Raw genomic sequence first — 144,179 nt, forward strand, 5'->3', positions numbered from 1 at the left:
AAAACTTAGGTGTTATGAAGGAGTGTTAAACAATGAAAATTTAGCTCAAGCTTGCTGATAGTTAATGTGAGGAAGTGAGCATGTGCAGATAATTACTCTTATCTTTGCTGTTTCTGTCGTGAACAACTACTGGCATCCTTGGTATGTTACGTGAATGTTTCAAATCTGAATCTAGAAAATCATGGAAAGGCCTACATCTTTTGCTTTTCAAAGGACACATGTCACACGAGTCATGGTATTCTAAAGGTCGAAGCACTAAATCTCTTCTTTCAACATAGACTTCTCTGTTCTTGTTTCTAGGCCTTCCATGCCTGCGATGGTGTGCAGTGCAATAATGGGAAGCAAGTGTTGGCTCAGGTTTCAGTTTAATCAGATACGGGCTATCTGATTTCTAGACAGATTTTCAGTGTACATACATTGATGGCTTGACTGCCTGGGATTTACTCAGTGATTCTTTTTTTTCCTCCTAATGTCTCCTTTGTGAAATGTAACCTTCGTGTTCCAACTAAAGGTGTTTGATACAATATATAGGTAAAATCGATAGTCATATTAATGCTATTACAAACCTTTTCTAGAATTTCTTCATCCATGCAATAGGATTTTTTTCCTAGCTCAGCTTACTGTTAAACTAGTTCAGTTGGACACATTTTGCTGACAGAGTTCTCAAAGCAGTGGGAGCTGGAGGTTTCAGCCTCAAAAGTGTGATGTGATCTCTGCTACACAAGTTCAGCTATCAGCTTTTGAAACTTTGCGTTACAGCCACAGGAATGTCACTGGTAATATAATCCATTCTACTTGAGCGTCCATATACCATTTTCTTTGCGTCCTTTTTGTTTTAGCAGCAATGACGTCAGCCAAAGAAGGCATTTTTTTGTGGAGCTCTCTAACCCTCTGTCCTGGAACTACCACTGAAGAAAGCTGCTTGGGAGAGTTTAAAAAAAAAAAAAAGCAGGGTCATTTCAGAGATTGCCAAGGAGCCTTGAGCTACCTGCTGTCACCACTGCATTCTCTCTCTGCCACTGCCACATTTCTAGCTCAGCCAAGCCACTCTGATGGCCTCTTGTCACAGGAGGTGAAGCTTTATTCTCTCAAGCTTTGGCTTGCATAATAGAAAGAACACATTTGCAAAGCACGGTGAGAGAATTGGCGCGTTATCCATTTATGTCTATAATCTATTGCCTTGCTCCTAGTATTCTCCTTTTATGGTTCCCTCTTTCTAGACTATTGTCATCCTTCAAGAGGACCATTTTGTAGCATAGGGAGAACTCTAATAATACCTTAAGAGGGAGACAACAAGGTGTTGTAGAGTATAGCTGTGCTGCTTCAAACACATGAAAGCTTTTGCTGCAGAGTGCAGCACACTAATTATGCATAGGAATTGTACTAGAAAAACTAATAAGTCTGCAGAGTTTGTTCCTTAGTGGTCAAAGAAGCTAAACTGAATTCAGCTTGACTGTATAGCCAGTTCTGAAAATGGGGCCAACCTGCTGAGCATGTCAGTTCAGGCTCAATTTACTTTGATGAACAAGACCTCTCCTTGGTAAAATTACCTTTAACATCCTCAAGAAATCAAAGTGCTTAATTCAGTACTTAAATGCTCTCAACAGCCTCAAAACCAACAGCTGCTAGACATTCCTGCAGGTATGTCCCCATATGTTCCCACCTAAGCCAATGTCACACCGATGCTACTGCACAGTGATGGAAGTACTCTGAATCCTAGGTAGGGTGCAGCGAGACAGACTTGACCAAGAAATACCTCCTGCCAACTCCGTGTCCTGAAAGCATACCTCTGATGTGTTGTAATGACATGTAACTTGTTGCTGGTTGCTGCAGAGCACTATTAGCTGATCCAGTACTAAAGAGGTTAAGGTCTTTGGTCATGCTGGGCTGAGCCTCTGTTTGAACACTGCTACTTTTTAGTTTGTTGTTGAGTCTCAGCTCCAACTTTTCATGGTGTGGGTGCTTGGCTGGGGAGACTTCTGCCCTGGTTTCCTGCACGTTTGAGAGTAGAGAGTAGGAAACCAAGCAGTGGGTGCAGGGGGCTGGGGACTGGGGAAGGCAGGAGAAGAGGAAAGAGACCACAGAAGTAGGTTAAATGGTTTTTAAATGAGTATTTTAGCTTAGAATAAGATGGGATTTGTGGGTGGGAAGGACACCCCCACCCTTTTAAAATTTCCCTTCCTAGCAGGCCCTTTTCCCTCCTGTGTGAGCAATCAGAAATGCTGAAGTCAGGCCCTGTGTGGAAATCGCTGAGTTTCTTGCCAGTATGCTGAATGCAGAGCTCCACCTGGAGGTGTGCAGAGTCCAAGCCTGCTGCTGCTGGAGCTAACCACTGTGGCTTGGAGAGGGCAGGAGCACTGCAAAGGGTAGTACGCTGGGCATTTAAATAACCTTATATACATATGGGATATATGTGATAGGGTATATAGCATAACTATATATGCCAACATATGGGCTGGGGGGAGGGGGCATCTATGTAAATAGTATTTGAATATATAAAGCAATTCCATATAGTACATCCTTGAAAGCTGATGTCAGTGTAAGGAAAGTTATCAAGTTCAGAATGATTAGTTTCCCCCATATTTTATAAAATTTAGCTAACAAACCTCAGATGCTCAATTTAGGCACATATTGCCATTAAAAACTAGCAGAATGAGATGACAAGCCTTTGAGAAAGCCAGTCATGTGGGTACCTACACACCTCAGTCGCGTTGGCAAAATGGCCTGGATAACATCACCTGGCAAGGCAGAAGCTTGATTGTGTGCACGGGGGGGGGGGGGGGGGACCTAAAACTGTCTGGGAGGGCATTTGCCCAAAACTGATCGTAGTAAAGAGGAAGAAGATGACCACCAGCTGGATTAAACAGTAACCAGAGAAATTACAGTGAGATTTTTGAAAAAAATTGGGTCAGCTAAAGCACAATGCAAAGGAAGCTGGAAGACGTGCAGGGGGGTAGCAAGGAGAGGGCGGCAGAGCAGAGGCAGGGCCAGCAGTGGTCCTGCGGCATCAGGGCTCTGCAGGGCCCAGCAGCGCAGCCCCCACGGGCACCGCATGCAGCTCGCCCACGGACAGCACAGGCCTACAAGGTGACCCAGGTCCTCGTGCACAGGGACACCCCAGGGACTCGCTCGCTGGCATCTGGGGCAGCACAGGGTGGCATAGAGCAGGGGCACCTGCATCCCCCCCCAGGAGAGATGTGTTTTTTCTGGATTAGTTAAAGAAAGAAGGCTATTTAGAAATTTGTAGGTACATAATAACATTTTATAAGCATCTAGTTTTGTGTCCTAAGTCTACTGACTGCCCGGTAATTACGTATCAATAGCAAACCAATAAACCACTTCAAATCAGTATCAAGCTACAGGAACAGAGCAGGTTTTCCCTGCAGTGTTGATTTGACTGAACTGTGCTACAATGGTAGTTTTTGCAACTGTCTCTGTTGCAATTGCAAAAATAGGAAAATATGGCAGCTACATTAAAAAATGAGACTTGTGATATTTGGCATTTCTCAAAACATTCAAGCTAGTCCTGCAGTTAAGGAGGACTCAAAAATGTCTCAAAAATGACTTATGTTTCTACAGTCCTGTATTATAACAACTCAGGCTTTGCATCATGTAAAAGCTGTAAGATACTCTCATTACAAATATTCCACATACATCCGCTTCTTTCCTCCCCTCAACAGCTGTAGATACACACCAGGCCTGTGTTTATACTGAAACAGGTCCTCTGATATTTGGCAGAGAGGCCTTGAGGCTTTAGAAAGAGGCAGAAGTTTGGCCATAAAGATTTGACCATTCCACCTTTCAACTAAGGCCTGAAAAGTGAAATATATACATTTCTGAAACACTGAGGAGATCTTCTAATAAAAAGAAAGAGTAGGTGTTTTGGACACATTGAAATAAAGAATCCCTTCAAATACAATTATTAAGGCTGAAGGAATGCAGCCCAGACACCCTAGGATATACTTTGTTGTTTTTTAACTTAATCACCTTTGTTCAGAGACTAATACATAAAGAAAAATACCCCAAAGCCTCAGACTCTAAGAGCAGCGCTGAATCCTAATGACAGCACAGACAGAGTACTTAATGTTTTGCTGATAGAAAAATAAATAGAACCACATAGCATGAGTATGACACCAAAATATTTATTTACAGCACATTATATATATATAATTTTTTTTTACTTTTTATTAAGATGTTTTCCCCTTTTTGATGATACCCAGATTAAAATGTCCAAGCCCATTAAGGGAAGAAAAAAGATTCCCAAAATAAATAAGAATCAGGAAAAGAAGTCAGCTATAGTAAACCATCTGCTTCCAGAGTCCTCTTGTAAAATATGTCTGAGTTAATAGAGAGTACATTTACAATAACACATTGACACTATTCAAGCTCGTCTGCTTACATGCTGAACAAATAGCATCTTGGCACAGAAAAGAGACATGTTCAAAAAAGAAAGAGGCAGTTGTCACAGTTTCATCTGACTTTACATAGAAAAGAGCTACTTCCTCAGCTGAAGTAAATCCCTACAACTCCATTACTTTTGAAGGAAAAACATCGATCTACCATTTCACAAACAAATATGACAACAAGCACTCCAGTTACGGGAGTCCATGATGTATTTGATTGGTATACATGACTATAGTACTTCTCACTATAGCCTCACAAACCAAGTGTGTCCTAGCCTCTGACTCTGCCCTCCTGAAACACCAGCCACTGTACTCAAGCCTTTAGAGGAGCTCAGCTGAATGACCATGGTTACTATTCGTCCTCCTTCACAAGTTTTGTTTTTAAAGTGCCTGCTCTGAAATCAATACAAGTGAAGATACCTGAAGCATCCCAGGATCAACATTTGGCCAAACCATTGATGGAGGTTGGCAGTCACACATTAGCTTGCAAAGGAGAAGCCTTCCCTATGATTTCTTCCTCCCTGTGGGGTGTGTTCACATGGAAGGTGCTTGCACAAAAGCTGCAGGTCCACATTTTCCAAAGCAGACTAAAAATTCATTTTACTTTCAAACTGGAAGCTGAGATATGTATTTTGGTTAATCTGTATAACATTTTAAATATGGTAAGTGTTAGGCATGTGTTAAGTATTGGAAAAACACTAATCTGACAAAGAACAAATACTAGAAGCCAGCCTGTCCAAGCTAAGCATGTGACTATGTTGGCATGACCTCACTCGCATTTACAAATAACAGATGCGACCACAAGTGCATGGCCAGTGAGTCTTGCACAGTTATGCAATTGGTGTACACTAATGCTTTCTGTACCTAATTCAGAGACTTCCATAAACTGCCTTAACCTCGAAAATGGGATCCCAGCCAAATGGCTTAGCAAATGGATTCTAAATAACTCAGAATATTTGCTATTTTACTAATTAGGCCTGTCAAGGAGGCTTTTGGCTGGCTTCTTTTCCTGAATTTCTGCAAGCACTAAAACTAAATGACATTTTGTTAGCATTTGGTTTCCTACAGATAGTTCATAATACATTTTTAAATTTAAGATAGCATTTTAAATTTTTTGTTTTAAAAGAAAAATGGAATAGTTCCAGTTTTTTCTCTTCTCTCAACAGAAAGGGATAATCTTCCTGGTGCCTCCAAACTTTAGGACAGAATTACACACAATCTTTTCCAATAGGAAATTCATCTGAAATAAACTGGCAAGGCTCAATTCTCCATCCATATGGATGCAAACCAAAAGCAATTCCACTGCAGAGAATGAAAGAGTCCTGAAAAAGGGAAAGTCATTTCCACAATGTAAATTTTTGGCTTCATCCACAGAACTCAACTTGAAAGGTTCTGAGCATGCCGTGTCCAGAATTACACATACTAACATTTTTGCTTAACCTAAAATACAATAGGCACTTGGCTGAAGCCATCTGCTAGACCCAGCAAATCACAAGCTAAAGTCCACCATAAGAAGTGATCAGTCTTCTGCTTCTACAGATCTACAGACACCAAGTCTCCCATTATTTCCTAGGTGGTTCAATCACCAGTGAATTTAGATTAATTTGAAAACAAGAAACCAAGACCCCTGTGACTCCACTTTCCAACTTCCCAGGAAGTCCACAGTGTTTTACTATTTCATTGTGATTGACAGCAAGCTAACAGCACAGATCTTAAGTCTTATTTAATAAAATTTGTTTGTACAAAGTAGTCTGTCTAATTTTTGTTTTCCATTTGAAGAGTGATTTCTCTATATATGCAGTAGTTTAGCACTCAGAGTGGCATTTACTCCTTAAGTCAAGAAGTAGTCAGCTGGGCTATAATGTACATCAGCTTTACAAGCACTCAGAATATTCTCTCAGCTTTTAATCAGAGTTAAAAGGACATTTCAAATATAACACTCTAATATCATTTCCATTCAGGAATCGAATAGAAACAGGAACTGAATACTCATAAATCCAGCTGTATGTGCGTAAGTGGGATATACAGGTCTCACAAGATAGCAGGTAGTAAGACATTACCTAAGAAAAGTTGATACTAATAAAAATACCCTCATAGTTCCATCATTCTAACAATAAAACAAACCTCTGGCCAAGGTTGGAAGGTTTGGGGCTTGGAAGGCTGGGGAGTTTTCGCAGCTATTGAGTTTTTCTTTTTGTTTTTAAACTAATTCAGCAATATGGAAGTCACACAATTGTTTTTAGCAAGACTGGTCTTAAAAAAAAAAAAAAAAAGGAAAAAGAAAATCCAGTCTGTATGAAATGCAACCACACTGAATTGGTAATGCTATAGAATAGTATTACAGCACTTTACATCTGCAATGTTCACTGTTATAAGAAAACCACACTCTTATGAAGCCCAGGCAGCTAGCCGCTTCATTTCATCTTCATCTTCCGCTTTCTTCCTGGTTGATGCTGCAGAGAGAGATTAACAATAATCACTGACTAATGCAACAAAGAAAACCATTTTATTTGTTAGCATTAAGACTTGCATAGTGCTTTTCAGTTTGAACATCTCATATCGAATTACTGAGTAGCAAGCTAAATATAGGTAACATAGTGATGAAGCTGATGAGAGATGTGACTATTCCACCCCACCATTAGCTTGCATGCAACTTCTGCTGAAAGACTCCCACAGAAAATATATTTAGCCCTAAAAGTGAGAGAGAATGTGCACCTGAACAACTCCTGTTCTCTGACCTCCACTTGGGCAGTCACGAGTGACCTACTCCACTACCCATGGCTGGCTGTGCACTCTGCTGCCTTGCTGAAGGGTTCTGCATGTGCAGGTCCAGTCTCCAAACAGATGCACCCAAGTTTAAGGAGAGGTATTGTTTATTAATGAGGAGAAAGAAATTCCTAAACATACTTTGCTCAGGTGACATCCGTGGCTACTCAGTTAACTGCAGTGGTCACAACAACAGCAATTCCCAGCTCTGTACCAAGTCCCACATACATTTTCTCTCTCTTTTTTTTTTTTTTCCTCCCCAAATCTACTGTCATACACCTTCACACTCCCTGAACTGAAACCTCCCCCAAATAACTGTCATTCGCTGATCTGCAGGCTTAACAGCCCAGAATCCAGCCTTAGGCTCTTTCCAACTTTGGGCTTTCTGTGTCAGGATTTGCATTCCTCCAAACATCAGTGTAATACTTTACTAGGTCCACCAGCCTTGTGTATGTGTTAACAGATGCCAGCAGCCATCTGGCTCCAGCCTGTGGCAGCTATACTGCTGGGAGCCACGGTAAACCATCTTGAGAAGGGCCGCACATCACCAGGGGTGTGAGTACCACCATCAGAGACTAAAGCTGGGAGGACACAGGAGACCTGAATTTCAGTCTCTGCTCTACCACTGGTTACTGAGTGGCTTGGGAAGGTCACTGTGCCTTCCTCTGCCTCAGTTTCCCCATCTATAAAGTCAGGAGGTAATATGCATCATCAGTTAAAAGCATTTTAGAACCACTAGCTGTTGTTATTATCTCACTATTTCTGTGTAATAGTAAGCATCCAGTTTCAGAAAACATGAGCCAGTTTAACCCTTGCTAAAGCTAATATTTAGATATTAAGCCTTTACTTAATACTTCAACTGCATAAAGGTACCCAGCTAATTTCACCTGGAGCAGTCATACAGACAGATGAAGTAGCAAATCTAAGACAGTAAGAAGTACATGGGGGTGGCCTGAATTTAATAATCCTGTCAGCTGGCACAGCTGGATCTGGAAGAGGATGTATAAGCAAGCCCTAAGTACCAAGACTGGGATTTGCACTTTTTCCTAAAACCATTTTTTACTAACTGTTGTGCAATTTACATGAGAAGATGAGGACACGATCCCAGTTTAAACATTTTAAACCTCTTCTCAGAGATTTAAGTGTTGTCTGCCAAAACACACGTAAGAGCGTTTGGGCTGAGCTGGTCCAGGTAACCTGTTCGGCAGCAGAATGTACCATAAACAATTCGCACTATGCATGTGCTGTCCTTGCCACCAAATATTTATATTCTTTTACTAGGATCAGTACACAGTGACTCTCTCCGCTGATAAAAGACAATAGGGACACAGCGAAAAGTATAGCTAACAGTTGCCTGTCTCTGACTTAATTCAAAACAAACAGAGCAGAAATACAGAAAAATCAGATGTATATCTAACTTCTGACTTCTGCTTAATGCCAGATATAAGCCTGTTTTGTAGAAAGAAGTGAAAGAATGACAATATTTCTTTAAATTTGTACTTCCTGTCACCTTCTTCATTTCTAATTAAAATACCAGTAGCAAATATCAAACCCTACTCTACAAAGGAGGTCTCTATGACAGAAACATTTTGAATCTGGGTCAGACTAATTAAAAAAGGCTCAGACTGTAATTGCCAAAAAGAGAAAAAAAAATAGTCGTCCCATTCCTCTGTGATCTCACTACACATTTCAGTAGAAGATGTACCAGTATACGCAAAAGACCAAGTTCCCTGAGTTCATCTCCCCAAATCTATAAAGAATTTAGTTCTAAATGCTTCCATACAGCAAACCAGACTTCTACATCCACTGATAAACAGATACAAAAATGCTATAATGAACCTATAATACTTTAAAAGTTATAACATAGTTAAATGTATATCTGGAATCCTCTCTTCCTACTCACAACATGGCTTAATCATGGGAAACTTAAAATGGCAAGCAAGCAGTTTACCAGGGCGAGAAGGCAGTGATGTGGATGGAACGCTTGGCAGTCTGACATTTGTCATTGTCTTATTCATTTCTTCTTGCTCCAGTTCTTCTAATTCTGCCATCAACTCACCCTAAATTCAAGGAAAACATTATTTACAAATTCACTGTCCTGCCAGTGATCTCAGTCAAGCGCTTTTTTAACCACCATGAAGCAAAGCACTACTGACTTAACAGTTTATACTTGCAAACAAATATCAGAAAACAGCATATTGTTAGCATAACTTTTAGTAAGTATGGGCTATAAAGATCAAACTTATTTGAAACTTGAAACAATATGACTCCTCCCATTTTAGAAAGGAGCCAGGCTCTGCTGGTTATAAAGATGGCTGGCATTAAATGCATTATGCTACAGCTTTAACAGATTAAGCCTAGAATTACATATGATTTCAAAGCAGCACTGGAATCAGAGCTGCCAACCTGGGTCTGGTTATTCACTCTTGATGCACATAACACTCTTGTGATTTTAGCTGGAGAAGCTCATTTGCACAGATGTTGTAACCTGCTTTCATAATACTAAAAAAAGCTTTACACTTAAAAACACCAAAGACTTGTTCCTTGGCAGGAGCATCCCAAAGAAAGCAAGCCAACAATTACACATTTGTAGAGAAATAGACCTTTGCCACTTAGGTAAAATGGTTTACAAAGAAACAGCGGGCAAGAGCGGCCGGGGCAAAGGAGGATCTGCCAGGTATTGAAATGGGCTTTGCCTACCCATTTATCACCAACATGGAAATTAAAATGATAATGACATACCCACCATACATCTTCCTAGAATTGCTTTCCTACTTTTATTTATTTTAAGGCCAAAAAAGGCTAGTTAGCCAGTCTGACCTTGTGCATAGTGCAAATCCTAGAACCTCATCTAAAAATTTTGTGATCAGGTCTACACCTGATGATGTTTGATTGACAGCAGATCTCTCAAAGAAATGCGCAGGGTGGAACCCCATGTCTAACTTAAGCATTTAGTTGAGGTGCAAATGCTTCTGTATTTTAAGTGCCTATATAAGTGGTGTGAATACAATCTTCTTAAAAAGTTAGTGTCCAAGTCCTTATAAAGTCAATGGAAACAGGTACTTCTGAAGACCTCTAGATGGTCACCTCACCCCCTCCCACATGGAATTAGGCCTTACCTCCCTCTGTTGAGCAAGTAAGCAATCAAGAAGTGATGTCAGCCAAGAAGGGCTGGCTCTTTTTTAAAGAGGTGGAGGAAGCAGTGACCATGATCCCTACCTTTACCCTAATAGTGTGGCTAGAAATAGAAATGGCTAGAATATATGCCCTGGAAGTAGGACACTCAGGTTTTAAGTTAAGCAGCTTGAACTTGTGTTTCCCACAACTCAGTAACCACTCTACAACTAGGCTGTGGTGTATTGTAATGGATGCAATGAATCCTCCTTCTTCTGTTGCAGGCAGGCCAAAAAGAGAGCAGAGGGAAGACTGGCATCGAGGGGAGCAGACTCTGGGTTCCAGACTTTGCCCACTAAAAACACACACTAGAATGTGTATGTACCTCATGTTTGATTATCAGAAACAGGCCTCCAGGCAAGGACTGCCTCTCTTAAATGAGTATCCTACTCAGATAGAGGTTTTTTGCATTCTTCATTACATACACTGTGTCATTCCAGAGACAAAGAATCCTTATGTTTTTATATCTATTTGAAGAAGTATAAATTACATGCTTTAACAATTTCCTTGCACTCATGGTACACAGCTGAAGAATACAAGTGTGTGGTCAAAATGGCCTTCAAAAAATAAAATTAACTATCATCCTCCAACACAAATCGCCTCATAACACAGTGATTAAGTCATTGATTCTAGTCCCCCTAAGCTGAAGTGGCCTTTGAACCAGGTTTCCCGATTACTGGACAAGTGGTCCACTTGGCCCTATGCGAAACAACGTGCTGGTACAATGATGCCTCATGTAAGAGACAGTGGCTTATTTTGCTAAAACAGGCCTTTCTGAACATGCCCATCAACTAAGATTAGTGTTTGTTAGGAACTTTCAGGTCAATGCACAACATGCTTACTGAGTCTACACTCCTACAAGCTAGCACTAATGCTAAGTTACGCTGCATAGCTGTTTGGGATGAAGGTGTTTTTCAGTTGTCCAAAGCCCAGTTTATACAACCTGAATCCCATTCCTTATGCCAGTATTCATTAGTGCTTCTAGAAAAGTTCATTTACACTGAAAGTGGAAAGACAGGAAAGCAAACAATGGAAAAAATAAAAAGAACCACTAGTACTTTTCAACAAACTATCAAAAGGATATCTATTGAATAAACAGACAAAAATCAAGCAAAGAAAAATGCATATGCTGTATCATATCTGCTCTTAATTTGGGTACATGGGAATGAATTAGTTGGGGGGGGGATTATTTGATTCTTTAGGCTATTCTTTAAATGATTCCTAGTGTTTGGTCATTTTAAAACATAGTTAAAAACAAAAATAAACTGGCTGTGATACTGAACCTGATCACCAGCTCTACGTTCCACAGATTGCAAAAAAACTGAATATACTGGACCCTTGAGTACTCAACCATTCTTGTTGGTTGGATCAGAAACAAGTAATGGCCTGATTAGACACACAAAATCAAGTCCAGGGACCCTGCAAGGTTCCTGCAGCAAATTTTAAGAAGGTACTAGATACCTTATGAAGTTTTCAAAAGAAAAAAGCTCAAGGATTGAATTCTCACTGCTTCCAACAGGAATAACTTCTACTCAATTAATCTACTTCTATAGAAATTCTGGAAAATACTGAGAGAGAACCTGCATCTCCAGGCACCAAAAAATCCCCTTTAAAATCTGGCCCGAATATTCAGAATTTTGAGCAATAATCTTTAATACAATGGTGCAGTAAGAGGAATAGCACCTAGCCAAATGGATGTCTGTTTGGAGCACAACAAATTACACGTTTCAGCATCCATTTGGAGCAGTAAAAAATTGCATGCTTTAGTAATCTCCTCATTCCACAGTACAAAAGAGAATAACAAGTATGAGTGTGCAGTCAAAACTTCCTTTAAAAAAAAAGACATAAAATGTCCTTGACAGAATAAACTAGAACTAAGCAATTTTACAATCACACCTTTTGAATAAAAACAATTTTGGAGCAAACCATTGCAAAACAAAATAACCATTGGGTCATTTTACAGACAAAACTCACAGGGTTTACTGAAGTACTAACCTCATCAAACTCATCACCAAACCCAGCTCGGTTTGAGATAGCATCTGAAATTTCCTGGGCAACATCTTGCTGTTCAATGATATCTTGCATCAAATCATCAATTTTGTTTAAGTCCCTGGCAAAACAACATGGAAACAGTTTTGAAAGATACATCATTCAAATCCTACAGAAGAGACTCAGAAACACCTTTTTCAAAACAGACCGTACATACATCCATGGGCATAAAAAGAAAGAGCAGAACTCAGGGGGGATAATTTCCTTTACCTACACCTTAATTTTTCCTGGCAAGCTTCTGTGTGTCACAGTTAGCAGTCCAATTCCTTCCACTTTGGAGTTATAGCAAAAGTCAGACTGCAGCAGTCTGTGCTTTCCTCCCTCTCTGTGCTTCTTATGTGTTTGTCAGCCTACAGTCACACTTCCTGGGCAGACCCCGTCTCCTTCCTGAGGTCAGTACCTTTACAGATGCACCTTTTTTGATCTTAAGCTTTCAGCCAGAACTGGTGGGAACTTAACAGGACTATTCCCCATTTAAAATCTTCCCCTTATTGTTAATGTCACCACTGTTTCGGTTCCTGTTTATTCTCCCAGAACAACCTCTTCTGATTTCACTCTGTTTATTAAGGAAGGAAAACACTCCACCGAAGAATACAGAATGTATATACAGAACAATACAAATACTACCCTCTTTTATTATTCGGGTCTAGCTAGCACTTTGAATTGCACAGTCCAGCTTATGCACCTTGAAGAAAAGAGTTCAGTTGGTTTCTTCAAGTCTCTTCTACTTCTGCCCTTCATTTTTCCAGATCTCTACTGCCAAGGTAGATTTAATACTGTGCCACATGGATCTCCTTAGTTAGCTGGACTTCCTACCGGATTTGCCATTAAGAAGAGATATTTTTCTGCCAAACATAACATTACAGCACCAACAGCATTCCTGACAACCAAACTGAAGTCAAAACTGGCTAACGAGGTACAACAGATCAAGTGATGAAATGGTTTATAGGTGTTTAGTAAGCTCATCTTGAAAGCTAGCAGAAAGAACTTACATATTTTCATGTGCTTTTTTCATAGCTTGTGCAGCATAGCCCATATTCTTGAGCACTTCTGTGTTGGTATAGGAATTTTCCAGTGCTTCTCTCTGGAACTCGATGGTTGAGAGTGTTCCATCAATCTGACTCAGCTGTTTCTCATACCTCTTTTTTCTCTTCAGTGCTTGTAAGGCAGCTGGAATGCAAACAGGCAAAGTACACTGTATTTTCATAGTGAAATGCAAGCACAAGAAGTTCAGAACAATCCAGCCTGGAGAAGTTGGAATTCTCACCCTCCTACCTTACTAGTAGAGAGGCAGACTTTGACCACACCAGATCAGCAGCCTGTTTATCACCAACATGCTGTTGCATGAGCATGCTGGGAAGCCTCTTTTAGATTAACTCCTTTTAGAATCACAGGGAAGGGCAGCTTCTTCCTCCACTACAGGAGATCTTGAATTCCATCCTGTGCACGCAGGCAAAGCAGGAGACGACAGGGAGGAAAAAGGGAAATGTCAAAGAGGGATCAGAAAGCAGGGAACAGGGTAAAGAAAAAGAAAAGAGGTTGCAAAACGTAAGTAAGAACTAAGGAAGACAGCGTAAGATCTGTCATGCTAACCACATCTCCACCAATGCTGCTTGCTAAACTGTGCCTGAGAAACGGAAATTGTAAAGTGCAATGGAAAGCCCAAATCACCTAACCAAATAGGTGGGTTAAATGAGAGGAAGCATAAACATTTCTCCAGCTTTCAGTTGTATCTGTGCCTCTAAGTGGTTGTAAGAAATAACCTTTAAACCTTAAAACCTGAAAATATATAGGACTTTGTGGACAAAGCCACAGTCAAATCTAGCTACTCCCTATCTTTTTAAGTTAGTGAGATAACTCAGCAAATATAAAACAGTAATAACCAGCATACTTTGCCCATAGTAAATCATTACCAGCATTAAATGCATGTGACAAACAGAAGGAGAAAAAGGCTTCACTTAGTCTCTGGGTGTGGAATACAATCTTGCCACAAGCATTTCTGGACCACTGTCCTTTCCAAACTACACAGTGTCAGACAAGAGTAAGGTGTTTGAGTTAACCCATTGCATTTTCAATGCCAATTAATATCCTCATGTCTTTTCCCCATCTTGCATTTCATTTCTAAGTCAGGTTCAGTGCCAGCAAGCATCTGCAGCACTGCAGCCATCCAAACTCAAACCTAACAGCAGAGACTACTGCCAGTGTCCTATTCAAACAATTTTCTTCCAAATAATACCTGCATTGTGGTACCCAACTTTTCAAATGAATCCAGGTGCCCTGCAAGAAACAGGCACAGATTTATTGTGACTAACAGCACACACTAAGATGTTCTGTGCATCACTGAGTAAGTGCTTGAATCAACATGGTCCAAATTACTAATCATTAGCTGCACAAGGGCAAGCCTTTGCTCAGCCTGTAAATACACAGTGTCATAATTCTAACACTTGCAGTAAAATGTTCCAGGACAACAATCCACAATCGCAACAGATTAACCACCACCTTCAAGTCGAGGGTTTTCCCAAGTTTTTTTGTGATGGTCCAAAGATCATACATATTCGGAAGAAGATTCATGAATCCCAGATTGCATTATGCAAATAACGAATGGGAGAATTCTGATTCATGTTGGCTATTCTAAAATATACCTACTTGACTAAATTCAAAACAGTCTTTTAGCTACTTATTATTACCCCACTTACGTGTATTTATTCCCGGTGGTGTTAGTACACCATCCACTTCCCTCTTCAGCTTTAATTGCATCAAAATTTCATGCTGGATTTCATCTTCATTTTGAAGGTCAGAAGGTCCAGCTATATTTAATGGCTGTGCGGAGAGGACTCTAAAGTCCTGTGGACTGAAAAAAAATCACTGGCTCATTCAGAAAGACTTGCGTTTGAATGAATAGCTACCACGCGGAAATATTTCTAGCCAACTTTTTTCAGAAATGGGAGCCTCTATTGGTGCTATTACTACCGACTGCTCAAAGAGAAAATGGATTTCCTCAATTACATGCAGAGCAGTTGTTTCCAAAATCCTGCAGGTTCCTGTATAAGATTTAATTAAACCACACCCAAACTAAGAAATCACAAAAGAACATAAACTCTCTGAGACTTTACCTATTCATAAACAGCTTTTCCTAATGATTCTACTGCAACATATCGCCTTTATTAATTCTCTTTAGTTTTACAGTGACTTATAGAACAAAGCACTTGAGAGCAAATCAATTCATGCTTCTTCCTTATCATCCAAGATATTATATATTCTAATACCACACTATATGATTTTCTCACATATATTAAATGAATCCTGAATTTGCAAGGACTGTCATTGCCCAGTGTTTTGTAATCACAGCTACTATAGCTAGGATATGAGAATTTCCTCACTGATTTGAAATCTTATTTTCCACATTTTACAGATTGTCACGAGCTTTACTTTGATTAAGTGATTTTCCTACTACACATGTAAGCATGTGTGCAACTCTTGCAAGAACAATATTGAAACTCTTCCCAAATGCTTTTGCATTATAATAAACAACTAAAAAAGAACGTAATTTTTATCGAAAAGTAAAGAAATTGAGTGACAATGATGAACTTACTTTATTGAAGGTCAAAGAATGAAACTGCAAAGGGTGTTGCCCATTCCAAAGATTTCAGAAAAGGAAGAGAGTCAGGTAGGAAGAATCTAAGCATCATCTGAGGAAATAAGTGTAATGCCAATTTAACTAGGAAAAGATGAAGGTCTTCTCCAGGAAAAAGGAATCTCATACACTGTCTTTATTGTGCTCCAAAGGAGCAGATTCAGCTCCTGCATTTCACAACAACATGGGTAGTGCTTGCCTGGGCCTTGGCATTCTCTCGTGTGCCCTACCTCTGGACTCAGCTGTGCAGCAAGCAGGACACAGCTCATGGCTTTAGGAACCACTGCTCTTGTACTCTGCGTTTTTATTTTATTTTCAAGATAAGTAGCTGGAATGACAGTAGACTACTATGCCAGTCAGTTGATGTATTTAGAATTACTTTCATTAGTATACGGAAGGACATTTTCCAGGTTCACTACGGTGATGTTTTATTAAGGAAGGAAAGATGGCCAGCTGGAAAATAGCAATCCTGGCCACACTGGAGATCCAGGTTTCCCACGGCAAGAACAAAGATACTAGTCCTGGCACCCTCACTACGTCTTCACGACAGATCAGACCGAAATAGACAGTACAGTGATGATAACACCTGTACCTGCCAAGCCCACCATCGGTAGGCACCAGTAAGGGAACAACTGATCTGATATTAGTGTACAGACTGGTGACTTCTTGTTAGGAGACCATCTTGACTACTAAAGACATATGTTTGCAGTGTTCTTATTGCTAAATTTGATCCACCTTCACTGTCCTTTCCTCCACACAGAGGACTGGCTATCAGCTTACCCAGCAAAAAAAAAGCCCTACTTTAAATATGATCATGAAGAGCAAAGAACAACGGCTGTAAATCACAGAGCAAAGCTGATAAACAGTACTGTAGTGATTACTTTCCTTTTTAAATCAGCACATATTTGTTATTAACACAGGTCTCTAGTTGCCATTGCAATATGAAGAGGCCCTCTTGGATGTGAAATTAAACACACAGTCTCTTTCTCAAGGCTAATGCCAACTCTCAGAGCGTTCTGGTTTGGGTACATCAGTAATTTAGTCACCTGGGGTTGAGATCAGTGAGACTCTCCTGGCAGTAGGTGCTTGGCACAGATCCACTCACACCTATGGTTCTCCAGCCGAGAAGTACTTTTGAGGATGCGCAACGCCTGCCTCCCTGGTGCATACTAACACTTCTGTTCTGTAAGGGACCCGGGCAGTCCAGATTCTGATCTCACTTAACATTAGTGGCAACCAGAAGTAATGCTGCTGAGGCCACAAAAATCATACAAGCTTAAGAAACTTTATCAGCATTTATAATCCTTAAAACTTGTGACTGTATGCAAATTCTCCCCCAACCAAGGCAATAATTCAAAAACAGTACTGCACTTGATTCATTATAACCATTCCAGTTCATGGCAAGACACTTTAAGTATGATCGCAAAGAGAAAAGAACAACAGCTGTAAATCACAGAACAAAGAGATACTAGAAGGCTTCTCCACACCGCTCTGCCAAAACACCCCTCAGTCCCAACCCGCCATACGCCCTCCTATAGGAATGAGAGCCCTGTCTGTGTTAACATGCAACTACTACATCACTGCTTAGTTTCAATAACCTTCTGGTCACAGCTAACTCATGGAAAAGGAATGCCACATGGCATTCCTACACAGCCCTTGCTCAGAGGTACCACATGACATATTTAGCAGCATCTATTAGTAAAGGGCTACACTTGTTATTCCAACTTTCTATCTAAGTTTTATTTTCAGTGATAGTCTGTGACTCTCTGTTTAAGCCTCCTTCCTGTTCTGAAAAAAGCTGTGCCGGTTTTTAATTTGTTTTATTTCTTTTCATTCAGTCATTTTTTTAGGACCTGTAGAAAATGCCTGCCTAAAACACAACACTCAAATTGCAGCATTTTCACATGCATAAGCACGCTTCAGAAAACCCATTTTCCTTCAAACAGAATTCTCATATAACACACAAGAAATCAGAGGCAGCAGGTGTGTGTATGGAGGGTGTAAAATGGAAGGTGAGGGAAGAAACTCAGAGGCAAATGGATTATTGTAGGAGAGAGAGAACAAACAATAATGATAAGGAGCAGAGGCTTTCGGAGGACAGAGGTCAAACTTTTACCCTGGAGTAACATTCTCTTGTACTCTCTGCATACTCATATAACCAGTACTGCTGATAAACTGACTTAAAAAAAAAAAAAAGAAAGAAAGAAAAACCTACAAATTACAATGAAAACATAGCAATTGAATCCAGAAAGCAATCCAGACAACTTTCCACACTGCCTCAGAATCGGATGCCAAGCCTTAAGCAAAAGCATCATTCCCAGCATTAATGGGTTAATATCATTCCACACGCTAACTGAATGACTACCACAGTGATGGTAAGCTTGGGATAAAAAAGCTTCTCTATATGGCAAACTGCACTGGGCGGACTAGGACACTTCTCTTGTCCTAACCCATCACCATCAAAAAACTGCATATTGTCATTACTGACGTGGATGTAGTGATGTAGCAGTAAAAGAAAACAGAACAGCTTGCCTCTTGCCAGTGCTAGCCCCTTCTCCCACTTCAAGCTTGTACAATTTCAATATTCAGTATCACTTTCTGTCTCTTAAATTTTCCTATATGACCTTCAAGACGAAAGGCCAATTTGCAGCTGGAGTTGAGAGCTGTGCACTGGCTGAAACAAGTCAACCTACATAGCAAGAGATATCCTAAAGGAACCAGGAGTTTGTATTTGGAATAGTGAGAGATTAAAAGGCAGTGCTAATTGTGAAAGGAAATATTGCTTAACACAAAATAATCTCTGCAAGAGGAAATCCAACACACACTGCTGTCCAGAAAACCCTGAAGTGGTCTAGTTACAATGAGATATTAACAGGGAACATTAGCAAAATATTACCCCATAAGCATAACTAATTTCAGATGAGTTACAGGAACTGCAGCAATACACACTTCACAAGGGAGAAGCCAAAAAAATATTTAAGTGATGCTTCACAGCCATTTGCATAGCTAAGATGTTACAGCTTTTACATCAGGTTAAGTCTTCTGATGTCATATGAACCCATTCAAGAATCATTTGAACTCATGAAAAATTGTTGGCGCTTCAATCTGATCTCACTTGTGTCACTGTAACTGACTCAGACTCACATGCCTGAAAAATCAAATGAGATCATGCTAACTTGTATTTTCTATATGTAGATACATCCTGCTCCAGTCTCAGACACTCCCATTTTAAATTCCAGAGACCTCTTAGTGATGCAATTATGAAAAGAACACATTAAAATTCCCTGCTAGGTTGCTTTGAAATATTCACTCTTACAAGACAATGTAGATTAAAACTTTTATCCTCTCATTTGTCTGTATGCCTACATAATACTACAGTAGTTGCTGGTTACCACAGATTTCCTCTGAAATATTACAGTATACTAGCTAACACGTTGTTATATGTAAATCAGCAGCAATTAAAACTAACATAATTGTTATATCATATGAAGGGGCATATTTGGAGAATTAAGTTTGCTCACTAGACTACCAAATTCTATCATTTTGGCACAGCAAGGTTGTATTATCTCATTCGTACTCTGACAGTAGTTTTACTACCCTGTTGGCTTTAATGCCATTTTTGCCATTAAAAAAAATCCTATTCTGTCCTTCTTGTCCTACTCTCTCTTGACTGTAGGTTACTGAGCCAATGACAGGAAAGATAAAAGAGGGTTATTTTTAATCATGATGAGCCCCACAATCCAGTTTGAAGCATGACTCCACAAACAAGTGTATAGATAAAACTTGAGGAACGCACGTGGCAGCATAGCAGTGGAAACAGATACCTGGGAGAAAAGCTTCCTGTGTCAAAAGCTGCATTCCTGAAAGTACAGCACAAAGCCATACTTTTCCAAACACTTGGAACAAGCAGAAATCAGCTGTGTTAAAAGAGAAGCAGATCCGCCTTTTCCCAACAACAACTACTCATTCCTGTCCAGGCACCACCCTCTGCCTCCCAGGGGCCCAAGCACTTGTGCAGCTGCAGAGCCAGCCTACCCAGGGTAAAAATAAACTAGCCAAAAAAAAAAAAAAAAAAAGCCCTGAAACCAAGCTACTGTACAGCTGCATCCAGATTTCTGAAACACATGCCACACAGAGCTCTCCCACCACAAGGAAGGGAGGAGCGCAGGGGCAGGAATGAGGCAGGGAACATTGCTTCTTCCTGCAACAACGCCAGTTTAAAGTACAGTCTTGGGATGAAGTTTCACAGTAGCGTGTCTGGAGCTAAATAGGAACTGCTACAGTCACACAAACAGGTCTGTTTCCATGCATACATGCAAGATTGTATGCTGCTTATACAATCACAAGGTGGAGCAGCTCAGGGAGCTGACCTGGTCACTTTGTTCTGTAACATTACTTTTCAGCTGGATCACCTCCCGGAACTGGTCCACAAGCGCCAGTACCTGCCCAAAGAGACGAGGGACAAGCTATTTGGGACAGCAAAGTAAAAAAAAGCCTGGGAGCACGCCGACCCGGATGGCTCAAGTGTTGCAGAGTGCCAGACTCAGTTCTGGCTTTACTCACTTGGACTTTTTGTGCCTTAAAATCTGTCCCATCTCTACCAATGTTTCAAAACCCCTTCCAACTAAATGCTTTTCACTTAAGTGCTGAAGTACCGCAAATATGTGAAAAGACTAAGCAAAACACCTTTAATGTGCATTGTCCCTTTAGTGTCTTCTCCACCATAGCTAGCAGAAGGATGGTGTAGGTAGTCACTAATGCTCTTAACCGTCAATCATTTTTTAGTTTTATCGCATACTGCTTATGCGGTTTGAGGAAAACCATTTAATCGCTTCGCTCCTCAGCTACCAGCGATATACATGTGAATGCGCAGGAGGCTTCGTGCACTCCAGCCGCCCGCCACCTGCACCATCACTGCTTTGCTTCTGCACACGCGACCCCTGGTCCTCCGAGATGAGGGGACCTGCCAGGGGACCTGGCACCGCCGGCTGCCCGACCGGCACCTGGCCTCCGCCGTGGTGCGGAGAACACAAGTACCACTGAGCAGACCCCAGGCATTGAGAATCGTAGGTTATTTCAAGTTATTAAGAGTTTTAAGTTACTTAAAGCACCCCATTATCCGCTCCCCGTATGGGAACCACGGCGGCAGCATTATAACAGATGCAGCGTCCCAGAGCCGCCACGGCTCCAGCAGCGGCCTCGGCGAGGCCCCCAGCTGCCGCTTGCCCCCGCGCCGGGCCGCGGCCGGGGCCGGGGCCGCCGCGGAGGCCAGGCCCGGGCTGCCGGGTCTCACCTCGGCGGTTCGCGGTGCCGTGCTGCCGGGCGGCCGCCAGCTCCCGCGCGATCCGGGTCTCCAGGTACTCCTGCTTCTTGCTGAGCATCTCCTCGGTCTCCCGCAGCCGCGCCAAGGCCTCCTGCGGCGAGGGGCCGCCGCGGCTCCTGGGGGCGGCCGAGCCGCCCCCCTTGAAGAACTTGGAAATCTTGCTCATGGCGGCGGCACCCGGCCCGTCCGGCGGCTGCTCGCTCGCTCTGCCCGCGCCGCGCCGCGCCGCGCCGCGAGCCCGGCCCGGCCCGCAGGAGCCTCCCCCGCCGGCACAGCCGTGACGGCACTTCCTGGGCCTGCGGGCGGCGGCTCCGCGGCGCGCCGTACCTGGCGGCGGGGCGGCCCCGGCGCGGCCGCCGCCTGCCTGGCTGCCTGACTACCTGCCCGCCTGCCTGGCTGCCTGCTGAGCCTACGCGCTCCGAGTCCGCCCGTGCACAAACACGCACCGTGCCCCGGCTGTCCTCTGCAGACGCAGCAGTGCCGTCGTGTTCGACCCAAACTTTACCTTGAAGGCAGTTAAAAGTCAAAGTGGAAAAAAATATATATCTGGCTGCAGGGCAGTGTAGAAAAAAATTAAGGTTCCCTGAAAGACTGATTAAATTCTGCATTTGATATACCAAGAGCTTCACACCAGTTACTGGGCAAGGGCACCTTTGCAGAAAACTGCTCCTGCTACATGGTAATTAAAGATCCAATTAAAGTTGAAGAATGTCTTCACAGACTATGCACTTTTTTCCTTTAGCCTCATACTGCAAGAAGATGCCTTTTCCGAGGGATGATCACATTATTATTATGATGCTAAGTAGCCTAGCACATACTAATGACCGATGCATCCCATAAATGACAGAGAGGTGACACTGAAGAAAGATTAAAGGGACTCCTCGTAAATACTCTACAGAGCAGTCAGTGATGATACAGACCCCAGGATGACAAATGACAGCTGTTAGTCATGCTCTTTAATATCCTACTAAGCGACAGTCACACATAAGAATGAATGTGGATTAGGACTGGGGAAATAAACACTAAGTACTTAAGGACAGAAATGTAGCTTTTTAAAAATAAAGATGCAGGCATAAAGAAACATAATTCACAGAAACATTAAAAATCTGAGTGACGGAAACAGCATAGAATGTTATGTTTCCCCTTCCTCTGTCTCGTGCAATAAGCCCTATCCTGAGATCCAACACAGCTAAAGAAATAAAACAGGCACACACTAACGATTTTTCCTTTCCTGAGAATGGCTGGCCAATACACAAGCGCTCCCGAGCCCGCACCCGCGGCTCTGGCCGCACCCAAGCCGGAGCCGTCTGCGATAACACACCTCCGCACCTGCTCCGCCGAGGCCCCGACCGCCCCTCCTCGACCCCGCCCCGGGGCGCGGCTCCACATCTACATAGCAGCCCCGCCCCTGCCCTCCCCGCCGGCGGGCAGCGAGGTCTTCTCCAGTAGTCCGGCAGCCTTTGCGCGCGCTGTTTCTACAGTTCCTCCCTCTGCTCTCCCTCCCCTCTCCCTTTCGCAGCGCAGGCGCGGCGTGCGGAAAATGGCAGAGCTGGAGCTCGGGCAGCACTGCGGGGTGCCGCATTGCCGCCAGCTGGGTAGGGAAGGCCGGGCGGGTGGGTGCCTCACGGGACCGCTGCGCCCGCTCGCCCCGAGGCCGGCGCCGGAGAGGCGGGACGTTGTGGCGAGGGGCGGGGCCGCGCTGCGGTGGGGGTGGGGCCTCGAGGCTGCGCGCACCAGTTGGGGGGGGGCTCCCGGTGAGCCTAAGATGGCGGCGCCTCGTCCTGCTAGCCGGTTATGTGCTGCTGCAGGGAGGTGTGATTCAAGGCTTGCTTCATGTATGTTTTTTTCTCCAAATGAGACTATGCTGTGTCCTATCTGCTGTTGTTAGTAGGCAGATATAACAATGCCGTTCAAAGCGATGGTTTTGCTACCAGGAGGTTTGAGAGGCATTTTGGTAACGGGAATAACCAGAAAGACAAGCTAAGCTGCATAGCTACAAATCCAGTTGTAACTGTTAGCGAAGGCTAAATCTCCCAGAGCCAGACCTTACTGGTGTAACATAGCATAACCCTACATGACCCATTGCCTGTACACGTTGTTTCAGTTTTGTCACCAGATGTTAAATCCCCTGCTTTGCTCGCTGTTGTTACTACCCTCCTTTTCTGTCCTTTGCCCTTGCTTGCCTTCGTTGATATGAGAAGGCGATGATGATGATGCAAATGTAACCCTTCTGAAGCTTCTCTTCCACTTGGTAATCCTTATACTAAAACTGAAAATTGTCCAGTGCTCCATTATACAGTAAAGAGTATTTTGAGCGATCTTACAATTGTGCTTTGAGCGTAACTGATAAATGTTGGACATCAGGCCAGCTAAATTTCAAAGTCTGATATTAGAAAGCTGCTTTTAGGAATGTAAAACATAATTCCAGCTTCTGGAACATATGAAAATATAATTTACCTCCTTGTATGGTTTTCAGAAATACTAACTAGAGTAATTAACAGCGTAACTGTTATAAAAGCCCCTCGTAGATACTGTGTAGATGCAGTTCCTAAGTGCCCTTGTAAAGATACCTACCCCATGGTATAGGTAAGCAAAAGTTAGTCATGTAAAAATTAAGCTAAAAATTATTAGCAAAACAATGACCATGTTGTCTAACTGAAAACAAATCTCTCTTGGTTTCAGATTTTCTCCCCTTTGTATGTGATGGCTGTTCAGGAGTCTTTTGGTAGGTTTTTCTGTTATATGCTCCTAGTTTTTGCTAAGTTTTTCTTAAAGTGGAAGTTGTATAGAGGTAGATGTCTAAAACACAACATGACTCACAAATTAGATGTATTTGATTAAAAAATAATTTGTTCACTGAACCTGCCACCTTTCTCCCAAGGGATCGTAGTAGAGGTTTGCAATCTGTGAGAGTATTTCTAGAATATAGATAACTTATTATGCAAGGTGGCTGAATTAGACCCTGTGTTGTATTCATTTTTTTTTTGGTATTTTGTCATGTAGAAATGAATGAAGTTTTTCCAAGTCTCAAATCAGAGCCTGCACTTTGATTCACAGTTCAAAGCAGCAGCCTTAAGCTGAGGGCAGGTTTGACTGTCATTTAACATTTTGCTTTAAAATGTTAAGAGCCTTCAAGAGAGTTCTGCTGCTGTGGAGGGTGATCCAAAATCCATTTAAAATTTATAGACCAACTCCAGTTGCTTTGAGTTGAATTCTTAAGCATGCCAATATCCTTATTCTCTTGCAATGCTTTGTTGATTTCAAGTCTAAGTCCAATGAGCTAAATGTTTTACATACTCAGGAAAAACATATCCAATCCATTAATGATGTGAAATCTGTAGGTTAGAACAAACTTTGTAGAAGAATGATAGTTTAACTGAAGTGTTGCTATGATAAAATCAGAACACTCTTCAATCACTTATGTTTCCACATGCAGTTTTCTTTTCTTGAAATTTTGATAATTATGTGATATTTTCCTCTTTTGCCACTAAGCCTGCAGCACAGGAGCCGGGATGCTCATGGGTGTTCTGAGGTAATTAATAATGAAGGACTACCATGTAATACATCAAAATACCATGTAACTTATTTAACTACATATTTTGAGATTAGATATTTACACATAGTATACAGGTGTGAAGTATTTAGCAGAGAGTGTGACAAGCTTAAAAAATAAATCTACTTTCTTCCTGTGTGTCAGAGGTAAATCAGATTGGATTAGGGTGATGGTTCTTTTCCTAATTCTGAGCTAAACCTAACCAGAACAGAAGTAGGAGAGAATCCCTGGTCAAGTTTTGCCTATAGAGTAGAGAGCTAGCACAGTTCTTTGTGGGAAGTTGGGGTGGTGATTTGTATCTGTAATATCTGTTTATTTACACAGAATATTTCATACTAATGCTTAGGTGAATATAAGGAATAACTGTGTGAAATCAGATCAGCATAGATCTTACCCATGCTCACTTAAGGACTGCAATGGAAAGGAGCTTTTACCAGTTTTATGCCCCTACTGTGAAAAACATTTTTGCCTACGGTGAGTGCAACAGAATGTTGAAACATAAATACTCTTTCATTAGTGAACTGAAAAGGTCATGAAAGTTTTCCACTCTGTTGGTTACAGGCACCGACATCAATCAGACCATGAATGTGAGAAACTGGACACACCAAAACCTCGAATGGCTGCCACCCAGCAGTTAGTTCAAAATATTATAGGCAAGTACAGTGGGATATCTATATTTTTTTCCAGTAGGCTATTTGAGCTTGTTAAGAAAGGATGGAGATTCCTTGATTAAATAGCCCTAAATCCATATGTCACCATGTAATTCTGTTCCTCTAGACTGAGACAAGACAACAAGAGTATCTTTGAAGACTGAATCAGATTCAGGTTTCTTTCAGGATGATTCTCTTGATTCTCATTCTACAAATGCTGTAATGTAATAAACTGTAGCTAGCAGTTTCTGTTAAGTCATATCCACACAGCCCAGTGGTACTATATTGGGTATATATGCCAATCTGCTGGGATTATGCCAAAGCAATGATGCTGTTTTGGTTTTTTTGTTTGTTTGGTTTTTTTAAAAGTGAATCCACAATGTGATGTTTTCTACCTTTAAACTAGACCTAGGGCAGGAAAGAGAATAAACAAGCACTGCCTAACTACACGGTGAATGTGAGGGGGGTAATAGTTATAGAAAAGAGAGCCTGAAACTGTTACGGTGTGGATTCTGTGATGGCCACACATACAGAAGCACTGGCGTTTGAATTCAGGTTTTGCAACCTGTGTTTATGTAGTGCTAGTGTGCATCTACTTTTCAGTGCAGAGGACTGAACTGTTTAGCACTTCTGTTAGGACTGTGCACAACTCCAAATACTCTGAAAGTAGCAGTACCTAGCATTGTGGCCTCTGGAGTGCATGGTGGAGATGGAAACATTAGAGATATAATGAGGCCCAGTGACTGAATCCAAGATACATTCAGACAAGTTTTAACAGAGTAGGAGAAAATTGGATTCACACTAACAGAAATAATATTGTCCTCAGATTCTAAAAAAAGTCAGGAAGCCAAAAGCAAAAAACGGAAAGGAGCAAAAAGCAGTGAGACAGCAGCAAAGGTGGCACTAATGAAACTGAAAATGCACGCGTGTGGGGATAAGTCCTTGCCTCAGGTCAGTCATACTTGTTTTCAATAACTGACTTATTAAAGGAAAGGAAAAGTTTTCTACATTTCTTGTTCTTCATTTAGTCCCCCTACCCCCCTGTACATGGATGGTTTTAGTTTTAATTTTCTAAGCCCACAATCATTTATGCGTAGATTTCAACTTGGCACACAAAAGCAATCTCATTAACCTTATATCTGTTACAAGGTGTCTACATGCAGTTTAGAGCAATCAGGTCAAATTCCCTTATATTATAGCAGAAATGTATTTGCCTGCCACACAGCTAACCTATCTCATAGGGATGCTTTTCCTGATGGGTACTGAAAGGCTTCTGGCACATATGGGACACACAATTTGTACAACTCTGTCCCATGCACAATGGAGCTTTGTGTTCTATAAAGCTTCATTCCTATTTCTACTACTTGGATTTAAGAGATATACATTCCATTTTTAGATGAGGTGAACCTGAGGTCAGTTGTTCCTGCTTTGGCTCGGAAGATGGTCTTGACAGTTGCTTATGTTTCTTTAAGCCTTTAACTTCTTTGATTCTTGAAATACTTCACAGATTTCCTTATTGTTTCTCACTACAGTGGCCACTCATACCAAGAGTTCATTTTTTTCCCCAGATCAGGATTATGTTCGATTGGAAAAGACTTATTTCTTTCATCTAGGGTTTCACTTCAGATCGGTACTTATGTGTGCTCTTAAAGGAATTGTGTTTAAATAGCTTTTCACAACACTGTTATGTTGGAGCACATGAAGTTTTGGCCTCTTATATTGAATTTATAATACTGACAATATCCGATGTGATAGTTTTATTACTAGCTGTTATCTTAGTAGAATACATTTAATTATTATCTGTAAAACAACGGCTGTTCACTTTCTGAATCCTGTTATGAATTTCTTTGTCTATTTTAAATTGGGCTTAAAAATTCTGCTTAGGCAGAAATCATAATACAAAGACCTACTTGTAGCACTCTTCACAGAGAGTGCCACTTTAATAAATATGTGCTGGAAAAAGAGTGATTAATTTGAAATACTGCATAACATAATAAAAAACCCCAGCCTCGTATTTATAAGGAAATTAAAAAGTTGCTTCCTGATTCCAAAGCCAGTAAGCTGTAGCACAAATGATTGTATGCTAATTTCTCTCATTATTCATTTTCTCAATTGGATATTGTTTAACCATCTAGAATAGTGATAATTGTAACACTGTTAAATTAGCCTGTTAACATCCAGCCTCCAATACCTTGCCATTTAAATTGCTTCTCAGACTCCTGGTCATGGTATTTTACTGCCTTGTACTGCCCAGCTCTTTTCAGTCAGGTGATAATTTTTTAATAAGAAGTTTCTGGGATTCCTGTTAGGCACATTAGTTCCCTCATTGCTATATAGAGGAGATGGAGCCAGATTTTCTTTAGCAGTACACAGCAAAAGGACAGGGGACAATGGGCACAAACTGCAACATGGGAAATTCCAATTAGATAATAGGAAAAAATATTCACAGTGAGGGTGGTGATAATTTTGAACAAGTTGCCCTAACACGTGCAGCACGTTTCCAGGGTTTGGAATCTTCATCTTTGTGATGTTCAAAACTTCACTGGATCTGACTCTGAGCTATCTTCACTGGATCTGACTCTGAGCTATCTGATCTACCTTGAGAGTTAGATCCAGCTTTAAAGTTGGCTCTGCTTTGAGCACAGTTTTGGACTAGATGACCCCATAGGTCCTTCCTGACCTGTGTTATTCTATGATCAGGAAAATAAGGCTACTGTAGATTTATCTTAACTTCTCTCTGACCTCTTGCTTGAGATTAGCTTCCTACAGATAATTTTTTCTTTTGGTTTCAGAGCTGATACGAGTTACCGCTCTTGAGACTGACCAGCTCCAAACAGGAATGCTGCAAAATAACATTAGTTATTATGTCCCTGTTTGACTGGTATTTTCTTGGGTATGGCACAGGAGGCATATCTCATAGTTAGGGATGCAATAATAGAATGAGCTGCTCTGAGAATTACACTCCAATGAACTGTGGAAGACTGTCTCCTCATCCTTAGAACATAAAAAGAAGTGCAGGAAGGTGGTAAGGCATGAATAGTAGTTGAGTGATGTAATGCAGAATGGCTCTGTTAGCTGTTTTACAGGTTGTGGTCACTCATATTTTAGCTCAGGTGCGGCTTTCCTCGCCCCTTTGTCATATTCCTCGATGTTAAAAATTTTTGCATGTGGAGAGAACTCAAGTTTTGGAGAAAACTCACAAGCTGAAATTCAGATTCAGTTCTATGAAGACAGTTGGAGGAAGGGTGGTTCTCTTATTTTCCTAGGGAAAACATAAGTAAGTCCATTAAAAATAGTAAGACTGTTTTGCTTGATTGTATTTGGCTTGGACTCGGCAAGGGACATCTTAACTGATGAATATACCAACGATGCTTGCTTCTGTGTTTTCTGTTGAATGCTTAGAAGAAATAAACCTGAAGAAGAGGTTGTCTCAATCCCCTGTTTAAAGTCTTTCTCTCATAGGTTACCCTTGAAATTTCTTAAAAAAATGTTTCATTCTGGTAGATTTTCAAAGAACATTTAGTATATTAAAGTAGGAAAAATGGGGTAAATGATGAGGTGGCCAAGACCAAAATGTTGCTTTGTGAAGCAGGAATTTCTAGTACAGTGGATTGTTCTGTTTCAACAGCTTTTGCATTGCAGTTTGAGTCCAATTATACTGCTGCCAAAAGCCAGCACTGCCTATTTAAAGTCACCTTTTCCTCTTCAGATCAGCCACTGTTGTCTAATAAATGCAGGGCAGAGACTTTTTTTCTTATATCAGTCTATATGTAATACTGTCTATTTGTGAAAGACTGAAGAAAGATGCTCTTTTGACCTTTCTGAACTAACTGTCTAACATATAAGTGCCTGCAGTTGGAGGGGTCTGGACTTGGTGATCTCAGCCATCTCTGCTACATTCATTCTGCAGTAAAATGGGGCCTCAGTCCTGATGGCATATAACAACAATGTTCAAGTTTTAATTTTGGGGTTGAAGTTTAATTTTTTTTTACTGAAAAACTATTAGATATGTATGTCTGGAATTATTTGTTTCTATGGATATTTTTTTGCTTGTTTTTTCTAGACAGAAAGAATTTACTTTCAAGTATTCTTGCCAAAGGGAAACAAAGAAAAAAGCAAGCCCATGTTCTTTTGCAGTAAGTGGAGTATTGGCAAAGTAGTAGATTGTGCAGCTTCCTTAGCAAGCCTTAAAAATGACAACAACAAATCAACAGCCCAGGTAAATCAGTAATAATAATAAACATGTTCCAATTTGGTATTTCCCCCTTCCCCCGCTGCCTTCTTGCTTTTGAGATGCAAATTAACCTCAGGATTTGCCTATGTTACTTATCTTGCAGAAACTGAGATTATGCCATACTGCCTCTGGAGAAGCCTTACCATTTGAGCACACATTGGAAACATGGCTATCTGATAAAGAATGTCCATTGTACAATGGTGGAAACATCATTTTGGAGTATCTTGACAATGAAGTTCTATTTATAGAAGATACAGAGTCATACCTCAGTTAATCAGTAAATTATCAGAAAAAAAATCAAAGATTTTAAAAACTGTGACACTCAAACCAAATCCAGTTTCTTTTTAAAGTCACTGGTATATCATAATCTGCCCTCTGTTACAAAGACACAGTTCCCATCAATTTCCCAGTTGCACTGACTGAATTGAATACTGTCCTGAAAGCAGAATTAGTTATTATAATAACTAATGTAACTGATACTCACTTTCTAGAATAAATCCTTGCTTTATTTAGCTGTATAATGTCAGTATCATTCTCTTAAATTTTATATTTATAGTATTTTTGTGTAAATGATGGCAAAAAGCATGTATTAAGACCAATAAATAATGAAAATGTACACTTGAAGTGTATGAGTTCTAGGAAGGTGTACTATTACATATACTATATATATGTGTATATATATATACACACTCACACACTATACAGCATATACTATTGCAATATCTTTTCTGTCATCTACAAGAACAGATTTCCTCGAGCTTGGAATCCAGCACTCTCCATGCTCTAGGTTCACATTTACATTTCTCCTCATAACAGTATAATGATTTTTAGAAGGAAAGGCTTCTGAATTTAAGGTAAATTCTCACAAATGTCTCTCATGTTTTTGTATCTTAACATCATTGTTTGATTAAGTGGAGGATAAAAAAAAAAGCATGAAATTATCCCTTTCTAATACACATGTAAGACAGGAAGAAATATGGTTAAACTAGAAGCGTAGCATTCAACATCCTGTACTGTCATCCTGGCTTGGGCGATTTCTGACCCTAGGTAGATGTATTATTCCTCTTCAGCAGTCCACGAGATGGACTGTGGTCTTCCTAAGTTTTAAAGTGATTGTTGACAGCGATTGTACATAAAGAAGTTGCACTCCTAGTTGCATTACTTTTTATACACCTTTAGTATTAATGGCTTTTTCAGTTGTTAAGGTGCTTTGAAATTCTTTTTGGAGGTTATTAAGAAGATTACTCAGAGTATCAGTAATTGATGTATTCCAGTTTTTGGATCTCTTTTATGTGGATTTCAAAATTGGATTGTAAATTCAAAATTAGTAAACATAGCAAGGAAGAACAGCAAGATTATTTTTATCACAGTTGTAGCCGTTTTGAATTACTGTAACATAAAAACATGTAGTGTTGCACACAGATATTAGGATAATATTTTCCTAAACATAAGCAAGTTTTAATGTATAATGAGGCATCCTTGCTTCATCTTTCTTGTTTCATCCTAAATCTTACTCTGCTGTAGCCTTGGGCTATCTCCATTTAAGCTTGATGGATAAAACCTTCTCAAAACTAATTCCTCCTGCTGCATACTTTGTTTGCTTTCATTTGTTTACAATTATTCATACGAAATCCTCCAAGTGGGAGGAATTATTAAGAAAATCCTATAATGACAGAAAAGACAAAGTATGAATGGGTACAGAGCAGTGGATAGCACAAATCTAAACTCAATTTGTAAAGCTGTACTGTATTCCTACTGCTATGTGGTGCTGTGCAGTGTGAATTAGCTGCGTAGGTAACCCGATCTGATACTAAAGCAGCATTACACAACAGGCAAGCAAGATTTTTCACTTGCAATCAGTAGCAGCATATAATGTGATTCATTGCTACTAACATGACCTATTGCCTGGTGATTAGAGCACATCCCTCAGACAGGGTGTGGGGGGACACAGATTTCTCCTTCTCTGACTGATTGCAGTAAGTACTGAGGTACTGGATTAAAGATAGTGTGACTCATCTTTCAGCAAGTTTGAAAAGAAAAGAGCTACCTTTCTTTCTCAGACCCCAGGCACTTTCTTTCATTTTCATGAGAAGGCTCCAGCTTGTACATGCCATGTGGCTGAATGTATTCAGTAATGTTCAGAGGTGTAACGGGACCACAGGGAACAGAATGTCAGAATTATTCAGAGATGTGATGCATTTCAGGGACGCTATCCTGCCACTACAGGACATACGTAGAAGTGGGGAGAAACTCTACTGGAGACCAAAGGAGATAAGATTAGGGAAGACTGCTAGCCCTGTGAGAGATGAAATTTTGGTCCAGAGGAGAGCTAAGCATGAAACAGAGAGGATATATGACAAAGATAGTGTGTTTCTGCTCAGACCTGCAAATGGAAGTGGACACTGCTCCATAACCGCAGCCACTTGGGCATTCACAAATCTGGATTTGCTGTTTTGGCTCATATTCGATAACTGTGTTGATTTTAGGTTCGCAGTCCAGGTTTTTCTCTAGTACCTGCTCTCCTAGAGGGAACAATTCTCCAGTGGCTACAGTGCTAGATTCCGGTTCCTTTGTAGTTTTGAAAACAGATAACCATGCGTGAAAAACCCATTTTAGGCACAGCTGCAATAAAAAGGAAAAAATTCACAATGTGAGAGGAGGAGTCTGCCTACCATCTTTTTCAAAAGATACTCTTCGTAAGCAGAGGAATAATGTGGTCTTGTTCAGGTGGCCCGAAAGTATTATACGTTCTTGTACTGCCAAACAGTAACTTGGCTCTTGTAACAATTTAGGAATCTCTGTAGCATGATTATATATTGATTGGACTAGAAAAAAAAAACACAGATCTCAGTAAATGTGTGGCTATTAATTGTTCTTATTTTGCTACTGTACCATTTTGCTACTGTAGTTTTAACACGACTTAGGTGTTGTTAAATGATTTTACTGTGTGCTGTGTAGATGTCATGAAAAGGAAGGTGCTTCTGGCTTCTATGAAGGAAAGGGTTGATGACCCAGAGTATAAGTAAGCACTTAGTAAGTACTTTCTAGTTATGGGTGGTTTGGCTCCAGTTTTCAACCCACAGACACACTGATGAGGAATTAAGTCAAGGCTCTGTGGGTAAAAAGCAGCCTGCAGAAAGAGCAGAACTGATGATCAAAGGGTAATCCATGGAATGGAGAGAAAATAATTGGGCTAGAGGTGAGCATAGGGAAGCGATGATGGCGCTAAGACAGATGGGAGGCTTTAAGAAATCAATGGTGTTCTAAGCGGAGGGAAAGGTAGTTAGGACTTCAGTGGCTGCACGTTTTAGAAATCTTTGGCTCCTCATAGTGGGATGTATGTGTGTATTTTTCCCATTTCCCCTACCTACGTCTAGAGCAGTTTGTGATCTCTCTTTACAATCTATGAGGAACATTCCTCTTCTCCCTTGCTCTTTTCCTCCCTTTCCTCAGCAATCCCCTATTCACCTTCTTTTGCACCTTAGGCTGGTAAGGAGATCGCAATAAGTGGCCAACCACCACTATGCGACAGGGAAGTCAAAGAGTGACAAAGAGGACTCGATCCTCCTACTGTTGTTACAGAAGTGAGCAGAAAATGCTCCTGCAGAACAGGGTCATCTTTTGCAGGAGAAAATCCTGTCATTAGCTCCTTATCCCCTTCCTCCTTCCCTCAATTTTTTTGCCCCTACAAGTTTCAAGGGGGTTGCTCAGGGTTGAATGGCTAATCTGTTCTCCTCTGTCACATCTGCTGCTGACTGCTGTCAGAGACAGCTAACTGGCACATGCCTTGGGCCAGTTATGTTCTAATTTCCATGCAAGAATGAAAAGGTCCTTTGGGCTAAATTATCATTCTTCAGGTATTACCTGCAGGAGGAGCTTCTGTTGTGCAAAACAGGAGGACTGTCACATACCTTCCTTTCAGCTGCCACCTGCAAGCAGAACATATGATTTAAGTGGTCATATAGCCTTCCCTCCAACGCACATCTCCTGTTTGAATCAGAGGTCTGAACAGTAGTGGGGCTGCATTTAGAACTGTCCCTGCACAGCCTCTTGAGAAGTTGTTTTTAACTCATAATGCAGATTTTACAGTATATGTAACTGCAGGCCAAATAATCACTCTGAATAAGCTTCATTGTGGATGGAGGGTGAATAGGCCTGGTAAGCATGAAATAAATCTTAGAGGAAATTTAGACGGTTTTATCAGAAAGGTTGCTTTCACGTAGCACCAGTTATTATGAAGAGCTAGCACTCTGTACAAGACAATAAAAATTCAACAAGTTACAGTTGATAAGATTCCAAAAAATTTTCAGTATTATCAGATTTCAGTAATGTGTCTGGGATTGTATGTAGAAACGCAGATCACTCAGTTTTCAGAAACACAGAAGCTCAGATTACTCAGTTTTCAGAAACTAAGCAAAACTAAATGAAGCTAGGCTAACACATAGATAAATAAGTAAAGAGAGGTGAAAACCCCATTCTAATCATGGAGATCCTAGAGAGAATCCAGAAGCAAAAGCAGAATTCCCAGAGCTACCACACTTGCTGCAGCTACAATTACTCCAGGTTTAGCTGTTAGACTCTAGCACATCTTTGCTGACCATATAAAATTTTTTGTTTTTCTAAAGGTTAATAACATAGCACATTTTCATAGGGAAAACTAAAAGTGTATCACAACTGGATTTGAAAAAAAGAAACAGTTTGGAGGAGACATTTAACATCGAAAAGCAAAATGTACTTTTATGGACTTGTGTTGCTAAACTGTTTTGTTTACAAGTTAATAATTAAAATGTAAAACTCACTTGTAGTAGATGCTCACTATGGAAAACATATGCAAAGTTACTCAGCTGAGAAGGTGAATTTGCCAAGAAAAATATTTAACAAATTTACAATCAATTGAGCTATTAAAATAGATAAATAGATGAAAATAAAGCTTTTTTCCTGATATCTATCTGTATAATTTCAGAAAATGCACAAGGTCAAAGCTTTGCAAGCATTTTATCACTGAGGATGCTGCTGGTAGCAGCTCCTGGCAGTGTGCGAGTTCAAGCACTATTACAAATTGGTTCACATAAACCAATAATATAAATATATGGTTGACTATGTAATTTTCCTTGGCAATGTTACCTGTCTGGTCTGGTGAGCAACACTGTAGCAAAGAAGAAATAATATATCATACTAAAAAAGAAGAAATCTGTCACACACTTTTATCAGTTTTATTTTGCCTATCTGTTTTAGAAAGACAGAAAAGTATGTAATCCTTAGTGTTATCACTCTGGTTCAAAGAAAAAGATCGTTTCATCAATGGATTGCCTCTGTTCATCTTGTTTTATCAGGTGTCACATAAAAATACACCTCCCTGCAGCTCCAACCTCCTATCTTAATAGCCTCTTACATGAAATACAAGATTTCCTCTCACCAGAATAGAAACATCTTTACATGGTATGGACCAGAAAAATTCTTATGATGATAAGAGAATTTCTAGCATTTCTGTTTGTTTTACTTCTGCTGAGTTTAGGATCAATGCAGAATTTGAATTCCCCTTATACAGCTCATAAAACACTTGCTTTAATGTTTAGCATACCATTAATGGTATCGAAGAAGCCACTTTCCAAAATGCTGTTGTAGTCCAATACAATTTTGTATTGAGGCATGTTTGGCAGCTTGTCTCAACCAAAACTGAATTAGAGTCAAAGTGCCTCTCTGAACTGGCTCTATGCTTTTAAACAACTGTATAAAGAATGAATTGCAAAATAATTACTAAAAGCATGCCTTACCATTTATTAAGTTCTTTCAATCTGGAGATCTTAAAACACTTCAAAAAGCAGGTCTATATGATTAGTCTTGTTTACAAAATGGGAAGGATGAAAAGGTGCAGTGACTTGTCCAATACCATGGCACAGCTGGGAATGGAAACTACATCTTCACTGACGTGAAAAAAAGGTCAAACGTACCTTTAGTCTTCTTGGGACATTTCAGAATGTATTTGATGTCAGTTCCAACAACTGAAATAAAGGAGCATGACATTTTTTAAAAGGCTTTTCCTATGCACAGGGCATTCAGTCATCCCAAACATTTAGATAGCTGCACAGTGAACAACTTCAGTGAATTCATCCTCATTAAAAGTAGCTATTTTAAAAGTCAGATTATTTTTAAACCAAATCAGTTTCCCAGCTCAGTTTATGAGTGCCAACACAAGGGAGGAAGCAGCTTACAGCATTAAACAAGGGGCTAGTTGTGGGTTGGAAAGAGATGGGAAAAATGGGGTAAGACTGCTTCTTTTCGTGGCAGTCATTTCATGATCATTTTAAGTCATACATCAAACTACAAACCTTGCTGTAAGTGATTACACTAGATCATCATTTTATATATGCCAGTATTAGTTGCAATTTGTAAACTGAATACAAAACTGCAGTGCTTTATCTTTACTGGATGAAAGACAATAGGGTCAAAACTTTACAGAAAAACAATGAAACTGATAACAGTCAATCTTACAAAGGAAAGGTGATGCCATGTTTTCCCTCTGTACCACTTTAATTATAGTAACCTTGAAAAGGCATTATTTGAATTGTGCCATGCTGTTGAAAATCTTTGGTAGAAAGCTAGGGGACTTTTTTGGAAAGTAAGTGAGCAGGATTTACTGTATATTAAAAATATCAGTCAACTCTCTGGTTACTGATTTAAGATCATCCCAATTACCAGAACTTAAAACAAAAGGGGCTAGTGCAGAGGCAAAGAAAGCCATTTCAAAGGTGTTGATAGTGTTTAAGGAAAAAAATCAAGATGTAATGGAGAAAAATCATCTCTTTTTAGGCACTGCAACTTTAAATGAATTAATTAAATACTAATTTCACAGGAATTGCAGGGTATACATTTATGCTTTTTCATGTCGCACTACCAAAGTTGTCAAAATAGAGCCACAGTCCATGGATCCAGGCTAAAAGAGGATGATGGGCTTGTACCTAGAGGAAGTGCCTAACTGTGTAGTTGTCACGAAGGAAATGGTCTCACAGAAATTCAATCACGCCACAAGTGCGACATCTTGTTTAAATGTCCTGGTTCATACTCCACAGCTGTTGTTCTACTTTTACTACAAAATTTCCCCGGTTAAACTTGAATTTTTCTTTCATTTCCCCCCCCTATATTCCCCCCTATATATCGCTACTCTAAATGCTGAACAATGCAGTTTTATTTCCACCACCGACGTCTTCAGCAATTTAAAAGCTCCGATAAATGCCTATCACGTGCACTTACAGCCTCTTCATCTTACCACACCCAATTACTTTAAAAAAAAAAAATGTGTACAGTAGGTCATAAGCTGACTGCAGCTCCCAGCGCTGCCCCAACAGGCGCCCGTCTCACAGCGCGGACACGGAACAGGCAGCACGCAACGACCGTTACCCTCACGGCGGGCGGCAGCGCGCGCCTACAGCACCCCGCGGCGCTGCGCAGGCGCGCCAGCAGTCACAGCGCCCGGCGCCCGCGGCGCGCGGGGGCGGTGAGGCGGCGGGGTTAACGCCTTCGCTGCCGGCGCCGCGAGCGGCGAGCGCGCGCCTGCGCAGTACGTGCGCGGCTGGCGCCGCTGCGGCTGCGCACCTCACTGCGAGCGGCGGCAGCGGCGGCAGCGGCGGCAGCGGCGGCAGCGGCGGCAGCGGCGGCAGCGGCGGCAGCGGCGGCGCGCGGCGCGGCAGTGGTGAGTTTCACGCTGCCCGGCGGCCATTTCGGGGTGCCGTGAGGGGGCTGCGCGCCGCTTTCTTCTCTGGGGCGCTTGTAGGGCAGGGCGGGCGCCTCGCGACACACTGGCTCCGCCTGAAGCCGGCTTCTCTGGCCGCGGATCGGCGGCGGGAGCGGTTGCGTTTCAGGTGCCCGAGGAGGTTGTCGCTTATCAGTGCAGTAAATCAGCTCTGCTTATTAGCGAAAAAGGGCAGTAGGTTAGAGGCAGGGTCCCTGCTGGCGAGAAGCAGCGCTGGGAAGGCGCGCTGTGGTGCCATAGCCCCGGGCGTTACTGCTTCGTGGTGCCATGGCCGATGTCTTCCAGTAAACGTAGACGCTAGTGTTTTACTAGAATAAATACTCTGGATTTGCTGTTCGTGATCATTCAAGAAGCTACCCCGTTGAACAGGATGTTGATCTTCCTAAGGCACCATTAGTGCTACCAGTGCTTTATGGAGAATAGGGTAATTTTATTTAGTGCCATTCGTACCCAGTTCTGTGTCCTGACAAATTGTTTGTGTCTTTCTATGGTACGACCTACTCTGAAAGCTGTGGCAGGTAAAGTAGGTTATCGGTATAATTGAGGTGTCATGCCATTTGCATTTTACACAGCTTTTTTAGCCATCTCTGGCTGTGTTAGGTCCAAAACTAAGAGCGGCAAGGTCTGTTAGGTGAGTACTGTTGAACTGGGGACTCCTGGACTGTGTTGACTGCAATGTCTTTTTGACACTTTTTAGTGCTGGTTTTGCATGCTCATGTATGTAACCTGTGTGAATTTGGAAATGGTACAAATTTGGTCCTCACTTCCCAAAGACTGAATTGTCTGAGCAGGAATTATCCAGAAAGCACCTGAAAGGGCTGGGTCTTGAAATGGAAAGAAATGCCTTAAATTCAGAATACCATTGTGTTAAGTGAATTTGTGGTCTATTATGGGTGTATTAGAAAGACTGTATGATACACTGGTTTTTATTTCACATTACTCATGGAAGTAGAGATACATACAAGATAAGGTAGCTTACATTGCTTCATAGTATTGAAGAATGTAAAGGACACTTTTAAAATAACTGTGGTTTCTTGTAGCTTTTTAATGTATTTCGTAATTTGTATTTTGTAATTTAACAAGTCCCTAGAACAAGGCACAGAGGAGTAAGCCATAGAAAGGATAGATTTTCGTTCTGCTCCCCTCTAATTTAAGATAACCAAAGTCATTTAAACAATGCTTAAAATAGACTAAACTGTGCCTGTAAACATCTGCAATAAGTTGTAGTGAAGATTCCAGTATTTTTTGAGCAAACAAGCGCTGAGTTGTACAGTGTATCTAAAAATGTCCTTGTGTGTAACCACACTATTGCTTTTCAAAGGCTTCATGTGCACTGAAGTCCATGCCTACATGTAGCATTTAGCAGGCATATTTCTTTAAACGTTGCGGGTCTACATCTGTTGATATTTTTATGTTATAAACATATTCACAAAATGTAGGAAAAAATCTATTAAACCAGACAAAGTTTAAAAATTTTTTTAAATCAACTCTTCCACAGTGAAGAATAGGACAAACATATATTCCAGCAAAGCGAAAACATTGCAGTCCAGGGGACTGGAGTCCAGAGGGGAGTAAAGCAATTAGAATTTGTAAAAATATCCATAATCATTTTTATGTTAATGTATCTTTTAGGCTAAGAAAAGATGGCTGATCCTTGGCAGGAATGCATGGATTATGCAGTTGCTTTAGCAAGGAAAGCTGGGGAAGTAAGTATAAACTATTTCTAAATAATAATGTTATTTATTGAGAATAATATATTTACAGCTTTTAAAGGAGTTTTGCTGTTAGATAGTCCTCTGTGGAATGTTCTGTCAAAAATATAAATTAGCACAATCACTCATATTCTCAATTTGGTTAATTTAAGGAAACACTTTTACATCTTTCTTTGGACCAGAATCTAATAAAGACTAAGGAATAGCTCTTATTCCTTAAGTGTGATTTAAAAAAAAATACTTGGGAATTATGTTAAACAAAGAGCATCCCATTTTTTTCCATAAAAAGGTATCTGTCTAATTTACTTTTTCATCATCTGAACAGCTATTGGCAATCTTTCTTCTGAACACCTTCTCTGCAGCATTATTTCACCTCTTTTGCTTAGCTTCTTTATTCATTGGCTTATTCTTGACACAACATACATTGTTGATTTCTGTTTTTGAAGGCTGTTTTATAAATAAGAAACATCTCTCTCAGTGGCAGTACTTTGCCTGTTTGTGGTCTCAGATGGCTTAGAATAAGAAAGAGAACTTGCACATCTCAGCAAAACCTAGATGTAGAATTGATTAGCAGATGTTCAGTTACTCTTGGTTGTTCTGCTGGGTACGTTTGAATGCTATTGCAACAGACAGGATGACACATGTACCAGTTCGCTTCCCAGGAGCTGCAGAATCTGTAGAATGTAACAGTGTAGAAGCCCCACCAACCATCTTACTAAGGTCAACCCTCACAAAACTTTGTCTTAGTTGTAGTAAAATTATTTTCTGGGCTGTGAGACATAGATTCTTAATCAAGCTGATTTTCATAGTTCTTCAATCATAGATGCATAGTTTGGCTAAAAATAGCTTACTTAAGCTCAGTCTTCTGTGTTTCATTCAGCTTACTGATATTTAGATATATCAGTTTAAAACATGTCCTAACAAAATGGAGCTCTCTTTCATCTACAGATGGATCTTCCCATAGTACTTAGTTTTCAGGTCATGTAAAAGTTTGTATTAGTAGAGGAGAGGGATAGATGCAGGGCTGAGCCACAGCTCCTGCAATTAAATCCATTTTGTGTCACTACTTGTGTTGTGTTTTGTGCATGCAGTATAGAAAATTATAGTAAACATGATGCTCAGTATCTTGGAAAAACCAATATTTTCCATACTGTTTATGAAGAAAGCTTTTTTCTTTTGTTAACAGATAATCCGTGGAGCACTCAAAGAAGAAATATCTGTTATGACTAAAAGTTCACCAGTAGATCTAGTGACAGAAACAGATCAAAAAGTAGAAAACTTCATTATTTCTTTGATAAAAGAAAAGTATCCTTCTCACAGGTACAGCTTCTTATTGATACATTTTTGATAAAAGAAGGGGTGAGGTGACTGGAAGAACAAAATGGAAAGTTTATGATTTTACTTGATGACATTTCAATATGATTGACATGCAAGACGATTACAGAATGCTCCCTTAACGTCATTGCATTAAATATTTCAGAGTAGTATTGGGTCAAAGTTTTGCCCAAATGCATCCAAATCAATTGCTAGCTAATTTTGCAATTAACTTAGAGGGCTGCAATAACAAGTTCAGGCATCCAGGGGTCCAGGGTTTGCTGATATGAGTTTAACTTTGCTCAAAGCTCATACTGAAAGTCACGTCCAGTTGAGCCAACTGTACGTAAATTCTTGTTCATTTGGGTTGGGGAATCAAAGGTGGCTCCAAAATACCTGGAACCCGAACTTCTCCTTTGTTTGCTGTAGAAACTAGCATGCCTTGAATGTCCAAACAGAATGGATCCCATGGTATTGAGTGGGCCTTTAGTTCTGGTTAGCAAATCTCATGCAATATAAGAACATAAAATTTTCTAGAAAGAAAATGGGATCTTCTGGATCTGCATTACTGAGTCATACAAAATATTATTTTTTATTGTTCAGCATTTCTTTTGTTTTTAGAAATAAATTTCTTCTTGGAGGATGAATTCTATGTTTTACTTAACCAACTTTGTTTCCTATTTTGATATAATGGCTCAAGTTTAGTACAGTTTCCTTAAGATGGGTTTGCTAATTTTTCTCATATTTTCTTGGAGATATTCTCATCATAGCAGTGTATGTGAAATATAATACTCATAAAATTAGAACAACGGAAGTGATGCAAAATACCAGTAACCTAACCAAATCTGTGTAAACATAAAAGCTGATGGAATGATTTTGAACTAGCAGTTTCTATGACATTGATGAACATTTACAATATTTTAATATAGTAAATATTTTAAAACTTTTTTTAATTGGATAATTGATAACACATTAGACATACTTCTGTTGAATTCCTCCTTCCATTGAACTTTTGTTTACCTGAATAACTTTTCTGTCTGTCTTAACCTTCAAGATCAGCTGCTTTTTGGGAACGTTGTTTCATTCTGAGTGATTATCTTATCTTTCCCTTCTACAGTCAAACATAAAATTCCTAATAAATATTAAAGGGACTTTGTTTCTTTAATTTGAACAGTTCTCCGCATCTTACCAGTTCTTGGAGGAAAGCAGTATTCTGATTTTGTTATAGACTTTTTATGGGCTGAGAAATATGTTGATAATGTACACTCATACTCGTCCCAGTAGTTTTTCAGTACAAATCAAATAGTTCCATGATCAACAAAAATCAGGAAATTTAATTTCCTGTGGGACTATGTTATGTGTATTCCTTGGATTTATCGTATGGTACAGCATGCACTCTGCCCTCCCCTTCAAGAGGAGCTCTGCTTTGGATTTCATCCCATTACAAAGTCATCAATTTTTGTTACACTTGTAAAATTGTGGGCCCGTTGCTAAATGGAGCAGGAGATAATGAAAACTTACTCTTGATGGAGGAGGGTCAGGTTATGGAATGCTTAAGCAAACTGGACATACACAAGTCCATGGGACCTGACGGGATGCACCCATGAATGCTGAGGGAGCTGGCCAGTGTCATTGTGTGGCCAGTCTTTATTATCTTTGAAAGGTCGTGGCGACTGGGAGAGGTTCCAGAGGGCTGGAATAAAGCAAATGTCACCCCTCTCTTCAAAAATGACAAGAAGGAGGATCCAGGAAACTACAGGCTGGTCAGCATCACCTTGATCTCTGGGCAGGTGATGAAGCAACTAATCCTGGATACCATTTCTAGACATGTGAAGCACAGAAGGATGATCAGGAGTAGTCGTCATGCATTTACAAAGGGGAAATTGTGTTTAACCAACCTCATAGCCTTCTATGGTGAAATGGTTTGCTTGGTGGATGACAGGAGAGCAGTTGATGTTGTTTATCTTGACTTTAGTAAGGCTTTTGATGCTGTCACCTGTAACATCATTATAGATAAGCTAATGAAGTACAGGCTAGATAAGGTGGTTAGTGGAATGAATTGAGTTCTTGAGTTCAACAGGATGAACTGCAGGGCTCAAAGGGTTGTGATCACTGGCACATAGTCTAGCAGGAGGCCAGTCATTAGTGATGTCCCCCAGGGGTCAATACTTGGTCTAATAATGTTTAACGTTTTCATTAATGACCTGGAAAACGGAACAGTGTACCGTCAGCAGGTTTGCTGATCATACAAACCTGGGAGGAGTGGCTGATGCAGCAATGGTTGTGCCACTGCTCCGAGGGACCTGAAAAGGCTGGAGAAACGGGCTGAGGGGAACCTCTTGAAGTTCAACAAAGGGAAGTGCAGGGTCCTGCACCTAGGCAGAAATGACCCCAGGTACCAATACAGGCTGGAGACCAGTCAGCTGAACAGCAGCTTTGTGGAGAAGGACCTGGTGGCCTTGGTGGACAACAAGCTGACCATGGGCCAGCAATGTGCCCTCATGGCAAAGAGGCCAACGGCATGCTGGGCTGCATTAGGAGGAGTCAGCAGGTTGATGAAGGTGATCCTTCCCCTCTACTCAGCACTGGTGAGACACATTGCATTTTGTCCAATTCTGAGCTATCTAGTACAAGAAAGACACGGACATACTGGAGTGGGTCCAGCAACAGACCACAGAGGTGATTAAAGGAGATTGAACTGTGTCTTCTGTGACAAAAGGCTTAGAGAGCTGGGGCTGTATAGCCTGCAGAAGAGAAGGCTCAGATGGGCTCTTACCAATGTGCATAAATACCTGATGGGGGAGAGCAAATCAGATGGAGGCTGACTCTTCTCAGTGGTGCCTGTGACAGGACAAGAGGTGACAGGCGCAAACTGCAAAACAGGAAATTCAGTTTAAACATAAGAAACAACTTTTTCACTGTGAGGATGGTTGAACACAGGAACAGGTTGCCCAGAGAGTTTGTGGAGTCTTCATCCTTGGATATATTCAAGACTCGACTGGACTTGTTCCTCAGCAGCCTGCTCTAGGTGACCTTGCCTGAGCAGGGGGATTGGACCAAATGATCTCCAGAAGTCCCTTCCAGCCTCAACTATTCTGTAATTGTGTATTCTGGCCAAAAAGTTGGTGATGCTATTACTGGAAAAAAATCCTAAAATCTTCAATATTTTAAATGCTAAGTTCCATTAATGGAATTAAAAAAAAAAAAAAAGATCTTTTTAACTTATTATGCATATTTCTGGCATCATGAATATTGGTAGAAGCCTGTTCAGTTACTAGATATAGTTGGTACTTTACAGCCAAACTTTATATTTCTCAACTTTTGCATATGCATACTTGATGATATAAAAACTACATGTGACTTGACTTTAAGAATTTTAATTTCAAGGACAGTATTGTAATTCAGACATTTTGAACAATTTTTTCATTTTTTATGTGTTTCGTACTCTAGTTTCATTGGAGAAGAATCTGTTGCAGCTGGAGAAGGCAGCATTTTGACAGCTAACCCCACATGGATTATAGACCCTATTGATGGAACTACCAACTTCGTACACAGGTTCAGCTGTCATCTTTTATATTAGCAGTTTAAACACTGATTATCTTTTTTGTTTCTCCAATTCTGTGAAAGTAAGGTTTTTTCACCTTTAAATTGTTTTAAAAGTGATACCATGACCTCATGAATAGTCTCAAATTGCTGTTTGCTTTTAGTTGAGAACCATTTGCAGTTTTTGTTATCATATTAGTATTTCTGTAAGTATTATAATACTCTGTAACCAGTAGCAGATATTTCATAAGAGACCTGTGCTATACAGCGGGAGTCAACAGCATTTGGCGTAGGTGCCAAAGATAGGTAGGCATATTTTTAATAGTGATGCAATAGGCCTGGGAATTAGGAACTGCAGCATCTTCAAAGAGGTTTTGCTGAGAAGCAATAACAGCTCCAGTTCCTGGCTTCTAACAAATTATAAATTCACTGTGATCTAGGAGCTGCTACTATGAAGGAAAACCAGGTATCATTGGCAAACTGTCTGGTGGTATTTTGCGTCAGGGTGGGGAAGGGATTCTTAGAGTAATGCTGACTGCCTGTTCCCTGACTCTTTGCGACATAGTAACTTCTGGCCTTGATGAGCTTCTCTGAGCATACCTGATTCCAGTATTGGAATGACTGCCGCTATATGGTGCACAGCTTTAAACAGTTGCCAAATCCTGCTAAATACCATGTCTGTTTGAAAAGCTACAAGAAAGTAATCCATTCTGCTGAATTTACAAACCTAAAAATCTGTAATTTTTACAGATTGTAATTACAAGAAGTTTTTCTGCAAATTTTAAAAAAGTAAGAAAATCAAATTAATTGGTTAATCACTAAAAACTTAGAAAAATTAGGATGCAGCACACAGTTTCCTATACACTCCCACTGCCTTCTCTCTTTCCCCTGCATTCTCCTTTCTCAGTATCTGTCTTTCTTGTCCCTTTGCTGGTGAAAGTGGAAAAAGATGGAGAGGGAGATGGCCTCATCAGAAGATGCAGGCTTTTTTGACCAGTCAGTATGTTCTTTCTGAGAAAGGTTAGTTGCGTAGAGGCTTGCCAGTTCTTACTGTATTTCTTGGCTAGAAAGTGATGACAGTTCGTAGTCCAAATGTAACAGGCTTAGCTTCAGTGAGTAGAAACTGTGCAGCTGTGATTGGTATCGTTTGGTCGGTTTTCACAGTGAATGGTTCAAGTTCCAGAAAACTAGTATTTCCTAAATATTTCATGTGTCTTTTTTTAATATACTTGACATTTAAATGAAGATTGTTTTTATTAAGCATAAGCATGGTAATGAAAGAAGCATAGTATCTCCCTGTAAAATAGTGAAATGTTTTGTTTTGTAGGTTTCCATTTGTGGCAGTTTCAATTGGCTTTGTTGTAAACAAAGAGGTATACTTTTTATTATTTAATATCTAATCAAGCAAAAACCAAATTAATTTCTTGTTGCTAGCTATCACTAAGATCTGTATTTTCAAAGTAGATAGAAGAAAGGAAGAACAACCTCAAGGTATCTTTACTGTTTTCTTGCAGATAGAATTTGGAATTGTGTACAGTTGTGTAGAAGACAAGATGTACACTGCCAGGAAAGGAAAAGGTGCATTTTGCAATGGACAGAAACTTAAAGTATCAGGCCAAGAAGGTAAGCTGAACTGAGTAGCTTATTTTTATAATTTCATATGTTTTGCACATGATATATCAGCAGTTTTAGATTTGGGTGTATTTCTCTTTCTTAATACGTCATTCTGTTTTGCAAATACAGCCTTTTTTTTAGCCATACAGTTTTGAGGAAATAGGTTTTATTTTCTCTTTGATGGATATAACATACTTGTGATCTTTGCAGAATGAAAGTCAAGACTCAGGAGTTGGAGATTATATTCCCTGTGTCTTTTTAAGTTTGTGTGCTGTTTTATTTTATTCCTTGTATGTCTGTATTCACTCTGTGATCATTTTTAGAGACCGTAATGAATCTACCAAACAATTTAACTTCTTCCAGCCCTGAACTACCATGGGTTTAAATCTTATCAGCATCATTGCTGTATACTTATTACCTTATGTAAAGGAAAACCAATGCTTAAACTGGGACCTTTACAGATTTGAGAACTGTTCTAATTGTTCTAAGAATAGAATTTTATATAGCAATGATGTCAGTTAATGTATATACACAATTAAACCAGATCGTGCTTTGTTAACTTTATTTTATCTTTTCCTATCATTTTTCCTATAAGAATTTTTTTTATAAATTTAGTCATGTAGTATTAAAATACTTCAATTTTGTTTGGTTCAACAAGAGAGCAATGAAGTAAACTTTGCTTGAATTTAACTCAGATACCTAATTAGTGTCACTGTGTAAACTGTACTGTTGGAAAAGTGAGGTTTTATTTCCTTTCCAGACATCACAAAATCCCTTTTGGTGACAGAATTGGGATCAAATCGTGATCCAGAGACTATAAAAATAGTTCTTTCTAACATGGAAAGACTTCTCAGTGTTCCTATCCATGGGTAAGATATTTCTTATTGTTGATATTTACTGGTAGTGTTAAATATGATCATTTCTAGGAAGAATCAGTTACATTTATTTACATACAGACATTGCATACATTTAACTTCTCAAAAATGAAGTATGATTTAAATGTGATTGTCTGGTAGCTTCTCCAGAGAGACTTTGTGTATTTAATTTTTTTTTAGGCTGGGACATAATCAGATGGTATTGAGAATTGAGGCATGTTTGGTTTTCTGGGACTAGAAAGTATTGTATTTTCTATTCTAGTTAAAAAAATTGAATACAATTTTGTGTATTTTTATGGAAAACACACACAGAGTAATAGGAGCTGCATAAAGAACAGCTATGTTAGAGTAGCTTTATTAGATTACTTAGTTTCCCTGTAGTAAAGAAAGAACTTTTTTTAATCCATCAGGAGACAAAAGTAAATCTTCCTTTCAGCTCCATAAAAATGTTTGAATTTATCCAAGTAGTTGAAATTGTCCACAAACTAATCTTATTTCAGTTACACTCCCTGCTTCCTCTCTCCTGGATAAACCAAAGCTTGCATTTCCACAAGCCATTTTGTGTCTAAAGATGGTTTCAAAAGACAATTGTTTGTTACTCAACCCTACTCATGTTTCTAGACTAAAAGTTTCTGGCTTCAATTTTATGCCAGGACTCTCAGGATTCTTGTTTTGACTCTTACCATTTAGACTTTTTGTACTTTCGGAAAAACTTGTGAGGTCATTAAAGAATATATGCTAAACCATAAATAGGGAATACATTTTAGATATGTTGTTACTTAAACTTTGACATTTTAGTTGTAAAAAGTAAATTGAAGATTAGAGTTAAGTTGCTTCTTGCCGTAGCTTAGCTGCCATCAGTTATAATTTAATGTAGATTTTACTGATAATTGACATAATGACAGTTCTTTGTAGAAGTCACACTTTTGCTTATTAATTACATTAATGTTTCCAAAAGTAACTGGAATTTGCAACACACAAAGTTTTGATTATATTATCCAGAGCTAATTCATACTGTTAATTTATTATTTGTGATTATTACTGTTAGGTTTTTTGCATGTCAGAGATGCTTACTGACCATCACCAGAGAAACTGAATTAATTTTTTTTGCAAGGTTGAGAACAGTGTAAACTCTACTTGAATTCTAATATTCAAAAAGCAAAGTAGAATATCTATTACTGTTTTTGGGTAGATATCTTCCATAATACTTGTCTTAGGGTGAAAAAGTTGTTTAAGATGTTTTTTCACATCTAAAACAAAATTGCTTGACTTTAATATAATTTGTAAACATTTCTGGAAATTTGCTATATTTGGAGGACTCTTTAACATACTTAAAAACAAATGGAGAATGGATTTGCATGCATTTGTTTCACTGCAACATCCCATCACATTTTCTCTAGCTCAGTTCATTTTGCATATGATGCTTTTGTATTCTGTTTAGTTTACACAAACAGTGTTTGTAACTGTCTTAGGAACTACTCTCAATTGAAAAACAACTATATCTCCTTTAGGATTAGAGCTGTTGGTACTGCAGCTGTGAACATGTGCCTTGTGGCAACAGGTGGAGCTGATGCCTATTATGAAATGGGAATTCATTGCTGGGATATGGCAGGGGCTGGAATCATTATTACTGAAGCAGGCGGAGTACTGCTAGATGTATCAGGTAAATGCATGGGCATGAATGATACTCCTGTGTCCTTTTAAGTAGCTAATTGGGAGCAAAACATAGCTGAAATGAGAAGGTAGATGCTTTTCAATCCTGCTTCTAAGTTACCATTATCAAGCAGTGTTTCCATCCAGTTAATGAACAAAGAGAGAGGCAATCATTTGCTCTTAAGCTTACAAGACACTTTTTGCCTTCTGGGTTGAGCTCGTGGAAGAGAAGTAAAAGTAGCATCACTTCATAAATAAAAAAAGAGTAAATGTACACTGAGGAGAATTTAAATGTAGCTTATATGAGATACCTGTGGAGTTAAAATGCATTTTTACCCGGGGGCAGAATTTGACCCTGAATGGTAATACCAGTCTGTTAATGTATCACTTACATTGGATATTTATGCTCGTTTTCTTACCAACTTTTACTTTTTTCAGGGTATAAGCTAGTTACTTTTCTTGCTTTGATTTTTAGGTGGACCATTTGATTTGATGTCTCGAAGAATAATTGCTGCAAGCAGTAGAGCTGTAGGAGAGAGAATAGCCAAAGCACTTCAGATAATTCCTCTGAAACGGGATGATGCAACAAATTGAATACCAAAGCAACGCTTTAAATGTATTGGTACAATGGTTGTCTCATACTCTTATATACTTATTATTCCATACCACGACCCTGATAAAAAGATAGATAAATAGAGGGTAGTCTTTCCCTACTGATAGTTTAAGGTGTGACTGCAAAGTAGTATTTTGAGATTGGACCAACATGGTGTTGTTATGGAATAATTCTAAGTAAATCTTTACTTTTAAGTATTTTGTTTCGTATCATAATTGCATAAAGATCTGTAAAAAGAAACATATATGCAACTAATATTTTAAGTTTTATATTATACTGGAAGGCATAGCAAGAGACTTTTTTTTTTAATCAAAAAAATGTGTAGTTCCTTAAGTGACAAAACAGAATAACGTTTACTGTCTTAACTACAGAACTTCACATGTGGTCCTGAATCCAAAAATACCAAGGCATTATTATTTATCTAATCTCTCTCCCTTTTTCTCTTGTCTGTTAGTTCTTTCAGCGTCATCAGTCTATCCATTTCTTCAGCTCGTTCCTGTTTTTGCAGGTAGATCACACATTTCCAAAGTTTGTTCAGTTGCTGTTAGTTTGGGTTCTAATTTAGAGCCTTCGTTACCCACTAGTATTACTTACTAGTCTTTGTCTTTCTATTCATTGTTGCACTTTACTTTTGGTAGACAAACACAGTTTATTCTTTGGTCTCTTATGTGCACTGCATTTGCAAATCTATTACAGTAGCAAAGTAATAGATCATTGTGCTAAAAAATAGGTGCTTGTCCCAGGAATAAGTTCTGAGCATACTGTCTATCAACAAATGGATTTACATGAAATGAAAATGAAGTATGATTGGAATTTGTTCATTGGAATCAGCTGATATTAAGTCTTCTATCTTATAGTTGTCAGGTGTAATTTCCATTAATCTTGTTTGGGTATCTCCATGGAGGAGAGTATCTCAAAGTTTAAGGAATCCTTAAAGTCTAAGAGAGTTTTCAGTAAATCAGAGCGATGGGGAAAAAAATAAGCCGAAAGTCCAGAATTTTTACATTATTTTTTGTGAGTTTTGTCAGTGACTGAACAAGATCAGGTTTCCATTGTGTTGCATTTTCTACAGGCACACAAGAAGATGCATACCTAAACCTAGACATATAAATCTAAATCTTAGTAATTTAATTCTTGGTGTTAATTGTTCCTAGTGCACAAAACTATACTGTGGGTGGTTCTTTACATTTTTGTGTTCAAGCTTTTTAAAAGTATCAGTGTACTGTTCAAATAAGTAGTGCACTTTAAAAAATAATTTAGCTTTATCAGTTTTTTCACTGTTTTGTGTCTAAAGTTTCCAAAAAAAAAGGTTAATTTTGATGGTCCACTCAAGACATGGCAATGCTTTGGAAAATCTGGCTTTATGTACTGCTGTTGCACTATTTGTTTTTATTATGGAAGAGGATTTCTCTGTCTTGCAATTCCAGCCAGATCTGTTATAAATTTGAGTCTTCTATATCAGTTAATTTTTTGCAGGTTTTGCCAGAATATTTCATTGAAATTGTATCTAATATCAGATGATTAACGTTAATGAGATCAGCAACTGCCTGCTCTTCAAAGGTCTTACCAAAAAGCCAGATTTACCTTAATTTTAATTTCGGTTTTACTTTTAGGGTTCCCTTTGGCAAGAATAGGAACTTTCTGAGCATTGCACTCTAATTTTATTGTTATAATTGATGGGGGAATCATCATTGTTTCATAATAATTAATTCGTTAATTTTTAATGTCTGCTGTACCATTTCCATTGCTGTTGTATAAAATACAAACTATGCAGAATTTTTTATGTTAAACTGATTTATTTTGTGAAATGGAGACATGTCTAAAAATACTTGAGGTGAGAGTACGTGTTTGTAATAAATATATGCCTTAGCAGTGGCAGCTCCAGATGCGCTTCCCTGCTTGACATTTGTCAGAGTACAATGTTGGATCCCAGCATGCTGGGTTTATGGGCTTTAAGCTTCTTTTCTCTGTGTACGAATTGAACGTTTTTTCTTCCTGACCTGTGGTGTACATAGATCATGAGCTATTATGCCTGTATAGAAATGGAGTTTTGTATACAGCTACCCTGTTTTTGAGAGTCAGTATTCATACATCTGCTGGTGAGATCAGAACAGGTTCATCATATCCATGCTCAGAGCCCTAACACTACAGATTCTCTTGTCTGTAGTTTACTTCTGAGGGGTATCAGCTGGCTGAAGCATGTAGCTTTCTCACTGTTAGGTTTCCTAATGCTCTTTAGGGGAAAAATTTGTATTAAGTGTTATTTCTCATCTTTGCTTTCTCACTCAGTGTTAGCACTGAAGACCAGCCTAATTTTTTTTGTCTCTACAAATGGCAGCTTTTGTAAACTTGGAGTTTGTGTCTGCTTGCTTCCCAACTTCAGTCTCCCTTTCAAGGGGATCAGAGATCCCTGTTGCTGACTTCTTTGCTAAAGCATTATTCTCTCAAATAACTCTTCATCTAATATGTGGTTAACTCTTTAGCCATGTGAAAGGACCTAGCCATATTTAAGTTTAAAGGCATTTTATTTTTACATCTGTGCTAGCCTGCAATTTTGGCAAAAGTTGGAGTAAAACAGAAATAAAGATCGCTGGGTAATCAAAATGCTTTTGATATAATATATGTGAGGGGGTATTCCCTTTAGGGTCAAAACAATAAAATACCTGTTTCTGGTGTTGTGAAAGACAAGATGACAGAGTTAATCATCTTAGAATTGGTATTAACTTTTAACATAATTAAGATAAAACTGTGTATTTACAAGATAGCTTTTGTTGGGCAATTCATGTCCGAGATAATCAGAAAGGAAAACCAGTTATTGTTGATAGAATACATAGACTGTGAGTTAAGACCTGTAAATAGTCCTCATGTGAAGACATAAGCAGTCCAGTATGCAGGATGCTGTTTTACACAGCTGATGTAAAGTGTAACTTCAACTCGGAAATTCTACCAGAATTTGAACCTTGACTCTGAGTTAAGAAAACTCAAAGATTTGCAGTGCAAGGAGGAGGAGATCAGGCAGACCGATTCAACATCTGAAACAAATGAAAAAATCTGAGAATAACTACCAGAAATCAAAAGACTATATGGGCAAATTTAACTGGTCACTTCACCTCTGCTTTAAGAATTTGACTGAATGGTCACTATCATCACGATAGTTGCTACAAAGCCTGTTGATATTCTTAACAGAGATCTTCAGAGCAGGGACACTGATTTTTAGCCTGAGGTTAAAACAGTGAATACTGCCTTTCTGAAGACCTTTTTGGAGAAAATGAGGGGTAGCCCCAGCCTACCAGGATGTCTTTCCGCTACCTTTGCTGTTCATTAGCCCTCTCTGTTAATTGATTTATTGACAGTTTGTGATAACTTTTTATGACAGACTGCAAAGCTTTGCTTCTTCTTCAAAGTAGGGTGCTCTAGTAGATTCAGAGTACTTGGAGAAGCATGGAATATTCCCAAAAACCAAACTGATAAAAATCTCTACAACCCCCCCCCCCAACACACGCACACACACGTACTAAGAAGTTAAATATGGACTATTTCTCATAGTATCTCTGTGACCTAAAACTGCAGTTTTAAGAAGCTTCTGAACAGTCTAATGCCTAGAAGTAAAACAGACATTCTGACTAGACACAAAAGGTCAACTTGTGACCTCAGTACGAAGCAAGTTAAATAAGGGAGATTTCTCTCGTTCCATAAGCTTCTTCCCATCCTCTCAAAGCCAGCTATTAATTAATCTCCATTCATTACTTGTGAATAATTACTTCACAAGCCTGATCCTATTGCTAGGGTGCTGACAGGCAACTTTCCAACACCATACTGTTTTTGGACCTACAGCAGTTGACATGACTTCCTTTGTTTGCACAAGCTCCACGTGTCAGAAGGGTATTGTCGGTGATTTGACACTTCAAGAACTTCTGCTCATGAGCCAGATCTCCAGGACAACATAATCCATTACATCTCTGGATTAGTGACTGTGCTGCACCAAAAGTGGCAATGAATGCAGAATGACCAGTCTGTCACGTTACCCTCCAGTTTGCACATTCTCCGCTCAAAGATCTGCTGCTTCCCAAGGATCAGCAGTAGCTGCTGAAATGTTCTCCACTGTGTCCACTTTCTGCTGCCTGTCTGCCACAACGATGGGGCGAGTGAAAGCTGCCACACTTAAAGCCATGTGCAACATCTGGAAGTAAAAAACTGGAGGAGTGTGCTGAGCTGAAAGCATATTATGCCACTGTATTAAAGAGCTACATACTCTTGCTCTTTTGAGGAGTATGGACTAGATCTTCCACAGTACAACAGAAATCATTTCATACCATAATTCAAGCTAGTGATATGCTAAGAATAGTGGTGTATGTTCATCCTGTCCCAGAAGCTTAGTTTGAGTTTACGCATTGTCTTTCATACTTACGCTTGGCTTGCACAATTGCAGTGAGGAGTTTTACATGGATTTTTTTCTCTACACCAGTGTTCTTGCAGTTAGGATGAGGCCTTCTCTTCACCCATTTAAGTGAAAGAAAAAGAAGCCCAAAATAGTCAGCAATGACCACAACAGCAGTAGGAAAGAAACAGAACTTTTTATGCAATGAAAGATCGAAGTATATGCTTTGTATGTCTGTACTTAGCTCAGTAGAGGCCACGCTTATAGTCATTACCATGTAGAGCAGTTAATTCAGATGAAGTGTTGCTACCTGGAGTTCTTGAGAGGTAACTTTAGTAACTTTTTAGTTCAGAATCTCAGAAGAAAATTCACACACAAAATAAGCTGCATTCTTCATCATGCCTGACTAAACACTAGATGGCAGCCGGAGCCAGGAAACACCGGAAAGCCCAGTGTACCTTTTCATACACACAATTCCTTTTCCACTCCTCCCTTCACTCCCCCTTCTGCTAGCCATAATTAAGGTAAAGTTGAATATAACTAGGAGCATATTACTACTAGTTAGTAAGCATAAGTATACTTCAAATATTGAGAACTTGGGCTCTATACGTCTGTGTCTTGTTAAGAAAATTGGAACAGGACTTCTGTTGTCAGCAGCATTAACATATCAATGTATATTGAAAGATTGTCGTATTTTTCACAAGAACTCAAATCTGAATCCTAAAATAAGATAAAAGCTTTGATTTACAGAAGCTGTATGAAAGATTAGATTATACCATATTTAAGGCTGTAGCCATTTATCCTGTGTTTTTGCTGTCATAAATTAGCACATGGCTTTTAGAAATCTTTTTCTAAACCTACCAGATAATCTACTGGGCATGCATGCAGCAATATGTATGCAAATACAACAGCCCTGGAAACACAAACCCGGACACAAATGAGCAGCTTTTTATGATCACAGAGATGTAACTTTTATTTTCTAAAGAGAACATGGGCTCAGTAAGAACAATATTTCTCCCAAATGTGTTGTATTGAGTAAAGGAGCCTAACCCGTTGTGTCTGTACTGTCACTATACTGTATTGAGACAATTTTTTTTTCTGAACTTGTTCTGGTATGTATAGGTACCTCATCCTGTTATATCATTCTTCTACAGCTCAAGATCCTGCATCTTGTAAATAATTTCTCTGTATTTGAGACTTTGCCCAAGGAAGATAGTGGCAGGGAGATAAAGTGCCAATGTATGATGGACTTAAGGCTCAATATGTATGTCAGCATGACTGTTTAAGGATTGCCTAAACAGCTCTCTCAGGACCAGACTTGCCTGCCCTCCCTCTAACACATCTGGAGATGTCCTGCTGGAGCATGCCATCCAGAACATGCCCAGTGTTAGCACACTGTCAAGCACATTTGCACAGGCTATGGGCAGGCCACAAGGTACTTTGCATGGTACTACAGGTAGCAAAAGGAGAGGTATGGCCAGGAGTGCCTGCAACACAGTTTCAGTACAGGCCATAGTGACTTAAAATCACTGAGTTACTTTAGTGTGGGATCAACATGACATAACTTTCTTCCATGGTGACCTCTCTACTGTGATGCAAGACAGCTACTCTCTCCTTCCTCCAGCTATCCATCCATTTCGAGTTCCCCTTTTGACAGGAGAAAAGCTAGCTCCAAATGCTATTTCTGGCAGTGGGGACCTTGGCTGAGGATAAATGGCTGCAGAAAGAGAGAGATCCCAGCTGAGAGGAATGTGTCAGTGTGGGAAGAAGGAACCAACTGGGGAATGCACTGGGTGTGTGATCTTGTTGAGGGATGGAGAGGGACTGGCCAGAGATGGCTGACAGCAGCAGGTAGCTGCAAAAGGGACAAGAGGTCCATTTGGGACCAACCTATCCAAGTACCTACAGGGAATTTCTCTAGTTTTAGAAAGGTCATTCTTTTCCAGATCTCACAATGAACAGATAGGGTGCAATCTATATCATTTTTCTGTATAGCTATATAGAAAGCTTCTGTACAGCTCTTCCATTTTCCTAAGTTTTTTTAGAACAAAATCAAAAATTAATTCAAGTCTGTGGGTTAATCAGGAAGACTTTATTTGCTATTAACAACAGAAATCTGCAGATTACTGGATGTTAGCATTGGCCTCTTTTAGGCAAACAGCTAAAAAAATGCTTATTATTTTCACCTCACTAGTGAAAGCTAAAAGTAATAAAAACTCCCTTTATTTCTGCTTCATTATACATGATTGCAGTCCTGAACACTTCTACAGCAAAACACATTTAAATGAGAGCGATGGTTAATGTTGTTAGAAATTACTATTTCAATATTTATTCAGGTATAATTAGCACTGTAGTAGCTGTGTGAAGGTAAATTGTATCCCACTTGATTTGTGCACCTGGTTCAGCTCACTATGTTGAAATGGAATTCATAATGATAAACTGTCATAGCAGGAAAAGGTTAAAAGGTTTAGTTCTGTAGACACTTAGATCTTAACAGCTGTTTTCACAGAAAGGCAGTGCAAACACTGACGTAATGATTTCCATCAAGAGTTATTTGTGTATCAGAAGGTGGAAAATGCTGCTGTTCAGTGAACAGAATCAGTTAAGAGAGAAAATATATTTTCCAGTAGGGGGTACTTATGTTCAGTTAATTTTGCACATGTCTTTTATCTAAATACTATACAAAATGAATAACTAGTAGAATGTATCCAAACTCTTTCTTTCAGCCCCTTGCATACCTGCCAACTACTAAGGCTGATACTTTAAATTTTTGGAAATGTCAGCCCAACTCTATACTCAAGCTAGCTCCTCCAGTTCAATGGGCTCTATCACTAATATTTCTTTCCCATTCTTCCTGAAGTTCTCATTGCAGTCTTCAATGGGAGTTTATCAATGTACCTCAATTGAAATCATTTTTATTATATCCCCCTGTGAAATCCGGAGTAGAGGGTTGATTGCCTAGTCTTCCCATGCAATGAATATGCAGAACTAGGGACTCATCAAAACAGAGTGCCCTCGAGCTGGCAATTGTTAAAACTAATCAGTACACAAAGCTGAAGAATGTCAATATGCCTTAAATCATTCTATTAGCAGAGATTTAGAGCCAGATCACAAAAAAGAATGTGAGGGAGCCTGAAGCTGTCAGTGAAGAGAACTTTTGAGTTGAGAAGAGAGTTATTAAATATAAATAAATCACATCTGGCTCAGGAAGTCTCTGAACCGAAAATTGCTGATAGCTAAGAGAGTACAAGGGGGGAGGGTTTTTCAAGGTTTTTCTGTTCTTGTGGCACTAGGGCAGAAACTGTTCTTTTCTTTTCTTTTCTTTTCTTTTTTTTTTTTTTTTTTTTTTTTTTTTTTTTTTTGGCATGGCCAGAAACAAAGATCCCTATCTCACGTAGGAGGCAGAGCACTCTCACACTCTCAGCTTGTAAGAGTCCTGCAGATTTCTTCAGGTTAGGATACCCTTCTCTCTCCCTCTTCAGTGTGCCACAGCTTCAACAGGTGTAAGAAAGAATATAGAAGCACAGTATATAGCCAGCTCTTCAACCGCGTTTTTCAAAAGAAAGCGGTGACCACAGCTGCATTTTGTGTAGAGTCTGATCCTAATGCCACCTAGTAAGCACGTTGTGAGAACTTGTGGACAGTGTCCCTCAAGAAACTGAGTCTGATTTTCATTCTCAGCCAGTTTTATAGGTAAATTATTTGCCAAATTGTGGTGCCCAAGCTGTTCAGCACTGACAGCACTGTGCAATTCTGGGCTTTGCAGATTTGGGCCCAGGGGCACCTGGGGAGTTCTCAGGACATATAAAGAAGTAGTAAGAAAGATTAGGTGCCTCCAGTGAGAGGTGGCAGCTCTGCGTTGATCTGTAGGATAATGAATTTGGAGACTTAAGTGCATCCATTTTACTGAGCTCATATTACAGACCATTTGGTACCTTTTCTGTTCCTGGCTGTCACTTCACAGTGTCCTGTAACAGTAGGGGGACTCAGATCACCAAGTTTAAACATGCCACAGCCAAACACATTCAGTCAATATCTCCTTGATCTTCACATCTAGAAAACAGATGCTAAGTGAAAGTTCAGCAATTACCTCACCCCTGAAACTGAGAAGCCATGACAAGTTTCTTTCCTTCTACTTTCGGGGGGGGGGGGGGGGAAACAATAAACAGAACAAATGCAGTACAAAAGCCCACATTTCCCAGTCACTGGCATATTAATAATCCACGAGATAGTCTTGATTTAGAAGGTTAGTATAACCTTGGCAGTTTTGTGGAGTTGTGTGGAGTTTAAGGGTTTTTTTCCTCTTATTTGTAGTTATCTGTTCCCTGAGAATGAGAATGAAATCATTTCTGTAATAATCCTGAATTAATGGGAGATTTTCCATTCACTTGAGCGTCACAAGATCAGATCTGCAGACGGATCCAGCAAAGACATTTGTACATATTCAACTGAAGAGTGGACCCCCATGATTTAATTAACTGTTTGAGCATGCGCGTGTGCATTTATAGGCCTGGGTCTCATTTAGTGGAATAACAGTCTATATAAAATCTCTCAGATGTTTATTATTTAGCATGAATTTTGTTGTAAGTGGTCTGAGTGACTACCTAGAAAAGAAATGAACACTAAAACCATTACTTCTAACTTTACGTGAGGCTCTGCTCCAGTGATCTCTGTATCCATGTGGAACTCGGAGGAGTAGCCTCATGATCCAACCGATAACAAAGTTTCTGGAGGGTGCTTTCTGAAAGACCATGGTCCCAATGAACAAAGATTATTTATGTGTCTTTACTTTCTACAGGATCAGCTGTTGTCTATTTGACTGTATTTGCTTTGATTGATTTTCCTAAGAATGAAGAACATTGCACTAGCAAGGAATATACTTTTTTAATAGACATTTGTATCTAGGATGCAAGGGTGGCATCAGCTCCAACAAGAAACTCCCAAACCAAGTTATAGCTGTTGAAACAATACAAAAGCTCGTTAAAAAAAAAAAAAAAACGAAATTTGAAAATACATTAAGAATATTTTGGAGATTATACGAAAAGATTAGATAATAAAATGGGCAGATTAATTATAGTCTTTCTTGTAGTCTAAGTTATCTTCAAGAAGAAATCATATGGTATGGTCATCACACATCACTTTTTCTGCTGTTTTCTTCTGCTGTTTTCTTCTTTACCTGAGTGCAACATTTTTAAAGATTTGTTTCATTTAAAAGCAGAGGCAGAGGCTCAGGTGTTTGACTGTTGCATTACAGTCAGTGGAAAATTTGCCGCAACATTTCCAAATGTGACTCAGTAGTTGACTTCCTGCAACTTCATTCTTGACCTTACCTGTTGTAACTTCTTTTTCTGTCAGTGAATTCAGAGACATTAATTTGATAAGCTTAGATTCAAAGACCATTAAAGATAACATGCATTTGTTTTAGAAAAGGGCATGTAGGTCAGAGCTGTCTTATGGTGGCAGAAATCTTGCAAGCTAATGGTAGAGGAGACATTTTGTAAATAGCTTTCTGCTAGAGCGGAGATATTTGGGTAAACTGAAGCTTCTTGCAACAGAGTATGCTTGGTTTGGTTTCATTTCAGCTCTTTGTTCACTGGCTTTTTAAAACAGACACATTTACAGCAGATCTGTAGGTGGGTCTGAAGAGACAGCAGTTTGTCATTTTAAATCACATTGTAGCTTGATACAACTTGGATTAATTAGTTCATTGAAAGTAGGGAAGAAAACCTCTAAGGGCAAAATAGTTCGTAGTATAACTCCATTGATTTCACTGTGGAGTCATAAATTATGGATTAATGAGCCACAGAAACGACTCCTGATGTCATCATCATCAGGTGTTATATGACACTGCAACACTGCAGATCTGAAGGAGGACGCAATCTAGCCCCAAAGACTATTGGTGGGTAACAAGACATCCAGTTAATGCAAATAATGTGTATTTTCCTTCTTTGAGCCTTCTACGTGATATTGTCTGTTGGTGGGATGTTATTAATTTTTTACAGCTTCATCCAGCAAAACATTTTACCATATGCTTACATTTAAGTTCATGTGTATTCCCTATGGCATCATGGAGTACTTCGTGAAGCTAAGCACGTGCTTGAGAATATACAAGGGCTTCAGGGTTTTGCTGGAGAACCGCCCTCTATCCCAGCAGGCAACAGTGCATGTGCTGAGCCTGAGGAGACAACACTGACATTATTTCTTTTTAGTAATTGGGTTTTCTGAAGCCTTCTTTTGTCTTTCTCACTAATTGGAGTTATTTTCACAGTGTTGCTACTGCTTCTTTTGATAAATCCCTGCATTTCCTTTTAGCACTTAGTCTCCCATAACAAACACATTTGTTAACGTTCTCTGCCCTGAATGTTCACCCCTTAATTAACAGTTCCTGAGACTGATCAACGTCTCAGCAACTACATTGCAAAGCAAGAAGCTTTAACATGAACCCCAACGGCAATGTTGAAATTTAATAATGATTACAGCTGTTAGAAACAAAGATAAAAGATAAATAGTGATGTTCACAAACTATCATTTGGTGTGACAGAGGCTTTGATTCCCAAAGCTATGTAAGTGCCTGATTACAGCAAGCAATGGGAGGCTTCTTCTCTTTTGGAAGCCAGCAAAATGATTTTTTATTGTATTTGTGGTCAAGATTTTTGTCTTTAAATGCCTTTAATGATAGATAAAAGGGAGGGAAAGAAGAGACCTAACCCATTCCTCTGCCTCAAGGCAAGGTCAGCTACAGTTTTGTCATCCCTGACAGATGATTGTTTAACCTGTTATTAAAAACCTCCAGTGAAGGAAACTCTGCAGTCTCCTCCTCCTCCTGCTACTTCTTATGGTTGGAAAGTTTTTTCATGGATGTCTGTAATAAACCTTCCTAAACTTAAGGTCATTACTTCTTATCCCATCCAGCATAGGCATGGAAAAAAGAATTCCAATGTCAAGCAGAAAATATTAACAGAGCTGAACCTAAGTAAGGGCCCTGCAGAAACCCCAGTCCTTCCATTTTGACAGTAAAACAATTTTCCCTATATTTTCTTGCACCTGCTTGCACTGGTTTCTTCTTACCTGTGTCTCCCTAGCACCCTTGTAAGCAATGGGACAATATCAATAGCCTTATTAAAGTCAGGACAGATGATATGCATTACTTGTCTCCTACCCACAAGACCAGTTACCCTATTGAAAAAGGAAATTCAATTGATTTGATGTAATTTGTTCCTGACAGCTATACTGGCAAGTACCATGGCACTTTTCATCATCCAGATACTTACAAATAGTTTTTCAAATGTTGTCAGTAAGGTCTGCTGTTCCCTATTTCCTCTTCAATTCTCTCCGTTCTCTCCTAAGGGCAGGCACTACACATGCCCTTTTCCAGTCTTCTGGAATCTCATTCACTTTCCGTAATTTCACCACTAAGTTCTGAGATTGCTTCAGCCTCTTCCTTTAATATCATACCAGGCAATTTATTACTGTGCAGAAACATCAAACGAAGAATTTTGCCCTCCAAGGTCTCCTTAGCCCATCCTTCTTTTCTAGACTGAGATCTTACCCTTTTTTGGCTAGTATTAGTTATTTCAGACCTTTGCTTATAAGTGAACTTTTTAGGGAAAGTTGAGCAAAATAGAAAACTGAATGTTTTGATCTTCCCTACCTCAAGCTGTCCAGAGATTGAAGCAGAGGCCTTCCTCCTGCCTGGCTCTTCCCTTTCTAAGCCTGCTTAAAGCAGAATTTCTTGTTATTTCTCATCTTTTTACAAGTTGTGTCTTGTTTTGTGCCTTGGCCTTTTGGATTCTGTCCCTAATTACTAATGCTATTCTTCTTTTCCTGTAACTATTAATATTCCTTTCCAGTTTTTTATTCTTCCTCTTGTATTTGAAGTCAGCAACAAACTCACAGTGAGACAAGCTGGCTTTTATGTCCTATCTCAGCTCTGCACTGGATTTGTTTGTATGTGTCCTTAGTATTGTTCCTATCTGAATGACACCCACTCTCTTTAACTTACTTTTCCCTTTCATTTGCTTCTCCTTAGATCTTACTCATGCATTACCTGAATTTACTCAAATCTATCTTCCTGCGGTCTATTGTTTTATTTTGTTTGTCTCCGTTTTCCTTTTAATTGTGAATTCTCTCTTTTCTGGCCACATTCATGCAAGCTGCTTTCAATCTCATATTCTCTCTACTGGTTAATTAATTTTCCAGAATTAATCCAACCACATCTGAGGTTACAAAAAAAAAGATAAGAAAATATATGTGAATTAGGCACTAAAATACTCTTGAATGGCTGAATTAGAAATATGCATTGTTAATGTATTCAACACACCTAGAAGCACCACGGTCTGAAACTCCCTGGGGAAAAGTTTATAGTAAACTACCATGATTACATAAAAATTCTTTGATGAATAACAGCAAGAAAGTTATGTTAATTAATTGGTACCCTGTGTTCTAAGATGCAGGATAAGAATTTTAAAAGCAGTCGACATCCCCTAACACCTTACTGATGTAATAGGAAAAAGGTTAATTTGGGAGTTAACTCACTACACTGGGACTTGGGAAATTTTTAGATCTCTTGTGTGTTGTTACGAAGGCTGTTTAAATCCAGCTGTTTCCAGTTGGGTCCTTGGGATCTCTGTTAGTTACTACTTAACCGTGAAAGAATCTGGGTTTCTAACATTACCTCCCCTTATGCAGCAGCAGCACCATTTCTGAGCCTGTTCAAACAGCTGCAAGCAGCTGAGCTCCTCTCCTCCCATATCTAAGTCCCACCAGCCAGTCCACTGCCTGTCTCATGGGCAGAAAATTCCCTCTGAGCTCCCAGATTTGGGTCCACACAAAGTCCAGTGGAAACTGCCACTTTTCTTCAAAATGCATCTGGATGGAGAAGTTCTGAATCATCCACAGCAGGCTCTGAGAAGGGGTTATAGGGTTCAGTTCTTCCCTTTGTTGGACATGATTCAAACCGCTGTTATTCACTTCGCAAAGGGTGTGTATTCTAGGGTAGGGTATGCTCTGCTTTGCCTGTTGAACTTGTTTCACTGTGTGGAAAAGTGAAATGTTCAGTGAGTCACAGAAAGTGAGCATGATTCTTGAGAAAAGTGGTTGGGCTCTCACCTTGGGAGTGGAGAGAGATACCTGTTTTGAGCCAAGGTTTGTTTATGCATTTTACAGGAAACAAATTTTGCCTAAAATATTTACACAATCGTTATAGCCAGGCCCAAACCCACTATTCCAAGATTCAATGTGAGCATCTAATTGCTAGGCTAAAAATGATCTTCTTGCTTTCTACTATAATGAACCTGTGATTATTTTATGCCAGGCAGGATACTGCAACAGGGAAAGAAGGCGAGCTCTTACAGACCCAGAACAGTCTGAGGACAAGGAACCTTACTGCAAGTTATGACCCTGGATTCTCCAGGCAAAAGAGGACAACAAACCCAATTTTCCTCATCTTGCATGAGTACTCCAGCGAATGAGTGATACATAAAGAGAATTTATTCCTCCTTCCAGTATATGTTGAAGAAAGGGAGTGAGCTCTGCCCTTGAGTTTGAAAGAGAGGCTCCAGGTGAAGGTTTAGAGTTGTGAAACCTGCATGGAGGGAAGTATGACTGTAGACCTGAGTAAGACACCTAAGGCCCAGTGAGAAATCAACTTAAGAAATACATATGACCTCAGCATTTCCAGTCACCTAATTTACATAGCTCCCTAACAAGTTCTCTCCCACCATGCTCAGATCCATGTTTGTATCTATACAAATCTCTCTGGTTTAGCTCTTCAATGACATTTAAGTGTGTTACTCTCTTATTGCAGTTCTATTAGAGATAGGTAGAAGTATTACCTTTCTCTGATCCTACTGCTTTCTTGTCTGAAGATAACTCATACATTAGTGTTGTCTAAATTATACATTAGGAAAAAGTGAGATTCCAAGCACTGGAATAAATTGCCTCCGGAGGTTTCTGAAAGGGTTCGTCATTGGAGACTTTTAAAAAGAGGCTAGATAAATATCTGCCAGGAATGTTGTAGGTAGAGGTTATCCTGCCTTTGCGTGGGAGAACAGATGATCTGTGGAAGCCCTTTCTAGCTGTAATTTTCTATGATTCAGACATCCTATGATTGCAATAATTGCTTCACAAAGTGTGTATAGCAGCCTCTAGATCTTGATTGCAACACTAGATCCAAAACTATTATGTCACTTGTAGCTTTGCACTTCATAAAAGTTTATTTAGTGAAAACAGCATATAAAACCTCCATGACACAGTGTCCAGGCAGCAGATAAGGCGTATTGGAAAAGATGAACATATCTGCTGAGTTCTCAGCAATAAGAGCTGTCAGCTTAGCCAGAGGAATGCAGGTGATAAACAGATAGTTACAGGGAACAGACACCATGATACAGATCCTGTGGAGGCTGTTAGCATTTCTCCAAAGTGATTGATTTAGTTAAAGGTCCATTATGCCTTGATCATTGCTCCAAGCACATAGCACACATCTGCAGCACAGACTTGGAGCCAACAAAAGCCTCTGGTGGTAAAAGGAAGTATTCTGGTCATGGAGGAAATGTTCCAGGCAGTTTTTGAGTAGTTCTTTCTGTGCAGACTTGTCTATTCCCAGAATAACTGGGTCCAGCTGAAGCTGTCCAATGCATCAGCAATCAGGTGAAAATTTGCTGGCATGAGGGGAACCAAGGGGATGTAGCTCTCTCCTCTTGTGCAGCATGTGCCTCTGCCACGCTGCAGCTGTGTGCGCAGTCAACCGGGCCTCTGACCCCTCTTGGACTGGGAGCCACATCCCCCCCTCCTGAGTGGTGCCTGTGAGGAATGAACAGAAGGCATGACTAGCTGATTTTAGACTGAGCATCCAGTATTCATATAGCTTCAAAAGACTGACCTGCATTCATGCAGCACTCCCAAAATCATTCTCCTTATGATAGTTAATGCCTGATCTGTAAATCCATCTCTCCAAATCCTGTTCAATTCCCTCAAAAAGAACTTGATTATTCTGCTTGCTTCTACAGAAAAATGGGCTATTATTTGCCTTTCCTCCTACTAGCACATCCACACTTGGAAAATTTTTGGAGCTACTTGTGCACAAGTATAGTACTTTTCCCAGAAGGACAACTAAGAAAACAAATCCAAAAACAGTGATCATTCTCATCAGTTGACTTCATACATGTTAGAATAAAGGTAAATTTTAAACTTGTTCCTGCAAAAGGACCAACTACAGGGACATATTGAAGCCCTTATTGCTGGTCATTACTGAATAGTGTGCCAAGCGTTGACAGCAGTGAAGAAGAAACAAGTTAGAGAAGCCTGTCTTGAGGTGTTTGTCAGCAGAAGTTCAGAAAAAGTCAACAGGAAGGATTAGATATCTAGATAACTTGGCCTGTGAAGAAGGATGATTGCTAAACACTGAAAAGAGAAAACTGAGGCAGTACTTACTATTACTTAGAATAGACAGCTGCTGCAGGAAGAAAGGGAATAAACTTTCACTGGAGACAGTACAAGAAATAATAGGCTTAAGCTATAGCAAGAAAGATTAATTCTCATTAGAAAAAATCTCATAATGGTAAGCTCAGAAGGGATTGCCTGGGGAGACTATCTGTAGGGAGAATATCTGTACTTTCAAGCTGTTAGGAACAGGTTATGCAGATACCCATCAAAAATGAGGTATTGCTGATTGTCCCTTCAGGGACAATGACCTCTCAAAGTTGCCTTCAGCCATATTGTCTGTAATTCTATGATAATCTTCAAAACAGATGCAGATATGACAGATGTTAGCAGCCAGAAGAAAATCCATCTATTTTAAAACTTAAAAAGGTTGTTCTCCTTTGCTTCTCTATCTCAGAAGACTGGAAGCTCTCTGAGGCAGTGTCTGAATATCAGATGCAGACATAATATGGAAGCAGAAACCAAAAGTTTAAGTGATAAGCATAAAGGAACTTAGAAGGTGGGAACAGAATTCAGGTCTTCTACATCCCTTTCCCCTTTATTCCCTAGGGTTGTTGCTGAGCTGGAAGATATATAAATATTTATGGTAACAGGTAAGAGTAGGCTTATCTGTAGTGGCACCAGGAGGGAACTGAAAGGTCCTCTAATCATTTGGATGCATAATTACTGCAGCATTCAAGGAGAGTTTTACACTCTAATGGCAACAGTGTCAGTACCTTAGATATTAATTATGAAGTTAATTAAACCTCTAACAAAATGGTAGAACTGTGGCCATATACAAAAAATCCTAATCTTTAAGAGATGCACTGCACCAGATGCAGCAACTAGTCTTGTGTCTGGCAGGAGGTGGGAAAAATTATTTCTAAACGTTCATGAAGAGAGCCAAAGGTGTCCCATTCATTTCTGCAGATTTCAGTCTAGCAGATTTTCTCACCCTAAGCTGTCAAACATGAGCCACTCAGGAAGAGATCAGAGCAGTTACACCACTTGAGTATTGCAGCTTTTCTTCTTTGTTGCTGCTCACAAAGTCAGCAAAAAGCCTGTAATAAATTCAACTGGCTTGTTAAAACATGACCTTCCATTTTCTGATCTCAGCCTTTTGGATATTTTCTCTCCATACTCAGCCACGTTTGCAGCAAAATACAAGCAGCCCAGCCCAGACATTTCATGATGCAACCAACTACTCTACCTGTTATGTAGTCTGGGGAGAAAGAAAAAAAAATATGTGAAAAGAGAACACATTGACCAGGGTCATGCTCTGCTGGAAAATTCCAGTAACAGAAATTTTACAAGGATTCTCGCACAGCTGGATTTCACAGCTGGTGGGCTGAGCAGATTCAGGACTTCTCAGTAAACAACTGGAGAAGCAAGAACCAACATAACTTCAAAGTAGGAACTGACATACACAGAAATACAGATACTACATCTCGGCTGGGTGACCAATGCATGTGCCAGCACGCTCCACAGATCTTCATCCAGAACGTGTTGTGTCTTCTCTCCAGCTGCCTGCCCAGGTTTCCTTCCTTTAAGAGGGAGCAGACAGAAAGAGGAGCGATGGGCACTTGGGACTCAGCCCAGAATGAAGCTCAAATATCCTGAGGGTCCACATCGGCACCAGACATGCCCACAGACCACTGCTCAGAGCTAGCCACACACAGTTTTCTAACATACAAAAAAGGGAGGAAAAAAAGAATAACAAATGTTAAATCATTCTACAAATTTGTACAGCTACGACGTTAGCATTAAAGGGTCTGATGTTAAAGTCTGAGAAAGGGATTTTGTCTGTTAAAGGTCAAGAGCTTGAACCACAAAGGCAACCCAGCCCCAGGCAGCAACTCTTCCCTCTTCACTGATCACCCTAATCTGGGAGGCTTCAGAGCCCTGAGATAATACCCACTTGCCTGCTGTCAGCAACCTGTAAGCCAGCTGGCAAAAACAATGTAAGGGGAGATTTTGAGGTGTGGAGGTGGGAGATGAGGCAACTTGTAAGAGGTTTCTGTAGAAGGCAGTTGTCCTGCTGAGTGCTGAATGTGCTCAGCAGTTGCTGGGTCTTTCGAGAGGCAGCAATTCACAGCACCCGATGAGTTTCTATTTGCTTGTGTAACCTCTAACCTGTAAAGGAATAATACACTCTCACACATCACTCTTGAAAGGTTGCTGGCTCCTACTGCTAAGCGCAGGGGGAAAGGTAAGCCCAGAGAACTGGCATCCACAAAAGCCAGTACATTGAGAGAGGAGTAACAAAGCAAGGTAGGAAAAAATTCAAAGTAGGAAAGGAGTGGCAGAAACCCCATGCATCTCACTTGATTGAATGATCACATTACTTGATTTTTACCTAGGTCAGGGAAAGGCACATCCACCTAGCCAAAGATCAGTTCCTCTCCAAGAGTCAGATCGCTTCATGCTCATTCAGGAAAAAAACTAAAGAGGAATCTGTTGCCTAGGATCTCCATAATTAGAGTATTGAAATGGGAAATCCAAGTTAAATTATTTTGTATTCCTAATTTGGAATACTCAGGTCTCCTACTTCTCAGCCTGATGACCTAGTTAGAAAGCTGTAGGGTGTTTTGGAAGCCTGTTCTTAGCCTTGCTTTTTGAAGATGTTCTGCTGTGTATGTATGTGCCACATTTTGGGCCAGAAAAAGAAAAAGATTACTGGATAAGATCTTTGGGCCTCTGTTAATCAGGAGATAAGTCTAAAAATCTTTAGAAAAAGATTTCCCTAAAAATGACATCAAAATCTGGTGCTCCTGGCTACAAACTGGCTTATCATATGTGGGTGATGTTGAATGTGATGAATGCTCACTAATACTAGTGCATAAGATGAAGGCAGAAAAGCAGGCTTATGGGAGTCCCCTGAGCTTAGACCCTTCAATTTCACGTCCTCATAAAACATACTTGCTTCAATGATTTCCAAAGGAAGTCACCCAAGTTCACTTTTAGACACATCTACTCTGCCTAGACTAGGCATTCTTTGTTATGTTTGGTGGGTTTTGTGCATGCTGTTCTTTGAGGCTTTTTCCTTTTTCAGCTATCTTATAATTTATCTACAGTGAGCTAGGCCATTTCTCCAGTGCCCTTCATTTGCTTTTGCTATTTTTTCAGCACATTAGTTTGACAATAACATGAATCTTCTTCATCTAAAAAACCCCACTTTTTTCCTGCCTAATCCTTTCATTTGGCAGTGTTATTTGGATTCATAAAGAGCTGCAGACTTTCTTTATGGCTGTAGTACAGCTAACTCTGTGTTTTTACCTCCAGTTGTATATTTCAATCTATTTGTGCATGATGCTTTTTGTTTTTTGAGAGGTTTTTTGGAGACTATAGAGTCAGTAGCCAAGAAATTGCACAAGACTTTCAGTTTCTGTTTGAAATGTGTGTTCCTCACTCTCCCAGATGCGGAGAAATTCAGAGTACTCTGAAGGCCCAGAGGTAAATGGAAAGAAACCAAACCATATTATTCAGATCAAGTTGATTTTCAATACAGACTCATTTTAGGGATGAGAGGACAAGGAACAGGCAAACCTTATTTTTTTATTTTATTCTTTTCTGTTTGTTGAATTCCCTCCCAGTTTGTCTCCAAAACTCAAGAATCCCTCTTCTTTTATTAGACAAAATTAGCAGTAGCTTGGACTCTGTAGTTATATTTTTCATTCAGGAACAGAAGGTCAAGTTTAATGAACCTGGGAAGCATTTTTCAAATAACTCACCAAACTATCTGTGTATCTATATATGTGCACAATATGCAAGGGCAAGCAAGACCCATTTGGATCTGTTATGACAATGATATCAGAAGAGTGTCACAATATCATCAATACCTTTAAACTTGCTTGAATAATGGGTCAATGAGATGACAAGTCCTTTGGACGGAGGCATCTCGTCTGCTCGGCTAGTTCCCATTACCATTCATTATCCAGCCGATCCGACCTGTCAGTGGAGCGGAGTCCTGTCCTTGGCAGACCTCACTCCATGGTGGAGGCCGCAACATGGCATAGTGATGGGAGATGAGAGCAGAACACCATGCACAGCGGGTGTGACCTGGACAGCCTAGGAGAGAACAGAAGATGGGTCATGAGCACCACAGTCACGCTTCAGACACCCAGTACTTCTGCTATTGCTGAACACCACAACTGTTCACAGTTACAGCACTGTCCGTCACTGGGAACCTGGCCCAGGCCATGAGTGGGTGCCGAACTCCCTAGCATGAGCCAGTTCTGCAGGTCTTTGGTCTACCCAGCCTTAGGGGAAGGAAACCAGCCCTAATGCCCTGATGGGGAAGTTGTCCAAGCACAAGTGAGCAACGCGGCTCACCAGGATCTCACTGCATCTTGCAGAACTCATAGACAGATGGGAGAAATCTATGCAAGCTTTGGGATGCTGTCAGTAGAGTCTGGGTGATTTTAGGCAGAGGATGACCACACATGGCTTTTGCCTAATGAGCAGCAGCCCACAGACAGTTCTGCATGCATAAAAAACACCTGTTTTATGAAAAATTTATTAAGCTAATGAGCTGCAGCATGAAACCCCAAGACAGGATATGGGTATTTCTGAGTGTTGAATAATCACTCCTTGATTAGGCAAGACCGAAATCTGTTCAGGGCAGGAGGCTTAATTTTAAGCTAGTCACCTCTGTTCTCTTTGTAGTCAATGGAAAGAGAAATTCACTTCCAGATGTATCCCATCATAAAATAAATTAAATTAACATGTGGTCTGGATATGCATCTCTCATTTTACCTTGTGTGTAGCAGGAGCCTAGCTGACTAACCTCAGTAAGTTGACTAATTAATTATTGAATGGCTGAAGTTAATGCACTAAAGCCAAACCTATATGTTTCTGTAGTTACAGTATAATAGAAACACCAGCCTGATGAGGGAACAGAGATATCACTGTAATCTAGAGTACAACTGTAGTATGACTAGCAGACTCATGACTATCTTCTTCATATTTCCTCAGAGCATTGTGACTTTAGACCACCGATCACTGAATGAGATCCAGAAATGGGACAGCAAACAGCATATAATCAAGAGACAAGCAATGGATGGGAATGTGGTGGTGGTGAGTATCCTGTATCTCGGTATCCAGTCAAGTGAGAGACTGGCTCAGTTTACCTTTTTACATGTCTCATCTTCTCTGCATAGCCAGGTCCCACACTAGGAACATGATCAGCTAAAGAAGGAGTTTGAGATAAGTTAACGTTATGGACTCTAGGAAGGTTACATGTATATTATGAACAATAGCTTCTGAGTAACAACATAAAATTTCTTCTTGTCAAGTTTTTAACACCATTTAGTTGCTATTTACACCCCCAAAGCTCTCTCCTGCAGATGGGGGAGCCCTCCTGCTTATGGCTGGTAAGGGCTCTGGCCTCAGGGTTCCTGCTGCCCTGCCATGAGGCACCCTCTAGATTGCCACCTAACTCAAGAAAGAGGTGTTCAGCTTAACATCCCTCTCATACTTGGGCACATGAGCTAGGATTAGTGTCCTAGGAGCTGCTCTTTTCTTCACTCCCATTCCTGGCTAGCTTAAGTAGGTCCTGCTCAGGATCTACAGATCCTTTCCTTAGGTGTTCCCCAGCACACAGAGTAGACACCTATCTCAGGGATGAGGGTTCAGTACCTCACTGCTTGGTACAATCCTGTGAGTGTCTAAGCCTCACTCTCTGTACCCTTATAAAATGGACATCACTGAGTATTCCCACTCTCTCCAAGGACAAATAGATTAAAGTTAATGAGAAATTTAGCTAGAATGGCTTTTGCATCCTTAGAAATTTAAATGGAGAAACCAACAGATGGCTAAATTTATGCCACTGTCAGTCACTAAGAAAAAGATTTGATTATATGCTGCAAGTCTGCAGTATTTTTTAATACATGTTTGTCTCACAAAACCTGTAATGGAAATTTTCTTTCTCTATGTTAAGTGCACTTATCTATTATCATTACAGTTTTTTCTGTGACTAGAGATGTCGTTTTCAGTGTATGCTTTTTTTTTGAGAAAAAGGAAAAGCACCATGAATGATTTCACTTGCATTAGGATGTATGAGAAAGCAGATGAACATCTGTCACTGCAGTATTGGATCAGAGCTCATCACAGAAGATTCGCTGTTCTGGGTGATTATTAAAAAGCATGTAAATGCAATAGGCATCATGATTTTCCTTTTAAAGCTTACCATCAGCAGTAGTTGTATTGTTCTAAAGAATATTGTATCAGTATATTTCCCTCAGTTAAGTATGGTGCATCTGACAGTGGTTCTGCACTTGTCACCATCTACTTTAAAAAAAAAAAAAACTTACAGAATCAGTTTGAAGAGTTTTGTTGAGGCTCAAAAATACTTTCTTGACATTTTGCAGCTGCTAACACAAATTCATTGCAGTCAGTACTGAAGATTCCAGACACATGCATTACAGATCGCTCAAACTGAAGGAGGACTTACATCTACAAGTGTCCTCTGTAGGTCTGGAAGGCTTTACGACTCGCTGGGTGATCTTAGAAGAGTTAAAATAATCTTTACTGGAAAAGTTGCATATCCTTCCTATTTGGATGAAAACAAATCCTAAGGAAGCCACAGACAGTGTATCAGTCATATCAAGATCAATAGGAGGAGGAGACTACCTGAGTTAGTAGGAACAAACACTGCCTGGAAATCTAGAAATATCAGGGGGTTGATCTGACTGCTTTCACCTGCTTTGGGTTGCCTATACTGGGTGACTGCATGGCTGGGGGCTGGGATGCTGCCCTTGAGTAACCGTTAGGCACTAGGTTTCTCAGGTACTTCAGCTCTCTCCTGAAATCATGGCCACGGCGTGTCGTGTTTAGACTACTGGTACATGACTTAGATGTCATGAGGCCTGCTCCCTGCTCTTAGCCTGTGGAGGGGACTAGGATCCAGTGGCACTGGTTTGTAGTTGTGATAGCTCAGGTGCTCACAGTTAATTGGCTGAATACAGCCCAGTAGTCTACCCCTGGCCTCTTTGGGTGGCTGAGGTTCCTTACCTTTCACAAAGGTCTCCGGAGAGCTGCTGATTGCACTTGCCTTTTGTTCTGTAATTCTTGTACATTATCTGTGACTGAAGAAATATTCTGAATTCAGTGACCTGGATGAGTTAGGGGGTTCAAGAATTGAAACAATTGTGTACAGCAACATGTTTCAAACTGGAAGATCACCAAAGGAAAGGCTGAGCAAGTACATGTGATAAATGACAAATTTTCAGAATGAAAGCTGATGGCAACACCATGGAAAGTAACCTTTTTTTTTTCCTTCTAAGTCCTTTCCCTCCCTCCTTTTCCTGCTTCACATCATGATGGCAAGGAGCTTTTAGGAAAAAAGAAAAGTCAACTTCAGGATAAAAGGATGGAAGACTCTTAAAACCCATTTTACAGGAAATGAATTTAAGAGAAGACACTCTTAACATCTCTTCTGATTCCAGTGTGAGATCAGGTGACTAGAAGACTAGGGATGTATGCTCAGAAATAATTTGGGACAGGAGAAAAAGAGAGTCCACTACCCTGAATTTATGTCCTTTCAGAAGCAAGCCTGGGTATAGAACAGAAGCTTTCTTCTCATCCCAGATGAGAACCATGTCAAACACTAAGTTGTTTCATGGGGCTAAGGAGCATGACATGAAATCACAGCTATTTTTGGAGAAGGCTGAAGATCAACAGTATTAAATTAGAAATACTAGGTGTGTTTTAGAAGAAGTAGTTCTATCAAACTTCAGTGACAAAATTAAGCCTTAAAGTCTTTCAGCTGAGCCAAGCATCTACAGTTTTTAGTTAGTTAACATAAACTAGTGCATATCTCATGAAATCAGTTGACACTAGTCAGTAAAAACAGTTCACAGAGAAACTCAAATTAATTCTGCAAAGATCTGCCTATCATCAGGCCAGGAAAATAAATTAGTAGCAAACAAATTCAAATTTTGCATAGCATTTTATTACTTGTTTAGTAAATTCAATCAAGGATTCATATATTACAACATTTATCTTTGCATCATCAAGTATGTAGTCATCCAGTCAAATTTACATGTGTTGGTCATATAGGACCTCTGTACATTTCATAGAAAGAGTTAGGCACATATGAAAAAATGTCACAAATATTAAACCTCCTACTCTCACCAAATGAAATGGCAGCATGAGGTCTGTCAATTTGAAAACTTTTTTTGCCTTCAACATTATCAGAACATTATGAGCTTTTGGCAAGACATAAAGACAGGCAAATTTTAAAAGCACCACTTCTGTATCTAGGATTGTCTCTTCTCTCCCAAAATTTTATAAATTTATTACAATCAGGACTTAGAGTCTTTGCAATACAGTTTTGAAAAAAGAGAGAAAGTCAGATCAGTAATTTAAAGATTACACCTCTGAGATTATTTCATCTATTGTGCTTTGTTAGCTCCTGATTATTACAGGGATGTAATGCAATAGTTGCTTAGGATCAAGGTGTCATTGGGTTATTAGAACTACAAAGGGAAAAATGACCTTGAATACCAGGGAAGTGATGCATGGCTTCGCGTCCTGAAAGGATGAAATTGAATGCTGACCAGTGTTCCAAGTTATGTCTGGAAAAATATACTTGGTGGCCCATAAATTATGTAAATTCTAATTCAAGAGAATATTGTGCTGAAAAGTGCTAATTACTAGAGAGAGGAACAACCAGAAGTTTATAATCTCTCATCTGCTAGAGTTCAGTTAATGCAAATGGATAAAAGCCTCGAGTACAAACACACATATCAGGAGTAGGATGTATCTCACCTGTGTTTTGCCATGAAGATACAGACACCCACATTGCAGACACATGTAGGAGCATTCTTTTCCCAAGATATTAGTGCAATTAATAAAACAATTCCTCCAGCATAGGCAGCTACCTTAAAATGAGAGGATTTGCACTCTGAGATCCACTATTAGATATCTCTCTGTTGAGTATAAAGGGGTATCGTTCCCACATTTTAGACATTTACATTTATTCAAGTTACTTCCATCCAGGATATTGGCTGAGTCACATTAGCCAGAAAATGATTCAGCTTGTCTTAGCCAACAACTGAAAAGAGTGAAACTATATCTAAGCACTCTATATTTGCCATAGGCTGGAATCATGGGGACATAATCCAGACACAGTTTGCTCTCCTAATGGCCACAGAACATCTGATGAATAGCCCTTACTGTGGCTTAGTAAATTGCAACTTCATGATTGAATGAAGTTATATGCCTTTAATTATCATAACTGAAATACAAGATCCAAGATAACAACTGATTTAGAGGTCCATGCTACCACTCAAAGACTGGAACATGCAGAAATAGCCCACATACAGTGACACTTATTTCAGTGTTTTGAAGAATGGATTACTGAAAGAGTCTAGGTGCTCTCTACTCAGAGATTGAGTTTGGAGCTTAATTTGTGGTAATGGCCATCTTTTATATATGCTGGCTTATTGCAGCAGTACCACAACACACAGTTTCCAGTAAGAATATGTGCAAATAGCTCCCCTCTCTCAGATTCCAGAAACTAAACCCTGCTTTGAAGTAAATCCATAGATAATCCCAGAAAACTCTTCTATTATAAAATTTAAGGAGTAATAAATTTCTCCCTTGTGCTTTAGGAACAGCTATTTCAGGGAAAGGGAAAAGGGCTGGCTAATTTGCATGGTCTGTATAGCTGGTAAACATTTATTTTCCATGGCATATCTTTTCGTTCCTCACTTAGCTGGGTGAGTCTGGGTCCTTCCTTTTTCTTTCCTGGTCCCAGAATTTCTTCAAAATTTGGGGGTCACGCAATTTTCAGGCTGTCCTGACAAGGGAAGTTGCTACTTCTTCACACATATCCTATTGAAAGAATACTGTATGAGTCAGGAAAAGGATTAAAGCAATTTGATATTAAAGTTTGTTTCATACCAAGCTGGTAAAAGGCTTAACCTTACCATCCTGATAAGGAAAATAGTATATTCATGAGTTTTTCCTCGTCTCTTCCCTCAAGTGTTCACCAAAGTAGGCTCTCTTCAAGCCTTTTCCTCAGGGGCTGAAATGTTGGCCTATCAAGGCACAGCTTGAGGCACAGCACTGGCAACTTGCCTACATCTTCTGCTCATAAGGATGCTGTGCAGAAGGAAGTATAATCAGTCAAGAGCCATCCACTACATGCCTTTGCCTATTCCTTTTAGCAGCAGACAATATACATACTTGGAAGCGTTTGTTAGTAAAAAGTGATCCCAAGAATTAAACATGCCTCCTGGAGACTGAGCTGTCCAAATAATCCCCAACTGGGATGGATGTAGAGGAAGAAAAAATATTGGCTCAATACTTGAGAGAAAGGTCTGAATAGCTGGGCCTCAAGAGAGGCAAGACAAAGACTTCCAAAGGAAAGGGCTTGAGTTTGGAGAGTAGGAAGTGGGTATAAGCAGCCTTGTAGCAAGAGAAGTTACTAACATGTACAGAGAGGAATAAATGGAGCAACGACCCTCTCCTGTTTTCCTTTTGCCTTTCCACAAGCCTGAATGATGTAGGATTTTGCTCAGTTTTCAATAGGCTCAATGAAGTGGCTATTTATACTCAGTTCTTGCCTTTCTATTCATCCTGACTGCATTAGCAAGCCCTACTTTAAGAGAAAGAGAGACACTTTCCTCTCTAAATAACTACTGTTTCGGGCCATGTGCCAGTGCTCTGGCTCTCAGCAGTGCTGGCTGCAGCCCGCTTGTTCTCACTTTAAAGCAGGTCAGAGATCTCAGACAGACACATCTCAAGCTCACTGACTACTCTTTTTGCAAAAGAGAAAGGTTTTGTCAGTTTGTTAGATGGGGGAAGTGGAGGAAAAGGAGAAGAGAGAAAGATTATTTAAACAAGCCTCTTTTCTTGTGTATGTTCCTGTTCCCAAAGAAGCTCACAACTATTGTGCCTTGGCAAGCAGCAGAAATTAAGACTCAAGGTGTGAGGGACACCCTTAGGCCCCCGTTCTTCAGAAGATGTGTTAGGAATTAACTTAGCCCAGGTTTTCCATGCACAGACTCTTGCTTAGAAGCAGACTGAGAATTTGGCCATCAAGCCAAAAACTTGAAAACGCACAGATTTAAGTCACTGTGATTTTGGATATTAGTAATCCAAATAACGAAACAAACGAACAAGTTAAATTTATTTTTCAATCATCAGAATTGATTTCTCTCAGTGTTCAACATAGCTTTCCTTTTTCAGAGATGTTACTTTTAACAATGACATCAAATTTAAAGATAAGGGCAAAAGTTAAGGCAGGAAGAAAAGTTTCAGGCATGCCACTGAGAGTTACAAGAGTTACGTCCGATATTCAAGTGCCCTAGTTGCACTTGTCACTCTCCCAGAATTAATGGGAAAGTCGCCGCTTCAGTAGAAAGACAAAATTACGCAGCTGGTATCAGCTCTTGGCATTGTTATGCCAGAGCACTCAAGAAGACATTTAGCCAGATTATTTGGGTCATTCAAGTAACAGTCAGTCTTCAGACCTCAGCTGGCAGACAACACTACAGCCTCAAGGGTCTGAAAATTATCCTCTCTGTTTATCTGTAAAGTAGACCTTTAATCTCAGATCCTGGAGTTATCCTGATGTGGGTGCTTGTGGACCAGGCTTCATTTATCTTCTAGCTATGAAGTTAAATGATCTCTTAAGAATTAAATGGTTCTTTTAGCGTGCGAAGTTAATAATCTTTTGTCTTCATGCTAGAAATATGAGTACAAATAGAAGAAACTAAACAACATGATGTTAATTATAGAACATTAAAATAATACTCTATTAGCCTAAAGTATTGATATATTTAGCACACTGATTTTCATCATGTTCACCAGAAGGTGAGAGATCTTCCAAAACTCCACATAAGCAGACATGTATCCTATGGTCACCGCTTCTGACTTACTGAGGTTGATTGTGTATGTAGAAGTTTTAATCAAGATTTCAAACTAGCCCAAGTGTTTGTGAAAGACACAGGACCCTTCTGAATAAGATTTTCTAGAATGTGTTCCTTAGGATTCTGCCCAAGATAATCTTCCAACTGTTACTGTATTTTAAATACAGAGATTTACTAAGAACTTCAGGTGCCTGGCAAGAAATTTGATCTAGAACTAGAAGACTTATTTTGCAGACTTGCTTGTCTATGTAACTTTGAGACATGATAGACATAACTTCTAAGGAACACTGAACAGCAGTTTTATCAAGTCCAGTGAGAATAAACTTATTCCATTTTGATCCTAGAACATGCTACATTATTGGCCATCAGACAGAAAGATATATATTTCTTTTAAACAGCACACAGCTACCATACTCAAGTCCTTAACATATTGTACCAAGAGATGTTCAGGAAAAAAAGGATAATTTGCACTACGGTTGAGAAAGCTGTATCCAATATTTTCTGCTCATTCACAGAGCAGAAGATGATGTGAAGCTGGATTAGATCATATTAGGCACATAGTTTTTCTGTGGTGCCAACAGACTCCATTTGCTGTTTGGTTGTAAAGAGTCATGCTCTTCCAAGTAGGAGCCAATATTTTGTGCTGGGCAGATTAGTTACAGGGATGTTTTCCAGGTACTTGTAAGACCATCAATATGATAGTATAGCTGAGGTATAATCAGATCAGTCCACTACAAGAAGTTCTGATACCACATGGAGATATTCCTCATAGATTCTTGTGAAGGTAGCTTTATACTGTATTCCCAAGAAGCAATAGGAAGATCTACTGAAATTTGTAATGAAATATTGTCATTTAGAAGTATCAGTGAACAAAGTTACTCTCCCTTCATACCTGCAAATCTGTGCAGAGCTTTACCTCTACGAACTGAATTACCAAGTATTTACCCCGATAACTTACCAGCTCCAGAAGAATCTTTGTCTTCTTGACCATCACACTTGGCCCCTTGGGTTGCAGCTCTGTGATAGTCTAGTGCTTCTATAGTTTTTAATGAAAAAGAGGTGGTGGAGCATTAAAAAGCTTTCCTGTAGTTCATCATACTAATAGCAGATGTTTAATTCATTAACATTTGATCACATTCCATTACCATTTCAGGGATCAGGTATGGGTTTAAAACACTGCACTCACCACAGTGACACACCTTTCCACCAGTTTCTTATTATTGTAGCATCTGCTATCACATGTGCACACAGACCACTACTCATTACTACTATGTGTAGGGTACCACCAAGAGATGGAAGCAATTTGTTTAAGTCACAGTGGTCCATCAAGCTGAACTGTATTGAGCTGACCTGTACTGAGTACTTCCTATCGGCAAAAACCACTCAAAGAAAAGGGTAAACATTATCAAATTATATTTTTTCCTGTCGACATCTTCAATCAGTAGCTCGCTGTAGATAGAACAACTTCTAGCTTTTCAAAGCTTTCTTTCACTCTTAGCTTCACTTGCCTTTCCTCTTTAACAGGATATCACTGACATTATGAGATAACAGAGAGGATGAGAGTACACAACAGAGATGCTGTTTAAGAGTTATTTGGGAAGCTGAATTACTAGTTTGCACATGCTATGTATTTAGCTATGTCCTAGAATAAATCCTAATCCAAACTTTCTTGAGCATCAGTGCTTTAGTCCAGCACCAGCTACGTAGTTACCTCAGAGCTCTTATTTTTGCTTAAAAAGAAGTTACAATTAGCCTGCAGGCACACAAATAATTGATAGGGAACATCTGGATCTTCATCAAGACAACAGCTCTACAAATATGAGCTATGTCCTATTTTTCACCCTCCCAAAGGGCAAAGATATGTACTGTTTTCAGTATACTAAAAATAGTCAACAACTGTATAAAGTCAAAACTCAAATATACATCCCAGTGAAATAACATAGAGGAAATACTGTCTTATTAACTGTTTCAAAATAAAAATGCTTTGAATACGAAGTCCTTACATAGCTCTTTCCCTATAGCTATCTATATTTTCAAGATTTCCAGATTCCTTCACATTCTTCACACTTCATAGAGGCTAGAAATACAAATACAAAATGAAAATCAATACAACAATGAAAACAGAAACTCTTATGAGAGATAAGAGTGCAAAAGCTTCATTTTATGGATGCTGCTATTTTTTAATATTCAGGAACAACCAATTGGGAGGAACAATGTAAGGACTTACATTTCTTGTTTAGTTTGTTTTAGTTTGTTTAGTTGTTTCTTTGTCTAGTACTGCAAAGATTAAAGTGCCATCAGCAAAAATGAGAGACCAGCCAGAAACAGAGATCACTCCTTTACACAGGGCCCAGATTTTAAAGAAACCACAAAGATGGCAGCAAACTAGAAACAACATGCGTTTAACTTTTTAGCAGTTTATTTTAGGGGGAGAGGGACACATGATATCACATTAACATCTGACAGCAATTCATGCATAGAAGGAAAGAGAATCCACATGTGAATCATTGGTAGAAGTTTGGCAAACAGAAAATATTGAGTTTCTTTCAAGCACTTGTCTTGCCTCTAATTAGTCACTTCTAGAAATATACTAAAACCTCCCACATAGCACATTTGTACTAAGTACTGTGATGGTGCTATGAAGGCTATGGTATTTGCTGTACTGCAATTTCCTGAAAGCCAGCAAATGACAGGAGCATATTAGTCACAGATTTTGGCATAGATCAGACTAAGCCAATTTAGTCTTAGTAGGCACCTGAGGATGCAGTATACCAGCCTTTTAGTTGCTCTGATGTGTTCTCATCCTTTCCTGCTGCAATTCTGAGTCTTCGCTCATTCCAGAAGTGAAAGTATTTTCCTGGAGCCTGAACAACCTTGAAGAACCCTCTATAAATTGTATCTACTGGAACCAGTTTAGCTTCATAAGCAATGCTACCATTCTTGAGTGGCAGTAGTGTTTCACGTTTTGTCCAAGCTGCTGCCATCTTACACAGTGGCTATTGGTGAAATACTTCCTCTCTGACAATCCGGAGTATTTGGGAAACGGGAGGAGTTCCTGACTTTTCCTCAAGACCTTCACAGCCAGCACAAGCCTGCAGCTCATCCATTTCTCAGGAGTCAAATAACGAACCTAGGTTTAGCCAGTTATTAATATTTCCTACCCTGACAAAGTACTGAGGTGTGCAAGTAGGAACCAAGAGCACTGCTGCATGAAGATCTCCAGGGGACCTACACAGAGCACACCACCCTGGATTGCTCTCTGGCCACAGAGGGAGCAAGGCCGGCGACCTGCTCATCGCTGCTGCATACAGAAACCTTAGCTTCTTTCCTGAAGGAACAGATATCATTTGCCTTACTACCTCTCTTTTTGTTCTAGCTTCTCTCTCACTGGCAGGGCCCTACACCCAGCTTGAGCACCTTCACAGAGCTCTCATCTTGTGCACTACAGCAATCTTTTCTTCCACTCTCCTAAAGAACATCAGTGCTCCTGTCAACAGTTTATTGAGTGCCTAGTGCCCAAAAGGCATAAGCTGTACTAACTAAACATCTGCTGTAGTATAGTAGTAGCTCAAATGATTCCCTGTATTCTTTCACAAAGGCTTGAGTGCTCTTTCTTCAGCAATGACATTCACTCATCTTGCTCTGTGGGAAACTTAATCTCTCTCTTGAGCCTCATTACATCTCCTAATAGGATCTTGAGTGTGGCTTGATCAAAAGATCTTTTTAGAGGGCCAATGCTTTTCTCTCTTCACTCCTTAACTTATATACTTATATTTTTCTCATTAAAAGGGAACAATAGATGTTCTGACTTGTTTTCAGCTTTAGCAGAACTGCTGCTTCAATTACCTTGATAGTTAATGAAGGGGGATTCAGTGGTTTCTGTCTGTGTTAATGTCCTCCCATTGTGCAAGTCCATCTTCCCATAGGAAAGAATGTGAATGGACTGGTATTTTTTCCTTGAGGAGCATCTTGAGCATCACCTTGAAAGTGGATTTATTTAGAGCTAATTTTAAAGACTGTATTTATCACATCTTAATTCATCAGATTTATTCCAGGATTCACTCTTTATACCTATCAGCCAATGACAGAGAGTTCCGTAAAGGAGATGCAGGTATGGTGCCAGAAGAATGCCAATTTATGATATTGTGCTACATAATAGGCTAGTAGCTGGAATAGTAAATGCTAGATCAAAAAATGGATGCTTAATACTTAAGCTGAAGTCCAGGAGATAGAAGTCTTAACACCAAGGTAAGTGGCAAACTCTCCTCTTTCAACATATAAAGAAGTTTAAGTTTCAAAGAGAAGGACCCACACTACACACCATGCCACGGGAAGAAATGCCCATGCAAAGGAGGGAAGGAACTTCACTCTGAAGTTCTGTCCTGTGTGAAGGGAGTTTCCCTCAGTCAGGGAAACTTTACCAGCCAGAAACATATTCCTGCTCCACACAGATCTGGAAAACTTTCTCACTAATAAAAAAAGGAATCAGAAAAACTGAAAGAAGCTTCCTTCTCTCCCATTGCCTAAATATCAGAAGACTTAGCTTCAGTACCTACTTCAGCCTGAGGGAATTCAAACCTGCATATCCCACTTCCCAATGACACCCTCAAAGTATAACTTAATTTGGGCAAAGGGCGCTCTGCCCCGAAACTGAGCCACTGTGTAGCCCAGGACATAAGGCTGGAAGGAGAGCAGGGTCAGATTGTCTCCTATGCTCTCTATTTCTGAACTCTTCCTGGCTTAAACTTTTCTTCTCCCTTGTTGGTCCATTCCAATCTGCACTCAGCTTTCACTATTCAGTGACATCTCTCTTGCTTCTTTCTCCTTTCACTTGTAAAAACAGAGGTAGCCTTTCAGTGAAAACTACTGCTGACTTCACAGAGAAGGAGTCAGGTGTTCCCCATTGCTCCTCATATGTTTTAGACTCAAACTACATCTCTTGACAGGCTTAGAAGGCAAAAAAAAAAAAAAAAAAAAAAAAAAAAAAGCTACCTCCCCATACCATTTAACTTCCTTATCTAGGTGATGTTAAAAGATTATTCTCTACAAGCTACTTAGAATGGAATTAGAGTGGAATACCATACTGTCATCCATTATAATACTTAGCAGTGTCAGGCTACCACCATAGCAGAAGTAGCATAGTTGAATATATAAATACTGGACTAATTCCAGGAAAAAGGGATTGTCTTTTTTTTTCTCCCTCCTAGCTTAACCAGTGCCTGCTAGATAACTAAGCCTTAGTTTTTCAACAGTAAAATGAGGTATGAAATGCCAATCATCTTTGTCAAGGTTTTCATATGAATTTATTTACAATTACTTTGAAGCCATATTTTCTGAGAACCACTACCCTTGGTATTAACAGTTTAAAGCATTTTAGGCCCCCTGCTTTAGACCATCAAAGGCCAAACAGTATAAATTATTCCTTCACCTGTTTGATCAAAACCTGGAAAAGCTTTAGCTGACTGATCACCATTTCTCCACACAAAGGAATATAGCTAGAAAACTGGAAAATCAAATACTGCTAGCCCTGTTTAATACTGCTGTAAGAGGCTTGCAGGAGACTGAGGCAAGGAGACCTCAGTCTTCAGGCTCATGTGCTTAAGAACAGAACTGAAGAGGGCTGGAAGGAAACATAGCTTTTTCTGGGTATACACAGATACACAGTTCAATCATCTCAGAGAACCTGGCAACAGCTTAGTGTGTGTTTAGTTACATGAAAATAGGCTAAAGAGATTTTGGTCACTACCTGGAAACTAGACAAACAACAGTACAACATTAAGTGTATGAAGTATTCTCTTTGACCGAGCCCATTTCTGTACATTGTACTGAATTGTGAATTGTTTCTGAAACAACCAACATCACTGACACACACTCTATTGACCCAGGAGTCTTTCTCAAAAGTCAGAACTGGAATTTCTGCTTTTCACATATTCCACTCTTGATGCTGATGATCTTATTCATGTCACACTTGTAAGTGGGGAAACACTCGGAGGTGTAAGAACTGTGGGGGGCTTTTTAATAGCAGCAATTCTATAAACACCAAGGATGGAACAACCATACCTTAACTGTGGTCAGCAGCTGAAAGAGCAATAGGCCAGGCAGCAAGTTATAAATGAGAGAAAGGATTTCCAAATACTTGAATATAATTCCAGCAAGTTAGTACTGGCTTACTGGAAGTTCATATGAACAGGACTAACACTGTTCAAACAGTACCTATGCATATCCTAAAGCCATACTAGAGCATAAAAGCAGTTATGTTCAGATTAGATAATCTGGCAACAAGACTAAAATGATATGAGAGAATGAGGAAATCATACCTGGAGGGGCTGAGGAAGAACAGAGTCTATTGTTAAGGAACATTCATTTAGCTGAATGTCATGTTTGCTCTCTAGTTCCTTCAGTTCTTATGTGGGAAGATCTGCTTTGGTCCTCTCTTATATCCTCCATTGGTGGTTCCACAAGATATTTGGTGATATCAAAAGTGCTTACAGAGGAGCCTCTGATAAGGTGGCATAAACTGCTGTACCTTCATCATGGAGAAAACATCTGACCAAGTATTTGCAACAGTCCCCACCATGAGGAATGCCAGAACTCAGTGTAGTTTAAATGAATAATGAACATTAGAAGCTCTGAAAAGAATGTAGGTGGCCAAGTTAGTGAGACCTTGTCATAGGGAAAACCAGACAGCAATGCTTCTGCAGCCTTGCATGCTTCAGGCCTTTGGTGAGTGGCTCAGATGGACACTGCAGCTTTAACTTGAAAAAACTCTGAAAGTTAGCAGATAACAGTAATAGCTACTCATGCACAGTACTTCCACAAAGAAATGCCATGCCACCATTACAATTGCTAATATGCAAATACAAATAGCTGATATTGGTGTAAGACAAGAGTTCCAGGTCTGTTTATTTTTTGACAGCTTTCTGATGGTTCAAAAGCAGTAGTTTTAGTAGTTACAGGCTGAAGCTGCACTTTGGTCTCTAATAGATGAGTTTGGGTAGATGTTTAGAAAAATAGAAATCCCCTTTAAAGCACATGAAAGGTAAATGAATAAAACAGTTATTAGTGCTGAGAAGAACATCTGAGAATGTTCACTCTTCCTAGAAGAGTCTAGTCTCTGCTAGAGAGCCCCAACTTCCAAAGCATCCCAGCTGTGTTGAGGTTCTCCAGGGGCAAAAGGTAGAAGGCAGAAATGATTTTAAAGTCATTTTCAGGCTCCAGCCATTTCAGGGTTCACTAGGTGTCATTAAGCTCTCCAGCAGCTTTAGAGGCACTGTGTAGACCCAAATTAAGGCTGCACCACAAGGCTGTGATTAGGGATCCACCATCTTGTGCAAGATCTTCCCGAAGGTACCTGCTGTGAGGTATGAGGTACAGCAGCTCCTGCCTGCACAATGGCACCCAGCTGCCAGCTGCCCAGGTGACCTGCCCAGCTTGTGCCAACTTTCCATCTCCTCTACAGCATTAACACTGAGGGGCTGGTTTATTACTTGAGATTAAGCAATGCACTTCACAAGTACTCTCTGATTCAGGATGTGATTTTTTTACATGCCAAACATAAGCATTGCTGACATGTTTCTGGCAAGACTGCTCTCTGAAGTGGGAAGGGCAGGGGTAATAGATTGCTTTACAAAACTCTTTACATTTCTTGCCTCAGCGATTCTTTTGACTTTTAACTTGCTTTATGCTAGGTGCTAGATGAAGCGAGGTTGCTGAGACACAGTGACATTCAGGGGAGATGCTGCAAAGGAGGCAGAGGTATGGAGCCACCCTAGTTTGAGGCTGCTGAGCCAGGCCGGGTGCACTGTTGGGCAGTGGCCTGCAGTCTCCACAAACCAGTGGCCTACTCCTTTCCTCCAGCTTCCAGCACCCGGGGGCAGCAGTCAGCTTCACAACAAAGAGCGGGGAGAGCAGCCAGCTTTCACATGCATACGGCTGTTTTGCAGCACTAGAGCGAGAGTGCTGTTTCCTTTAATGCTTGGTCTCAGTGCATTTCATACCCCGATTCTTTCCTTTCCTTTACATGGAGTGATAGGCTTTGGATGCATTCCAAATTCATCTGTAAAAAAATATAGCTTTCTGGTAGATACAATGGGAGATCTCGGAAAGGTTTTAGAGCAAGTCGTCAGATTAGAGGATTGGTAGCAATAAAATATGGCATGCAGAATGAAGAGATGCAAAGACTAGGAAGGAAAAAATATGCGTGATATTTACTCCAAATGCTTTGTAGAGAGTCTTTTTAGTCTTGTTGAAATAGTGTTTCTTATACTTTGTGTTTTGGCTTTCCTAGAAAGAGCAGCGAAATTCTGGGAAGATTCTTGCCTCACAGGCCAACTGTTGCAAGAAAAGGTCAACTTTTCATAGGAGTAGCTTAAACTTACAAGATATTACACGTTACCAAAATGCGCAAGTCTGTCATCTTTATCCGAAGATTTTTCCTTAGCTTACAAAAAATATCTAGCAATAGATGAAAAAAACAGTGGAAAGATTCTCAATGCAGGTCTTCCATTTATTTTATCATAATATTGAAAGAAATGTCTACAACAATTATATTAAGTTCCAAGACTAGCCACTCATTAAGAAAAAAAGTAGTGTTTACTTGGGTTCATGTAAGCAGCAAAGGGAGATCTATACACGTTACCTACAATAAGCAAAAGGATTCAGTCTAACCTATAAAGTTTAATATTTTAAATGCATACTAATAAAAATGAACTTCTCAGCTAGACAGTGAAGCATTTGATTCATTACTGTCGTCTTCAACTCAAAATGCAGCTTCTCTCACATGTGCTAACAAGTGATGAGACATCATCTCATATATTTTGTAGATTCAGGGTTGCTATCGACTTAAAGCACAAAAAAAAGGCTCTGAGAAAACTGACCTGAAGATCTTTCTGAGACATCTCCAGGCTTTACAATAGCAGATACACTCTATTCTCTTCAAATATATCTTTTATTGGAACAAAGCACTCAGTTGACCAGTCTGCATTTGTAAAAAGCATAACAAAGACCTCACGGCATTCATTTCCCTGAGCTGAGAAGCCTGTGTCCTGCACTCTTCTCTCAAACAGACTCTGAAGGGGAAGAACAGTGGCCTGTGTGATTTACAGGAGATGTGAACCATTTAATAGGGGAACAAGTGAAGTCAGATTAATTTCTTGTATTTAATTTGAGCCAGTATCTCTGAAGACCTGCAATTTGACTTGACTGACCACAGTGAATCTCTGGAAATAAGACACAAGCTTGGCTCTGTCTAGGAAGTATCATATAAGTCTCTGTAACAAGGCAGAAGAGGATATGAGTCCTGTCGGGCAGTCCCAAAGCAGATGTAAGCAAGGGTCTTATCACTTTGATCAGATGGATGTTTCAAGAGATGATTTCAGTTGGATGGTCTAGGATTATTCGGAGGAGGGTCTGGGGAAATATAACAGCAGGGTTTTTCAGAACAGTACCAGAAAATCTGCAAATTGCTAGAAGAAACCCAAAAGCGCTTTGGGAAATAGATGACTTCTCCATTTGCAAAGCTGGTGAAATATGTAAATCTAGAAAGAAGCTGAAGGATAAAGAAGTGAGAAAAGAAAAGCTTTTTTTTTTTTTTTTTTTTTTTTTTTTTTTTTTTTGAAGAACAAGTAGGATTTATTGCTGGGAGGCAATTAAATGAAGCCCACAGAGGGCAGAAAGTGGGAGTCAGACCAAGACTGACTTTCATTGTGCACTCACAAGAGGAAATTTACTGATGTTAGATGCAAGACTGCTAGAATAATTGAAAAAGCTGGACAGATTTAAGCATCCGGAACAGCTGTTCTTTAGATAAGGAAATTTAGTAGATATTTAGAAATATGCAACATAACCTGTGGTGCCCATATTATAGCCAGCAAAATAAGATCTTCTCTCATGCAGGTCTTCCAAAATCACTGAGCTAGATTTCTCATTAATCTCACTGTTGTATTTGCTGAACTTGACATTCTGGAAGTCTTGCAATTTGAGTGTTCATATCCAGAAATGCCCACATGTTCTGGAAGTCTATCACCTGTATACCTGTAGGAGCTAGCATACCCGCATCTGTTTTCATTGAAATGAAAAGAAAACTGATTAGCAAATATTCCACTTTCCTTCTTCTCTGGTATTCCTTATGACTCATTCACTGCAATTCGCAATATTACTTGATGGGATTCACACCACCAGTTGACTTGCTTCAGGAATCAGAAAACACATACATGCTAGAGCAGGGTATGAGAAGTCAGTGTTTTGCTCAGGAACAGCACTCACCTGGCACAAGCCACAACTTTTTGAGTGTGTGCATTATTGCCCAACAATCTACTGAGAAAAGCCAGGTTCTTGGCTGTCAACGTTAGTCTCGTGAAACCCAGCATAGGGGGTTCCAGAGGCTTGCCATTTCCTCCAGCCGTGGGTGCGTTTTTCCCTTCTTCTTTAAAGTAAGTTCAGAAAATGTAACCGTGCATGTTTTGGTTGAAAGTTAATGCTGTCAACCACCAGGTTTTGTTTCAGGCTTGATCTTGTTATGTCTTGGAGTTATAAGATTTCACTTCTGCTCTTTGCATTACCACAAACTTAGCTCAGTGTTTCAGAAGCACCTTTTGCATTTTCCAACTGTTGAAGTACTACTTTCAGATACTGGAAGCCTATATAGGCATGTTGAGTACTCACAGGTTGGTCCGAAGTCCAGGAGGAAATACAAGTACCCAGCATCACCAAAAATAAAAATCTAGTGCTGGGGCCCACCAATCTGTGTCCCAGTAGCCACTCAAGGAAATGATAGAATTGTTGCTGCTGCCAGCCAAGTTTGATTCCTTCAGCAAAGTGACTATTTGCAACAGCACTGTGAGTTCTGAGTCAAGCCTGAACTCAGCCACGAGTGCTTGGGGAGCACTAGTTTGCTACTGGGAACTGTCCTGCTGAGCAGAGAAAAAGGGACCCACTCATGTCCTGATCACCTCCTTTCCAGAAAAGGAAAGTTGAAAACCACTGAATACCCATCAGCCTCTTGAATTTTCAAACCACTTAAAGACAGTATTTTGATCAGTCAGTGAGTTACATCATGAGTACTGAAGTTTTAGTTGTACCTTTTCCTGAATAAGTAGAAGCCTAAGGAAAGTCACCTGTCTTGAACCTTAGTCAGAAAGGAAAGCAGCGAGCTGGCAAGCAGAGTTGGGCATTTCTTTACCTGTTCCTGTCTGCTCTCCAGCATTAGCGCACCCCTTCTTGAAACTAGTGTTAAGCCTTAGATCACATTCACACTCTGATATGTAGCCTGACAGGTGATGGAAAAACCTTTTACTAGTCCTAAGTTACAGCAGTACCAAAATACTGTTGTGTGGTTCCTCCTTACTGGCATGAGGGAGCCATTATAGCCCATCTTCTCAGCAGATTTGACTGTTTGAAAAGGAAGCTTGCCATGAAGCTACATTTGCTTCTCTGCTTAGGGGAAAATCCCTATTTTTGATAAAATTTCCATAAAATACATATTTTTTCTTACTATGAACATTGCCATGTATGCCAATAGTAACCCTGCATAGGGAGCAAATTCCTTTTAAGAAAGTTTTCAACAGAAGTCATTACCAACAGGCTAACAGTCTACTACAGCATCAGGTGTGGAACTGAGCACTGACATCTTTTTACTTTTTGATTCAAGAGGGAGGATAAGCCAGATCTTTCTCCAAAGAGCAGCAGAACTATATAGACAACTGTGTAGGCCCAAAACACTGCTACTCCTTGGTACTCATTGGTTCGATAGCTATAGTAGTCTAAGAAGTTGTACACAATGGCCCTTCCGGGGCAAAGAGGAACCAGAGAAAGAAGCTTTTATTTAACCAGAATATTGCTATTAGTCATAACTATGATTTTTTAATTAATATTTTCACATTTGAGAGGGCCTCTCTATCATGAGTTTACTTTGCCGGACCTTCTTCACTATACTAGACCCTCATCAGCTTCCCTTCCCCTATCCTCACCTTGTTTTTCCTCTTACCTGCTGTGGTTTCTTCAAACTCCTCTCCCATTTTGAAGGAGGTCTCTACACTTCTGAAGATGCTCTTGCTTTTGATGATTATTAGATCCCCATCAGTGCTGATGATCACAGCACTGTTTAGCCAAGCTGCCCAGCTTCCCACTGGCCTAAGACACTCCTGCAAGTGATACAGATCCCAGCTTGCCTTGGTTTCCAGACTTAGAGGCGTCACTGTTTTCTTCATGGCTTTTAAGTACTCCGGTCCTTACCATAACATTATATTACTGAAGGTCCTTACCATAACATTATATTACTGAGGCCTGTGCCTCAGAGAGCAGGCAGGGTTTGTATTAGATGCCATCAATGCCACAAGCTTATCTCTTGTCACAGAAAATTTCTCTCAAGGGAGAAGAGACCATCAGTAGAATAATTCCTAAATATGAGAGAGTGCATGAGCTGGCTCGCAGATAAGTGCTTGCTTTGAAACAAACAAGCAAGTCAGCCCACAAGCTGGTTTTCCTGAGCTTGTGTTTTTGAGTCAGCATGTTTGCAAGTCATCTGCAAATAGCTCAGATTCACTTTAAGTAGGTGCAAGTAATTGATTGCCCAGGGAAGAGTAAGTTTCTCTGTTCTAAATTGATTTGCATGGAACAGGTACTTCACCTCTCTCCTGAGAAACCCTTTCCAGCAGCACAAGAGTTGCAGGCAGCTGTTTACACCAAAGTAAAGCCATTTCATGCTTTCAGGCCATAGTTTTGAATATAAAAGCCTTATTTCCCTTCCAAAGAAATGAATGCTCATTGTAGTAAGCTGCACACAGAACAGTTCCTCAAAGGCAAGAGAAGTAAGTGCAGGAATTGAGTTCAGCAAGATCTCATCCTTTCTATCAGAGGCACTGCCACATTCCTCACCTAATTCTTTCAAGTAGTCCTTGTATTTTTCTGGATTTGAGTTTTCAAATTCCTACAAACTGCTCACACATGGTTCAGTGTTTCTCAAGCCAATAATCCTACATCATAAACAAGATAATGGCACAAACTTCAGGGCTCCCCAGAGTTTCCTTTTAAAGGGGACCTCAGCATATCTCTCTCCTCTTCTCCTCTTACCTCTGAGAATACCAATAAAGAAAGGTATCAGGGTTGCTAATAATTAGAAAATTATTTTATTTCTTTTAGGATTAACCCAAAGTCAGTAGACGTATAAAAATTCAAAAAGAATGGACCAAACTTAAGATTTAGCTATTCCAGAAAAAAAGAAGAGTTGAAAAAATCATTTTACTCACAGAGTCCATACTCTTAAAGGGACAAGAAGGTAACTAATCATACATATACACATATCTTCAGCCCCTGTAGCAATACAGACTGGAAACCGAGGGGATGGGGGACTGCTTTGCAGAAAAGGCCCTGACGGTCCTGGTGGACCGCAAGCCGAGCCCTGCCAACATAGGAGGCCAACAGCATCCTGGGCTGTATGAACAAGAGCACAGCCGGTAGGTCCAGGGAAGTGATTACTCCCTTTACTTGACACTCATTTGGCCCTATCTAAAATACTGCATCCAGTTTTGGGTCCCCAGTACAGGAAAGGCACTGATAAACCAGAGCGAGTTCAGTAGAGATCACCAAGTTGGTGGGGCTGGAGCACTTGCCCTGTGAGGAGAGGTTGCGGAAACTGGGCCTGTTCACCCTAGAGAAGACATGGCTTCGGGGTGACCCAGTGGCAACCCGCTAATGCCTACAGGGAGGTGATTGAGGAGTTGGAGCCAGGCTCTTCACAGCTATGCAGAGTGGGAGGATGAGAGACAAGGGGTACAAATAGAAACAAGAAAGGTCCAGACTGGATATAAGGAGACCCCTTCCACCACAGTGGAAGTGGGACAGGTAGCTCCAAGCGGTTGTGCCATCTCCATCCTTGGAGGTTTTCAGGACCCGACTGAACAAAGCCCTGAACAATTTGGTCTGAGCTCAGAGATGACCTTGCTTGAGTAGGAGGTTGGACTAGAGACTTCCTGAGGTCCTTTCTCACCTAGATTATTGTATGATTCTATATTAATAATTTCTTCAGCATTGTTCCTTCCAAGGTCAACAATCCCCCACATATGTGGACCAACATGATCCATTGAGGAAATCTACCTAAAGAGGAATGCAAGGCCTGGAGCTTATTAGCTACTTTTTGCCATTGGAATAGCATGTGACAGCCAGAAACAAAGTCTAAGAAATTGCTTGGCTGCTTTCTGATATAGTTTTTGTGAACCAAGCTATGATACGGCTTAGAGGACCAGTCAAAGTGGGACCCTATTATGCTTGACTTGTCTCAAATAGATTGCTACCTGAAGAGTGCAAATGGAAAGCAAATGACATGTGCAGGGTTGATACCAGAGCCTAGCCTGATGCCAGAACTAGTCATAATGCTAGTTATTGGGACACAGGTCTTCAGAAGGCACACGAGCAAAAGGGAAAGAAATCATCTATTTGGTTACTTTATCTGCTTTTCACAGAACCATATAACCCTTCTCCAGCACAGAAAAGCAGAATGACACCTACTGGTCAATTGGTTTAGGTGGGGTAACACTGAAGGAGATCCCAGTCAAGTAAGCTGCTTTATTCCCTGAATTCTTTCCCACTCCACAGCCTCTTTCTCCTGAAAGTCCAGTTCTTCATGTAGTACTGTTACTCTCTAGATAAAGTCTCTGACTGCAGTAGTGCAGAAAGCAATTTAAATGATCCTCTTGATCCCTTCTGGTCTTACAGTCTAGGAATTTGGCTGCATTCACTTGATATAAAGGAGTGAAATGCAAAGAAGGGTATGGGAGAGAACATAACCCTCTATTGGCTGAGCCTACCTTTTTCTTCCCAAAGAAAATATGACTTAAATATTTGTCTTTAATGCAGAGTGTTCTTGAACGATAAAAATTATTAAATAAAAACAAGACAGTGATCTTTGTGCTAGTAAGGGCATATGAGTAATAACACTATGACCTACTGGCAAAGGAGGGGGAGGGAGAGGAAGGAAAACACTGGGCACTGGGACTCCCTCTTCATTGGTCATCCTAGAGCATCATGTGGCCAAGGCTCCTTTTTAAAGATAACTCCTAGTCTCCTGGAGCTCATACTACTCTGCTGTCCTGTATTTCTGCTTGATCCTGTGGAAGATCCAGCCTGACAGAATGTGCGACCAGTTTGTGGGCACCTGGAAGCTCCTTTCTAGTGAAAACTTTGAGGACTATATGAAAGAGTTGGGTGAGAAATGTTATTTGGAGCTGTTCTATCTGGGCCAGGGAAGGCATGTTGAATGTGAACTTTATTCTTTACTTGCTTTTCCTGGCTATTCTTTTTACCAAGGGCTTTTTAGTCCAACTAGTTTAATTAGACAGTCTTAAACTGGGGAATTTGGCTATTTGGACTAGTGGTGCCAAATTCCTGTAGCAGAAAGACCTTGATTGGTAGGAATAGTTTCAGGTAAGCAAAGTCTATGCATGCCTACTTAGTAGTGCTATAAATGGAGGTAAAACACATCACTGCAATATTTTGTGTAGATTTACTTTTATCTTTTGGAGATGCAAAGTAGTATAATGCTAAAATACAGCAAGCTTCACCATGTTTAAACATCTTTATATTACTATTGGACTAGCAGACAGATTCATTGTAATGGCTACTATAGTGAGTGAAACTTTCCATAGTTGCCTCCACTGTTTACTAATATAGGAAATTGTATGGATTGCAGAATAGACACCTGGAAAAGACTTCAGGAGTAACACTGTTCTCTACAGGTGTAGGTTTCTTGTTTTGAACTAAAATTGGGCCTCAGAAGGTTTCTACATTCTTGTAGGGTGAAGGAAGTATGGAGAAACTTGAACTCACTGGATCAGTACATGCTAAAAAATTGGATTTTTATTTAGAGATTAAACTCTACTCACGGAGACTTCTGCCGCATTCAGAGAGCTTTCAGTGATACTCTTGCACTCTTAATCTTTACCCTAGATTTTACTCAGGGCATAAACACTGCCAGTTATTTCTTAATCATTTCCTTTTATTCAGCCTCGCCACAGATAAACATATCTGTGATTTAAATGATTTTTTTTTTGGTTTGCTTGGTTGGTTGGTTTTGTGGCTTAGAAACTCTCATATATTTCTGCTTATTTACTTTACTTTATATATAATATATTTATTATATATAAATATAGTGCAAGATAGTGTAAATTTGATTGTAGTTATTTTGAACAAGAGTATATGCAAATACCTGGCATTAAAATCTTGTCTCAGATTTCATATTACTTTTGCTGATTTGATAATGACAGAAGAGAGAATATCCTTACTTCATCCCACCTGGCTTGGTCTATAGATGGACCAGCTAGTGGGATGTTAAAAATGAACCAATGCAACATAGGTTTACTAAAAATTTAAGAAAGTAAATGGGAGTTCAGTGCTGGTCTTTTTTTCCACAAATGAGAGAGAAAAACACTGAATAAAGATGAGAGTTTCATAATATCCTGTCTTATTCACAGGTGTGGGGTTTGCCACCAGAAAAATGGCTGGTGTGGCCAAGCCCAATGTAACTATCAGCATCAATGGGGATGTGATAACCATCAAAACAGAAAGTACCTTCAAAAATACAGAGATCTCTTTCAAGTTGGGTGAAGAGTTTGATGAAACCACAGCAGATGACAGAAAAACAAAGGTGAGTCCAGAAGTGCCGTTTTTTCCTCTCAAAAAGGATGTGGGAGTAGGAGGAAGGAGTCGTGATTTTGACATCTGCTGTAGAAATGCTCCTTTAAAAGGTGTGAGCACCAGGAATGTTTTGTAGATTGTTTGGTCCCCTGCGCTTCAGCACTGTTTGGACACAGAAATGATCTTCTCTTCAGGCTGGAGGACCCTGACAAAATAGCCACACACTGCTTTTTTTCTTTGGCAGAACGTCATAACCCTAGATAATGGCTCACTGAACCAGGTGCAGAAGTGGGATGGAAAAGAGACTATAATAAAGAGAAAAGTGGTGGATGGGAACCTTGTGGTGGTAAGTTCATTTTTGTTGTCCAATCACTGAATTAATTTTGCAGAATACTTTTTTTGGCAAATGTTTTATACTGTATTCAAATGGGGAGAATGAAAGCATCTGAAAAGATTCTGTGCACTTCTTCAAGAAGTCTGTCTCAACAAGTCAAGAGCAAGTATCTGAACTGAAACGGTGTTAACATTCACAGCCAGAAGGGTATGAAGGTGCCTGTTCCTAATCAGGATTAGGAAAGAGTTGCATGGAAAACCAACATCATCATGAGGGAAATTCTTACATAGCAGAATCTTAAAGTCCGTCACAATATATAGGAAACATTAACAAAGTTTATGTTAAGTGTGCCCACTCTGTGCTAGTGCAAAATAATCCTTCTGTTTGTCTCTAGTAGAGAATCAACAGCAATCTGTGAGAATTGCGTTATGGATCACAAATAAATGTAACGTCGCTGCATGTCAATAAAATGTCAATAATATGATGTCACTGCAAAAAAAGGAAGGCTATATCTGAGTGCTGTTAGTTGCTGTTATCTGGTCAGAAACAGAAGATAACTGTCACACTTGACTTGGTGCCAGTGAGGCCCAGCCACTTGTTTGAGGTTTCCCAGACTACCCTCCAGTTTTAGGAAAAACACGTACACTTTGAAGAATCTGGGAGGGGACTAAGAATGTGTTCAGAAAGGTAACTAAGAGTCCTATATGCTACAAAAGGATACATGCATACAGAATTCCTAGAGTTCTGCCCTCCCCTAAAGAAAAAAAATATATCAACAAATTTAATATTTAAATGTCTTTGGATAAAGTCCACAGGAGAACAGATAGAAATAGTTTTTAATAACAATTAGGAAAGGTTCAGGAAAACAAAGTTTGACCTAACAGAAAAACAGATGAAGGGCAGAACGTAACATGTAGAAGCTGATATCAACAGCTGCAAGCCTGTGTAGGACTGCATGTGTATGTCTGTGTGTGCACACGCACGTGTGAGACAAGCCACAGCTGCAAAAGGTGAAAGGAAGAAAAGACAAATGCCCAGCTCCAGAGTCCAATCACCCCCTCCCTGCCCCCGGAAGTCCTAGGAGCCTTCTTTGGAAGCTTTTAAGAGATTAGGCATTTCCTTGAGGTGGCTGAAACAGTGCTTTAATGTTCTTTCAGTCTTAAGTTTCTATGAAACATTTTTGACTTTTGTTTTTAAAGCTCTCAAACTTGAGTTTCACTGCTCTGGCAATTGACTTTAAGGGGGGAAAAATGCAAACTCTTTCCAGTATTCGCTCCCATGGAAAAGTAATTCTCTACCTTCTGACTAACAAATATTCCATGACAGTTAGAAACTGATTAAATTTACCTTTCTTTCTAGGAATGCACCATGAACAATGTTACCTGCAAAAGAGTTTATGAAAAAGCATGAGGAAGCAATCATCACACAGGACTAATGCTTAAAGCTGTAGGAAAAACAATTTCACTGAAGGAGTAAAGCTCCACAAATATATTTTAAAGAGAACTGTACTTTTTACAGATAAATTGCAGAACAATTGTATGCAATCTAAATTGTGGCTATTCAATAAAATGTTTTGCTTTCTACAACATGTGCCTGTGCTGGAATTTGTCAGAATGGAGGGGTGCAAAGTGGAAACAGCGCTGCACAAGAAAGTTAGTATCGTACCTGATAGCTATGGCTCATCTTATTGTAGAATAAAGGGTCAGAGCAAATCCAGCGTGTGCTTCAGGCACGTTCCCTGACTTAACATGAGATTTGTTCTGTAACAGAGACAGAGGTAGACCTGCATACAAAACATCATTTAGTGGCCTCTACATAGTCCTGACTGCAAGAAGTCTATGGCTGAGGAGTATACAACACGAAGTGATAAAGGGCTGATGCTTTTCCGGCTTCAAAAGATGGGGGGTTATCACTGGGCAGGGAGGAGAGAGATTGTCACGGATGAGGTCTGCAGCGTTGGCTTCTGGCATGAGCAGGGAACTAGGCATTTCATCTGTGACCCTGATTTGAGAGCAGGCAAAAATACCTAAATTTTAAATCCGCCTCATGGTGTCATCTGAAGTGGCCTGATTTTGTCCAGTTCTACTTGAAGTGAGAAATTATAGGTGCTGTAGCTCTCGCTTATGATTGTTTTTAATGCTCCTTTTCTTCTCATCCTAGATTTGACTAAAAGCCTTGACTTAAAAATCATAACTTAAAAAGTACTCTCAGGCCTACAAAAACCCTATAAAAGTTTATTAGTGTTACTATCATCTCCTTTACTTCCTATATACATTTTACACTAGCTCATTAGGTTAGATGAGTCTTTGTATTCTGCATTTTACACGTGGTAGAGACAGCTTGAATGGAAACACTATCCTCTCTAGCTGCAGAGCCTTTTGAACACCAGTTTTTCCAACTCTTCTTATTTTTGAGCTACCACCTTCTACTCCCTCTAGGCCTGGCCTGCTATTTCAAAACTTAGCTTCCATACATGCTGCAATTTCTATACCAGGGAAGAGCACAAAATCTCAAACTTTAAGAAGTCTGGGGAAAATCTGGACAAGAAGAATCTGAAAAGGTGTGTGCTAGCCACAAAATGTGGAAAATGGTGCATCTGAAGCTTAATGATTAAGTTAACCACTTGTGAACCAAATTCCAAATATTCCTGACATTCCTGAATTCAGCTGCCAGAGGCCACAGTGCTGAGTGCCCAATGCCAACAGCAAAGATCTCATATACTTGAACTTTCTCCTATATGACTCAGGCTGTTCCCAAGTTCCTGAACTATTAATACAGCTAGAGAGAGGAAGAAAAAAGGAAGAATTTCTACCCTCCAAATTAACTAAGGGATAATCTGAGATCAGTTCTAAAAAACTATTATCAAATTCTGCAAAAAGCATGAAAAAAGCCATGAGCTAATTTAGCTTCCTTGGTTATGAAATGTCATCGGCTTAAAGAACAGCAGTCGAATAGTGGAAGGAAGTATGCTTCAGAGTACCCTATAAGCACAATATTAAATGCACTTAACACAATGAAAAAAGCCATGAATTATGAAAAATTGAAGATAAAACTACAGTTTAGTGGCAGAAACATATGGACTTTAGAAATGGCAAATAGTTTCCTCAGGAAGTCATAGTGGAGATTTGTTCCACCCCTACAAACATAATTACAAAATCTTCCAACAGAATCTTTATTCTTACAAACTTTAAGGAGAAAATGGCAAAGAGGAAGGATCTTGAGAACTTTTTCAAAAGATACTGACTAAAAGTCAGATACCTACTCTGTATTTTTAATTTCAAATCTTTTTCACACTCTTTAAAATGGAGAACTGTTAGAGTGGTAGAAACACATGACATGTAAAGAGCGACTGTTGCTTACTGCGACAGAATAAAACCTACATGGTGGAGATGGTCTTAAGAAGCTGTGACATTTGACTTAAGTGAGCTGTTTATAAATACTGAAGATCAGGCCATAGTTAAATATATCCCACTGTCCACTCACATGGAGATATTTTATTCCAGAGGTCCAATTTCCATATACGGTCCCGTTGTTCAGTAGGGGCCCATATTTTCCAAAAAAATGACATTGCCTTAAGCTTCAAATAAAGGTTGCAGTTACAATTGTAACCATGGCAGCCTGTTTTTTGAGAGTCCAGCATCTAATCAAGTAATTTATTTTTAAACCATCACCATTTATTTTAGTACCCAAATTTAGATTTTGTGAACGAATCAAAGACCATTTTTAAAATGAAAAAAAAAAAAGCCATTTAAAGCTTGTTACAAATTTCAGTAAAGTGTCATTCTGTTTATAAACTTTAATTGGGCCAGCACCATAAGGAAGTACTGGTGGTGCTTTTTTAGAATATGGCCAAAACTTTCACGTAATGTCCAAAACTTTCAGTACGAAAGGCATCACGCTAGTGGTTTTTTGCATAAATAGAGATAAATCTTCTCTGGCAAAGAATGGTGAGGGTTTATATACTCAGAGCTGAATGGAGATCACAATATGGATTTCTAATTGGTAAAGACAGGTCAGTAAGTTGTCCTCACCTGCAGAACAGAAAAGGTCTCTCTCTCTCTTCTGAAAAGCTGAACTACTCTAAAAATCAGAAACAGTGCTCCTCAGCACTCCTCTTTGAAAACAGAGGATCTCACCAAACTCCTGCCAGCCCCATGGCCTACATGCCTATTGCAGCAGGCACCTCGTAGTGCTACAAGGAGCAGATTTTTACCCATTTATTACATTCACTCACTAATCCCTTACATGCTTCTTGGATGACAAGAGGGAAGAGGGACTCATACTCACAGATTTGTAACAGCTGAAGAGAAGGACAAAGCAAGGCTTATTCTGCTTTTTGACCCTTCTGTTGTTTTCTGTGTTTCTTTTAATTCTTAGTTTCTTTCCACTGAAAGGAATTTGGAGTATATTTTTAAATGTGCTCTTGGTTTTGCTTGCCATGCGTACCTTTTCTTACATTTGATTTTATGGTGTAGTAGTACTATGTAGCAGGCAGGTAAGACAGAGCGTGCTGGCTCCAGAGGAGGAAGCGGTGCAGCTGTAGCTCACCGGCAGCAGGCCTGGATTCATCTGGTGGAATTCAGCCAGCAGACTGGGAATTCACCCAGTATTTCAGGACAACCCAGCTGCCTGGAGTTTATAAGTCCCTGAGTTTTATGTGTAACCATGACACGCTGTGTGACCAAGCCTCTGTGCTGACAGCTGGACCTGTCAAGCCCAGCTCCATGATCGGCCCTGAACGGTTTCATGGGTCCTCATCTCATGGGATTCACAAGCTCAAGTGACAAAAGGCTGTTTGCATCCTCTAGTATAAGTACTCAAAGGAGGCAGACTCCTGGCCCCATGTTCAGAGACAAACTCTTGGTGGCACGAGTGTCAGTGCCAGAACTTCCACAGTGCCTCAAGTAAAAAGGTGCTGAGACTCCGTTCTCCACTTGTACTTCTGTATTCTTTATTACGCTCCAAGGAATTGAATTTAGATTTTTTTTGACAATATTTGTCTAGATCATCTTTCCTTTAAAGAAATTGACAGTAAATTTACTTTTTGTATGTCTTTAAATATTCCCTGCATGTTTTTATCTCTGTTTTTACCAGTTTTTATCCCTATCTCTAGTGCTGCTTCAGAATCTCCAACTATATTGATTTCAAATCCTGTTTTCTTCTGACCAGAAAAAGAGAATCAAGGCTACTTCTTATCACTTACATGCACTCACAATCCTTTCTGTTTCTTTACACTTAAAGAAAAGATTGGTTTCCATATATATTATTTCTACTGAAGATAGAATTCCCTATTCTTGTTGTTTCTAGACTGTAGATCCTTTAAATGAAACTGCTGATTTTTCTTAATGACAAAGAGATAGATGGTAGCAATGTCAACATTGTTTGAGACTGCTTAAGACTGGGGTTTTGTCTGTATAAATAATTCTCTGTCACTTTTGTTCTTAAGGTTACTGGTACTGCAGTATAGCTGTTCTATTCTGACTAATTTGCTCTTCTTCATTTTCTTTGGGCCTGATTTTACAATGTTCCACTCATCCTTTATTTTCCACAGGCACCAGCCTTGCCTTGTTAAAGCACCTTTCTGTAGATAAGACAATTAAATGGAAGAACAAAGAATGCCTGCAGAGCAACGGTAGAATACTTTCATATTATTCCTTGAGAAATAATGGAAAGGTTAATTTAGGAGGAGCTTTCTCATTTCCAGAAATTGGATAAAAGAGTTGGCTCTTCTTTCACATGAAATGTGATCTAATGCATCTCTGCTTTAGAAAAGGCACATGTGGACCACACCTTCACAGACTGGTATTTATTTACATTTGACAGACACAGCATCTGCTTCCTACTGTGGGGAGAAGGAGTTGCCCTTTTATTAGTTTTCGTTTGCATTTACTCTGGACTTTCTCTTCTTACACTGCACTGTAGTTAGACCAGAGAGGTAATGGGAAGTTCTGCTGAACTTACATTTTTTGGTGTTCTGACCAACTGATGGCACAAAAATATTTTGTCAATCAAAATTTGTAATGTGAGACATATCCCCACCATCACAGTATAATCCAGAGACTATAACCTTTCCCCTGCTCAGGTTCTATCATTTTCTGGTTTAAGGATGTTCTCCTTCCTACATATGGCAGCTCTGGAGAGAGCATCCAAACCTCAGTCTCCTTGGCCCAGCATCAGCTTTATCTGACTCTTTCCATCCTGAATATAGGAGACTCGGTCCCATGACTTATCCTCCCATCCTTACACTGGAGGCCTGAGAAGTCCCTGTACATGGTTGTAACCCAGAAAGTTTAATCATGCAAAAAAAGAACATGCAGCTTTCATTCATACAAATAGGAAATAAGCCATTTATTCCTCTAATGTAGCAAATAATAGCTTTGTCCTACCAGGAAGGTTGTTTATGAAGCGGAAGTACAGAATTACAGTTGATGTTGGCTTATACCAAGTAGTTTCAGATACTTTGAGGTGTCTTGAATTACAATGCTTTAAATTCCTGCCCTTCAAATATACATATGGTCTATGGATTTGTCCTTTGCTTCCATTTTTCACTAGCTGCAATACAATAATTCTAAAAGTGCACTGTTAGGTTATATATGTAGAAACCGAGGCATACTCAAACATTATAATTCATAATGCCACTGGAAGAAGAGATTTTTGTGTCAGGTTCTTGCATCATCTCATTTGGAGGGAGAAGAAGGTCTGGCATGAGCGACCCTCTCTGTTTTACATGGCACAGAAGAGACCGTGGCTCTTCATGACAGCAGGAGACCAGAAGTAATCTGGGAAAAATAGGACACATTTGAATGCAAGGCCTTAAATCTGCATTTAACTCTTAGACAGACCAACTACCCAGGTGCAGAAAGGCAGAGAGAAAGGAGTATATTTCCTCCTCCCAATCCAATAAACCTGCTCACCTCTCACTTAGTGACTTTGAACTAAGCACTCTAATGACTCCACCTGCCAAGCACAAAACCTGATCTGAACCTACACACTGATCTTCTGAACATATTTTTAATTGTGGAAGAAGAGAGGCAGCAAAGTTTGGCTGTCTCGTCTTTTCCTGGTGCCGCTGAGGTACATGCAGGGCAGAACACACAGTAGAACATCATTACTCTGAAGCAAAAGCAGACAACAAGACAGAATAATTTAATTTTGTCTTTAAATGGTGCAATACACACCCTCTCTCTGGGGGAGGGGGGGGGCATAAAAGATAAAAAAAAGCTTCTCACCACCCCTTCCCCACATCCCTGTGGCTTTGATTTAACTGACTAGCACACAGGTGACAGCAGCGATAGTGGTGATAGCAGGAGTTACAGTACTGGGAGGGAAGCCAGAGCTGGACTTCATAGGGGTACAGTGATAGCGTGCCTGGTGGCATTAGGTGGCTCAGACCCTACCACCATGTCACCCGCCTATTCTTCCTTAGGTCCCCGTCCCCACATGCTCCTCACTGCCCTGATTTATTCAGTGGAGGAAGCTGTGGCAGGCGTCACCCCGAGCCTTGGTACTAACACGACTGGCCTTGGACAAGGTGCACATTGTCTGGCCCTGGCATTGCCTCTCCCATTGGCCCCTCCTGACCATTATAAGAACGGGGCATCTTTAAAAGGAGGCGACTGAGGGCTGAGTCGGCCACACAGTCCCTCTGCCTCCCTGCAAGAGCTGCTGTTGCCGCTGCCTTTCCTTTGAGGGCCGCTGCCTTGTAAAGCCAATACGATGTGTAACCGATTTGTGGGAACCTGGAAGCTCGTCTCCAGCGAAAATTTTGATGATTATATGAAAGAATTGGGTGAGAAATGTTATTTCCTTTTTTTTTTAATAAATTTTCTTTAACAATATCTCTTCTTCATCTTATGCTTTGCTCACAGATAATGTCTTCTTCCTGGCCATAAGCACTTTAATTACGTTCTAGCATAATCTCATTTATTACCTTTAGCATCTAAAATGGAAAAGGAGAAAGGCAATTGCTGGATTATTATAATAAATTTACATCTGCCTAACTGATCTGAATAATCTGTTGTCCTGTAATGAGAGGATCTATGGAGATGCAGGACTTTTTTAGTTTCTCTTGATTACACCATTAAACTCATGACTTGTGATAAACTACAATATATAATGGAGCTGATGTCTCATGATACTTGGGTTTCAGAGGTCTGAATTCTATGAATGAATCTATCTGTTACTGAAGAATGCCAGGAATGTAATAAATTGGGCACTGTTTTTCAGTTTAATGCTGACTTCATCTAAATATAGCAAGTGTACAGACACTCAGTTCCAGCATTTCTTTTGCTATATAAATGATGCACTGAATTCATTAATTCCCCTTATTTGAAAGGTTAAACTGAGTAACAGAAGAACTTCAGTTAATTAATTAACCACAGTAAATGTGGGATGAAAATCCAGCTACAGACATTTTTCTGAAGATCTAAAAAGAATTGTTTCTGTATTGAATAATTAGTGCAGCTAGTGTTATACTTTACAGATAACTTTATATCCTTTTATGTGGATCTTTTCATCTGAGCATACCAAAGAATTACCAAAGACACTAACTACAGCTATACCCATTCAGCTTTTATAAAATGGAGCTACATCATCACTGGCCTTCCTTCTAACCTGCCTCAGACCTTGTAACTTGTTGACCATGAATTGGGCTAAATAGCACAAGGTAATATAAAAGGCTCTTAACACAGGATTTTTACTGAAGTTTTCTGCACCTCTTTACTTTTATACTTCAGTTTCATTTTATTTAGTACTTGCACCTTTCACTGAGATTTAGACATTAGGATCCTTAAGGGATGTTAGTAGCAATCTAGGAATTGCTCAGTCTCCAGTATGTTTTATGCTTTGAAGAACAAGCACCAGCATATTGGGAGTTCAATATCTATTTTCTTCCCTGTGGCTGATTATCAAAAAGTTCAGATTCTCAAATTTGTCAAGAATAACAAAAATAAAAGGATTTTTGCAAGCTTTTATGAGTTATAGTCCTTTTCTATGGACTTTTCTACCTGTTATATCACTGCACAAATACAATGCAGATTAGTAACCATCTAAGTTCTGTGTATCTTTATTTCTTGCTGGAGATACATCAGCTGGGGATGCCTCAACCTCTGAAAGCAATATTGTATGTAGCTTCCACAGATGAGGAATCAGTGTCTTATCTGAACCAGACATTATAGTATTCAAGAAGAAACTTTTCCTTATTTTTCTACAGAATTTTTATGAAATGATGAGTTTCTTGCTTCCTAGAATGTAATGCTATTTTTTCCCTGATTTATAGGAGTGGGCTTAGCTGCCAGGAAACTAGGTGGCCTGGCAAAGCCCGATGTTATCATCAGTATGAAAGGGGACATAGTAACTATCAGAACTGAAAGCACCTTCAAAAACACAGAGATCTCCTTCAAACTGGGCCAGCAGTTTGATGAAACGACAGCAGATGACCGGAAAGTCAAGGTAAGGTGGCTAATGATCTCTAAATGATCTCTAAGGGATCCTGACATCCTAGAAGACAGGCAGGAGGAGTTTTTCCACTATGAAATTTCCAAGCAAGAAAAGTACCTAGAGAGGAAGTAGTTTGGAGCTGAAACCAATATTACTAAGTGTGTCATTAGCAGAAAACGCGGATCTTGCTAACCGAAAAATGATTTGTTATTCTAATCTACAAACTTGGATCACATTTTGAAACTCTTCCCTCGGCCTTTGCAGAGTGTTGTAACCCTCGAGAAAGGGTCATTGGTGCAAGTGCAAAAGTGGAATGGCAAAGAGACCACAATAAGGAGAAGACTGGTTGATGGGAAAATGGTGGTGGTAAGTACATATGCTCTCCCTCCTTGTAAATTGCCTAATGGTAGAAGGACTTCAGTTTGTTTCTGGCTAAATCGTCTGTCAACTTTGGCTTTTCCTTTGGCTTATGACAGAAATAAAGAGGAAGAAAAAGGGAAACAAGCTTAGGAAACAACCTGGAAGGAAATAAATCTTATTCCGTACAACTAATTGTCTTTAAAGTGATTATATTGGCAGAGCTGCCATGACTTGAGAACATACTTACTGCTTTCAAGGTTATTATTCTTAAAAGAAATGAGCCGCTCAAGCAACAGAAACCTGTGAAATGCAAAGTTTGCAAGCCAGATACATCTAACCCTGGGCTGGCTCTGTCTTTCCTTCTTTCCATATTCAGAGTAAAGCACATCCACCTTAGAAAACTAATTTTACAACTTTTCCCACATCTAGTTCCATTAATGCCAATCCGTTCAAAACCTTGTGATTGCTCTGCCCATGTCAGCACGCCAGGCTCACTAAGCAGGTGCCTGAGGTTTATTGCACAAAAACTGCTATCTCTGCATCTAATTCTACTTGTGATGAAAAACCACGATGGGGACTGACAGGTCCTGACAGCTCCACCAAAAAGCCCTCGGTCCTCAGGGAACTGAGTCTGTGACAAAGGCTGAGGAATGGTGACTTTCCCTCATTATCTGTTTCTCTTATCAGGGCTAACCAATCTTTCGCTAACAGTCACACAGGAAGCACAGGAAAACCAAGTCAGTGTAATCATTCATTTTAGGGGCCTTAGTTGTAGTACTTTTTAATAGAATTAAAGTTTTACTGTTGAATGAAGGAAAGTATTTTGTTCACTAGAGTTTTTAAAGAGTGGAGCAAAACTAGGGTGGGTAACTTGTTTGAAAACAGCAGCGTTAAACCTTAATACCTAGGTTTGTTTTGACTGCATTTTGTTTTAAACTCTAATATGTTTGGAAGGTTGATTTACTTTTGCATTTTATTGTGGCTGCATTTCTCTGTAAATTTCTCCTAATTATTAAAATGTCTTTGAAGAACTGAGCAGAGAGGTAGCATCCCTCTTTCAATGATGTCCTGCTGTCCGCAGGACAGAAGCCTCCCTGAAGCACATCAGCAGGGATAGGGCACAGCAAACCCCATCAGTCAGCAGAAGACAAGGTCTCCGTGACGCTCCCCTCTCCTCTGCTGCTCAGGCCCTGTGGTTGTGAGTCACCAGGAGCCAGGCAGGGGTGACACAGTCAGCAGAAACATTTTGTGACTCATAAATCCAAAGTTTTATAGGCTAGAGGTCTGACATCTGAAATTACACAGGCCACTTTTGCTTCCACAAATAAAATTCTTTTTTTTAATTGAAAGTGTTCATGGGTTGCTGTATAATAAACTAGGCAGGGCTGATATTTCTGTCATGTCAGTAATACCAAGGAAGATAAATCTGTTTCTGGAAGCTGAGCAAAATTGAAGGAGCTACATAGCTACCACCTCACCTCTGATTTTGCAATGTATTTATCATTACATGACACTTAATTAAGTCTGATGCTGTTAAAACAGCAACTTTTTCCACAGAAATATAAAAATAGCTTTGCTGTTTTCTCTAAAAATTATATGGAGATGTACAATATGATATCTGGATTTTCATTGACTTTGGTGGTCACTCAAGCTGATGCACCTGCCATCAGTGAGAAATTTAAATTAATATTTTATTTTGTGTCTTAGGAATGTGCCATGAAAGGAGTTGTCTGCACTAGAATCTATGAGAGAGTGTGAAGAAATTCCTCCACTGCACCAGACTGGAACTGGCTCTTAAAACTCAGCTTAGTTCAGTGACCAAAGCTTCATGCTTCTTTATTTTCTTATTTCCTTTTATTGGGAAAAAGACTACATTATAATTTGATATTTCAGAGCCATAGTGTAACTAATCCAAAGTATTGTGGTGATTCAATAAACGCTTCTCAACATATAAAATAGTATTTGCCTCTCCATGAATGATTTAGGTTTTCTTCCTTGGATGCTGCCCATCTTTTCTGTTCCTGTCTATATAAGTGGTCAGATTATTTCTGAGTGAAATAGTGAAACACAACTAATTTGTCTTTCAAGGGTGTTAACATTTTTTTCTGATATATGTAATAATTCTCATCTCATGGCTTCAATATTCCTTTCCTATTGATGACTTTATTGCTAAATAATTCTTATAGGGAAATCATCCTTAGCACCACCTTGCTTGAATTTCAGTAAATTTCTTGCTTCAGCCTTATAATTTTATCACATCATTGTTTTATTCTCATACCCAAAATTTTATAGTTTAGTATCATTTTTTATATTTCTTTTAGTACTCTTTTATATACAGAGATCTTGGCATTTATTTGTAAGAATAACTATTGGAGGAAAAAAATATCAGGGTATATTTCATGTTTCTCTGCCAAACAGTTCTTGACCTGTAAAATGAAGTGTGGAGCTGTTGTGAATGAAGTCCAGAAATCTTAAGCTTGGAAGGCTATATTTCGTAAAGTGCTGAGCAACCCAATCTACTTCTAGCACAGCATTTAAGCATGAGCTTAATGTTAAGCACATGAAGGAGCTTTCATGGGGTTAGAATCTGCTCCCAAGCCTGGCTACCTAAGGTCATTGCTCCCATTGTACACTGTGCTTTTAACTAAGGAAAAAAAGAGACAAACCCTGGACTACTTCTGGAAATCGATTTAATCAAAAAGCTTTCTAGCAGCTTATTAATTTTTGTCTCCATTAGCCGGTATTCTGTGATACCACAACATTTATGCTGACCACATGAAGTGGAATATTTCATCCCTCTGTCATGCCTAGGTATGTGGGAAGCTCGCACTGGCCTCCGTGTTGTTACGCTGGACTCTCCCTGCCTTTTCTGTGGGGCTAAGACCATCGTGATTGGTGCACGTGTTTATTTTGGCTTGTTATGAGCTGCAGTGCTGACATGAACCTTTGCGTACTGGTTTTACAGTCCAGAATGTGAATTCTCAAGGCTAAGAGAGATCCTGAATGTCATAAGTTAAATTAGCGTGGCCAAGCAGAGAATCAAAAAGCGGATATTATATGTAAATGCAAAATGTAAAGGTCACCTTTCTTCTCTACCCACCACTGGAAAAGCTAGAGACTGATCCAACTTTGGAGACAGCTGCCAGAAAGCAGTCAGAATGGGTCCTAGAAAACATAAGCTGTGGGAAAAGGCTGAAGATTTATGGACAGCTGTTTTAAGGAAGAGCTTATCCTGGTCTCTGACCAACACAAGGAGGGGGGCACAAATTCTCTGTCTTACTGTTAAAATTCACCTCTGTGAGTGTCAGAGGATCTGGGACTCTAAGTCCTCAGTAATGGTAGCAAGGAATGGATTCACTGAGGCAAAATGACACCCACAAAATCTTTTGCAAAGAGATCGTAGTCATAGATTTTAACTCAAGACCATCCACCAGGCTTCCCTAAAACCAGCCACACAAGATGAACTGCTGTTGCACATAAGCCTCTCCAGCTCTTCTTGTTTATGGCCTGTAGCACGTAACTAAAAATAAATACCCCCCAGTTCAGAATCTGCAACGTATGTGATGCCCTGAAACCAAATGAAGAGTTTGGGTGCTTGCTCTCTAGTTACTCCATGCCCTCACTTTGCGGCGTAAAACGGCCCCGGCGAGGCTGTCAGAGCAGCCCGCGCTGGCCAGGCTCCTGCAAGATGGAAGCGGCGAGGATCCTGCCAAGCAGAGCTCGTCGCTCGCTCCCACGCCGCGGGGAAAGGAGCTGTCGCTGCTGCGACGAGCTCTTTGTTTCCTTGGCTTTTCTTACCGTAACCTGAAACTGTTTTGCTGAGGTTAAATGGCATATTTTCCTTGCCAACAAAACATCATTCTTCAGTTTTTTATTTCCTCAAAGAAAAGGAAGCAAATATTCACTTTGGTACAAACCAGCAAATATTCACTTTGGTACAAACCATGGGTTTTTTTCCAGCTCTAGGAACAGAAAAAAAAAAAAAGAAAAAGGAAAAGGATCATTCACCTAGTCCGCGTTCATTTATTTACTGTCTTCTCTTTTTCTATGCTATAACCCATCACCCTTCTATTCTCTACAGATTTTTTAGTTGCTTTTTTTTCCTAGAGACTTGGGATTAAAATAACTGTTGCTTTGGGCTTTTTAAATTCCTTACTAAATGTAGTTACGCTGTTAGGAGCCTAGTATTTGGCACATTCACTCTATACAGAGGTCACTTAAAAATGTTATGAGAGCTGGGGACTTTCCAAAACAGGAAAAGTGCAACTGAACTGATAGTGTTGAAGGCAAAAACAATAAAGCAGGTGATACAAATCAGCACAGAAATAGAGGGTTTTGGGATACTGGTGTCTGTAAAGCAGTCCTGGGCGTCTCCTGGAGAATTTAGGGGGCCTGTGAGATCTCAAGGCTGTTTTTTGTGTCTTACTGCAAATTAGTTCTTCTTCTTTCTTAAACTCTTTACATGGGTCAGGTACTCCTGGAATGAGTGTCTAAACTGAGACATGATACCTGCGTATTGAACTGTGCTTTCACATTGACAAACAAGCGCATTTGCCATTTCCCTGGCTTGCATGTGCACTCATATAATTCATTATTAATAGCCTGATGCTGGCATATTAATATAATTATTTAAACCAATCAGCCTGATCTAGTGCCCAGGTAATGAAGAAACTGGCTGATTTTAGAGAACCACAGTCACACACACTTCTGTGTGTCACCCTTTTCCTGGGCGTTGGAAGGCTCTGTCACACCTCCTTTCCCCTACCGCTTGCCTCGGTGGCTGGAGCCAGCCTTTGGCACCCGCATGGGGCATTCATTGCTACAGAGCGGCCAGAATTGTCCAAGCCTGCCCTGGCCATGATGCCAGCAGGCACGACGAGAGCCTGCTTTAATCCATTCACTCCCACAGGGACCACTGAAATCAAATATAAGCTACATCTGGCGAAGGGAAGGGAAGGGAAGGGAAGGGAAGGGAAGGGAAGGGAAGGGAAGGGAAGGGAAGGGAAGGGAAGGGAAGGGAAGGGAAGGGAAGGGAAGGGAAGGGAAGGGAAGGGAAGGGAAGGGAAGGGAAGGGAAGGGAAGGGAAGGGAAGGGAAGGGAAGGGAAGGGAAGGGAAGGGAAGGGAAGGGAAGGGAAGGGAAGGGAAGGGAAGGGAAGGGAAGGGAAGGGAAGGGAAGGGAAGGGAAGGGAAGGGAAGGGAAGGGAAGGGAAGGGAAGGGAAGGGAAGGGAAGGGAAGGGAAGGGAAGGGAAGGGAAGGGAAGGGAAGGGAAGGGAAGGGAAGGGAAGGGAAGGGAAGGGAAGGGAAGGGAAGGGAAGGGAAGGGAAGGGAAGGGAAGGGAAGGGAAGGGAAGGGAAGGGAAGGGAAGGGAAGGGAAGGGAAGGGAAGGGAAGGGAAGGGAAGGGAAGGGAAGGGAAGGGAAGGGAAGGGAAGGGAAGGGAAGGGAAGGGAAGGGAAGGGAAGGGAAGGGAAGGGAAGGGAAGGGAAGGGAAGGGAAGGGAAGGGAAGGGAAGGGAAGGGAAGGGAAGGGAAGGGAAGGGAAGGGAAGGGAAGGGAAGGGAAGGGAAGGGAAGGGAAGGGAAGGGAAGGGAAGGGAAGGGAAGGGAAGGGAAGGGAAGGGAAGGGAAGGGAAGGGAAGGGAAGGGAAGGGAAGGGAAGGGAAGGGAAGGGAAGGGAAGGGAAGGGAAGGGAAGGGAAGGGAAGGGAAGGGAAGGGAAGGGAAGGGAAGGGAAGGGAAGGGAAGGGAAGGGAAGGGAAGGGAAGGGAAGGGAAGGGAAGGGAAGGGAAGGGAAGGGAAGGGAAGGGAAGGGAAGGGAAGGGAAGGGAAGGGAAGGGAAGGGAAGGGAAGGGAAGGGAAGGGAAGGGAAGGGAAGGGAAGGGAAGGGAAGGGAAGGGAAGGGAAGGGAAGGGAAGGGAAGGGAAGGGAAGGGAAGGGAAGGGAAGGGAAGGGAAGGGAAGGGAAGGGAAGGGAAGGGAAGGGAAGGGAAGGGAAGGGAAGGGAAGGGAAGGGAAGGGAAGGGAAGGGAAGGGAAGGGAAGGGAAGGGAAGGGAAGGGAGGGGAGGGAGGGAAGGGAGGGAAGGGAAGGGAAGGGGGGGGGAGGGAGGGAAGGGAAGGGAAGGGAAGGGAAGGGGAGGGAAGGGAAGGGGAGGGAAGGGAAGGGAAGGGGAGGGGAGGGAAGGGAAGGGAAGGGAAGGGAAGGGGAGGGGAGGGAGGAGGGAAGGAAGGGAAGGGAAGGGAGGGGGGGGGTATAGGGGGAGGCAACTGACTTTCAAGAAAGGAAATCTTTATCCCTGCTCATATCTTACATAGTAAGTTTAAAGTTCTCTTGAATGCTTTAGTAAAGTTCACTTAGGTGGCATATTTGGAGGCAAATGTATTTTTTCAAAGTGAATTCACACCTGACCAGTGGACCAGCACATGGCCTTCACTGCTATCTCAGTCACACAGAAATTTTATCATGTATTTGGATGGTTTCACTAGACACCAAACATGCAGATGGCAAAGGTCTGGGGAGGAGGCTGTGTTATTAAAGGAATTGTGCTCCGTAAGATGTCCTCACGACTTGTAATATTTCCTCATGGAGAAACAACTTGCTATGTTGATAAACACTGGATGCTACAGAAATTGCTCAACTGTGTCTTTTAAGAAGTTGTTGCCTTCACTAATTTTTGTTTTGGATTAGAGATGTTCTGTCTATGTTTGTGGTACAAAGGAGTGAAAGGTTAGTAGAGCCGAAGGGGTTATCAGTCAGAAACGAATAGGCTGACACCATTAAAAACCGCCTTCAGGAATCCAGGAATTTAGATGTAATCAAGTTCTTTGTTAGGTAGGTAATTAGAGCATATCCTTGCTATTTCAATGTGAAACTCTGTGATTGGCTATTGGCCATCCTACTGCAGATGGAAAACACAATATAGTGATGTTATTTGGAATAAAGGGCACAACAACATTAGGAATGATGCAGTCACTGAGACAGTACAAAAAGAGAAAGCTATGTTAAACAGAGACTGTTGATACAATATTTTTGAAGGAGCTTGTGCTCTTTTTACATCTCAAGTAGCAAATCGATATTTAAATATACTTTCCCCAAATGTTACGAATGTTTTTAAAATTAAAGTGAGAAAGAAAGCAATGATTCAGGAATTAGAAAGGGTGGAGTGACTGGATTACAGCTGGATATATTATCAAGTCCTCAATGCAGTACTAATTAAAAGTAATCATATTAAAATTATTGAACATATTTTTTCTTATAATGTGATCAGAAATGTGTGAGGGGGAAAAAGGTATTTTCTATTTACTTCCAAATGAACATATTCCTGGCAGAATATGCCAAATGACATACTCCTAGTTCCTGGCATACTTCCTTGTGGGCAAGACTTCCTAGTAAGCACCTCTTCAAGCGACTGGGTCAAAAGCACTGGGAGAGTTGGTCTTGTACTTTAAGCTTATAAACTCTCCCACTGTCAGGGTAGAAGCTGCAGAAGTAGCAGGCTGTAGTGGAGCTATGTGACATGCCCGCTAAAGCACAACCTGTATTAAATTTGATTGAGTTTAGGGTTTAATTGTAAAATCTGTAGGCATAATTACAGGAAAGGACAGATATTTGACATATCTAGCTACTGCACAATACCAATACTACCGAACACGCCAATAATTATCCTATTTCTCTTTCAGATCCTAGCGTGAATTTCCAGAACTGAAAGCTAAAATATATATGTATGTTTTATTTGGAATCTCAGCACATTTGTTACAAAAATCTGTGAGACAGTAAATGTGGAGTCATCTTGTATACAGAATCTCCTAGCAGAGGGTAACAACTTTGTAAGGTTTTGCACCACCTTCTCATATTTTGTACCATGTAGTTTGTACCATATATTCAGTTTTATAGCCTATTGACTCTTATAAACTCGTATAGGCAAATTCATTTCAAAGGAATATTAATTCTTTCTTGTTCTCTTTACTAACTATGAAAAAATAAAAATCCAAAGCAATATGAAACTGTAAACCATAACATTCAAGGCCTCTAATTACCTAGCTAGCACAAATGCCTTCATTTAAGTTAACAAGAGATAGGGCAGTCAGAATACGAAAGGGTAGGAGTATAAATGTCTCCACTTTCCAGTGGAGATGATAGAATCTGAACCCTCTGGCCAGGAGTGCAGGAACCAACATTAAGTCTGTTCCTGATGCTTCCTCTTTCTGAGGAATTCAGTAATCAAGAAACATCATCACAGTTTATACTGGCTCTGTCTCCAGCTGGGCAGAAAGCATGTTGTGAAATAAAAATGCAATTGTTATAGTCTGAGATGATGACTTTGGAAGACATCTATCAAGGGAGAGGAATAATCTTAAGATTGCATTCCCTCCTTTTTCTTGTGTCCCTTTGCAAAGTCCATATATTGTAGATGTACCATACTCACATGTAAAATTTGTTTCAATTGCTTCTGACTTGGAAAATGCAATTCAAAAAGCAAGACTAAAGTCAAAGTTCTGATTAAGATCCATCTGCTATCTCATGGCAAATAGGAAGCAGACAACCACCACTTAACTGGGATAGAAAGAAAAGCCAGGGAATTACACGGCAGCCAGCTTAACATCAATTCTCAGGAAAAAAATTGCAAATAAATCATACTATTTATGAGAACCCAGAAGAGAGCCAGAGAATGAATGGAGGCCACTAAGAATTGATCAAGAACAAACCATTTCAAACCAATCTCATTTTCTTCTACAATAGAATGACAAGTCTTGTGGATGGAAGGAGGGCAGTAGCGGTCATCTGTGTTGGCTTTAGTAAGGCCTTGACTTTAATCTGCAAGACATTTTTATAAACAATCTAGGATAGATTAAGCTGCTACTACAGAGAAGGGGCACAAACTGATGCAAAAAACATATTTAGATTGTCAGTGGTTCACTGTCAAAATGAAAGGATATATCAAGTGGACTTCAGCTAGTCCAGTCCTATTCATTCTCTTCAGTAGTAACCTGGATGTCCTTTATAGACTATACAAAGATGAGAGGAAATGCAAGCACACTGGAGGGAAGGGTCTGAATTCAAATGATCTCAGCAAACTCAGGAAATAGTCTGAAACGGTCACAATGACATTTAAGAGGAAAAAATGCACTAGGCAGGATCAGCAGCAGCACAAACACCGGATAGGGAACAAGTAAGAACTAGTTCAAACACCAGGAGTTTATAGTGGATTGCAGACTGAATATGAGTGAAAAATGTGACATTACTGAAAAAAGACAAACATCATACTGGGGTGCACACTGAAGTAAGCTCCTGTAGCTACTATTCTCAGCAACTGAAAGTATCCAGGAAACAATGTGGCATGGGCTAACTTCTGCATTTCTTATTATAAGAGTCACAGCTCTCTGAATCTCTCCTCAGCTCCCTAAGTACATGTTCTCGTAAGTCAAAAACTCAGCACTTAAAGAAAAAAAGCAATTTTAAGCAAAGTAGTAGATTACCCAGAGCATGAATAGACTTTCTTGATTTCCCTCTATTGCTCATATTTTCTAAGTGATCTGTCATATGAAATATGCACCAGAAGGATATTGTTTTTCTCAAGGCAAATAAATAGCTGGATGTTGAATAGTTTGAAAAAACAAAAAAGGCAGAGAGAGGGAGAGAGAACCTGAAATGAATAAAAAAAATCTTAAATTTGTGTAATCTGAATGCAGCATTCTATGATGAATCCAGCCAGCCTGGGAATATAGTCATATTGCTGTTATCACTTCAAAAAAACTGAAGTGTTTGTAAAGATAATCCTGTATCTCCAGAGAAAGCTACACTTGCCGCACTTCCACTGTGATGGAGGGAGTCATCAGATGGGGATTAATGTCGTCTTTCCAAAGCTTTCCTAAGATCGGCAAAGAACTGCTGTATTGTTCTTTGGCATGTTTCAGGTTATTCACAGGGGGCTGTGAAAACAGCTGAAAAATGTGTGTGGGGGGGGTTACTTAATTTCCCTAAAAAGAGTACCTATTCAAGCCAGAGTTCCTCCCTTAAATCCAGGTAATAGCACTGGTTCTGGATTCTCAAACAGGAGGTTGCTTATATGATACCTGTGACCTGACCCCTCTATTTAGGGACTAGCATTCAAAGATTGAAGACATGTTGGACGAAAGATATTCTCAAATTCTGCATCAGCAACAGCTCTTCCATCTGAAACCAGCCTGGAAAGCCCTGACAGCTGTTGTTGTTCAGTAGCTCAGAGCCAGTGTGATTTACATTTTTGACTTAAGACTGTGTTATCAGAATGAATAGTACCAATCTTAAAAAAAAGTTAGCTAAAGTGATAAAGAAAACGTCTAAGACTGTTCCTCGTTGCTCAGACAAATCCATAGTTATCAGTACTGCCGTCAAACACTGCTGGGTATCTCCTGGGTGCCTGCTGGCTGCAGAGTCTGCGTACACAAACTGTCCCTGAGCACTGGGCAACTAAACCATTCCTGAAAAATATCCAGGACAGCTGATTCCCATTTAACTTGAAAGATGGCAACTAACTCAATCAAAAATCGGATTCTGAAAAACTCCTCAGTGGCTGGAGTCACACTTACACCTCCGTCCGCCGCTGCAGGCTGTTATGGGGAGAGGTCACAGCTGCTTTGCTTTCCCTTGCAAGGTCTCACCCAGTGCGGCCTCAGTACTTTACCTCCTCTGGGCAGGTGTCTGGGATGTGCCCCACCTGGGCTGCAAGCACAGTTTCTGCTGCCTGAGTAATGTCCATGCCTAGGCCAGTGAGGAGTGGATTTGCCAGAGGTTTCCCCCAGCAGCTCTACAGAAACAACCGCTTTGAATCAAAAAGATATCTTTTGCCCCCCTCCCCCGCCAGAAAACATTACACAACATTTAGATGTGTGATTTCAAAACATGAGGGAACTAAAGCATGTCTTTTCTTATCTACGCTCCTTTCTGCGCATGGGTCAAGCTTGCTCCTCACAGCAGCTTGCACTGCTCAGCCCACTGTGCTTCTATCTATTTCTCCTCAGACAGCTGGTCTGTCCTAGTTTGTCTGTGCCTCCTCTCCTAACTCCATATTCTCCAGGGCTGTTTAAATGTCTAGCTTAACTTTCAGAAGTGAATATTTCTGCCTGAATGAAACCAGCCAAATAGATAACTTCTTCCAATGTATGCCCCAACCAATGTCTTCTCTTTTACAGAAGTCCATGGTCTTGTGCCTTTTTTTTCTTTTCGCTGTTAGGACATTCTTGGGGTATGTGATAAAAGGCTTGTCTCCACATACACGAAGGAGTCCAGAGGCACAACGGCAATTAGTGGGATAAACAGGGCCAGTCCCATGTACGCAGGCTGCTGGTCGGTGCACTTGTCTGGCTGTGCCCTGCCCCTCATCACTGGGACTGGGGATCCAGGGGACGGTTACAGGGTAGACTGAGTGTCTAAGCCCAGTTACTGGAGATCCACATTGCATATGTACATGAATATATTTCCCACTAATGGACCTTCATCCTGGTCAGCCAGAGAGAGGAAGAGGATAAGGCCTGTTTGTGTTTGTGTGAGTGCTGAATGTTTGTCTGTGCTGATCTGTGTGGCCAGCTGTGTGTATATTTATACAAATATACACACACATATATATAGCACGTGTGTATCTGTGTATGTGCCTACTGGGAATACATGCTCAGCCTCAAGACAGGCTGAAGCTGGGGGCCCGGCACTTCAGCAGCCTTGCCTCTGGTTGGGCTACCAGATTTAGCAGATTTAGCAGTCCCTAGTAGATGTTCCTCCAAAGCCACCCTTGGTTCAGTTATGTCTTTTCCTCCATTTCTATAGCTTAGTCAGCCTTGATTTAACAAAGAACTTTAACATGTGTATAACTTAATCTGGACTCAGGTACATAAATTGCTGAATTTGGGATTACTCTCCTCTTGAATCTTGGCCTCTGATCTTTCTTGTTCTCGGGGACGTAGTCATCTCATCCACCTTAGACACCTCCATCTGAAATAGCTCTCTATATAGTCAGTGGAGAATAACAGACACCTTTAGGAAGTATTTTATCTGCTATCTCTCTTTAGGAGAGGGATAACAGTTTAGAAGTAGCTACTTCACTGAGTAGCAAGGGAGTCTGCATAATTAACTTATATGTAATTAATATTGCAGAGACCTACATAGCAAGTTCATATCACTTTTCTGGCTAACAGGACTACAGCTGATACTTCTTTGATGGTAGACCTCCAAGGAACACCCAGCTGAAGAGTCGTGTTGTGCTGGCAATACAGTGAAAGCACTCTTACATCTCTGACTGTACAATGCCACTGACACACCAGGATGCTAGTCTGGAAAACTAGATCCAAATTCTCTACTGGTATAAACAGGATGGACTCCATTAACATGACTGAAAATCATCTACATGAACAGAGAAGCTGACCTGCTGCCTTCTACTGAGATGTGCAAGTGTGGCTCCCGACCACATATCGGCATGTTTCATAACTGTGGTAGTATTAGTTCATTTCTGCCTGAATGTGTCCTGCCTGCCTTGCTTTCTGCTCTTTCTATGGATTTGACAGCCTGCCTCACTTCTTGGGCTAAACAGGTGAGCAGTACTGACGGCTGATCTCCAACTGATTCCCCATCCTAACTCAAAAGTAGCTTCAGCTCTCTGGTAACTTGTATGCATTTGTTGTGTTTGTAAAATGTGTGGGAATCTGGGGGACTGAAAGGTCCTTCATAACTAAATGAAACAATATGCTGCTGTATTGCTGTAACGTAGCTTGGACTCCCAGGAGATTCTCATGAATCTGACAAACACTCAAAATTCTGGAAGCAAAATTAAGTTTGAATCTTTGCTCCTCATTTGTTTCTAAAAATACTGCAGCTTTTCTACTCAAAAAATAGTAACACAAAATAGCAACAAGATTCTCAAGTTTTATTTATTAAATCAGGAAATAACTCAGTGCTCTACCAAATAGCTTTCTTTTCTTCTTCCTCTTTTCTTAGTAAGCCTGCAGAGAAGATTTTCAACAGATGGGGAAAGGGTGAAACATAGAAAGGATGTTAGAGTTCAACAACAGCGTGCTACACGTGCTCCAGAGAAAACAGAAACATCACCTTAGGGACTTGATCTGAACATCTATGTTCTAACAACATGGTGGAACATTCAGATCCAAAGCCAGGAGATAGGGGAATTTGACCAGCGTCACTCCCAGGTGTGGTGCAAGGATGTTCAGCAGCCAAGAGGAAGGCGACTCTTTTTTCAGTAGCAGAAAATTCTCAAAGCACCATCTGGATTTGAATAGAAGATACTTATTAAAGGAAATAACATATAAACTATGACATTATCCTTTGTAATTTACATGCCTTTGCAAACACATCCTTTTTATCACACACACACACACACACACACACACACACACACACACAGTTTATGTAGTCCCACAACCTACAAATGCATTCATAGTCCCTAGCTTTTTTAATCTTGTGAACTGAGAAGTTTCTTGAGGAGGAGACAATATGGCCAAAACACAGAAAAAATGGCATCTCCCTTTTTCATCTAAATGTGAGATAGGAAAAGTTTGCTTTCCTTAGTTAACCCAACCAATCCATTAGCTTAAAATTCAGTAATTACTGTGATTGACTCCCATGCGATGAATTACAGGGAACAGGTAAGTCTAAAGGCCTAACAAGAGTATGACACTAGGTATCTTTGCCTTTCTTGCTGATGCTTCCTCATCACATCTGCCTGGTGTTTGCTCTTATAAAAAGCCTACAGGATCTGAAAAAAAGTGAACTCAGAAAGATTCTGCAGAGAAGTAACAAGACTCAAAAGGATTTTTTCTAAAAAACTACATTATTAATTAAAGTGATCTTGTTTTTTTCCCTATAGATTTTGTGTAGGTCTATAGAATGTGAGACAATTTTTCATTCCTTCTAGAATTTTGTCTACAACTTCTATGTAAAAGATGCTCTTCTCTATTAAAATGTGTCTGTGGGTTTTTTTTCTTTAACATGTTCACATTTGCTCTCCTGGATGTGAGTAGCACCCCTATTAATAAGAAATAAATACCGGACAATAATTTAACAGAACATTACTGAAAAGGATGCTTTATTTGACTTTGTTAATGTTTTTTCTTGCCTATTGTTAGCCAGCAGTATGAAAACAGAACCATCAAATCTTATGCCTAAAAGTGAAAGAATTTATATCTTGGAAGATTATCATGTAAAGCAGATACTTTTGCAAAGTGACAGTGCAAGCAACCTGCATAACACAATACTCTCCAGCAATCTTTTCCATTTCTAACTTTCTACTGAGCCTTCCTTCAAGACAATAACCTTTTGCCCAGCCTTCCATATATATAGAAGAAAACAGACATAAATGCTTTCTGCACACAATTAACTGAGGGCCTGGTCCTTTTGCCACGTGTGCACAGGGACGCTTGCTCCGAAACGCCTGTCTCTGTGTCAGGCTGGGGAGCTGGGCTGGCGCGTGGCGCTTCCCCTATCATGTGGGCAAAATATGCATGCTGATCCAGAAGGCACAAGGGGAAGGTGTAGGCCCTATGCTTCACTGCCTTTCAGTAAATCCAGGCCTAACATACATATATGTATTTGTATGTATGTATATGTGTATATATTTACACACACATATATAGGCATATAACCTTTGTTAATAAAGGCTGACAAAGTACAGCTATGGAAAGAAAGACAGTGCATCTAAGAATACAGCTTTGTTCTAATTTACAGCAAAGACAATGAAGTCAGGACCCTACACTATTTCATGTTATATTCATATTCATATCAATTACAATAATTGTAATACAATTGCAGTAGCACACTGAGGCTAGCACGAGGGCCCTTGGTGTTGGCCTGTGCTGACACACAGTTTCTGCCCCGAGGAGCTTGTGGTACAAGCAACTAGAGCATCACACGTGTCCCTAAGAATGCAGGTTTCCCGCTGCATGGCAGCTAAATATTGATGAAGAAAATCAAAAAAAGCAAAACTGTAGCAGGCAGCAGATTTGAAAGACGATGTGTCCTCTCCCTGCCATCACGGCAGCACGACATTCTGGCATTTGTTGTTCAGCTGTCTTCTTGAGTTAACCTAACTCAACAGCATCCACAGCAAGACAAACTGCATTTTGCTTTGCCATTTTCACAAGCGAGGACTCACCAAGCAAAGTGTAGTCACATTCATATGGGGGAAACTAGAATAGGGTGACATGGTCACAGCAAGTGAATGGTAGGTATGACAGACGGGTGATAGGAGTTATGTGTCGAGATGTACAGGGGAAAATCATTTTGTATCTGTCATTTTGTAAAGAACCTATTGCCAGTTTATCTTGCACTGCCTTGTTTAGAGTTTGAACACACAGAAAGCCCACTGCTCCTGTTTTTCACCTCAGTCAGCTCATGTTATCTCCCAAGGCACTTACTTAGGGAATCTAATCTTAAACACATAAAAAAGTTGACACTGATCTCAAAGTGGAGGAAGGAAAGGCTTTCCATGAAAAAAAAGAATATTTTCTATTTTTCCACTGCTAATCCAAACAGGAGGACATGCTCTGAAGTCTGGTCACTGTATGCAGTGGGCCAAAAACCACCTTGGACAGCATTGGTCTCCAGTAGAGTCGCTGAGAGTACACAGTCACCTATAACAAACAATAGCAGGAAATCCAGCTCTCAGGCAACAGAAAGCTCAAACATATGAAATCCAGCACACATGCTATTTACTTCTTTATTAAGAATGATACTGAAGATGGATGAATGGTGGAACAGTAACTCCATGTAATGATTACAGCCAGGAAATAAAAGCTACTTTTTTTTATCAACACACCTTTACTTATTTTATACAGCAATACAAACATTTATTTATGTCCAACATTGAATGTTTATATATAAAAATGGGCAAATATATCATTTGAAGAAAAAGAAGAAGGGGGTACTTTCTTTTTTTTTTCTTTCCTTCCTTTCTCTGTTGTGGGAAAAAATGAGTGCCAGAAACTGGGAGGAAAATGGTCTTGTTTTTAATATTCTTTCATATTACTACTCTTTTTGTCCCATGCATTTCTCCAATAGGAAAAAGCAAAATAATGATCAGTAGTGCTTTCGCCTTTGATGGAAAGTACTTTTGTTTAAACTGAAAATACTCAGAAAAAAAGTTTTATTTAAAAATGTTCTCACTGAACAAGAAAATGCAAAACAGTTTTCTTACAAAAGTCTTATTTATTTTCAGCATTTGTTTTACACTTTCCAATCAGCTTGACTTTACAGTTTCATGCCGGACTCTGTCTCTGTCCAAGTTAGGTAACTAAGCCCTTTTCTTTTCTTCGGCACTCTGCTATTGGCTGCAGGTTGTTCCTTGTCTCCGGTTTCCCATCTTGCTGACTCCACAGATGAAAATCTGGGTATCTGACTAAGGGCATTTCATCTGGATAGGACTCAGGACTTTGTCAGACAAGGAAAATAAGAAGAAGCTATCACTTTCTAAGACCATCTGTTTCCCAAAAGTCTATGTGGTAACACTTCAGGGAAAGTCTGAGCCCGCAAAAGAAGGAGAGAGAAGACAAAGAGATATTTTGTTGCATGGGTCAAAAAAGCAAGGAGATTGCTAAAGCAAAAGGTCTATAAATGGTAAAATATATGTCTGTCTTTTTGACCTTGGTAGTTTTTCCTCTTTTGACATCTACTATATTCAATCCAAGTTGAGCTGTGTTTCTTTCAGCTTAGATAAAGATATCTTCATTTCATTGCTCTTCCTAGCAACACACTTTTTAAAGGACTGTTGTATATTCATATATACCAACATTGTGGTAAATTAGTATTTGCTTGACAGGACCAGCTGTAAGAATTGTATCACTTTTTGCTGAATTTTCAGCTGACAGAGTCCTTGTTGGCTATTTTTCTTTTACTGATTGGTGCTATGCAGCTGATTTGGTGCCAGGGTGCACGTTCAGTTTCAAACCTCTGTTTCCTTGAGGCTCAACAATGATACTTTTAGTACTTTCTAAAATTACAGCTTTGCATGTACCAAATTTTGATTATTGTACTTCTTTCATGAGAAAAAAAAAAGCCAAATCTGGATATTTTAGAGATGCAATTATGAACAGTGATTTAATAATGAAAGGGTGGTTGATCTTATGGGTTAACAGAACAGCCTGTGGTCTGGTATCGATTTCTTAATTAAGAGAAGCCAGTGAAAACTAAAATTTGATAAATTATGATTTGCATGTGGTTTTAAAATAGGATTTCTTTGAGTATGCAGGTATGTCAGTTTTATGGAGTGTCGATAGTTTTCACAAGAAAAGCTTAGGATAATGATCAGATCAAGAACAAGAAGATTCTTAAGATTTTTCTGGATTTCTCTGCCTATATAAGTGAGTCTGCACATCAGATTCCTCCACCTAGTTTACTTGAATGGCCTGCAGTATAACAGGATATAGATAATGCTAAACCAGTCCTGAGTCTAACTCACTTACAAACTGTGTTACAGTAAGTCTGAGGAAAGATCTCTCACCTCTGTTACTGGTCTCTTGACTGTGGTGGTCTGCTGTTGAAATATTTCTGAATGCCACCCCCTGAGCACATGAGAAAAAGGAACACTTTACAGAAAATTCATGATAGATAGAGACCATCAAAATCTATTTTCAAGAAGGCGAGGCTAGATTTAACTTGTTGTATTAGAAGTTAATTATCCCCGAGTTTTCTGACAAACATTTTTCTTGTTGAAGAAATGAAGACAAGAGGCATTGTCTATCAGCTAGTGGACTCAGAGCTACTGCCTGCTATTATTCTATTACTACTTTATAGTACTTTATTGCTAATAGCAGGCAACACTAGTGGTAGCCTGATGAAGTGTCTTCCTAACTCCACCTTATCCAACTAATGAATATTTTCCTCTTCTTTGCACCAAAAATGTAAGTGCATAAACAGTCTTCGATCATATCCAGCTTTTTTCTAAAAACTTCATTTCCTAGTTTGTTTTTGATTATTTTCTTTAAGTTATCACTTTATTGTGTCAACTGTGTCTACCTGAATTTTTATAAACTGTATTTTAAAAGAGATCTGAGGCTACATGTTGTTGGAGGAAACTGGAACATTGTTCTCTGCCGGATGTTTTAATGTTGCTAGCTCCCTTTTATGTATTAGAGATCCTGAAACAGAAGAGGTTAACTACAGAAATGATGCCACCACACAGGACGTGAGATTTCCTAAAGTGTAGGTGCAACACATGTTGAACGCATGCACAGGAATCCTGGCTCTAAGAAATGCTTAACTACGTCTTGCCATTTCAGTCCTTCCTAAAGACGTGTGTGCTTTTATTATCACCATCCACACATACGTTTAGCCTTCATACTGTCCCAAAACTCAGGGCTTTGTACTCCTTTCTTTTTGTTGTCCGGTCCTTACGTTGCCAGTGACTACACTGTCAAGTTTCCTTTGATAATAATATATTGGGGACGGAGGGAGGGAGGGAGGGAGATCAATGAAATTGACATTCTCGGATATTAACACCACTCCAGTGTTAACAAGACAATTTGAAGAACAGAAAAGCAATGTAATACACATGGTTAAACTGAATTGAAAACAGTATGTGCAGGGAAATCTGACTGAATCGACAAACAGAGAAGCCAAGTTAAAAAAAAACAAAAACTTTTCATATATTTAGCTAGAGGGTCACGTGACAGTGTCAAAGGCCCACACAAGTCTCACTGAACCGGAAGCTCTGTATCTAAATTTAATATTTTGTACATTAGTTCTACCCAAGTCTTCCCCTGCCACCTGAACCTCCAATGTGTATTTAATGATCAATTAAATATGCCTACTGTCATATACAATCCCATTTATCTAGGTGGATCTCACAGCTTATGATAAATCTAGAGAAATCCTCTTTTTTCTATTTCTATTTACTATATATGCATGCATGTTTCCTTTGAAAGAGTATTTGAAGGGTCCAGTAATAACAATTTGTATCCAGAAACCTATCTCTGAAACACAACAGTTTGGGAAAGGAAATAAAAGAATTAGGTAACATACAAATCAAAGATAGGTTTTGCATGTAGAAGAAGCACACAGGCAAAAAAGCATAAATGAGGTCATCCCAAGTGTTTTTTAACAGACTGTGTAAATACGGCGCTTGTTCCCAAACCCTCCAGAGGTATTGGGACTGAACATTGCTGAGGTAGCTTGCCACCGAAAGACAAGTATATGCAAAGTCAGACATCCTCTAGTCATGGCTATATCATTGTTTCCTCAAAATATCTGGCTGGGATAAAAGTCTCCTCAGGCCAGTCCCTGGGGCCAAGTGACACTGACTCTCTGACTGTAAAATCAGGCTTTTGTGGATACATTGACCCCACCTATCAGCAAGGGAATTCAGTCTGGATTGCAAGACTACTCCTGTACCTATGGATTTTTCTGTTTGTTGTGCAATTCTCTTTTTTCTGTCTTGTGCCCAGGGAAATCACCCTCTTGGGTAGCCAGGCTGGCTGCCCCGTGGCAGGTAATCGGTGTCCACTGTGCACAACCTCCCAGGCGTGTAGTGTCACTGTCCCTTCACTGCATGGGAGCCACTGACACCAATAGCTCCTTTGTCTTCACTGCTATGCTTTCAGGCATTCAGCATTGTGATCAGCAGGTCACAAGACGTTAAAAAAAATCAACTTGATTCATGTGTTCACACAAACCATCATGTTAAACAATCCACGGTTATTTCCATTATACTACAGCTGATAATGTAGCAAAGCTCTGAGCTAGTTTTCATTCTCCAATTTAACATCTGCTTGAAGGATACATTAGATGAAATCAGGAAAAAAACATTTTGTCAGAAAAATAAATCATAGATTATACAATTCATTTCCCATCCAACACAGCACTGTGTCCCAGAGGATTAGGCAAAGCAGCTGCATGTATAAAATGCAGATTTTTATGTCCATGCATAAGAGAGAAAATAGTAAATGAATGATCTGACAAAGTCCCGTTCTTTTTTGGTATTTGAAATATGTATTAAACAGTCATGTGAATGCTTCCTTGCCCAGGATTAAAGTTTATGTTAAAAAGTCACATGCATCCTAAGTCAGGGACCACAGCTAGTCATTCTTTTACTTTAAAGCTGTTTTGGGGAAGATGGAGTTAACTGAACATGACTCACAAAGGCTTTGAAGTCAATAAACTGTATTAAAGCAGATTTTTTGTTGAATTTGTTTTGGTAGCTGATTAGAGGAACTTACACTCATTAAGAATTGGCACTTTTGAACACTCGTGGCATGACTCATTACCATGCAGAAATCCCAGTACGGCGCTGAGGAGCGGGGGAGTTTCAGTATTCTGAGAATGTAGCTCAGCATCCCACTGAACTCAGCCATCACCTGTCATCAAACAGACGGATACTCCACAACCCTGACAAAAAATTGACAACATCTAACTAAACTATTTGCTATTCAGCCTCAGTTCAGAAAGTATCTGGAAAGAGTAACAATCTTTGGTTGTCTTGTGATATGCTGTCTGTCTTGCACCCTGCCAGTTGCAATAGGCAATGCAGAGGAACTGTAACATGAAACAGAGAGTCCGACACTGTTTGGGGATGGGAGGGGCAATTTTAGTATTTTGTTTATAATTCTTAGAAGTTTAAAATGGCATGGGTGGCCTGAAGTCCAGTGCTAGTATATAGCTTTGTTTTCTTCTTCCACTGTTATTTCAATGCATGGATGTCAAGGACAACAAGGCACTGAAGTGGCTTCCGAAAGAAATGTGTGGTAGACATGAAGATTAAGAAATATGTAAAATTGATGAATAGTTAACAGAAAAAAGTAGGGTCGAATTTTAAGGTTACCTTCCTTATGAATCTTTAATACTTGGTGACAATCCTGAGTTTTTTCTTCAGTTTACAGATCACTTCCTGAGTCATTACTCTCACTGACTGTGTGCCATTGCTATTCTTAGGCATCGCAGTGACAGCCTGACTTACACAGAGTGGGCAGAGCGCAGAGGTCAGACAAATTTCCCCATGTTTTTTCCTGCAAGCCTAAGTCATCCTTGGCCTATAAGGGGAGGCTTGATCTCCCTTTGCCAATGAAATCCCTACTGCCCTCTGTGGAAAGGCATGGCAGATAATGCAAAGCCCAGCACTGGAGTAAGTGATATGGGAAGGGAAAGATGGCACTCACCTCACTGTCCTTCTACACAGGCCACCCAATAGCCTCTGATGTGAACAGCTGCTCTGGGTCAGATTCCAGCTGGTAAACTACAGGTGCAAAATCTACTGCTCATTTGCTCTGTCTTGAGTCATCTAGGCCTTAACAAAGAGAGGAATGCTAAGGTTATCCATATAGTCCTTTAAAATACCAAAAGAATGGTATGGGCTGCAAAGTCAAGCTCTCAGAAATCAGGAAATGTCCTTGCAGACATAATTCCCCCACTTACTACATAGAGACTATGGTGCAGGTTTTGGTGACCGCACTGTTTCTTTTTTTTCTGGGTGGGTTCCCAGTGCAGTCTGGAAACAATATCTATGAGAGTAATGGCACAGACATCTTTCCCTTGTGACTAGTGTGTACCTGGCAGCAGATAGGGAGTTATCTTTTCCATGAATCTAAAGAGAGGGCACAGTGCAAACATTGCTGTTCACAGTCCATGAGAAAAACGTAGTATTCATCACCAGGCTCTCTGAGGTCTAAGAATAGACTGTGATCTGCTGTTTAAAATTGCAATTGCTGGTGCAGAGCTAAGCGCACAGCTTCAGCACAGTTATTCTGAATATTTCTGTTGGTGAAGCTGGGATGGGTGCAGTAGACTCAGGTCTTACTGGACTGATCCTGAGAAGACATTTTCTTGGCATGCCTGTGTCAGCGCTTCAGATTACGGTTAGCAAAAACTGTAGTGAACTTCACAGAAATAGTAACACCAAACTGCCAATGGGAGAAAGGTGATTAGAGAGACTGTTTTCCTGACTTCCCTTAGGCCAAACAGTATTTTGTAAAGGAGAATTGTTTTTACTCTGTCTTTCAGATGACAGCTCTCCCAAAATGTATTAGTAGATATTATGTGGCAGTGACATATTTGAGATATGTGCCACTAACAGGTCTGAAATTTATACATACATGCATCCTTACGGTACGTTTTCTGTTCAGAGTTGAAGTGTGCAGCTGATAAACCAGTGTCAACATGGAAAAACTGAAATATCTGCTTTGTCTTGTCAGGGCTGCCAAGTGAATTGTAGGCAGGACATAGCCTTTTAAAATTAGAGAGCCCTGAATCATCACATTATGTTGTATTCAAACATACAGAAGGTCACAGCCTCTCCTTTCCTCTAGTCCCTAGAAAACTATGTACTCCTGCATGCTCAAATGCTCCCAAAATATGTCCATAAAGGAAGCTGTAGCAGGGCAGGACTCAGACTTCCAGGGGGCAATGAAGTGTTGCCAGAGCTGGTAGAAGATGGCACTGGCTTCAGACACCCAAATCTGAAACCTATCTTCCCAACGAGGCTGTAAATGTGCCCCTCTTTTCTAAAGTGATGAGATGCGGTGCACACAAGTAGGAGGTGCCCTTTAATGTGTTTCACCTCAGTAGTCTTTGCTGCTAGTTCTAAGTTCTGTTTAAACCTAGGTTAATACATTTTACCTAGACAGATCATCTCTATTTCTCATACACATCTATGGTCTTCCAAAGAGAAGTTTCAAGTGATGTTTCAGTTTGGAAAAGGTATTTCTCATCACCCATCCTAATCTCCCCTGCAGTGTGGTGGAATAATTACGGCACTTCAGTGAGTAGCGAGCACCTGGTTTCTACACCTCTGTGCAAAATGCCCAGGCATGCTTTACGCAGAGGTAGCTCCCCTTGGGAACGCCGCCCCAGTCCTGCAGCCGGCTCTGCGCGGTACTCGCTGTAGTGGGGTGCTGGTGCGTGTCTGGGGAACAGCACCATCTTGTGCTTCCTGCATGTATCCAGCTGGCAGCAGAGGTAGGGAAATGGCAGCAAGCAGTTTTCCTGTGCTCTGCCAAACCTATTGTACAAGGTATTGCGAGTCACTGCGCCTGGTGCGAGCCCAGAGCTCTGCTGATAGCTACAGCACCACCCTGGCCTGAGAGTAGCAAGGAAGTCTGCAACAAGGACATGGGGGATTTAATGAACCCATTTTCCTTTTCAAACTATATTTTGCACAGGGTGGGGTGGAAGCGTGCAGCTCGGGAAAGCAAAGGAAGCCACTGAGCCAACCACTCGCTCTCCCAGGACTTGTTCTCCAGGTTGGACGTTAAAGCTGGACATCCGCACAGAAATCCTTGATAAGGGGGGCCTGAATCGAAAGCCATTTCCTGAGTGGTTTGACAGCTTGGCCTAGGCATGGCAGGACCTGCGCTCCTCCTGCCCTCCTCCTTTCGCGGTGTTTTGGATCTGCCTAAGTGAGCCTGGCCCCTTGCCCAGGACAGGCGTCCTGTCATCACCAAGCACAGGCTTCCTGCCCGTTAGCCAGAAGAGCGACATTTAGCTGTTATAGGAATTGTTCTCCATTATGTCTCTACGTGGTGAGTTAGTAGCTGTTCAGATATTGTGGCGATGAATAATGTAAAAGTACCGATAAATAAATAATAGCAAACAGCCCAGTCGGAAGCCCATTGAAGTCAATGGGAAGGCTCCTGCTGTCCTCAGTGGGCCTTGGATCAGGCCCAAAGACTGTCTGGCCTTAGATAAGGAGAGATTTGTGTGAGGATTATAATGCCTAAGCTGAGCGGTAGCCAGGATTAATTACACTATTAATTATTGATGAATTAGCCCAACTTACCTTCCTTGTTGGCTAGGATTCAATATCATAACTTAGAGTCTTAAGCTCTGAAATATTGAAGTATTTCAGCATGTGCCTAACCTTGAACATACAATTAATTTCTTGGACTATTTGCCTTCATTGCTTTTTTTTTTTTTTTTTTTTTTTTTTTTTTTTTTTTTGATAGTACAGCAAGGGTTTTGTAAGGCTTTTGCCTCTGTGAACATGATTTTCTCTGATATGATGTTAATTAAAACATATAACTTATCCTGATCATATAACCTCATGGTTGATGCAGTATTTTCTGATGTAGTGCTTGCATGTTCATACTGGTCCCATTACTTGAAAGATGTGACTACATATTGTTTTTGAGGGAAAAAAGGGGGGTTGGGGAAGGAAGGAGGAAGGAAACAATAAATAAGCAAACATAACATTTAAAACTGTGGCTGCCATTTCATTAAAAATGTTACAAAGTAACAAATAACTCAGTAAAAATGTTATAAAGTTCCTAATGGGAATGTTTTTATTCTCTTATATCAAGCGTGTCTGTAGGTAAGGATATCTCTGTTCTTATTGACTCTGGTGGTACTAGAAAGAAAATAGAGATTAAAGGGTCAGGTACAAAATAGGAAGTTCTATAACTAACAAAAGAGGGGACGAATTTTCTGTGCTACCAATACCCACCGGGCTAGGAATGTAGTCCTTGGTGTAATACTGTTTGGGAAGCTTCCAAACAATGCTGTGTTGTGGGAAGGAAGTTATAATGCAGTTGTGTCTCTGTCTTATATTGACTGCCCGGTCAAACAAAGCCCGGAGCGATTTGGAATTCACTTGCTGTGCCACTGCCTACTGCAGCCCATCCATGAAGAAGGCTATTGTGGGGCAAAAGTGGAAACAAAAAGCAGTTGATCTTTGCAGCCCTCCCTCATGAGACAGCATTGAATTTGTTGTAACTTTTCTTTCAAGCAGCAGAGGAACAAATTAGTATCTGATTATAGATCAGCACATTCACAAATGCTGAGCAGCAAATGCTCGCTGGCATCACCTATTAGGACTGTGAAAAGAAATGATTCAAATCATTTGGAAATTGCTTGACAGCACTTTTGAGATTAAGTTGCATTAAAATAAATCTGTGTCTAAGCACTTAGAGAAGAATATGAGAACTGCTGCACTGGATCAGATTGAAAGTCTATTTGATATCTGCTCACCAAATATGGATGCAGAGGAAGGCATACTGGAGTTTGGCATGTACCAAGCGCTCCTTTCCCTCAGATAGCCTTCCAGCCTCCAGCAGTCCATGGCTTCACTTCCTTAAATTGAATTGTCTGGATGCTAGACTTTCCCTCACCAAATTCATCTAAATCCTTTCTGAACCAATTTATATAGCTGGCCTCCACAGCATTCTGAGCTCATGACTTCCACCGTTTAATGAATTTTGATGATTGCTTGAAAATCACAGCTTTTCTTTTTAAGTCACTGTGTGTTAGCTTTCTGAGGTTCTTGAATTCTGAAAAAAAGGTGAAGAGAGAAAAACAATCATTCTCACTTCATCTTTCCCAGCCTATAGATGATTTTATAAGCCTGTATCCCATTCCATCTTTTTTTTACAAGCTAAAGGTGGACAGTACCTTGAAAATGGTTGATGAATGAGACATTAGTGAATGTCTCATTTTATCCAACTGTAAAATGGGTGTTCTACTATTAGACTTGTTTTTAACATTTTGTCTTCTCCTCTGATCTAGCTCATGGAAAAGCTTGCCTAGCAGAACAGTTCCAGATCATCTAATTTTTTAGCAAGCTTCCTGATATTGCAAAGTTAGTGGAGAGTACAGTCTTCTCAGTTGCACTGAACACGGTGGTGCTGTACAGCAAGTGCTACTGTTATTTCAGTGTTCATGCAACAAGCTTGGTACATACGGTTAGGAAGAAATAAAAGAGCGTACTGAAGAAAAAACTCACCTTTTTTTGTGATTGTTCACTAAAATAATTCTTTATCATTGAATGGATGTAGCAAGAACTGCACATGTATTGCTGATTTACTTTTTGCAAATTTTATATATGCAAAGCACAGTAGGGCAGAAATGATCATGGTAGATGTAAATATACAGGCCACATGCAGCGGATGAATTAGAATGGCCTCTGTTGAACTTAGTGAGCTCATCACAGAGAATATGTACTGTCTTCTTGTATAAGGGACAACATTCCTATTTAAATTCCAAGGATAGTGTATGAGCCTTAATGGGAAAACAATCATTCTAAAAATAGACATTTTGAACATCACATTTCCAGGTCCCTGAGGAACTTAACAAAGCATTTTCATTTCTGAAATTCTACTTCCACACAAACACCTCCCCTAATATGCTACCAGACTGTGTAGTCAGGCTGGCTAAAGGATGCTTCTCCCCTTCAGCTCCCTCTCCAGAACAAGGAGTTCTCAAATAAAATCAGGAAATTTTTCATTTTCTTTTCAATAAACAGGGCAAAAGTACCTTAGAAAAAAATTTAAAAGCTATCTTGCCTCCATCTTTCAATGAAGTTTTATCTCATATGACTAATTTGTTACAGAACTTTAAAAGCACAAAAATGCATGGAGCAACCTTGCCCATTAACTTCAGTGAAATGTGATTTGACTGTAATTATTAGAAAAGAAGATGATTACCTATTCAGGGCTGAAGCATACCCAGCAACAAAGGAAATCCCTGCCCAAAGCAGTAGGGAGGTACTTCACTTGTGCAAGTGGTAGTCTTCTGCCAAAAGAAGACAGGGTCATTAAGTTTGGTTATGTTTCCTTCTGCCAAGATCAGACTTAGAGATTATCCAGGTCATGACAGTGATGGATGCACTCAGATCTGAAAACAGCCATTTCAGCCTCATTCTGAATTCTCTTGAAGCATCTGTGACTACTTCTACCTAACTTATTTGTTCCTCAGTTTGGTATTTTGGTGTATCGTTTGAATTGCCTTGTTTAGTAAATGCCTAGCTTGCTCTTTAAACAGTTACTATTGTTAGTGGTTTGGACAGCGTAGCATTGTTTTAATAGGCCTCAAGGGTTGCATCTGTACTAATGGATAAAAGAGGCCAACAACTGTTCTCTGGCAGTAAGGCAACCAGTACTGGTTAGCACTCACAGACTTTGGTGCTCTGATTTCCCCAAACTAGGAGACCACATCCAATCTGCTAACTGAGAATGGCTCCTGGCCCATGCTATCCCCATGAACCATGATGCCTGGGAAAGTGCCGGCTAATGCCTAGGACAACACTGTGCCAGGGACCATCTGACAGTGTAGACAGACCTACGCCAGTACTTTGGCCTGTGCTCTGGCCCTGTTTCGTTTACTAGCACAGATATCTCAATGGCATAGACACAGGCTGTCAGGAAGCTGAAATATGAATGCACATCAGTTTTGTAAAAAAAAGCACCTGCTCTGTTCTTCTTTTTTTTCTGCAAGTAAAAAGAAAAAAAAAGTTTTATATTTAATGCTGCAAAAAAAGTAGCAACTTTGTGCACCTCTGTTCTGCTCGCTCCCAGCCACAGTAACATTACTTCACTCCCTGAGATAATATTTGCCAGGAGCTCACAGATTCTGAGGGAGCGTCTATGGCCGAATGGCAGCAAGTGCGTGCCGAGGCACATGCACTGTGCTCCCTGCCATGCTGATGCCGCTCCCCAGCCTCTGCAGAATCCCTGCGGTTTGCACAGAAGGCAGAAGCTGCCAGCAGTCCTGCTTTGAAGTTTCCTCCCGGCCACAGCGTTTGGAGGATTTAGCTCCTAAGGAGATTGGAGTTATAATCATCTGGACGTGACTCCCAGATTGCTTCGAAGGACTCAACTAAAGATGCCGCACAATAAAAATGCATGCATAAGGGGTTATTCCGGCTTGGCACCACACATGGGACTGGATTCAAATTACGTTTTTATTGCTAACGAGATCTGATTATAACACTGTCTCCATCTCATGATTGCTGTTTTGCAAGCTTTCTTTGTATTAGCTAACGCAGGGATGTCTACACCACAAAATGGAGCATGATGCAGAAATCATCAAAGCAGTGCTGACTGAAAACTGTTTAAGAAAAGAAACTCCCCAAATCCTTAGTCCACGAGGCACATCAGAGCCCAGCAGAACTTCCCCAGGACACCTGGACGTGCTGCACTGTGATGGTGAAACCAAGCTCGCCAGGTCAAGTGCTGACACTGCCCAGCTCATATCCGGGCGTTGCTGACGTCTGCTGAAACAGCCATCACTCTCCCAGTGTCCAGCTTTTGTTAAACCTGAATTAGGTAAACAGCATTGAGAAGGCAGATTCTGACTCAAAGGGCACCAGAGGGCACAGATAGCTGTGGTTCGTTTGCGTCCACTGATGTTAACAGGCCCCGTGCTGCGAAGTCTAATAACTGGAGGGGCTTTTGGGTCAGGCCAAGGCACCGAAGCTGTCCCTAAGAGTACTGTGTCCCAGTCGCGCGGTCAGATGAACAAACTGATTTCTGCTCTTTCACAGGCAATAGCAACATTTGGACCTTAGGTTACCAGATACTGTCTGAGTCCTAGATGAGAATGGCTTAAAATCCTCCAAAAGATTTAAAAAGTGAGTCAGGTGAGCAGATACTCCCAAATACTCATTCAGGGGCAGTTAGGCATGAATAAACTGGGAATATTCTTTCAAGGCAAATATTTTCTGCACACTCAGTCGCCTCAGATAAATATTTTACCGCCTCCAAATAATACTTCATCTTTCCAATATCATTGGCATCAGTTTACAAGTTTCGTTCATACACACAAAAATATTCTTGGAGATTTATTTGTCTCATTCCAAATAAAATATAACTTCACAGAAAGCAGCAAATATGGCAGTGTATACTTGGCAGTCAATTCCTACTGGGGGCAGAATTACATTCAGACCTGGGCTTTTGGATAACTGGAAGCCTGCTTGTGCTTGCCAAATATGCCTCTAACTTAGATTACTATAGAAAATGAGTGAGGATTGAGACATGCAAGATAATGTTTTGTCGTCTGTAAAAAAGCAGCAGACATCTATTTTCAGATATTCATTTCTGAAATAATATCTAATGCCAAAAGAAGGAATGATGTTTTTAAGCTAATATAATAGCAAAAGGATCATAAATTAGGAAGTCTTTCTCTAGTGTGTCATCTGTGATTTTGTTGCTTTTATTTCTTTTTAGCTGGCACATGCTAGATGAGTTTTTAATATCTACCATTTGGCCACTATATTTTAATAAGATCTAAAAATTTCATTTAATCTTTCATTTCAAAATGATTCATCTTTTGATAGCAGCTTTTGCCTCAAGTCACAAAGCAGTTATAATTTCTTGATGGAAGCAGTTAATGGTCAGGCTTTTCAGATGGTGCCAATCAACTTAATTACACTGAATTCATTTAATTTAGCCCTAAGTATTTACCAGAGCTTTGAGATCACCTATGGAAGGTCAGGTTGCATAAATACTAAAAGAAAATGCTACTTATTTTTGTTGGAGTGTATTTATCCATTTATTTAGAAAGACTAGCTTTCTGTGAATGTTGTTCCACTTTTTGTAAAGCTACACAGGCTGAACTGCCTATCTGTGCACAAACTGGACTCTGAGCATTTATGTTGTATATGTGGGCACAAACTCTTTTCTGAGCAGCACTATTGCTGAAATACAAAAGCCAAAGGGGAGTGAGGCCATATAATGAGAGTGTTTGGAAAATATTTCAAACATTTCTATTAGGGCTTTATTTGTGATTCATATATTAAACTAACATAGACTTACACAAATATTGCGAATGTTCCCCAGAGACCAATTTATTCCTGGATTCTTTTAATCTATTATATTCTTAATCTTCAAGCAGCATAAAGATCATGAGGAATGTGCTTTACTTTCATGTGCTTATAATTTTCTCTATGTGAATACATTGTAGTTACATTGGCATTTCACACTGCAAAATATTCTTTGTAGACCAGTGAAAAAGGGCCAGAAGCCAATAAGCGACTGACAATGAAAAATGTAGTTAAATTAGCTGAACCTACATATTATAAACTGACATACTACAGAAAGGCTTAGACAGCTTGCAAGCTTTACACTTGCTTTCTTTGCATTGAAGACTGTGTCATAAATATTTAAACTAGTGGGATTATGAAAAGCAAAAAGCATGAACTTTTTTATTTATAAAGGTCTGTTGCATTTTGCAATAATAAGCCCAGTGCAATGAAACAAAACTCTCAAGAAAAAAAACTCTCTTTGACAATGACTTAGATTTGTTTCCTGTGGAATTAAGTCCTTAGATTTCTTTAACAACACTTCATGAAAGGCTAGTTTTGACTATACTAGAATTACTATGAGGGAGAGCTGGGCACCTAAATCATTTTGCCAGCCAAATTACCAAAGCCTTCAGTCTGTGCCTTGAAATGTGAGTAGCACCTCCCATGTAAGACTTCTCTCTTGAACCCCACCAAAGGAATAAATTTATATGTGCAATAGATAAAGAAATATGTGTTTACTTTGGGAAAGGCCAGGTCAAAATCTGTGCTATCGGTTGAGCAGAAGCTGGATCTTTGCAACTGTCCTTTGTTTTGGAGGGAGTTCATTTCACAGTTTGGAAAGTGAGCATGAGAATGCCTCTTCTTGTCTAAATCAACAAGGGGCTGAAGTCTCATCTCAAGGACAAATGATAAATTGCATCTTGATAGTTTTATTGTCTTCATTTGAGAGCTTTTTTTTTTTAACTTATTTATTGAATTTACCGCAGAGTTATTGGCTTTGAAATTAGCCAGAAACATACTTTGAACAATCTTGAGGGTTTTCTTTTTAAGTCAGAAAGGTTAGTTTTCACTGCGCTTATTTTTCCACACACCATTTTGATTTTATTTTACTTGGTAGTGTTCCTCTCCACGCCTTCCACAAATGCATTTTTTTACTACAAAGTTACTGAGTTCCACTAGTGAATTCCTTCCTAATCAGTGTCCTCACTGAGTTTACTTTCACTGAGAAAGCTTTATTATGATTATGCCAAATAATTAACCACAAGAAATACAAACTGTACATTTAGAAATCCTTCTTTTAAAGTTTAGATGCATCACTGTTAATGCTGTCTGATATCACAACCCCCTGTTTTTTTCAGTTCTAGAAAGTCTGTTTCACAACCTGTAGACAAGTGAGCCAAGATTTCCATCCATATGACATATTTTTGCATAGGCTGAGTAGAAGCTGATCTCAGAAGTACCTTTAAAAGTGCTACAAAGCACCGAGAACAGCAGATGCGAACCAGGGCAGAGAATCTGGGCCAGGGCAAACACAAAATTCTCCAGCAGTGGCTAGGTGAGTAGCCAGGCTCTTCAAACTTAACTCTCATTATATTAAAATCCTTCTTCTAATTGATGACATCTGCTTATGCTACAACATGGCAGTAGCCAAACCGAGCAATGTAAGGGGAGGCAAATATGAGGAGTATAGGGAAAAGGAAATCAGAGATTGTATCTGTTGATTTTTCTCTAAATATGGAAATTCTTATACAATAGCCCATCAAATGTAATTTCCTATGTCTTAGAGGACAAACTGTACATTTTTTAAAATAGTTCAAAAGGTTTACAAACTTGAGCTCAGAGTATGGAAGTGGTGGGAGGGGGGCAGAGTAGGAAAAAAGTGTGGATCACCGGACTTCCCCCCCCCACAACCGAGCCATTTCAAGAAGTCTCTCAGCTTAAGAGATTTCTGTGTATCGATATCTAACAGCCTGGTTACTTGACAGGAGACTGGGTCCATCACGGATTGATGACAAGGATGTCTTTATATGGCAAAAGTAAAGGGGATCCAGAATTTAGTGCAGAGACAACTGAGGGATCACTTGCCGGCTGCACATGTAGGGGAAGACTTTTGACATCAGAGCAGCAGCACTCTCCCAACGACCTGTTGTTCATCATGTGTGGCGAAAGGGAGGAGCTGGCCCGTCACAACAGCACCCTGCCCTTCAGGCTTCTTTCCCTTCTCCGGGTGAAACTCCAGATGTGCCTCAGTCTGCCCCAGAGTAACCCTGCCTCCACCCCGCAAACCAGCACTCCAAGCTCACCTTCCCACTGAGAGTCACAGCCTTCACCCTTTATTTACCAGAAGGGAATTAGAGCTAGCGCTGGCTCATTGCTTTCATTATCTTCTTTCCAAACACTTTTTTATCAAGTGGATTCAGAAGGTTGCCTTTACTCATTCAGCATTTGAGATTCTGCCAGATTCTGCCTCAAGGCTGCGAAAACTTTAAGAAACCACTGGGCAGTTTTAAGACTCTGCTAGGTCAAAGAAGAAGAAGAAGAAAAAAAAGATTTCCTAAGAACTAGGACAACCTTTCTCCCAGTACTTCAAGGGTTGTTCTTTTTTCCTTCTCGGGTAATACTTGTTGAGTATGTGGTAATAGATTTGAACAGCCTATTCTTGCCTAATGTCTCCAGGATGTTACAGTACTGAGAAAATCAATGCAAGTCTACAGCAAATAGTGTCAGTTAATAAGTGAAGGACAGTCAGTTGCAGGCATATCGATTCCGTCAAAAAACAGTCTTGAGAGACTTCGCTGTCACATACATCCTAGTGTTCAGCTTTGGAAATGCATTTGTAGCAAAGAATTTTTCTAGATATGCCTAAGATCCCTGAATGAGGAGCCATCTCAAAACTAGAGGCTTTTTTGTGTGTATAGACTCATAGTCCTCAGGAGAAGAGTGATTTTAGCTGACAGTTTGAATGTTCAACAGCAGTGATTTTTTCCCCCCCAGATTTCAGGCTCATATAGCCTTCTGCACTAGTAACAGGGCTGGAGTTAGAAGAAAATAAACAAAAAAGTAGGTTTTTTAGGTGGAACACACTGGTTTCAGCTCAGCTGAAGAAGGGACCCTGAGCCCAAAATCTTGACCAGTCTTTCTAGCTGTAGCAACTAGTTTAATAAAGACTTAAATCTTTCCCTGCAAACTCCGCTTCCATATATCCATAGAGCATCATAGCTATGGAAACACTCTTAGTGTTCAGGAGAGCAGCTCTTGTGAAATAATAGACAGTTTTGGTCAGGAACCAGTAGAAACAAGAAAGCTTCCCTGTATATGATGGTAGCTAAAGCTGCCTGTTTTGGCTGTAAATTTTAGACAAATTGCAAGCTGTCTTGAAAGGTAGAAAGCTGGGAAAGAAAAGATGATCAAGCACTCTTTTAAGTTAAAAGGAGCTGTTTTTCTGTGCTTATGGGAAGCTGTGATTGAGGAAATATACAGGAAGATAAACTAATCCACAGGTTCTGAGAGTCCCTTGGATACCTGACTGTTTCCAGACACTCTCAGGACTAGAACTCATGTGGATCAGAACAGAGAATTCTCTGTCCTCAGCAGCCTTTTGCTGATTTGCCCTGGCTGAGAAGTTGGCTTTCTACTACTGATGTAAAAGGGAAGGGAACAAAGAGCGAGATTTCCCTACCGGTAGGCTCCTCTGACTTATTGTAACTTCAGAGTTAAAATAAGCACTTTGAAGCTGCCAAGGAAAGTTTCTTAGGCAGGAGGAAGTTCTGAATAACGCTGATGCAGAACTAGATTAGTATATTTGAATTCAACAGCGATGGTGCAGCACATCTGCAGATAAGAAGAAACGCATATCAAAGCAGGAATTCAGGAATGCTGAGAAGGTTCAATTTATGCACAGTGTCATCCACTGCAGATACTGACATCTCCTGGAGTTTCTGGAAGGGAGTGGCTTCATGGCAGTTGCCAGTCTAAATGAAGGAATAGGTCAAAACAAATGCTGTGGTGAAGGAAATGTCTGATGATGCACATTTTATGCACCAGATAATCAAGTCTGAGTGACAGTGGTGTCACCATTTATTCTGGGAATGTCCTACTCTGAGTCTTTTTGAGACTCAGAGAAACTGCTTTCACTCTCAGCTCACATAGTGAAATTACTGAAAAGAGGAATAGGAATGATCACTTACTCTGCTGTGAGGCCTGCCACGATCTGTTCTTAAAAATCTCTGAGGAGAAGGGTTCCAGACCTCTAAATTCCTATCTCAGTGAGAATAATCAGGATCATCCAATCTTATAGTTGGAAGAGAAAATAAGTATCATGAGAAATTGTTTGCCAGAATATCTCAGAGCTAAAATCTAATTCTGAACATGTGGAGCAAGGGAAATTCATTGTGCAGGACTGCTCAGCTAACAGATGATAGGCTTTGGAAAAAACTGTCATGCAAAAGAACAGAAGGATAATGAAGTTCTTAAAAGAAAAAATTTCCTTTTACAATAATATCTTTCAAACTCTTAATTTTTTACAATAAAGTTTTTTAAGTTACTGGTTGGAAGGAACACACATTATCAGCAGATCATTACTTCACCACTGCAGCACAAAACAGTTGCATTTCATGGACACTGAATGATACAGTTTTGTATCACTCCTGGAGGGAAGTGAAAAGTTATTGTAGGAGACCTTCCGCAGATAGATGGACTGTATTGAATTCCTCTTTACTAAAGAAAATGATTTGCCAGGGCGGGAAACACCTGGGGTATGGGGACATAGTCTGCATAGGAACAAAGAGAAGAGACCAGAAGCAGGCCTAGGAGATGAGGAGTACGTTTTAGGATCCTGTTCTAAGAAGAAAACTAAGGAAAGGCCAAAAAGACATACGCAAGGAACAGAGATACAGAAAAGTCATATGAGCTTTGAGACAGGGTAGGAATGGGGCCCTGGAAGAACACATCTCCTCTGTGAGATGCTGTAAACCACAAGAGCAGAAAAGAAAATTTCAGCCCTGGTAAAAAAATGTCCCAGAGACTGGACAATGTAGAAAGCAGTCCAGAGAAACAGAGAAGAGCCTGGTGGATCCCATTTTAGCTGCTTGCTTTAGCTCCTCTAGGCCCATGGTAGAGTCAATGGTCACCTTCTCTGGAAGAGCATGAAAGGAAAAAACCTCTGATTGAAGCATAAGGAATAAATGAGGACATGAGTGGAAGAACCAGTGAGCAGCTAAGGTGAGCTAACTGGACAATTGCCTGTGGGACTTTTTTATCTTGGTAATGATGGGAGACCTGACCATGACATGCCTAAAGCACTGACTCACAGGTGAAGTGTCACCACTGAGAAGTAAGAGCAATGGTCAGCAGGAAAGTGGCAGAAGATGCAGCCTGCTATGCCATGCCCATCAGGAGGCATGCAGCCAGAGTCATCTAGCTCAGAATGTTTGCAAAAGCATCCAACAAATCCATGGCTAAGGAAAAAGCAGGACCTTCAGTTCCTATTGAAATCCTCCATGAACTTCTTCCCCGCAAGGAAAAAAAGTCTGAATGTTAAGTATAGAAGACAAACGATCTGTTTTGATATCTTGTGCAAGATCAAGAGAGAACCTACAAATCAATTTGTCCCTTTTTACCTACGAAATTGATAGCTTCATATTTAAATTTATTAAGACAACTAATATATGCTGGCTACCATGGTATATCATATTGCTCCACACTGAACAAAGTTTCATCTACCTTATTTGTGTCCAAAACCAGTAATGTCTTCAGAAACGTGTTACCAGACACCCCAAATATATCACATTTAACTGACAGTTTTGCAAGCAAATTGTTATGTTTCCTTGTTAGTGATTCATTGATGTAAGCCTTCTTACACGCCCTGCAAGCATGACATTTTAATCGCTTCACCTCGAAGAAGAGATCAGGTGACAACAAGGCAAAGAGATATCTAGAAAGACTGAATTTGTAATGGCAAGAGAGGAAGTCATCAGGAAATGGATAGTTCCCCATGCTAATGAATGACTGTCCAAATAAAAATGAATACATTATATTCAGTCTTCTTCCATGATGGCATTTTTAGAACATTTATTCTAAGCAGACCAACAATATTTAGAGAAGCATGCATTGTATTTTTTCCATTCTTCTCCCAGGCTTTCAATGGGAGACCTAACAATGGGCGACATGAAGCTTTTCCTGAGTTCAACATTTGCTTTCCAGATTTACAAGATTCAGATAGCTCTGAGCAATTATGTAACCTTAATGATTTCCCCCTATTCTCCATGAGGCCATTCCAGCGCCGAAGGAGCATTGTGTGGTATTGATAACCCCCTTGAGAAGACCGTAGTGAAAGGAGTGTGTGGGGGTGTGGTGGGGTGAAATGTGGAGAAACACTGAGCTCCTCGACATGAGGGCAACACCAAGGATGAAACATTCCTGACTTGCAGCAAAACTTGGCAGGTGTCCTGGCTGGAGGGACTGGGACTGTGGAGGCATGCAGGAGGAAATGCTGCAGGAACTGATGTACACTTCATTCCTGAAGATGACTGTGAATACACAAAGCCTGTTATCTCTATTAAGAGAATGAGAAATGAAAAGCCAGGCTCTCCCTTTATAAGGCACATGATGAGTGCGGCGCATTTTTAAAAAACATGGTACACTCTAAAAATGGTAGGCCTCGTGCCCATTTACAAGCTTCAGTCAAGTGTGGACAAAAGCTTGGTTACAAAATAACAGCATGATTTAGTAAACTGTCTTGGGGGTATGTGCTTCTTATAGAGGTGTGGTCCAAGTCTGAGCTACATCTGCTTAGAGTTCTTGGCTTCTCCTCAGTTCCATTTTTATTTTTCTTTGGATCAGTTTTAGGCTATTTTTCATCAGTCATGAATTTTGACAGGCAGTTTAAGTAGCACTGCTCAATACACCGTACAATGATAGCGTACTATTGTATCATCTTGGTTTACCTTTATCCGTTGACACTTAGCGGAACTGATTTGCCCTAACCTTATAAGTCTTGAAGGCAGTTGTCTAAGTATAATCTAGTCATTTGTGCTCCCTCTATAATAAACAGAGAAAAATAGAAATCCCCGAAGAACAGAAAAGCTAGGAGACAACTGATCTCATCTTCAAACGGATGCTTAAGATCACTGGGATTTTTGTCCGTTGCCTGTACAGGGAGCCTAGGTGACAGTAGTAGACTCAGACTTAGGTAATTCCTGTGCCTGTAAAGTTAGATGAAATAAATTCCCACCTTCCAGACCATTTTGAACCACCCTCCTGAATCCCAGCTGAGGCGTGAAGCTGCTTATTAAAGGCTTGTTAAAATACCCAGTGTTAATTACTGATGGGCCAGAACAGAAAAGGTCACCTGATATTTGCTTTAAATAAGCCAAAGGTCAAAAGAGACAGGATAAAATATAATCATCAGCCTATAGCAGCTTTCTCATGCCCAGCCCACTATTTCTGCTTGTATTGCAAAAGTCAAGCATTTTCATAATCAGGTCACAGACGACTAAAATCAGTTCCAAAGGTTAATGCCTCTGACTGCTCTTATTGGTAGTGGGTTTCAATTCATAGACTATTTTCTCTGCTGTTGCAGCAAAAATTATTACTGTCAAACACCTCCTATAGAGCATCTGTTATTGTTAGATTTCTTACTATTTGTAACACTGGTGGATTTAGGAAGCCAGACTCTTCTTGGTTAAAAAATATAGTAACTATTTCTGACTCTTCATCTTTTATCCTACAATAAAACCTTGCCATGTTTTAACATTGCTTTGCAAAGTACTACGGACATATAATTGTCATAATTATTGTTGTGCTTTAGAAGGAATCTCCTCCTTGCACTCAGCCTTTTGGATATGCATCCATCCACCCTTTGACTCATACTGAGGTAATAGGTGTAGAAATTTATCTTTGGGACAGTTCTTTGAGGATTTCTTAGCTGATGGAGCAAGGGAAGAGCAGAAGCAATGTCTTGTAGCTGGAACTATTTTACAGAAGCCCCATTAATTTCTGTGTGGTATCCTGTTTGTTGCCTTATAAGAGAGTTTTGACCAGCCAGTAATTAGACATTAATCTGTGCAATCCACAATGACCTGTTCCCCAAGGCAGGTGGTAGCTGCTCTGATTACATGCTTTGCATGACAGGCAAAATGTAGGTAAGTGAACTTCTTTGATGGCTCTACCACAAACTGAGGCTTTTTGCTTGCATAATTTCTTGATAAGAAGATTGTGAGTTTCATAACTGTGCCTCCACAGAACTTTTTTTTTTTTCTTTACACATGATGGCCCAGTGGCTCCAAATTATCATGCACAGACGTATCACTAGAGACAGTTCATACTAGTAGCAGCAGCTCCACATACTTTATGAAGCAGCAGGAGTGCTCAGAGAGGTCAAAAGTCCTACGTTAGTTACCTTCTGCTGTCACTTCAGGGCTGATGGGACATTGCCACAGCCTGCTCAAGGCTTCTCAGTCAGGCAGACAGAGCTGAGCCTCAGCATTGCCTTGTGGACACCTGGAGTGCCCAGTTAGATTTTGTGGTATGACAAGGAAGATTTTAGAAAAGGTAAGCATGGGAAGGAGTATAACGGAGGAGCTGCAGGAAGACACAGGTTAAGGAGAAGGGACAGCAGTATTTCAGAAATGTTAAGTGAAATAGAATTTGGGGCAAGAAGAAGGTTCTCTCTCTCCCTTCTCTGGGCTTTCCCCAGGCTCTGGAGTCACCTCCTTCATCCCCGCCATGGCAGCTTATGCCTCTTCCCTCACTGTGCGCAAGGTCCCCCCCCATTAGCCATCAAATCTGCCTTCTCCCCATGGCAGTGCCTGCCGTCGCCCACGTTAACCCCAGTGCACCCTCCTCAGTCAGTGCCACTGGTGGGATGGAGATAGAAAGGGCAATGGTCAGTCGAAGACCTGGTGTTCACTCTGTTGTAAGGCAAAGAGGGGGCAGCTGAAGGAGCAGGGTAGAGAGAGCGTGCAGAGGAATGGTGAGCAGGGATTTCTGCTGCTGCTCCTGTCGCAGGTGAGGACTGGGTTGTCTCTTGCTTCCTGGCACAGGAGTGGTTATCCCTTACTCACCCTATGCAGGGCATCCCTTTGTAGCAGTAGCACAAGAGGCATTTGGAACATTTCAGCATAACAGATACCAAATGGGGATAATGAAACAGAAAACGCTACACAACACCAAAAGATTTGTAAAGTTATGTAGTTTGCTGGACCCTGTAGATGTTAGCAAAGGCCCTCACATTTCAAAGGTATGTTTCTGTTTCCAGTACAAGATGACAGCAGCCCATAGTCTTCAAACTAATCCATACGAGAGGACTTGAAGCTTCCAAGAAGTGTCTCTGCCAGTTTGTTTAAAAGCTCAGCACATGGTGTGGCGCAATTTGCTGGGAAGGTCAGAGAGAGTGGTCACTGAAGAACCTCTGGAAGCAAAAGATAGAACTGGACAAGCAAAAACTACTTCAGTCTAAATCTTAGCCTGAAAATATATTTCTACATTAAAAAAAAAACCACAATTTTCTGGTGCACAGAGTCAGACCACACCTTGTAGCATTGTTCTTTTTGCCATAAAGATTTTCATTTGCTGCTTTTTGGGGGTATCATCTGTTCCTTGAGTGTCCTTTGTTAATATATAGTAAAAATATATACCACTATAGTAAAGGGCAGGGGAAGCAGGCCTGGACTCTTAATAGGCAAAGGAAGCAGCTTGCCACTCTGCCCTTTGCTTTGCCTTGGTGCCATACGGTTGTGTCCTACAGACTGGAAGTTGTAAGAGTACTCCTTCCTGCAGCATGTCCAAAGGATATCTCCATCTGGGTGCACTATAACCCTTTAAAAGCAAGCAAGGCGACTAATAACATTATAGTAAAAGTTCCCACATTCATTTCCTTTCTTAAGACAAACACAACTTTTTTCTTTCTTTAGAAAAAAAGAAAATGGCAAATCTCCTGTGCTATGGTTCCTTCAATAGCAATTCTGCATCTCATTGTAAGCCTTTCTAATTCCCAGTGACACTTTTTCTCACCAAAATGGAGACAGTCTATGCTCCTCCCTATCCAAAATGTTCCCTTAGGAACTCTTTGTACTTTCCTTTAGCTGCTCACTAGGTTCGCTGGAGCCCAGCTGCAAAACATGGCTCAACTTTGCATCTGTATTTGCAGTCAGTCACAAATTCATGGCTGTTTTCCCAGACAGAAAGCAATTAAATGAAACCTGTAAAACTCATTACCAAAACCTCTGGAAACATCAATTCACCCAGACAGAATTCTGCTCTCAGAATTTCTCTGTCTAAGCTTCAGGATTAAATTGGGATTCTATAAACATTTAGGGAGAAATCACTCCCAAACTCACCTGATATCTCTTTCCCTCCCCCCTCTAACTCACTAGTATTATATTCCATTATTTTTAATTCTCTCTTTGCTTATTTGTCACTTCCACTTGACACAAAAACTTGCCAAACTGACTTTTGGAAGAGACTTTAGGTGTCAGGCGACGCACCAAGAACAATTTGTAGTCCCCATCTCTCATGGACTGATAGAGTTTGGCACCTCTACAGGGCGCAAAACTAAGATAACAGTTAAATTCTGGGGAAATGAGCTGCTTTCATTGTTCTTCAATGCAGCTTTTGCAAAATATGTAATAATCCTTTCCCTTTCTATTCACAGGCCAAGTCCTGTTAAATAATCTGCAGGAAAAGCTACATCCAAGTGACATTCTTCTGAACTCATTAGAGAAAACATAAGAAATTTATCCCCCTCTATAAAAATACACCAAAACAGAAGAAGGTGGTATCTATATGATGCCATGTTATGGTTCCGTCTTTTAAGCTGTCTCTGAGGAGCTACTGTTTAGCTGTCAAAACCCTAAGTAGTTTTAAAAGCCCTGTCGATCAAACAGCTACGAAACAAATAGTTCAGCAAACAGTTATCAAGAAGAGACTTTCTTCTTTGTTTTTAAACTCTGCAGCCTGGGATGACAGTGTTCATTCTTGCATCAGTGCTCTGTACCTTGCAAGCCTACAGCTGCCAACTCTGTCCAAAGAAAGGGACTGAGACACACAGTCACATCTTCTTGGGCACCATCAGTGTTGTCACAGAGGCGATAAGCATCTCCTTCGCAAGTTGTTCCCAGAAAGTATCGTTTCCCAAAGATTGCAATAGCAGCTGTTAAAAATTCCTAGATTTCTCAAGCCAGAAAGCAGCTAACTTCTGATCTAACTTGCATAACATATATCATGCATCATTTCTCCAGTAATTTCAACATCAGGCCCATAATTTCTGCTGTAATTAACGTGACAGTACTAGTGGAAAAAAGCTCACCTAGGATCTAAGAAAACCTACCTTCTGTTCATAGCACTGCAGCCAACTGTCAGGGAATGAAATTAAGCAAACCACTTTAACTAACATCTCCTATACCAGTTCCCCATCTA

General features: G+C 40.3%; 5 protein-coding genes and 1 long non-coding RNA gene across 9 annotated transcripts; 4 read left to right on the forward strand and 2 right to left on the reverse strand.

Moving 5' to 3' along the window:
- Positions 1–4,126: 4,126 nt before the first annotated feature.
- Positions 4,127–22,931, reverse strand: CHMP4C (charged multivesicular body protein 4C). 4 transcript variants are annotated; one of them, XM_064507359.1, is made up of 6 exons: positions 22,671–22,753; positions 15,089–15,243; positions 13,385–13,562; positions 12,339–12,453; positions 9,121–9,229; positions 4,127–6,856 (listed from the first exon to the last, which is right to left on the reverse strand). In XM_064507359.1, the coding sequence occupies exons 1-6, from the start codon at positions 22,736–22,738 to the stop codon at positions 6,792–6,794; spliced, it is 690 nt and encodes a 229-aa protein (XP_064363429.1). In that variant the 5' UTR covers positions 22,739–22,753; the 3' UTR covers positions 4,127–6,791. The 4 variants fall into 4 exon arrangements, with proteins under 4 accessions (XP_064363429.1, XP_064363430.1, XP_064363428.1 ...); XM_064507360.1 differs by having other exon boundaries at positions 22,679–22,728; XM_064507358.1 differs by lacking the exon at positions 15,089–15,243 and having other exon boundaries at positions 22,679–22,931.
- ZFAND1 (zinc finger AN1-type containing 1) lies at positions 22,813–30,402 on the forward strand. The gene is made up of 8 exons (XM_026100703.2): positions 22,813–22,944; positions 24,032–24,074; positions 24,842–24,881; positions 25,249–25,376; positions 25,464–25,555; positions 26,379–26,503; positions 29,616–29,771; positions 29,890–30,402. The coding sequence occupies exons 1-8, from the start codon at positions 22,890–22,892 to the stop codon at positions 30,058–30,060; spliced, it is 810 nt and encodes a 269-aa protein (XP_025956488.1). The 5' UTR covers positions 22,813–22,889; the 3' UTR covers positions 30,061–30,402.
- Positions 30,403–31,483: 1,081 nt separating this feature from the next.
- LOC135327594 (uncharacterized) lies at positions 31,484–36,912 on the reverse strand. The gene is made up of 3 exons (XR_010387931.1): positions 35,738–36,912; positions 33,651–33,715; positions 31,484–32,408 (listed from the first exon to the last, which is right to left on the reverse strand). It is a non-coding gene; the product is annotated as an uncharacterized LOC135327594 (long non-coding RNA).
- A 431-nt stretch (positions 36,913–37,343) lies between these two features.
- On the forward strand, positions 37,344–50,744 carry IMPA1 (inositol monophosphatase 1). Its single transcript, XM_026100695.2, has 9 exons — positions 37,344–37,476; positions 39,169–39,242; positions 40,435–40,568; positions 44,013–44,117; positions 45,433–45,478; positions 45,620–45,728; positions 46,480–46,588; positions 48,106–48,257; positions 48,723–50,744. The coding sequence occupies exons 2-9, from the start codon at positions 39,180–39,182 to the stop codon at positions 48,839–48,841; spliced, it is 837 nt and encodes a 278-aa protein (XP_025956480.1). The 5' UTR covers positions 37,344–37,476; positions 39,169–39,179; the 3' UTR covers positions 48,842–50,744.
- Positions 50,745–91,581: 40,837 nt separating this feature from the next.
- On the forward strand, positions 91,582–95,081 carry LOC112983532 (fatty acid-binding protein, adipocyte). The gene is made up of 4 exons (XM_026100706.2): positions 91,582–91,733; positions 92,999–93,171; positions 93,406–93,507; positions 94,855–95,081. The coding sequence occupies exons 1-4, from the start codon at positions 91,661–91,663 to the stop codon at positions 94,903–94,905; spliced, it is 399 nt and encodes a 132-aa protein (XP_025956491.1). The 5' UTR covers positions 91,582–91,660; the 3' UTR covers positions 94,906–95,081.
- A 6,035-nt stretch (positions 95,082–101,116) lies between these two features.
- Positions 101,117–105,254, forward strand: LOC112983530 (myelin P2 protein). The gene is made up of 4 exons (XM_026100705.2): positions 101,117–101,284; positions 102,773–102,945; positions 103,198–103,299; positions 105,001–105,254. The coding sequence occupies exons 1-4, from the start codon at positions 101,212–101,214 to the stop codon at positions 105,049–105,051; spliced, it is 399 nt and encodes a 132-aa protein (XP_025956490.1). The 5' UTR covers positions 101,117–101,211; the 3' UTR covers positions 105,052–105,254.
- Positions 105,255–144,179: the final 38,925 nt, after the last annotated feature.

Source organism: Dromaius novaehollandiae, chromosome 2 (assembly GCF_036370855.1).
Source record: "Dromaius novaehollandiae isolate bDroNov1 chromosome 2, bDroNov1.hap1, whole genome shotgun sequence".
NCBI classification, from domain to species: Eukaryota; Metazoa; Chordata; class Aves; order Casuariiformes; family Dromaiidae; genus Dromaius; species Dromaius novaehollandiae.

Excerpts from the sequence above, each read along its gene's own strand:
- ZFAND1 (XM_026100703.2), top strand. The coding sequence starts at position 22,890 with ATGGCAGAGCTGGAGCTCGGGCAGCACTGCGGGGTGCCGCATTGCCGC. Across the intron at positions 24,882-25,248 it reads ATGCTCATGGGTGTTCTGAG|GTGAATATAAGGAATAACTG; the intron begins GTAATTAATAAT and ends ACTAATGCTTAG. Across the intron at positions 29,772-29,889 it reads ACAACAAATCAACAGCCCAG|AAACTGAGATTATGCCATAC; the intron begins GTAAATCAGTAA and ends CTTATCTTGCAG.
- CHMP4C (XM_064507358.1), bottom strand. The coding sequence starts at position 22,931 with ATGCGGCACCCCGCAGTGCTGCCCGAGCTCCAGCTCTGCCATTTTCCG. Across the intron at positions 12,454-13,384 it reads AAAAAAGCACATGAAAATAT|GGACTTAAACAAAATTGATG; the intron begins GTAAGTTCTTTC and ends TTGTTTTGCCAG. Across the intron at positions 6,857-9,120 it reads ATCACTGCCTTCTCGCCCTG|CATCAACCAGGAAGAAAGCG; the intron begins GTAAACTGCTTG and ends CTCTCTCTGCAG.
- IMPA1 (XM_026100695.2), top strand. The coding sequence starts at position 39,180 with ATGGCTGATCCTTGGCAGGAATGCATGGATTATGCAGTTGCTTTAGCA. Across the intron at positions 39,243-40,434 it reads TAGCAAGGAAAGCTGGGGAA|ATAATCCGTGGAGCACTCAA; the intron begins GTAAGTATAAAC and ends TTTTGTTAACAG. Across the intron at positions 44,118-45,432 it reads ACTACCAACTTCGTACACAG|GTTTCCATTTGTGGCAGTTT; the intron begins GTTCAGCTGTCA and ends TTTGTTTTGTAG.
- LOC112983532 (XM_026100706.2), top strand. The coding sequence starts at position 91,661 with ATGTGCGACCAGTTTGTGGGCACCTGGAAGCTCCTTTCTAGTGAAAAC. Across the intron at positions 91,734-92,998 it reads GGACTATATGAAAGAGTTGG|GTGTGGGGTTTGCCACCAGA; the intron begins GTGAGAAATGTT and ends TCTTATTCACAG. Across the intron at positions 93,508-94,854 it reads TGGATGGGAACCTTGTGGTG|GAATGCACCATGAACAATGT; the intron begins GTAAGTTCATTT and ends CTTTCTTTCTAG.
- LOC112983530 (XM_026100705.2), top strand. The coding sequence starts at position 101,212 with ATGTGTAACCGATTTGTGGGAACCTGGAAGCTCGTCTCCAGCGAAAAT. Across the intron at positions 102,946-103,197 it reads CAGATGACCGGAAAGTCAAG|AGTGTTGTAACCCTCGAGAA; the intron begins GTAAGGTGGCTA and ends CGGCCTTTGCAG. Across the intron at positions 103,300-105,000 it reads TTGATGGGAAAATGGTGGTG|GAATGTGCCATGAAAGGAGT; the intron begins GTAAGTACATAT and ends TTTGTGTCTTAG.